At 44.4% G+C, this 120010-nt stretch overlaps 1 protein-coding gene across 1 annotated transcript; it reads left to right on the forward strand.

Annotated features, from left to right (window-relative positions):
• Positions 1-38996: 38996 nt before the first annotated feature.
• Positions 38997-88667, forward strand: ACER3 (alkaline ceramidase 3; the record flags this gene model as incomplete). Its single annotated transcript, XM_079538638.1, has 11 exons — positions 38997-39099; positions 57013-57123; positions 63614-63666; positions 67637-67689; positions 69330-69411; positions 70978-71013; positions 80118-80176; positions 82455-82556; positions 85992-86096; positions 88353-88398; positions 88614-88667. The coding sequence occupies 11 exons, from the start codon at positions 38997-38999 to the stop codon at positions 88665-88667; spliced, it is 804 nt and encodes a 267-aa protein (XP_079394764.1).
• Positions 88668-120010: the final 31343 nt, after the last annotated feature.

Raw genomic sequence — 120010 nt, forward strand, 5'->3', positions numbered from 1 at the left:
ACCATGTCCCTCAACACAACATCCAGTCTTTCCTTGAACACCCCCAGGCTCGGTGACTCCACCACCTCCCTGGGCATCCATTCCAGTGCCTGACCACCCTTTCTGAACAGTAATACTTCCTCATGTCCAGCCTGAATCTCCCCTGCCGCAGCTTGAAGCCATTCCCTCTGCTCCTATCACTGATGACACGAGAGAAGAGGCCGACCCCCAGCTCACTACAGCCTCCCTTCAGGAAGTTATAGAGAGCAATGAGGCCCCCCCTGAGCCTCCTCTTCTCCAGGCTGAACATTCCCAGCTCCTTCAGCCTCTCCTCATATGGCCTGTGTTCCTGACCCCTCACCAGCTTTGTTGCCCTCCTTTGAACAAGAGCAGATGAGTAGAACGATAATGATGGAGAAAAGGGTGCAAACCCCAATGTCATGTGGCCAAGGACAGGATCCAGCAAAATGAGGCAAAGTACTGGATGCCATCTCCAAGGAAAATACAGCTGAGAAGAAGCAAGAAAAAGGGTTGGGAGCCATCCAGCCACATGGAGAAGGGCCAAAACTTGCCAGATGGGGCTAAGGGCGCTTAAACATCTCTATTTGAAATACTGGAAGTTGAGTGAGATGAATTTTGGACGTTGTGTTGAGGGACATGGTTTAGAAAGAACTATTGGTGATAGGTGGATGGTTGGACTGGATGATCTTGTAGGTCTTTTCCAACCTTGGTGATTCTATAATTCTGCAATTCCAAAGAGGAGGCCCAAAGTGAAGCAGTTGAAATAGTGAGACATTCCCCTAAGGCAAAGGTCTCTATTTTGGATTCCCAGTTGTGAAAGGGATTTCCAAAATAATCTGGCTAGAATAATCTAAAACTAATTGGATGAGAAAACGGACAGAAAGTCGTGTTGCAGGGCAGTCTCTTGGTCTCTTGTTTGGCTGTCTGGAGAGAATGATCAGAAATTCCATTCCAGCAGTGCCAGAAATGAAGAGGGGTAGCCAAAGATCCAGACTGATGATTTCCTCCTTCTTCAGCTTTATCTTTTTTCTTTAATGAATACGTAAGAGGGAAGAAGAAGGAGTTAAAATATATGAAATAAACCAGAATTAAAACAAACTGTGGTCAGAAAGGGAAAACTGAGCTTTAAGCCACAATGAACTCACTTTAGGGATTTTTTTTAGATTTGCTGTTTGGAGGGGTTTTTTTTACTTAATTTTCTGAAAACCCCTTGGAAGACCCCATTTGCTTCAAACAGAACTGACTGTGTTTTTAATAATCTTCTTGATTTTGGTCACTGAACCAAAAAATCCAATTTCTGCTCAGGTTTCTCAAAGAGCCCAGTATGTGATACAGGGGCCCCTGTTCCCCATACATCCCCATGCAGGCAGGAGGAGAGAGAAGATGGAGTAGTCCTGGTGAATTCTCACTCTGCAGGAATACATTTGCAGGAATTAGGACATGCTGGGTTTCCATCTGCCCTTCTACTATCTCAGGTCCCTTCTCCTAATGGGAGTGGGATACTTTTAGTCCTCTCCTGCATAATGTTGCATGGATCCTGACTCCCATGGACTGGAGCTATTGCCAGGTGACCTATAGAAAGGAAGGGGACAGGGGAGGGGAAGAGGAGGGGGAGAGGAGAGGAGAGGATGAGGAAAAGAGAAGAAAAAGAAGAAAAGGACAAAGAAAATCAGCCTAAGGCACTGGCCCTGTACCTGCCTCTTCATTCAGAGCTTTCAGCCACAACCGAGATAGAATTACAGTGCTGGAGGAAACTCAATGAAATAATGATTACCCTTTGGATTTAATTAGCACGGAGCTGAGGCAGTGTCAAACAAGCATGCCTGTGCATCTAAACACTCCTTGTGGCTCCGGGGAACTCCAATCCAGACTGATTGCTGTCTGCCATGAGGCTGGGGCAGGCCAGCACAGCATGCACTCCAGCAAGGACGTGCAATGGGGAGAAACACTCTGACCTCAGCTGAGTCCACAGCTGGAAGACCATGGCTCCAGGGAATTTATCATGCTGCACAAATGAGTCCAGGGAGAACAACCTTTGTCCCAACATACTAGGTGGTGATGGAGGGAATGTCAACACATCATTGGGGTTTCATGTCCTCTGCCTTACAAGGCACATCCTTCTCCATGTAGAAATAGCTAAATTTCCCCAAACAAAAAGCCAGATGCTATTACCACTTCACAGTGAGCTGGGATGAGGTAAAGAGGCTCCATGCTGGAGACATGGGAGAACCAGCCCTGAGATGAGAGGTAACAGCCTCAAATTGCACCAGGGAAGGATATTAGGAAAAATTTCTTCCCAGAAAGAGTGGTCATACAGTGGTACAGCTGCCCAGGGAGGTGGTGGAGTCACTGTCCCTGGAGGTGTTCAAGAACCATGGAGATGTGGCACTGAGGGACGTGGTCAGTGGGGATGGTGGGGTGGGCTGGGGTCGGACTTGACGGTGGTAGTGGTCTTTTTCAACTTTAATGATTCTATGGAGAAAGGGCAAAGTATGCGGTCTGGGCTGCAGTGGAGACTCAGGAGGCAATCACAGACTCCATTTGAGGGTCCTTCTGTGTTTGCAGAAACAAACTCCTCAGAAAGTCAACAACCATCTACTTCTGGCCATAGAAGTTTTGTTTCTGATGCAGGAAAAGACCCAAGTGAAGTTTTGTTCAAGGGGGCTGTGAAGCGCAGCACACCCAACGAGTCCACAAAAGCAAAGTGCTTGGCTCCCCAAAGGTGGTATCATTATCTTCCTTTTATTGATAGGGAAAATGAGGCAGAATGCAAAGGACAGGGATCCTGTTGAACCCAGAACACCTCCCACAACATCAGGCAGAATCAGGAATAAGTTTTTGCCTATTCGCTGCCAGTAGATACTCTGTTAGTCCAATCTTGTAATTATAAGGGCCTGAGATGGAAAGGTTCTGCACAGTGAGTGCATTAAAGCAGACTTCATCCGCAGGGAGATAAAAGACACTCAGAGGAAAAGCAGGGCTTGGGTTTCTAAGCCAGGCTGCTGAGATCAAGTGGAGAGACGCAGTTCTTTTAATTTTAATTAAGTCTTTTAAATTTAAAAGAACTCATTCTGACGGCTGTACTTACACCACGAGATCCTATGTGGTAACAGTGAGGAAGCTCTCAGGAATTGCTCCTTTCATATCCATGGAACAGGAGCTCAAAACTGGCACAAGACCAGAAATGAACTGCTTCTATCCCAATTTTCTGCGCAGACACTTTTCATGCACCTCTTCCCTTTCATTACAGTCACATTCATCCTGCACATGCCTGCAATGGCTCGGGGACAGCACTGTCCCCTAAATCATGAAGTTCACTGTTCATTCTTCCATCACCTGCACACACTGCTAACAGCTTGGAAATTGCTTTGCAAATTAAGCTGATCAGCTGCATGTGCAGCTCTTCAGATGGTTACATTGCTATTGTAATGCCAGGCAAGATCCAAGGGACCCAGCAGATGCTTCTTCATTCCTCTCCCCATAGGATTTTCTTGGGATTGCTCACAAAGGGATCCAGGTGGCTGTGTGGCTCAGTTAGCAGAGGGCTGACATGCAGTAGCAAGGTGTACACTGCGTTAGATTTTAATTAATAACATGGCTACAGAGTGCTGGCAGCTGTTCTGGGACAGCGTATAGTCGTGACCTTAGGAAAAGCATTACAACTGGTTGAAAAAATCACAGTTAATTGCTCCATTGCAACGTTAGCCGTAGTTTCCAAACACTTGCAACAAAAAGCCATTGTCATTTCTGGCAGCTCCCAGCATCATCATGCAGGGCTGACATTTTCAAATTCCAATTCAAACGCAGTGTGTTCGCCACAGCCTGGACAAATACGAGTGTTTTGCTGGGTAGAAGCAGTCAGAGTCCAAGTGTGATTGCTGTTTTTGCAATGCTAGGAAGTCATACAGCCTCACAACCAGGAAAACAGTCACTCCACTCCAAGCAGTTTTAATGGGCTGGAATGATGGCCTTTTTAATGAGTGGAAAACCAAGACTTTCAGGAGCTCACTCTTGTCATCCTCTCACCTACACAGCGAAGAGTTGAACCAGTGTCTATTAAGACCTTCACTGCATGGCTGTTTGTTTGCTCTGTCCCACGTGCTGCAAGCAGAGGATTTGTGGATGGAGCTGTTTCTCCAATACCAGCCATAAAATTGATTTTATTCCATTGAAACAAATAGCCACCCACTATATTTGCCTGCTTGCCATACTCTCCCCTTGGCAGTAAATAGGATTTCACCCTGGAGAATGAGGAGCTGCAATGTGCCGCTTCTAATTAGAAAGGTGTTCAGGAGAAAAGAGGAGGGAATAAATAACCTCCTCATAAATCATTGGCAATGAAAGGGGTGGGGAGACTAGCGACTTTAAGTGGGTACTTTGGCAATTTCTTTAATGAGAAGGAGCAAGTAATTGCATTGACCTTGGAGGCTGCATTATTCTCCTTGGGCCAGAGGAGGGAAATGATGAAGGATTGCCTAGTGCAACCCGAGCAAACGGTGGTGTTGCAGAAGAGTGGCACCATTAATAGCTTGCCAGGGAGTGGGGTATTTGTTATGAGCACTCATTTCCTACCTCCTAAGTGTTTGTTCTCCTTGGCTTTTCCTTTTTGGATAGGTTAGGTTGGATGGATTTTGATTACTCACTCCATGCTGGAGGGGAGGTTGGGCTCTGAGTTTTTTCCATCCAGAATTATAGCCATAAGCCAATGAGTCTCTCCAGAGACACTCCAGTCTCTCCAAAGCCCTGCTTTGTTTAGAAAGACAGCACTCTGGGACTACTGAGGGATCTCTAAACTGTGAAACAGATGAGCACATTGAGTCAAAACCAGAGACAGAACTGCTCTGGACAAAACATAGGGGCAGAAGATAGTGTTGTTTTTTATCAATTGCCAACATCCCCGTTCAAACTTAGTAGCCCAGACTGAACAGAGGGGAACGGACTTTCTGTGCATAGTTCAGCTCACCCAGGAGTGAAGATGCAAAGGAGGCAAGATGAATCACAATGCAGAAGTGCTTATTTCCCTCTGCTAGCTATTCAGAAAGGCCGTGGTGACCAACTTACCTCTGAGCATAGGGAGAAGTGGAACAAATTCCTGTTCAGACAAGCAGTATCTTCCATCTCTGCTCTTAGCACTCAAACTTCCCAAGCAAGTGTAAAGAGATATTGTTTCCATTTTCCTTCTGATTCCATTTCATTTCAGACCTTTTGCAGCTCTACCTGGTTTTCCCTTGTGGGACAACAGCAGTTGGAAAAGATGGGAATGGAAATAAAGATATTAACAAGCCAATCTCTCTTCTCCCTTATTTCTCATTTTGTTGATAGCCAACAAAGGTGTGAGGTCATTAGGGACTAAAATGAAGCTGTTCAGAGTCTCACTGTATGACTGCCTCCTTCAAAAACTGACACGATGGGTACATGCTGTCAGCCACGTGTTTTAATGGTTAGGACTGAGATTCTTCTGCAGAAGAGCCATTTGACAGCTTGTCAGAGCAAAGTTTTGTTCTTTGACAGATCACCTGACAAAGGAGACAGACTTCAGCATCATCTGTCACCTATTCATTACAATATTATCCAGACAAGTGAGTTACAACAGTCAGGCAGCAGGCTGAAGTTCTGATGGAAGTAACACTTGCTATAAGAAATATATAGGGCATGGTCACTTACAAACTGGAGTGCCAGATGCCCTTGAGATATCAGAAAGTCTGCTGTTAAAGGTGCATGAGAACAGATAGATCTTTGCTTTTCTGCCATTTTCCCCTAAGTTGCCCTGTTTTTGCCACAAAGAATTTCCAAAGAAAATTCCAGTCCAGTCCATTACAGCCAGATGTTATGAGCAGCCAGGCCAAGATTTGAGCTTTGACTTAATTGGTGATAGCCACATTAACCCCTCATATCTCCATCTAAACAAAAGTAATTCCCTGCCTGGCAACATCCCAGTGGAAACCACTGGTGGCTCTAAATAAAGCCTACAGGAAGTCTGTTAAGAACTGCTAAGGAAAGGTTAAACAAAACTAAGCCATCTAAGCTTGTGAATGAGATCAGGGTTTGATAAGGAGCTGCCATTCCACAGATGGGATGCAGGAAGGATCTGGATCAGTGGGAACATAAGTGTGCCAGCTTTCCCCTTCCCTTTCATTCATGCCAAACAAAGCTAAGAGGCCTTCCTCAGGGAAGACCACTGCTGTTAGATGCCGAAATACTAAACTGCTCAGTGAAGACCCAGTAAAATTGTCCCCCAAGATTTGTCCAAAATATGACTTCTGCTGAGTCCAAAGAAGAAAGAGGAGGCAACAGCTGTGTGATCAGTTGAAGCACAAGAGCAGAGGCTCAAGCAAGAACCAGAGTCTCAAGGCTCCTGGATTCTCCATGCCATGTGGGCAGGGAGTCACCTCAACCTGTTGGGTTTGAGTGGTGCTGTGTGGGGCCTGGGGTTGGCCTCTATGATCCTTGTGGGTTCCTTCCAACTCACGGTAATCTGATTCGGTGACTGCATCTGCCAGTCCCATGTGAGTATCTCAGTCCCCCGTAAAGTTGATGTTTGGATAATACATCTTGTCTGTAAATGCCTGCCTCAGAGTGATGTGAATTGCTCTGTGGGCATAAAAGATCATCCTAGTGACCTCCACAATCCCATCTCTACCTCCTTTCTTGCAGTCTTCTCATTTCTAACATTCTCAAACATTTATTCACCTCTGTTCCTGTGTATTCCTGCCTCATATGCCTCCATCCATTGCTTCTTGGGTCATCCCTGGGGCATTCAAAGCCAGGCTGGATGTGGCTCTGGGAAGCCTATTCTAGTGGTTGGTGACCCTGCACACAGCAGGGGGGTTGAAACTAGATGATCATTGTGGTCATTTTCAACCCAGGTCATTATATGATTCCATGATTCTATAATTTCTGGGCAAAAATGTGCTTCAACTAAATACCACCCACTGAACTGCAAGTCTAGAACTGGCTCATTCACACTGCCCAGTTTCCTTCCTGTTTTGGGTTGGACTTACCCTAAAGAATACCTTTGCTGAACCTGGGATGTGGTCCAAAGTTATTTAATAGACTGCCAGCACAATTGCAACTGATAGCAGAATGTATTCTGTGGGTTTGTCTGATGGTCCTGTGCCTCTCCATTAACTACACGCTGTGCCGACCTCTCATCGTACCCAGCTAGTCACCACAGCCTGCCTCCCTATCAGACTCCTGCACAAGGAGAATTAATTAAAAGGGAGTTCATTTCTCATTAACTCACTTGTCTGTTAGCACTTTTCCTAGCAGACTTCGTCCTGAGAGAGACAGAACAAGTGCAAATGTGTGAGGGAGATGAACTGATGGTTTCTGCTAGCAGTGAAATACTGAAGACCACGTGCATGTGAGAGAAATGGGCAGAGATAGGGTGCACAAAGCTGTGATAGTCCATACATCAGAAGAGCACTGTGAAAGTGAAAGCAAACACAACTGAGAAAGGGAACAGCATACAATCATGTGTTTGAAGGAAAGCAATTCCAAAACTCCATCTTAATTTGCTTCAGACAAATCCTTTCTGCTCTCGTTAGCAGGGAGCACTTGGGAGCTACCCCCAAGCACATGATGACAACACAACCACTTATGCTACATGCATCAAGTAAGCCACCAAACAACTCTCCCCAGGCAGGAAATCATTGCAGAGCTAATTAAAGCTTGTCACACTGCCGTGCTTGGCTGACCAGCCTTGGCACGGATGAGATGACCTCTGTTAATTGTAGCTGACAATGATCATTGCACCAGGGCCAAATCCTCACGTGGGACTCAAAACTCACTGAGAGACTGACACAATGCTCAGTACTCTGAAGGTGCAGGTGAAAGGGAAGACATGGCAAACAGGGTCATGCTCATGGGTGGGTCTGGACTTTCCTTGTCTCATAGGTTGAGGATGTTGCCCACGCCACACACTCTAGCTGGGAAAACATCAGTCAGGGCAGGCACAGACAACTGGAAAAATGGGTTTCTATGCAAAAACATCATCAATTCTCTTCTAGAAATCTCTTTCAGCTATCATTCAGTTCCACTGGTGGAGCCTTTCAGAGACAGCTATATTGATACGGAACAAAACACAAAGCTATGCTTTATACTAGTCTTTACAGTATTTCCAGGCCTCCCTTGTACTTGGAGCCCAGAACTGGGAATGACATCCCAGGTGCAGACTCACCAATGCTAAGCAAAGAGGAAGAATTGCCTCTTCTGACTCACTGGTGATACTTAGCCTAGTGCAATTAAGAATAGTGTTAGTCTTCTTAGCAGCCAGGGCATAATGCTGGATTATATTGAACTCGGTGCTCACCAAGTCTCCTAAGATGTTTTATTTTTAATACAAATACTTACAAAATAATTTTCTTGGAGTCACAATACAGAACACCCATAAATTGCTCGGGATCCTCCACACCAGCACGCCAGTTCTCTCCAATAAAAAATCTGAATGCACTGACAAAATCATAAGCAGTTAATTAGTGCTCTTCTCACCGGGATTAATTTAATAGGTGTGAGTTGCAGGGCAAATGCTTCACCTGCTCTGCCATTACTGATCACTAGTGTGCAAGTCAAAGTCCATGGAGATCAGTCTGGGGACTTCTGCATTCATTGGGGGTGGAATCTTAGAGAAATTTGGTCTTGGAATCTTGGTTGCATGTGCTTAAGCAAGAGCTGATCTCATCCAGACACAACCATCCCACCCCGGGGCCTCCTCCAGCTGGACCACGGGTGGGTGGGTGGGTGGTGATTCCTTGAGCTCATGTAGGCTGTTGTGGTAAGGTGAGAGCTTCAGGAATCTTTCAGGGATGAAAGTCAATGTCATTTGACTACAGCAACAATTTTGTAACTCCTGAGTATAAAACAACGAAATATTTTAACCAGTCTGAGAGGGTGCAGGATAGTTTGCAAGACAACGCACAGCAATTAGTGTTTGATACTTCTGAAATATCAAATTAGTTTGATACTTCTGAAAGATATTTTAAGAATCGTAGAGTCCTTTGAGTTGGAAGGGACCATTAAAGGCTATCTAATCCAACTCCCTTGCAATGCACAGGGACACCACAACTCCATCAGAGCCCCTCCAGCCTGACCTGAGTGTCTCCAGGGATGGGGCATCCACCACCTCTCTGTACAACCTGTGCCAGTGCCTCACCGCCCCGATCATAAGCAACTTCTTCCTTCTATCCAATCTAAATCTCCCCTCTATTAGTTTGAAATCATTTCTTCTTGTCCTATCACAACAGACCCTGTTCAAGACATGTAAAAAACACGTAAAACCTGTTACTGAGGAAGGGCTCCTGAGAAGCCAGCTCCCAAGAAAGCTGATTTGAAGTTTGTTTCTCAGTGATAGCGATAGCTGAGATGAAAGAAAGCTAAGCTGTCTTTGATATGAAAGCAGGTAAACAAGCAATCAAAGGGAAGAATGTGGGAGGGAGGCAAGGGGTGCTTTGTTTCTCCCAGGTAGAACTGTTCACTGGGTGTTGGTCTCAGCCAGGAGGTTCAGGGTTGCTGCATTTGCTATGTAAGGACTCCAATCTAAGCATGATCAACATCATCTTTTCTAGAAAACACACAGACTTTCATTTTCCTCCCCAAATCTCTGTTCCTATGAAATGTCCTTCCTTTTCCAGGTGCTTTGTTTTTTGTTTTTTAACCTCCAGTATCTTTGCATTGTTTGTTTTGCTAATTATCTTTCCCCGCATCCCTAGGGCTAGGCAATTTGATGCTAATGCTGATACTCTGCCATTGCATGTCAAGGTAACTTGGGTCAGAGACTTTGTTTAATCAGAGCAATGGAATCTCAAATTAATCAGTACCCTTAGCTTTTACCTTACAGGTAAACCAACTAGCCAAAGATTCAGCTCTGTGATGCTGCTCAGGCACAAAGCCACAATACTGCAATGGAAAATCAAGGCCACTTAATACTGATAGGTTTTATTACAGCAAAAAATATTCCTTTGAGTTGGAATTACAACAAAGGCATTCATGTTCTGATCTGATTCCTCCAGCTCAGGTATTATCTCTGGAAGATAAAAAGATATTAAATCTGTGTGCAAAGAATGTCTGGTAAACTGCCAGGTTTCCCTTTTTTTTTTTTTTTTTTTTTTTTTTTCTTTTAATTACTGGAAAGGAACACAGGGAACTCTTTCCCTACCTGAGATCTGGAGCTACAAGCATTTCATGATGATAAATAACTCGAGAAATCATCCTTCCTCATATCTCTCACAGTTCCTCTGGGTTCATTTTGATTTTATTTTTTTTTTTTTCCTTAAGAGCAAATCCTGAGTAGCTAATAAGTAGGGTAATAAAAAGAAATCAATGCTCCATATCCAAACTGATGCACTTGCTGCTCTAGGCAATATTTTTTGCAGTAACGCCTTTTAAAGTTTCAGTTGTCGCTCTCTCTGTTTTGTCTTTGGTAACAAATATAAAGGAGAAAAAGTAAAATCAGGGTGAAATGTGGAGTGTAAAATGCTGGGACATAGAGAAGTAAAGGTACAGGGCACATTCCCTGCAGATGGGCTAACTGGGAGGCAGCAGTGGTCTGTAATAGGCACTGCTTTGCAAGTATAAGAGTTTCACTTACCCCCCATCCTAGCACCATACCTGTGTTTTATGTCTTCATCTGCTCCAAAGGTGTCTTCGGGGCAAACAGCTGCTTTATATCCTTATCAATGCCGTTGACTGAGTGCTGTACATTTCAGCTTTGCGTTCCTCGATTCTCAGTGCTTGCACAAAGTGTTTCCCAATGGTTCAAGAGGGAACGGCCCCAAGTTGCACCGGGGAATGTTCAGGTTAGATGTTTGGAAGCATTTACTCTCATACAAAGTGATGAGGAATTGGTACAGGCTGCCCAGGGAAGTGATGGAGTCACTGTCCCTGGATGTTTCAAGAAAAGGGCAGATGTCACAACGAGTGACACGGTTTAGTGATACAGTGGTGATGGGCTGATAGTCAGGTTAGATGATCTTAGTGGTCGTGACAACCTTAAGGACTCTGTGATTCTCTAATTCTAAGGCAAATACTCTGGGGCATGAAGGGAAGAGCTCCCATGTGATGTTAAGAAGAAACCTCCATTTGCTGTTGGCTTTGGGCTTGCATTGGTTTTCTACAAAAGATTTTGGGCTCAGAGCACACTGACTAGAAGCACCTACACAGGACCTTAGACACCCACTTTGCTTTTGTTTCGCCTCCCCAAAAACATGCAGCCTGCTGATCTCACGTTCCTCATGCCTGAAGACACACACACAAGGTCACATTACTCTGTCTTGAGACAGTGCCCATCAGCTGCCTTTGTGCACTTTCCATCCTGCAGATAATGAGAGGCACTTTCTTTTAGGCTCATCCTCTTGGTCACGAGCTAAGCTCAGACCAGAATACTGCTTTTGCATGGCTATGAGTGTGCACCAAGCAATAGCTGTGGCTCAGCTGAATTGTTGTAATCTATTCATGGAACTAGCACCAATGTCCTAAGCAGCTGTAACAGCTTGCTTCAAGGACAGCACTTCTTGTTCGACAGTGAGACCATTTAACTTTAAAGCATCTGCTCCTCCAGGCTCCTCTAAGAGCACTGCTTATGCTTTTAGGCTGGTAGTAATAGGCTCTTGACCTCCATTTGGTTCAGAAGTTCTCATTGAGAAGAAATAACACTTCCATGTGGCACAACGGCTCGGAGATGCTGCATTCAGATGATTCCTTTGGATCAGGGCTGTTTACAGAGCAGCAGGCAATACGCTGAAATGTCAGCCCTCCTTTAGTTTCCTTCCTGCATTTTCATGGGCAGGCATTCCTGACTTTGAACAAAGTAATGAGATTCATCCTGCACATTTGATATCACATTGTCCTCGGGCATTTAAAGGAATTATTTTGCTTTTTTTTTTTTTTTTTTTTTCCTCCACAAGAAAGAGACGTGTCACCTCTTTCTTTATCTTTGATTTCACCAAAGGTTCCAATTTGTTCAGCCTATTAAAATCCACCAAGGGAAGGCATCTGAAAACCTTGTTGTGCCTTGCGGAGTTCAGTCACAATGGAGTTCACAGGCCACGCTTCCCCTATAATAGAGGAAGAGGTTTAGTCTTGCGAAACCTTGCTGAAATCCATCAGTTTAATTAGGAACTATTTTGCAGGGTTGAAAAATAATTATCGTGCATACAAAGTGGAAATGACCAAAATTGCCTCATTAACATTGATTCATTGTATCCAACATACAATGAATAGAGAAGGGAGACCTGTGATGAATGGAACAGCCTCCACACCAACACGTTCCGCATCCGTTAACGGCTGAATACAGCTCCTTTTGTGGGAGCAGTGGTGCAGAGAGGAGGCAGGGCCAGAGTCAGACAACACAGACCTACACGGTGGTGCCACCTGGCTCCTGTGTATGAACACATAGGTTAAAGATTGCCCAAGGGACCCGTCAGAATCATCCAGAGGCATGGGGCACAGAGGCAAGGAGAGAACACCACCCCAAACACGATCCTCCAATATCATAGAATCATAGAACAGTTTTGAGATGGAAAGGACCTTGGAAGGCCATCTTGTCCAACTGCCCTGCCATGAACAGGGACAACAACAGCTCCATCAGGGTCTCAGAGCCAGAACAAGTCATTGTGCTGAGGGCATGTAGCAGCAGTGACAGCAAAATAGCAAGAACCCACACCTCTATCCAAGTCTGAATCATGATCATAGGAATCATAGAATGCTTTGGGTTGGAAGGGATCTTGAAGATCATTTATTCCCAACCCCCCTGCTATAGGCAAGGATACCTCCCTCTAGACCATGTTGCTCACAGCCCCATCCAACCTTGATGATGAAGAACAGGGTTGGATATCAGAGCAGGTGTAGGATGGTCCAGATGAGAACATAACTTCTGACAGTGATTTTCAGCCTGGAGCTGCTAAACTCCCCCCTGGGGCTACAAACTCTTGTATAACAGCTGTATAACTCTTGTATAACACTTGTATAACAGTGTCTGGGGTAGATGTCACAACTTCCAGGCCTTTAGAGGAGCCATGGACTCCTAGGTAGCTGCACACCAAAGGCTTAAACTGCTCTCTTGGCACAAGGCATTGGAAAATTTTCCCTATCAATTGCAAGGAATAGATGGCCCTCAGAGGTTCCTTTCAGCTTTAAGGATTCTATGATTCTATGATTCTAAGGTGACTTGCCAAGGAAACCAATGTGCTGTCTTGTGCATCTGGGGTTAATAGTAATGTTAAACTCCTCTTTCATCTCCTTTCTGAAATGCTTGGGGAAAAGCCATTTTGCTGATTAGGCACATGAAGCTCAGTGAACTTTTAGCAGGCTGTATGTCAGTCCCTCACAAATGGCACATGCAAAGCAAGTCAGCGAGGAGTCACCTCATCTTATTTTAGAGGTGCAATATGTCATCTGTTTTACCCTACGGCTGACATCTAAAATGGGTTACAGAACCACTTTAACAGTGGACATTTGTCTTTTGTGACTAAAAAAAATGGAGCTGAGAGTAACTCTATCACATGTAGACATTTGCATTTAGATATGTGAAGGAAAATGAAGTCAGTCCCAGCCTGAGATGGATGCAGCTGGTGTATAGGGATACAAGGATGCTGGGTAAGGTCAGGAAGACCAATGGTGCAAAACAGTCATGGCTCTGTCCAAGGGGCCAGAAATCCTAGAATCATATTGTTGGATTTGGAAGGAACACTTAAAATAATCAGATCAACTTCCCTGCAGTGAGCAGGGACACCCACAGCACTATCAGATGCTCAGAGCCGCTGAGCTACACCTCTACTACGAAGACAGGCTGAGGGAGCTGGGCTCGTTCAGCCTGGAGAAAAGAAGGCTGCGGGGTGACCTCGCTGCAGCCTTTCAGTACCTAAAGGGAGCGTACAAACAGGAGGGGAATCAACTCTTTGGAAGGGTTGATAACTGCAGGACAGGGACAGCCCTCAGGGACACCTGGCCCTGCCAAGTGCTCACCGCTGCTCACATTTGCTCTCTCCTCTGCAGTGTGTGTGCTGTGTGGCCAGGCAGATGTCGACCCGGACATCTGCGGGCACATGCTTTTTGCGATCGGCCTTCGTGTCCGCGAGTTCTGCTTGGTGAGTTCCCCCACGGGCTCCTTCCAGATTCCCGCCAGCGATGCTCCCTTTCTTTCTGTCCTAATGAGATCCTGCTCTTCTTTCCTCTCCTACAGATGTTTGCCAACATCACTTCCGAACCAAGAACTGGGGGCCTGTCCGTTGCTGCCATCACATGCAAGGTCAAGCAGGCTAACAAGCAGGTGATGACCTGTACGGAGCTGGCAGATTTGTGCCAGGAAGGGCTCATACCAGCTTAGTCTGGACCCAAGGAAAGCAATCCCAGCCCTTCCAACAGCCCCCAGGACAAAGTCCTGCCCATAGGAGATCAGCCCTGTCCCCCAGGCTGCTTTGTAGAGGGTAGCCCAGCAATGCCTACATCCTGTGCCCTGCCAGAGGTGTGGGGCCGGCTGTGGAAGCCCTGAGCCTGCTGCTGACGGGGCTGCTCTGCTCTTTCCAGCAATGCTGTGTTTGCGGCGAGAGGGGGGCTGCCATCACATGCGCAGAGAGCGGCTGTGCATGCAGCTTCCATCTGTCCTGTGCCGCAGACGGGGAATGCATCAGCCAGCACTTCGGAGAGCACAGGTAAGGGCTGTCAGCAGCAGCCAAGCCACAGAGGACCCGCAGTTCCACCTGCCAGTGGCCTGCCAGAGCTAGAGGCAGGGCCTGGGCGCTCTTTCCTGGACCTCTGCCCTCCTCGCAGCACTTCTCACCGTGCCCATCCCTTCCATCTTCCTCCAGGTCCTTCTGTTGGGAGCACCGCCCTCGACAGATGATTCGGGAAGTTCCAGCAGAAGGCAACAACTGCATCATCTGCCTCGAGCCTGTGGGGGACAGCTTGTCCTACCACACCATGGTGTGTCCAGTGTGCCAGCACGCCTGGTTCCACCGGGCCTGCATCCAGGTAGGAGCCCTCCCCTCACCCTGCAGGCATGCTTGGCGCTCAGCAGCACCAGGCACTGCTCACGCTCACCCTGCTTGTGCTTCTCCTGCAGCAACTGGCACTGAGTGCTGGCACAAACTACTTTGATTGCCCCGGCTGTCTAGACTACAGTGCATTCTCTGAGGAAATGTACATCATGGGGATCCACATCCCACACAGGTTGGTGTCCTTCTGCCCGGTTCTGCTCACATTAAGGCTGCAGTGCTGCGCCTGCCCAGGGACTGTCTCGGCAGGCCTGGCCCTTGGCTGTCGTGTGAGCATGTGTCCCAGCCTCATGGAGAAGCTGGAAGTGGAGATGGAGTGGATGAGATGGGATAAGCTTGGATCTTACGCTGGGGACACCGGAGGCTCATCACTTCCTCTCCCTTCTCTTGCAGAGACCCAGAATGGGTCAGCTATGAGGCATACGAACCGCTCCAAGAGAGGCACAGCCGCTGTGATGCCAGCGAATGCCTTTACCATGGAGGCAGAGAGCAGGCAGAGAGAAGGGGGTGAGTTACCGCAGCAGCTCTCTGGGGCTCAGCGGGGGATCTCAGCCTCACCACAGGCTGGGAGAGCAAGGACTGAGCACCAGAGACGTGCCGTGCAGGGCACTCCCTGGCTTGGCTCACTTGGTCCTCACAGACACAACCCCTTGGTTTCCCCAGGCCCTGGGAGCTGATCCTGTGCAGCACCTGCGCTGCTGAGGGCACCCACCGACAGTGCTCCGACCTGCAGGACACCCCAGGCGCGTTGGAGTGGGAGTGCAGCAGCTGTGCTGGCCCGGGTACCGGTAAGAGGCAATCAGCCGCGTGGCGCCGCGCTGGGGCCAGGCACGGCCTGGCGGCAAGAGCTCAGGGCAGCTTTGCCAGAGTCTGTCTGCCCCAAGTGGGCTGGCAGATCCCACTGTGGTGCCGCAGCTTCGGACTCACGACTTTCCTGCCTCCCCTTACAGCCTCCAGCGCCAACACCGAGCTGGCCGGTCCCAGCACTGCCATCCAGGGGGCTCTGGGCTCATCCAGCAGCTCCATGGAGCCGCAGACCTTCGGCTCCAAGCCCGCCAGCAAGGCAGCAATGGACACATCACAGAGTCCCCAGCTGCCTGAACACAGCGACCTGCCCAGTGTGCCTGAGACTGAGCAGGGGACAAACGGCCCACGTTCCACTGAGGATCGGGCTCCCTCTGAGCAGCTGCGAGGACGCCGTGGGAGCAGACAAACAGCAGGCCCGAGTGCTGAGAGTGACTCCCACACATCCACCAGGCGGAGGGCATCGTGGTCCTCCAGGGCGTCTCCAGCAGCTGCTCAAAGAAGACATCCCAGGCAGCAAGGAAGAAGCCCCACACGGAGCTGCTCCCCGCTGCAAGCTCGGGCCCCGAGTTCCCAGAGCCGGCCAAGAGGACGCCGTGGCAGCCGGCAAACACCAGCCCCAGGGGAGCGGAGCGGCACCCGCAGATCAACAAGATCTGCCACTTCGAGCTCCCCGAGGCCTTCCAGAGTGCTCAGACACAGGGGGCCATCCAGGCAGCGAGGGCGCACCCACACCCAAAGCCCTCCTCCACAGAGACGTCGGGCTCACCATTCCCGCAGCTCACCCCAAAGAGGCAGCGGGTGCCAGGCCCAACGGCGGAGGCTGTTCCAGGAATGAAGCTGCTCCCAGGAACAACTTCAGAGCCAAAGGTCCCCACAGACAGCCCCCGAGTCTACGTACGAGCAGTCGTGTGCCACTCACAGAATGGCCTGGGTTGAAATGGACCACAATGATCATCTAGTTTCAACCACCCTGCTATATGCAGGGTCGCCAGCCGCTAGAACACGCTGCCCAGAGCCACATCCAGCCTGGCTTTCAACACCTCCAGGGACGGGGCATCCACAACATTCTTGGCAAAACTGTTCCAGTGTGTCACCGCGCTCTGTGGGAAAAGCTGCCTCCTAAGATCTAACCCAAACCTCCCCTGTCTCCGTTTAAAACCATCCCTCCTTGTCCTATCTCCCCTACTTACTCTGGTCTTAAAAGTTCAACACAATAAAGATCAGAGATCCCCCCCACACACATTTGTCAGCTTCATCCTTCCCTGCTTTTTTTTTGCTGAGGTGGGCACAGGTAGGGACCTTGATGACAGGCTTGTCTCCTTCCCACACCTCACTTCACCTGGCCCAGTCCAGGCTGAGCTGGGTTCGGGCCACATCCCCAGTGGAGTACACGGCCCACATTCCTCAAGAACCCAGGCCGCACTGGCAGGAGCAGCCCGGTTCTGGGCTTGTTTCTGGGCTTGGAACGCCACCGTGTTCAGGCTACACGTCAGGTCCAGGGCTGCTTCCAGCTGCGTCAGAGCCGGGCTTTCCTCCTGCATGCGGGCAGTGCTGTCAGGTCTGAGGGCTGCTTCTACTCTGGGGATGCTGCGAGCCTCAAGGCACTGCAGCGCATCGAGTGTGTGCAGTCAGCGCAGGGCAGGGCAGGGCAGGGCAGGGCAGGGCAGCTCTCTGGGCTGAGCTGCGGCCTTGCCTGCCCAGAGGCCTCCTCCAGCCTGGCTGCACCCAAACATGCTGGTGGCCTTGTAAGAAGTGATTTCTGAGCACGTCTCTATCACCTTTCAAATGACAGAGCTCCGCTCTCAGCTGCAACGGTTGTTTTTTCCTTCCCAGTGTCAGGTACAACGCTTTGGCTTCAGGAGAAAAGCAAACATTGACCAAACACCTTGGTCGTTGACCAAACACACTGACCTCTTGTTCAGCCTGGAGAACAGAAGGCTGCAAAGGAGATCTCCTGGCAGCCTTCCAGTGTGGAAAATGGCATAAGGAACAGGAGGGGAATCAACTTTTTACAAGGGTAGACAGCGAGAGGACAAGGGGGAACGCTTCTAAGCTCAGCAAAGGAGGGTTTAGGGTGGATGCCAGGAGGAAGTTCGTTCCAGAGAGAGTGCTGAGGTGCTGGAAGAGGCTGCCCACCGAGCTTGTGGATGCTCCATCCCTGCAGATCTTGGCAGCTCATGGCAACTCAGCAGGCCCTGCAGCCGCTGCAACCCTCCAACGCAGGCAGCAGTTGCTCCAACTGCCATGACGGAGCCTGCAGTTGCTTCAACCCTGGTGACAGGCACTGCCGTTGTGACGGGCCCGGTGGTTGCTCCAGCCCTTACGCTGGGTGCTGGGGTTGCTCGAAGCCCTGCGATGGGCCGTGCAGCTGCTTCTGCCCTCATGACGGGCTCTGCGGTTGGGACAGGCCCTGCGACGGGCGCTGCAGCTGCTCCGGTCCCTGTGAGAGGACTTGTGGTTCAGCCGCAGAACCCATCTGTGCCACTGTCAGACGCCCGTGTTCACAAGACGAGAAAACGGCCTGAGGAAGTCGGCGCATTTGGTAAGGAAATTAACTTTGACTAAGATGGGAACGGGCATAGAGGATGAGAACGAAGCCGAGCCATCGCAAGAGATCTGCGGGAAACAGATCAGGGAGAGGCAAGGACCTGCAGTCCCCTCACAGTGTGCAAGCACAGTGGCTCTGAGGCGCTGTGAGCGGAGCCAGGAGTGACGTGGTCAAATCCTGAACGTACAAAGGCTGTCCTCGGGGAGCGTGGTCAACCAGGAACATGGCTGAACGGAGCCAGCAAACAGACTGTGGCACGGCCGCTGGCGCAGGCAGGGTGAGCAGGGAAGGCAGAGCCTCCCTGCCCACTTGGGAGACCCCCTCACCCACTGGCTTCCTCCTTGACAACAAACCTAGCCATGGCCTCCACCCAGGAGAAAGCTCTCACCAAAAAGAGCGCAGCTACCCAAACTGAGTGCCTACCCAGAAATACAGCTGTCCAGGTCTTGGGCTGCACGGAGTGCCTGAGCCTGCTGCTGCCAGCAGAGGCGGCAGAGATACCACCTGCATGAGGTGAGGGCAGGGGGATGGATGGTGTGCTCAGCCTGGTGGCACAGCTCTCGGGGGAGGTGGAGAGACTAAGGAATGCCAGGGAATTGTAATCACAGAACCGTTGGGGCTGGAAAGCACCTTTCAGATCATCTAGTTCCAACCTCTGCTATAGGCAGGGACGCCTCCCACCAGCACAGGCTGCTCACAGCTCCACGCAGCCTGGCTTTGAATGCCTCCAGGGAAGGAGGGGGCATCCACAACCTCGCTGGGCAACCCATTCCAGTGGCTCACCACCCTCACAGCAAAGCATTGCTCCTAGTATCTAGCCTAAATCTACCCTCTTCCAGTTTACAGCCGTTTCCCCTCATCCTGTCGCAACATGCCCTTATAAAATGTCCCTCCCCAGCTTTTCTGTAGCCCCCATTCGAGTACTGACGGGCTGCTATAAGGTCCCCTTGGAACCTTCTCCTCTCCAGGCTGCAGATCCCCAGCTCTGTCAGCCTGTCCCCGTCGGGGAGGTTCTCCAGCCCTCTGATCGTCTTCATGGCCCTCACTCCTCTGCAGTGAGCAGCGATACCCACAGCTCCATCAGATTCTCAGAGCCCATCCAGCCTGACCTTGAGTGTCTCCAGAGATGGGCCATCCACCACCTCTCTGGGCAACCTGTTCCAGTTCTTCACTTCCCTTTGTCATAACAAACATTGTCCTTATATCCAGAGACATCCTGGAGGAAGTTTCTGACTGGCTGTGCCTGAGTGCCTCTTTGGATGGATGTGCCTTTTTCAGGCTCTACATGTCACATTCATGTACACAGAAGTGTCTATAAAAATGAACAATTGTACATCACGGTGCTAAGAAAAGAACTCTTCTGTCCTGTTGGAAACAGGATGGTGTCGTCAGGCCAGTAAAGTCCCTTTCATCTCAAATATCTTTGTTTCCAATTCTTTGCACATCTAATTTTGCACCTCATTGCTCCTAATTGAGTGGTTTTGAAAACCCATCCTGTAGAGCTATCCGTTACTCTGCCACCGCCAGTGTCAGAGAAAATAAGTTCTGAGACACTTCTGTCTATAAATAATTCTGCTGCCGTGAGGATATCCGCAGGGAGTGTTGACAGCTACCTCATTACTGGCGTATTTCTTGGTTTTCTATCCAGTTCCTTGCTTTCTACCTTCAGCTTCTCCCCAAAAGGAAGGAGCAAGTCTTCCTAAGCAGCATTTCCAGCATCTTCTTCCCAGAGTGGATGCCACAAACAACCGTGAGAGCAGCTGTTCCCAGGCTGGGACTCAGCAATGAGACTTCTGGTGCTTGTGTTTGCCTGAGATCGTTCTCAGCATCCAGAATCAGAATCACCAAACTCCTGCTCCAGTCATTACATCCTGCTAATCCAAATTACACCATGCAGTTTCAGCAGAACGCGTGAGTCTTCATGCTGTTGTGCATCTTTAAACCCCTGCTGTGGTTTATCTCACAAGTTTGGGTGGGGAAAACTGATTTCTGTATATTTGGCCCTAAAAACCATTTGTGAGTTTTGGGGCAAACACCATAACCATAACCATTGGCTTATGGGGGAGAGGGATGATCAAGATCAGCTTGGTTTCCAGCAGGAAAAGAATCATTACTGAAGTGGAACTTTGGGGATGGTGTTCCTATAATACAATGAATTTATTCACAGCAGCAATTGAACAGAACGGCTCCCAGCTTGCAAGGGAACAAAACTTATAGTCTAAGCTGGCAGTCCAAATACCCAAGCAGCTGCGTCATGCAGGCAAACCATCACCTCTTGCTCCCACTTCCCCACAAATCACCACTGTAACACCGACAGCAGTGCAGCATGAATTTAAAGTGCCTACACTGCTTTCCTACCATGGCAGAAAAGCGCTTGCACCCTCTGGTTCCTCCCACTGTAATATTTAGTCCATAATTAAACAAGCATCGGAGATAAATAGCTGACAGCTTAAAAGCACTTTTTCACACTCTTCTTCTCACTTTGTAAACACAGACCTTACTTCTCCCATAAACTGCAGAGCACAGCTATAACTCACTCTTACCAGCACTGCCTGCCTCTGGCTTTTCTTGCCCAAGTTCCTGCTGTGTGTAATCAATTGGGCTGCCGTTCTGTCTTGAAATTTGCCTTTTTTAAAATCAGAAAATTGCTTTGTCCGCCTCTGAGGATGGATGGAAGCTTCTCTGAGATGGACCTGTTGAAACACTATCCTAAAGTCAGCAGCATGCTCTGCACAAGAATATGGCTACAACATATGGGCCACCATTTTCAGGAGCAAGTCAGAGAGAAGAATTTGTTGGACTTCTCTAGAATAAATCAGTTTGGATGAAATAACATCATTTTTGTCTCGACTTGGAAATCCCCCCTCTTGCCAATGGAAAACGCTCTCCAAGGGGATGGAGCTGGAGGATGCTGGCACATGGTCATCTTTGAGGTTTCACCCTGAGCTGCTGGCCCTCCTGAAGCTGCAATGGGCAGTGCCCAAGGTGGGAAAGGCTGGAGCGTGGAGGGTGCCCGTGGAAGGGGAGCCCTGCCCTGCGATGTGGGGCAGAGGTGCTGCATATAGCGTCCTAGAGCACCATCTGCTGGCACCTTCCCCCAGACGAAGCCTCTGTGGGTTTAAAGGGAGGTGGCCACGGCCAGAACTGCAGAGGGGGTATTGCTGAGAGCAGAGAGGGCTGCAAGCAGCTGGAGGAACCCCACGCTCTCCTGTGGGCCTCCAAGGGAATACGGAAGAAGGGAAAACAGGACAAAGCCTTTTCTTATTGCTGCAGTCAGAGTGAGCAGTGGGCAGGAGCCATCCACATAGCTGAGATGCCGGGGTGGAGAAAAGCAAAGAGGGTCAGAGCAGGCTTGTTTGGGAAAGCCCACCACCCCAGCAAGGGTTTGGGTCTTGCAGTGTCTCTGATGGGATGTTGCTGGGCTCTACTTGCCCTGTGAGGAAGACTGACACCTAGGCCCCTTGTGTGTCTGTTAGCATCTATGCTCGGTCTCCCCTTCTAAGATTTTCCTCCTCCAAGATTGACACATCTGAACTAGATGCCTACATGCCCTATTTTGGCTCATTTGCCATGTGACATTCTCAGTCACTTCCCCAAACTTCTTTTTTTCTCCTTTGCTCCCTTTCCATGCACTTACCTTCTACGCCTTATTTTCAAGACTCCAAGTGTTCAAGTTCCCTGACAGAAGTGCTTTTCAAATACTGTGCACAACAGCTTGCTTCTTCAGCTCTAAAATAGCCAGCTGTGGTGCTAATCAGTGAGGACAGGTCTACACAAGATATTTTTGGATGCTAGATTTCATCAACACCTCCAAGACAAAGGTCTACAGACACCTCACAGTTGACATCTACAGTCAAATTTTGCTTCTGAGCAAAAAGAGCCCTGAAAATAGAAAGGATCACCCTGCTCATGAGGCCTCTGTTTTCATAAGCTGCTCACCCTGCTATATCCTCCATCGATCCCATCTCACACCTGTAATTTATACAGGGCCATAATGTTGGAGCATTTCTCTCATTCATGCAGAAAATAGACAGCGTTCTGCTTGAGGGAGGTAAACTTTCTGCGTGTAATAGCAGAGCAGAAATGTCTGGGATGACAGAGAGGATGTATAAGCAGCATATTGATTTTTACGTGCTGCAAATAGCCAAAGGAAGTTGTCTCTTGATACACTTGGACTAACAAAGCACAACACTTGACACTGGAAGCGTTGCTGCCACAAAGCAGAAGAAAGGAATGTAGTCTCTCTGTCTTGGGTGCAGAGCGGACTGAAATTATAAGCCACGTAAAGCTGGTTATGAGCTGCTCATCAAATATGAATCACCAAATCGTTATCTATTGAGCCTTTCTGCATTCATCTTCCTGCACTGTGGGAAGGTGAGGAGGCAGGGGCGGGAGGGGGTAAGTCCCAGCTCCTTATAGACAGAGGTGGTAAGAACTGCCCCAAGAACCAGGGTACATACTGTCACCAACACCAGATCATCCTGAAAGCACAGCTGGAGCAGCGGGAAGAAGAGCACAGAAGGAATGCACTGGACATGGGAGTGGATGGAAAGACCAATGTGAGCCAGCGATGTGTGCTTGCAGACTAGAAAGCCAACCATGCCCTGGGCTGCACCAAAGCAGTGTGGCAGCAGGTTAGGGAGGGGATTGTCCCCTCTGCTCTGCTCTTGGACTCCATCTGCAATACTCTAGGGCCCCAGCACAAGGACTTGGGGCTGCTGGAGTGGGTTCAGAGGAGGCCATGAAGATGCTCAGAGGCTGGAGCACCTCTGCTATGGAGAAAGACTGAGATCTGGGGGTGTTCAGCCTAGAGAATAGGAGACTCTGGGGATACTTTATAGTAGTCTTCCAGCATATAAAGGAGGGGGTACAGGAGAGCTGGGGAAGGATTTTTGTCAAGAGTGTAATGATAGGACAAGGAGTAATGGCTTTGAACTAAAAAAGGGTAAGTTTAGATTAGTCATTGGGAAGAAGTTCTTTACTCAGAGGGCGGTGAGGCTCTGGCACAGGCTGTCCAACCTACTGATGCCCCATCCCTGGCAGTCCTCAAGGCCAAGGCTGGATGGGGCTTTGGGCAACCTGATCTCGTGGGAGGTGCCCCTGCCCATGGCAGGAGAATTGAACTGGATGGACTTTAAAGTCCTCTCCAATCCAAACCAGCCCATGATTCTATGATTCTATGATGAAACAGATCATGGAGAACATGTGCCATTGGTTGGATGAGATTGGACATCAGAGTCAAAAGCACTGGTTTCTTGGTCGCTGGACTCTCTGTTAGCACAGGGGTAGATAACCTCATATCCATGGATAGGCAACTATCTTCTGAGACCTACAGACTTCTAGGCAAGAAATACGCAAAGAAGAACAGATTCAAGACTGTGAACGTGCCCGAGATCAAACAGAAGATTCTGAGGCTTTTGGTTCTCCATATCCTGGTTGCACTGGAAGAGGAGGTGCTTCCCTGGAACTGTATCCATTAACATACAAAAGATGACTGATTGATATGGCAGCTCTCCATAATACTGGTATCCCCAGTGGTCTTTGGAAAGGAAAAGTGTTTCCTGACTAATAGGCCTTTTATGTGTTTCATATTAGTTAAATTATGAAAAAGTTGTGATAAAAAGTTTGGTTTGGTGTTAGGAAACAGAATATAAACTTATCTGTCACTGTTGTTCGCCCATGTAGCTATGCCTACACTATCCAAGGTGTTAGCTGCAGACTCTCTTGGCATCCAAATTCACTTCTTTAAGTACAAGATCATGCTCTGGTGTTGGTTCTGGTAGGAAAACTTTTGGGGAGCCTAGCTGCCCAAATAGGACCTGAACTCACTGTCAGCTGCTTCCATATTTCCCTTATGCCATAGCAAAAACACTGGAGTGAGGTTAAGTGTGCAGAAAAAATTGTATGATCAGAACAGGGAAACATACTCCCATTTACAAGAAAGAGAGGAAGGAGGACCCAGGGAAGTACAAGCCGGAGAGCCTCACTTCTTTGCCTGGGAAGATCATCGAACAGATCGTCCTGGAAGACATATTAAGGCACATGAGGGATGAGCAGATGATCTGAGACAGCCAGCACAGCTTCACCAAGGGAAGGTCTTGCCTGACCCATCTGGTGGCCTTCAGTGATGGACTGACAGCATTGGTGAACAATGTAAAGGCAGCTGGTGGCATCTACCTGGACCTGTGCAAGGCCTTGGACATGGTCCCCCGCCACATCCTTATCTCTGCATTGGAGAGCTGTGGATTTGAAGGGCGGATTATTCTGTAGTTGGCTGGAAGGTTGCAACCAGAGGGTTGTGGTCAATGGCTCTGTGCCCAAGTAGAGGCAAGATGACAAGTGATGTCCCCCGGGGATCTGTCTTAGGACTGGTACTCGTTAACATCTTTATCAGTGACATACGTGATGGGACTGAGCGCACCCTCAGCAATTTGCTGATGACACCAAGCTGAGTGGTATGGTTCTGCCCTCATGAGGCCTCATCTGGAATACTGCATCCAGGTTTGGGGCCCCCAATACAAGAAAGATGTGGAGCTTTTGGAGAGGGTCCAGAGGAGGGCCATGGAGATGATCCAAAGGCTGGAGAACCTCCCCTACAAAGACAGGGTGAAGGAGCTGGACTTATTCAGCCTGGAGAAGAGAAGGCTGCAGGGAGAACTCACTGTAGCCTTCCAGTATTTGAAGGGAGATTATAGAGAGAAGGGAAATCAGCTTTTTACATGGGTAGATAATAATAGGACAAAGGGGGAATGGTTTTAAACTAAAGGAAGGGAGATTTAGATTAGATGTCGGGAGAAGTTTTTTACTGAGAGTGGTGAAGTGCTGGAACAGATTGCCCCATCCCTGGAGGCCCCATCCTTAAGGTTTGCTGGGATGGGGCTCTGGGCAATCTAGTACTTGATCTAGCAGCAGCCCTGCCTGTGGCACAGGGGTTGAAACTTGATGATCCTTGAGGTCCTTTCCAACCCAAGCCATTCTATGATTGATTCTAAGATTCTGTGATTCTATGATTCTATGAACAGCATGAACTTCTAGGGTTCAAGTCATTCCAAGACATTTTTAAGTCTTACACTAATTGTGCCTGTGCTGGTCAGCATGGGTTCTGTGTAAAATTAACATTTCTATGTAGGCGGTCTTACAGTATGATTCATTGACCCCTTTTTAGAGTTCTGCTTTAAGATGAAATTACTGTTTCCGCTGACAAAAATGGCATCTTGTGGTTTCAGGCTTGCATGGAAACATCTACTCTGTAAATATTTATATTTCATTCAAAAAATTCAGCCTCTGAAGTGTTATGATGAAAACGCTGTGTGTGGGTAAAGAGGAAGCACACCATACATGTGAGTAAAGCCAAGAACTTACTATTAGCATAACTAAAATCTTAATTGGTTAAACCAGGAATTGCTATTAGTCTTTGTCTAATTATTAGAGAAAAGGAGAGAATAATAATTTAAAATTCAGCACAGAAAAAGTCTTAAAAATAGTAAGAATACAATTCAAAAAGTGCTGTTTATGTTACTGGCTTATCATTTCTCATTCTGAGATCCACTTTGGGTCCTTTTTCTATGTTTGCTGATGTTATTTCATAACCTTCTCTTTCTTCTTGAGTCTGTCTACCAATCCCTCCCATGTCCAAATTTGCTGTATGCTGTGCCATATGTACATACATTAGACATTATTTCTTTGTTCTCTTTGTTGCCCCTAAACCTAGTTCTGTCCATGTCTGCATTTCTTTAACTGACCGTGGGTGAATTGTTTATAACCAGGAGGTCTCCAGCTTTAGCCTGTGCCCTATCTCTTCTCATCCCACTCCTGCACTCCTTTATATCACATCCTGTATCTCCACTTCTCAAGGTCTCTGCTGTCATTCCAGGCCTGTATTTCTCCATATTACATCATGGTGTTATGGCTGTTTGCATCTCGTTCCTCACAGAATAACTGCTTGCTCCTGCCATCCATGTAAACTGTGGTTGATCATAACACAGAAAGATAAATGAAAGCAAAGTAAATCAGATGTAGGCACGCAGTCAAATAGAGAAATTGCTGTCACAGCTAAACTGAGTGAAACAAAGCTCAGGCGGGTCAGGAAAAGTTCAAAGCAAACCTGGCAAGGCTCAGTCCTGAAAACTCCTAACTGTAGGACGGCCTTCAAAAGAAGCTCTTCTCCTTGCAGTTCCCCCAGGTTCTTCAGAGAAGCATACCCTTGCCTCTGGGATTGCTCACACCACAGAACATTGTACGCTTTTCTAGTGAACCCCAAGAAAACTCTTTCCAACGTGCATGGAAGTACTCTGAAGGCTGACTTAGACTCAGGTGGGACACAAAGGTGTCACATCATCCTCCTTCATCAGCACAAGCAGGAGGAGCCAGTACACTCAGCCATAGACTGGCTGGGCCCAGAATAGCTCATTCAATGCAGGAACCTCATGCCATTTTACCTTACCAAGATACTACACTCGGGTTATTCTGCTGATACCTCAAATAGCTATTTCTGGCATATCTTTGTGACTAAAATGAATTTCACGCTTCATCTGTGGATCTCTGCAGCAAGATTTAGGAATACTGAAAGAAATTGAACACAGTCTTGACATGCATTGCTCTTCTCCTGTGTACAAATGGCACCAGGACTGCTGGGTTTCTGGAGTTTAAGCTGAATTTCAGGACCAGGCTGATGTTCATGTTTCTTCCACACCTGTGTAGACAGGGGAACAGCTCTGAAACTTGCTTGGCCAGAAAGGCTGGAATCCATTTTCGGTGTTAACATGCAGGGCCAAGCTCTGTTCCTACTATCCAGAGGAGGACCTGGGAGCTGAGAAGGGCACAGCCATCTCACCTCGACTCTTTCTGAACACAGCGTGGAATTTTCATACTTGGCCTCTGCAAGATATTATTCTGTTAACATCAGTGTCTCAAAACTTGCTGGGGACACAGATGGACTTGTTCGAGTCCAGGCAAGTCCTGGGCAGGGGCTGAGAAATCCTTTGCCTGGGGGGCACAGATGGATAAGGCCAGGAGCAAGGAGAGATGAGCTGCAGCTAAATAGCTGTGAAGCGGTCTTTTGTGTGGACTTATCTCAGGATGGCGGCCATCTCAGGGGGTACTCTCATGTCTCTTGCTCGAGCACCCAAGTATATCAGTTAGGCAGGAGGAAAAGGAGGATAAAAGGGGAATCGAAAACCATGAGGATAGGTTTTCTGGCAACAGATGCCTCACAAAGTGATGTCTGCATGCTGAAGTAGAAGAAGAGGTGTCCGACATTCCTCACAGTACGGAATTCCTGCATGCTGACCAACTCTCCTGAGCATGCTGCCTCAGCGCTGCTGCTTCCCCCCCCCCGCATTGGCTCCGCGACCGCCTCCTGCTGCCTGCTTGCTGCCCAAGGCCGGCCACGCTGCCGCTCCTCCCCCCCCCAGCTGCTTCTGCCTCGGACCTTCATTCGCCGTGCGTCGGGACGGCTGCTGGATCCTGGTGGTGATTCTCCCCCTTTTACGCAATTCTTGCTTCTTTCCTGTCTTTTCTATCGCCCTCCTTCCCTTCCCCATCTCTCTGATTAGAAAATTTGTAACAAACTGGTTGGAGTAACATATGAACCGTTGTTTCTTAATCTCACACCGGGTATACAGATATTAGAAGAAGCTCATCTCCCTCCTATAAATTGGAGCGAGACAGCCTCGTTGCCCCTCATGGTACACATGGCTCCACCTCTCAGGCATGTCCAGATCTCTCCGTATGATGTGCTTCCCTCCAGCACCCCAACCGTACCACACAGCTTGGATTTTAGGATTGGTCATTTAGTGACGTACATTCCTTTTGAGGAGGGGTATTGCAAACAGCAGGATAATCAATCTTACCATCTTACCAGACCCAGTAGGGAATCAGACATTAATCTTTCATCCGAGGTTGCTGAAACAGGAGGTTTCCCACGTGCTGACATCAATCTCCCCCTTCCCATGATATTTCTGGCATAATAAATAAGTCACTTTAAGAAAATCCCCAGATTCCACTTCCTTTATGCCTGCTCTGACACGTAGCCGAGCTGTAAGCCCCAGCCATCCCCTTCTGCTCAGCCAAGGACAAACAAGACTTTCTGCAAGCAAATAAATAAACAAATGCAATTAATCAGCTTTCATAGTGTGGCTCTCCTTTCCCCTCTGCCTCTCTGCATCTGAGGTTCCTCTCCGTGCTAAGACTTAGGAGATATGTCAGGCAGGTGGAACCAAGCCTAAATTTCCCTGAGAAAACAGAGGAGTCAAAGGCATGTTTGGAAAATAAATATCAAAGCTGGCAAGTGAGGCCCAGGAAAGACGGAACTGGCATTGTTAGAAGCCAGTAGGAACAAAAGTAGAGGCAGTTTCACACAGGACTCAACACTGACAGAGCCCCCTGCCAACAATATCTGGAGAATATTGCTCCAAGAGCAAAAGAAAGAGAGCTGGGCCTTGAGCAGGGAAGAAATTAGAAGTGTCTGTCTCTGCCACTCTGATAACACGAGGAATAATAATAGAGTGTGAGAAATAACGGAGGAGGGAAGGAAACAAGCGGGGAGAAACTGGCAACAGAAAAGCATGTCAGAGTTATAAAAAGAGACAGTGAAGGGATTTTATTCATGAGCCTTCCAAATGCATCTGCCATTATCACAGGCATGAGAATATTATTCTGCTGCTGTCAGGGGGCATGTGACTGAGGCTCCAGTCGTCAGAAAATCACTGCCAGCTGTCAGAGGGCCAAGCCATGGAGGGCGATGGGCCAACACCAATCACACTGTCAAGAGATGCATTTGCTTGTCCAGAGATTAGCAGCCTGGCCTCCAAAGATTGAGAGAGCATTGGCTTAAAAAATGGAGATGGTCATGTGAATGGTGCAGCGTGCCCAGCAGGGCACAGAATGCTCCTTGTAAAAGCAATGGGAGAAGAAAGGTGTTCAATTCTTTCCAGTTGGATCCGGTGCATTAAGAAGGCACTGAATAGAACAGTGTGTGTTTGCTCTGATGGTATTAAAAAGAGATTAACTTATCCAGAATCACTGTTCGGCCTTTGAGTGTCAGAAAGTGATCGTTTCTTTGTACTGGCACTGGTGAGGCTGCACCTCAAGTGCTGTGTTCAATTCTTGGCCCCTCACCTACAAGAAGGGCACTGAGGCCCTGGAGCATGTCCTGAGAAGGGCAAAAGCTGTGAAGGGTCTGAGCACCTTACGGGTCTTATGGAGAGCAGCCTGAGGAAGCTGGGATGGCTCAGTCTGGAGAAGAGGAGGCTCAGGGGAGACCTTCCTGCCCTCGACAACTGCCTAAAAAGAGGTTGTGATGAGGTAGGGGTCAGCCTCTTCTACTAGGTAACAGCGATAGGATGAGAGGTAATGGCCTCAAGTTGCACCAAGTGAGGTTCAGGTTGGATATTAGGAAAAACTTATTCTCCAAAAGAGTGGTAACGCATTGGCACAGGTTGCCCAGGAGGTGGTGGAGTCACTGTCCCTGGAGAACCATGGAGATGTGGCACTGAGGGATGTGGTCAGTGGGCATGATAGGATGGGTTGGGGTTGGGATTGGTGAACTTGAAGGCCTTTTGCAGCCTTAATGATTCTATGATTCTGTGACCGATGGGTTGATGATGTACAGCACCCACCTCTGAGCACATCACAACTTTCTTTGGGAAGACTGACAAGAGAGCTGAATTTTTGCTGTATTTATTACCCTTTCCTTTAAGCATCATCAGTCCCCCGTAAACTGTATCAGTCACACCTGATCGTGGATATGGCACTGTGTAGCAGAGCTGCTGCAGACAGTTCAGACCTCAAGCAGCACAGTCTGCCAGCTTCAGTCAGCAACGCTCCTAGAGAAGCACAAATCATAGAGGTGAGTCACTGTATCCCTTCCATGAGACAGCCCAGTTTCTACCAGGAGGATATAAAGCTATTAATACAGTTCCCAAAAGGTTAGTGTTAATTATAGTGAGCCATGGTTAAACTCTGCATTAGCACTGCCTAACTTTTAGATCCCAACTACGGCGGCATTTGAACCCAGGAACCAATCCTGCACTCAGTATAGAGAGCTGTCTACTGTTTAGCCATAAGAACATCAGACAGAACGTAGACAGTGATTCATATGCGTTAGGTTGCTTCATATGCTGCAATTAATCCATTCGCACTGTAATCAAATAATTACGTCAGACTTTTAGAAAAAGCTTTTCAGAAAAGCATATCATGATGGGTCAACTCTCCTCTCCAGTTTTGTTATGATACCTGCATTAAGTTTGGCTTGATGAACACCTGGGCACTGCCATGTCCAGAAACCAGCTCTCATTCATATAATTAAGTAGTGTACCATATACATAATATACATACATATAATCAGATGGTTGGATAAGATGTTTTTAGAGGTCTTTTCCCACTGTTTATCTTGCTCCATAGCTTCTGCTCTGAACAGTTTTTCTTGTATTCCCACATTTTCCAATCTTGATGATTCTATAATTACACGGTACTATAATATATATACATAATTACTATATGTAAAGTCAATTTGGATGTGTATCTATACATGTATTCAATATGTAGCATGCTGCATGTATGTATATATAAAGATCAAATATGCATACACATATAAAATATGTAGCATATTACATATATAAAGCATTGACTTCTTACAGTATAGGACAACATGACTTGCTTCTTGGGAGCTGATGCCAGCAACAAAGCAGAGATGGGAAATCTCCTGGAGATTTCTTTCCTTTCCCCTCATTAATGAGCTTTGCTGCTGAGATCAATCATCAGATGGTCACTGTGGGAACGACCATGGGACAGATGGAAGAGAGCTGCAAGTGGAAATGTACTACTGTATTTCCTCGTGCTTCCTTTTCTCCCCCTTTTTGTTCACAAGTCTGAATTATTCAAGCTATGTTAATAAAGTCAAAATTGTCTGAGCAGGCTCCTTTATTAATGACATGTTAAAAGAAAGAATTTGGCTGAGGTTGAAGTTGATTAGCTCGCTGATAATTAACTGAGATCCAGAAAAGTAACAAAGAATTTTTGCCAAGTAAATAATTACTTGATCCGTTTCCTCTCCTCCCCCTTCCTGCAGTAAAGGAAAGAATATAACAATGGTTTCTTTAGATGAGCAGAAACTGCTTCATTTCCTAGGCTAGGTAGAAAAATTTGCATAAGCCTGGGGTAAATATGTATGTCATCTTCCCAGAGATCAAGGAAGAAAATAGCAGATGCCTTTCCTCCTGTAGATGCTGTGCAACTGAAGGCATTTTGGTGGTTCTTTTTGTTATTATTATTATTACTATTACATTTTAATACGTCTGTATCTGCTTGCTATTTTCCTCTTTTCCAGGGGATTCCCAGAATAGCAATGCAAGGAAGTGGCTTTTCTAGCAATGAGCCCAAATGCAAGGCAGTGCCCAATTGAGTGGGGATATATTATCTTCCACATTCAGGCACTAATTGCCTCATTATACAAGAGAAAAAACAGTCTGTGGGTGCTTTTTTCTCTAAACTGAAACTTAGAGAACGTGAGTGAGGCACTGGTAATAGCTAGTTCCTCTAATTCTATCCCTACAAGGATTCTGGGAGGAAATGCTGCCAATAATGACATTTTAAGCTGAAATAGTTGGAAGCTCACATTATGATGGGATTTGAGACTTAGAGCTGAGAAACTTGTCTCAGTATTTCATGCCTAAGATGCTGAATACGATCCATTAAAATACAATCCTAAAGCCTTTAATTAGCCTGTCCCTGTCTCAAAATCAGTTTCTTGTTGCTCAACAGCAAGTTGTCTTTAAGATTTGCCTTAAGCCACTTGTGCACTGTTGGGAGTTCCATTCTGGCATCAGGTGGTCACAAATAAGACCCTGCTCAGCCACCATCTCCCCACACAGTGAAAATGGGAAGAGTGGGAAGGATTATCTCCCCCCCATGCCACAACAACAGCATGATAGAACATACAGATTTAACCTAGGATAGATTCTCTTATTGTAGTCTGCCTAGAATCCTTTCTCAGCCCTTTTCCTAGGGATTTTGTCCCTAGCTGGGACAAGAACAAAATGAGAGGAATGCTGCTCTCACCAATGTAACAAAGAGCTGCTTCAAGTTTTTAAGTCCCAGATGGACTCAGTGCTGCCTTGCCAAAACCTGGATAGAGCCAGCATTTTGTTGCTCTCATCTTCTGGCATCTCTCTCCTCTTAGTTTGTATAGAGGGAGTTTCTAAGCTGTCCTAAGAACAGCATACTGCACAGGGTGGTAGGATATCTAAAAGTGAGGCTGCTTGCCATGAATGCTTGAATTTCAGTCAACTGATGTCCACGCAGTTCCAAGAGTCCATTAGATGTTCACTTGTCATGGGCCCTGTGAGCACAGAAAACAGAGCAGGAAGCTCACAGACCTCAGATCAGAGCAGAGTGCTTTGCAGAACTGAATAGGGAAAAAAAAAAAACAAGACTCAAGACCTCACCCAACTCCAGCCCTCTGAAAAATCCAGGCACTTACTGAAATGTAAAACATAAAACATTTATTGCTCTTGGACACAGAGCAGCTGGGAGCTATGCGTGCTATTATATGAGAGCTAGGGAAGATCAGTGACCTCAGGGCATCCTGCCTGGCCTTCTGCTGCTATTCTGAAAGAATATGAAATGACAACACTTAGGGAAGTGAACTGAGACTTTAAAGCAAGATCCAACTTAAGGTTAACACATTTAAATACTCTTGCAAATGTTCCTGCACATCTTGTTATACTAAGCTACACACAACATAAATTAGCATGAAAAGGTAGTTTGCTTTATTTTTTCTAAGGCAAACGCTGTTTACAAGTGTAAAGAATGAATTACAGTGTTTGGTTTTGGTTCTTTAAAGGCATGAGAAGATTTCCAGGGTACAAAGGCAGGCTGATTCCTGGATTCCTTTGAAAGTCCAAGAGATTGAAGCACCTGCCACTTGTGCTTTTAGAAAGTCTTTCTCCCTTGATCATCATTTGATGTTTCAGCTTAAATTGGTGTGCATTTAGCATAAATACATTGCAGGGTTCTGATTCACACACCAGAGTGAATTAAGCTTAGATGACAGGAAAAGTCGCTAAGCTGGGCTTTCCTCTTGCACTTTTCCCACTGCTGTCTGCATCTCCTACAGGACTGGATGAACAGCAGGCTTACCCTCTCTGTGCCAATTCCAGACCCACAAATTAGTGCAAATTTGATTTCATGTTAACACTACGGGCTGAAAGCTGCAGGTGTCAGGAGATACCTACATGCACTGTCTGCATTCAGGGTAGTGACCACCGAGTGCTGATAAATTTCAGTTTAACCCATCACTAGCAGTAAGCAAACATGCAGATTTTAGCACCTACTTTCCCAAACACCTGTGCTCAGCAGTTCCTGTTTTAATCGACTCTTTGAAAGGGTAGATAATAGCAGGACTAGGGAAAAACGGTTTGAAGTTGAAGGAGGGAAGACTGAGGTTGGATGTCAGGGTGAAATTCTTTACAGAGAGAGTGGTGAGGTGCTGGAACAGCTGCCCAGAGAGGCTGTGGATGCCCCGTCCATCCCTGGAGGTGTTCAAGGCCAGGTTGGATGGGGTCCTGGGCAGCCTGGGCTGCTATGAAATGGGGAGGTTGGTGGCCCTGCATGTGGCAGGGGGTTGGAGCTTCGTGATCCTTGAGGTCCCTTCCAACCCAAGCCATTCTATGATTCTGTGATCAACACTATTCAAGTTGTTGCATTCAGACTTGATTCTCTCAGTGCCTGGTCACAGAACCCACACAGCTGATGCCATCCACTAACAGCCATCTGTATGCCAGATGCATACAGTATGAAAATGAAAACATGATTAAGAAAAGTCTTGTGATACTGGCAAGTTTCTGAGTGTTTGTATGGCTCTAGGATCTGATAATGCTTTACATAATGCATGACTCCATTTAACTTCAGCACAGACATACCTACTTAGCTATCAACAGTAAGACATACCTACTTACCTAACTTTCTTGGATCAGATCTCTCTTCATGTTAGGAAATGACTTACCTTTTCCATTCATTCATGTGCTAATAATTTCTCTGATATTACTTCAGGCAAAAATTCTCATCATCCTAACAAGGGTGCTTACAAAATGCCCTTAAACTTCAAAGCACTTTACGAAAGAGACCAATTCAGTCTCTTACAGTTTTTAGAACCCTGCTCATGCTATCTGCATATAAACCAATGGGATAAATTTCATGTTACACAGGATCAGGCTCACATGATATCAAGGTGTTCATGACCTTCTGTAATCAGTGCAGAGCAGACGATTCTTGGAAAGCTGTCAATAATGGCACTTTGAGCTGAAGTTGGAAACCAACATTTTCACGGGATCTGAGACTTTTGAGCTGAGAACTTTGCCTTAGAATTCCACACCTAAGTTGTTGAATATGGCAACAACCCATTAAAATACAATCCTAGAAGTTGTACAGGTTCATAATAATGAACTGTGATAATTAATGTAGAATTGCACCAGGCAATTTGTAGCACAACATTTAGCTTGGTTTCTGAACCAGTGATTGATACTTTTATTTTAACATTATTAGAACCAAGTAGTGAAAACACCCTCAAGACTGTGCCAACTTTATCTCCCCTGATGCAGGCAATTACTGATGAGAGGGAATATGTACAGCCTTCTCCAACATATGCAGGCATAGTGAGCTGTAATCAATCTGTTTATTAGTTCTCATTTTATGTGGAAATTAATCAACCAGCAGAACAAGCAAAGATCATCATAGAATCATAGAATCAGAAGGTTGGAAATGACCTGCAAGATCATCTAGTCCAACCACCCTCCCATTCCCAGTACCAAATAGATACAGGGTTTGCATTGTGAAGGGAGTTGAGAGAAACAATCTTCAATATTCAGGTGTCATTTTTGGAATTTCAAAGAGCACAGAAAGAAACACCTGCCATTTCTGAACGGCAGCCTCTTCCCAGCCCCAAGCTAAGGCCTAAATTTACAGGGCATATCCCTCTAGTGTACACTGACACGACTTGACTAACTGAACAGTTCAGTTGCTGCTGAGGTTTAGGGTGACACAAAGCAGTATAGAGAAGATCCTTTACCACAAGCAAGCAGGAGAAGCCACAGGAAATTACTCCACTGGCATGTGAAGTGCATTTTTAGTAGTACTGAAAATAAGCATTTCATGAGCCCTGTCTTAGTTTCCCTATTTGTTACTGCAGAAATGAGATGTTCTCTCCATGTGTCTTATAGTTCACACAAAGAAAATACACCACCTGGGCACAGGTAGGTTTTACTATCTAGTTAGAGAAACCACGTTTAGATGCAAATTACTTCAGGCTGTCACATTATATCCAGTGAGGTAATGTACCCTGCAAAGCATCGCTCAGTGTTACAGGGGAAAAATACTGCATTTAATATGTGCTACTGTAAGAGCAGACAAAAATTATCTTTGTAGAAAATGCCTTTACCTTTACAAAACAGGTTTAGAAAAGTGTATTACAATGGTTTGTGGTCATCTCTTCAATACTATGCTTCTGAGAGTGCAACGGCTGAAAGGATTGCTAGAGAATAAGTCAGAAATAAAAGGCTGTTACAGTGAAGAACCCAACCAAACCAAAACAAATAAATAATAAAATAAATAAATTCCCACTGAATTACATTAACAGCTGACCATACATTTCTGTTTGCATTTCACAAGGGGAAAAAAAAAAATTGTAATAATCTGTGTTATTACATACCCCATAAAAACATTTGTTAATGTACCCTGCCCAGTTAAAAAAACAGTTTCATAACTGGCTTCTTTTCCTATTGCAATTAAAAACTTTGTCATATCCAGCATCCATTTGGTGATAAAAGAAATAAACATCAATGTTTTTAATTATTTATTTAAAACCAATTGTAACTGAATGTTGTAAATACTGTTTGTTCCCATTCTGTACTCCTGGTCTGTAGAGGGAATATTTATTTCTTCAGTTCCAGAACTGCTATCATTTCAAACTTTGAGTTATTTTCTGGTTAAGAGCTTGTAAACTTAATATGGTTAACTATAATAAGAAAAGATAGATTAGAACCCCACAGGCTTCCTCATAAGAAAGGAGCATGCCCAGAGAAGGGCAACAAAGCTGGTAGAGGGTCTGGAACACAAGTCTTATTAAGAGCAGATGAGGAAACTAGGATCATTCAGTCTGAAGGAGGCTCAGGGGAGACCTTATCTGCAACTCCCTGCAAGGAGATTCTGGTGAGGTGGAGATCAGCCTCTTATCCCAGGTAACAGCAATAGGATGAGACAGAATGGCCCCAAGTTGTGCCAGAGGAGGTTCAGGTTGTATAGTAGGAAAAATTTCTCCTCTGAAAGAGGGGTAATGTGTTGGAACAGGCTGCTCAGGGAGGCAGTGGAGTCACCATACCGGGAGATGTTCAAGACCAGGTTGGATAGGGCCCTGGGCAACCTGCTCTAGTACCAGATCTGAAGGTTGGTGGTCCTGTCTGTAGCAGGGTGTTTGAATTTGATGATCCTTGGGGTCCCTTCCAACCCGAGCCATTCTATGACTCTATTCCATGATTCTGTGAACTGTGGGTATGTGGCACTGAGGGACATTGTCAGTGGGCATGGTGGGGTTGAATTGTTACTGGGATTGGTTATCTTGAAGGTCTTTTCCAACCTTAACGATTCTATGATCTGAACACTCAAATGTCCAAAATGCTGCATCCACCAGACTAAAATCCTTCTCATGGTTCATAAACAGTTTTGCACTTCGGAATCGGTTTGGCGCTACTTCAGACCTGTTTCAAAAGTCTGAGTACGGAGAGGAAAATCTTGCTTTGAAAATGAGAAAAAAAGAGAAAAGAAAACCAAACAAACAAAAAAGGGAAATAAAATAAAATAAAAAAAAAAACGTAAAAGGACAGGTCTACAATGCATAGTGATTTTGATGATATCTTGGCAGCCTAAATATTTTATCATTGCCATAACTAAAATCAATTTTGCTTTGCAGGCTTTCTAGCATCACAAAAAATGTTGAACACCTTTCTCTACCTGATGCTGAAGGCACTTAGGTTGGGCTGAAGAAGGCAGGTTAAGAGATATATGTTATAGTGCACTTGCACAAGGAAATGGATGTATTTACACTGGAGGTTTTTTTTGTGTACAGAACCATGCAATCAAAGTGTCCATTTGAGCTGGAAGTTACAGAATCACAGAATCACAGAATGGCTTGGGTTGGAAGGGACCTCAAGGATCATGAAGCTCCGACCTCCCGTGCCACACGCAGAGCCACAAACCTCCACATTTAGTCCTAGACCAGGCTGTCCAGGGCTCCATCCAACCTGGCCTTGAACACCTCCAGGGATGGACGGGGCATCCACAGCCTCTCTGGGCAGCTGTTCCAGCACCTCACCACTCTCTCTGTAAAGAACTTCCTCCTGACATCCAACCTCAACCTTCCATCCCTCAACTTCAAACCATTTCCCCTTGTCCTGCAGTTATCAACCCTTCCAAAGAGTTGATTCCCCTCCTGTTTGTAGGCTCCCTTGGGGTACTGAAAGGCTGCAATGAGGTCACCCCGCAGCCTTCTTTTCTCCAGGCTGAACGAGCCCAGCTCCCTCAGCCTGTCTTCATAGGGGAGCTGCTCCAGCCCTCTGATCCTCTTTGTGGCTCTCCTCTGGACCCTCTCCAACAGCTCCCTGTCTTTCTTGTGCTGGAGGCTCCAGATCTGGGCACAGCACTGCAGATGGGGCCTCACAAGAGCAGAGTAGAAGGGAACAATCACCTCCCTGGCCCTTTACCTTGACCTTAACCCCCTGTCCCTGTTACCTTTCAGGGCCATCTGGTCCCATTCCCCTGCAATGAAAAGGGACAACTATACAGTGCTGGAGGGGAGGTGAGAAGAAATAAGATGTAGAAGTCTGTGTGTATACACACAATGCGTTCCAGTGAGTAACGGGTAGAAGAGCTGTGCCTAGCTGTCAAGGTCTTCCCAGATCTCCTCCTTCACTCTGAAATATAAACAGAACACAATGTTATCAGGCCTTTCCTCACACATTTATTCTTTTCCCATGTGTTTTGAGTCCTTTTTAGACCGCGTTTCCTTTTGGAAACAAAAAACACTTTGCATATTCCGGGTGTGAGCATAGTAGGCAGCATAAGAACTAAATAAGGCATCAGCTGGGAGGAACCCCCGTGTGGGAGGCAGTGTTGTTAAAAAAAAACCTCTTTCCTGCCTGCCCACCCTCAGAGAAACGCTTTCCTCTTCATTTAAAAACACAGCAGTGAAAGGAGCAGCCACGTTTGTGCCACCCAGGGAGCGCTCTGTGGTGGGCTCTCAGCTCTTCCAAGGGCACGACACGGGCGCCCCGAGCCTTTAAGCCTTTCTTTTCTCTCAGGTGTCCCCTAAATCCGCCTTTCCCACCTCCACACCCAACAAATCCACAGAGGGCCAAGACGCGCCCCGAGGCCGCGGCGGTCGCCATGACGACGCGCGGTGCCTCCTCTGCTCAGCTCCGCCTTTAAGCGGGCGGGCTCAGCTCGATTCTCCGCCCTCAGATCTCCGGGCCCGGCAACCTTCTTCTTCCCTCCCTTTTCCCCCCCCCGTCCCCCTTTTTTTTTTCTTTTTTTTTTTTTTTTCTTTTTTTTTTTTTTTTTTTTTTTCCCCTTTTTGCTCCGCTGTGGCCTAAAGCCGGCGCACCGCGATGGCTCCGGCCGTTGACCGGGAGGGTTACTGGGGCCCTCCGACCTCCACCTTGGAGTGGTGCGAGGAGAATTACGCCGTCTCCTACCACATCGCCGAGTTCTGTGAGTGGAGCCGGGCTTCCCCTCCTTCCCCCCTTCCTTCGTGCTCCCCCGCGGGTGTTGTGAGGGCCCTCCACCCCCATACGCTGTGCCCGAGGGCAGGGGGATTCCCCTTCTTTCGTGATCCTAAGGGAAGCGAATGGTGTGGGGTGGGGAATAGGCTTACCCCTCCACCAGCCCGGTGGGTGAGAATGGGTCCTTTCCCCTAAATCCCTGAGGTGTTTGCTTGTCCCTTCCCCCCCCCCTCCCAAATCCCTGCCTGAAGGAAGGCCGTTTCTCCCAGTGTATCATCTCGTGGTCCCTTCTGCCCCGAGTCTGCCCTTTTGGCTGTGCCCAAGCAGCAATAAAGGTGCCTGAAGGTTGTGGAGGGTTTGAAGGGTTTTGCCATTGCATTAAAGGTGTTCTTGCAGCAGTGCGTGGATAACCAAAGAAGGAAGCCTTCCCAGAGCGCTACAGGTCCACAGCCAGCAGTGGGTATCCTCATACGGAGCTGGTATCTTCAGCTGCCTGATCTTGGGTTGCCCAGTTCCTCGAGGTGCTTTGTAGCAGCTGGGCCCCACCTGTTGGCATAGCTCTGAGGAGCAGCAAGAGGACAGGTTGCTGTGTGGACCTCAAAACTCTATTCTTCAGGAGCAGTCAGGAATTTAAATGTATTCCAGTGTATTTCGGAGGGAAGGCGTTTGAACTACGCAGTCATCCAACAGGCTTGTTGGGTTCAGAGGGCTTGAGATGCTGTATGTCGTGGTAGGGAGTAAAGAATCAAGCCCTGTCTCTAACGTGTTGTTGAAAAATTACGTATTTTTGTGTGTTCTGTGGCTTCAAATGATGTAGAAGTTTTGTATGGCCACCTGACAGATGCCCTGTCCTACAAAGGCTTTCATGTCCATTTGATGAGAGTGCTTTTGAAGTCTTAAAACTGTAGGAAAGTAGTTCGAAAACTGAACAGGCTCTTCTACCCTGAAATGCTTGGAGTGGGAAGCCTGAGAGGGCCTTTTGCATAGCTGGGATGCTTCAGCAGCACTTTGGAAGAGCGTGGCATGCAGGAGAGTGAAGGTTCTGGGTGTACCTCCAGGGTTGTGACTGGGTGACAAACACTGACATGGGTGGAGGACCAAAAGAAATAGTTGTTATTTATTGTTGAGGTTTTCAGAGTGTGGGAATGGGAAAGAGTGAATAACATGAGCACAGATGGCATAGAAACTCAGAGGAATAGGGATGTTGGGGTGTAGATTAATGGCTGAAAAGAGGCTGCTAAGAGAGGGCTTAATACTCTAAAGTGGAACAAACGTAGGAGTTCTTAAATAGAGTGACAGTTTTGCAGAGTATGTATTTTTGTGTTTTCCTCTTGGCAGAAATTGGTTTGAGAGATAATCTGCATGGGGAAGAGGAAGTTGGTACTTCACCATGTGAAAGTAGATTTGGCTAGCATGTAAATTTTGAAGTAACCCCTGCACTGTTGGGTGTGTGAACTGATAGTTTTCATCCGCTTCTAGATTAGACAAAGAAGATGAGATTAAAGGTGTGTGTTCAGGGGCAAGAGTAAAAAGGGATTAATTACAGAAGGTTTGGTCTCTCCTTATGGTTTTAGTGTTGGAGACCGCAGTTTGTTGGTCCGTCAGTTGTGCTGAAACAACTGCATATAAAAGCTGTGCTGTAAGATACGGCACTTAAATGGACCAAGCTCAGCAAGAAAAGCAATTAAACAAAAACTCAAATTCAGAGAGCAAAGAAACCAGAAAGTACAAAAATATTTTTCTTGCGTCTCTCCCCGTTCTCACTGTGGTAATTTGTGATGTTGCAGTTTATTATATTTAAAGCTCTGTTACTTCATCTTACCTTACTGAATAGCAAAAATCACTTTTGGACTTGTGGCTGACGTGGTACCACTCAGTTAAGCTGGTGGTGTATTTAAAATATTTTCATTAAATATTTATTGTAATTAATTCGTAAGAAATCATTGAAGACCCACAATTGAAGGATACTGATGGGTCCAAATCAAATATTATGTTTTCTTCAGGTTTCTGAAGTATGCAAAGAGCCAAACTGAAAGCTTGTTTGGCAAATTAATTCCTAGTGCCATTTAGCAATTTATTTTTATACACTAATTTTAGTAGAAATTGCTACCAGTTGTGTTCCAGAAGCAGTTCTTTGCTATTCACTCCTTAAAGAAACAGCAAGCAATGGCAGTTCATCAGCTGTACCTGTTCAGAGGTGTGAAGGTAATGTGGTGCAGAGTGTTGTTTGTTGTTTTGTTTTGTTTATTTAGCATGTCAAGTTTGCAATGCCTTCGTATGCCCCAAATACAAGGACTTGCATTCAAAGACTCATGCTTTAACTAAGGAAAATTGTTTTTTTCGTGCCTTTGAGTTTGCATCTAGCCAGTTTTCCTTCCTTGTGTAGGTGGATGACTAACTAAATAATATTAAACTGATTGAAATGGAGAAGCAGATGAAGATAATTACTTTACCAGCCTGTGTTTGATGCTGAAATGACTCTCGCATCCCTCACTGATGCATCTATTGTGTGGTGTAGAAATTCAGTCAGTGTTCCTTGGAGTTTTGGATTAATTCTCATGAGCTAGAGGGCAAGCAGTACAGGTGCATTTCTTTAGAACTGATCCTTTCTACCTCCCAGTGTGTGTATGCTGAATTATCTGAGCTTTTGTGCACCAACAGAAGCGAAATAAGACCACCGCCACCACCACCCTCCCACCCAAACAAACAGAACAAGGTCAAATGTAAGTCGTGTTGTTACAGTTTATTCATTGCTTCCACAGGGGTGATGTTTCAGATGAGTTTAACCCATATAGCATTCAGTTCTTGGGCTCTGTTTTGATTTGAACGTTTGTATGATAAGTACTGTGTCCTTCTTGCATCCATACTCTGGGAAGCACGTGTCTTGTAGGCTTTGAAAAGTGGATATAACTGATCTTCGTAATTTCTGTGCTGTGGTTCCAAAGGGTTTATGATTCTCTGTCAGAAGAATCTGTTGTTGGTACCAACTCAGTGTTTGGTTTCAGTTCTGATCAAACTTCAGTGGTGTTTCTGGGTGTGTGGAATAAGGCCTTGTGCTGTTGTCTGTGAGTAATGCACATGGCCTACAACAGAACTGCTTTCAGATGGAGTAAACTCATGTTGGCACAGTGGCAAGCATCTTGAAAGCAGCTTCAGGCTTCCAAGGAACTGTTGTCAGATTCTTTCTTGGCCTCTGATCCTGTGTCGCTATGTTCTGCCACCTTCATTTAAGAAAATACGCTTTTATTACCTTTTGTTTTCATTGAATGCTTGTTTACCATATTTCTTGAGCTGTTCTTTCCTTATAGAACCAATATTTGGGGAGGTTGGGGGTGAGGGGGGCAGAGGAGACATTGTTTTGGTCTGCTTACGATTCAGGTCAGGCAGGGCTGGGCTCTGAGCACCTGATCGAGCTGTAGGTGTCCCTGTTCGTGGCAAAGGACCAGATGGCCTCAAAGGTCCCTTCCAACTCAACTCTGTGATTAGAGCCACTTCTGCCAGTGTTTCTGAAATCCTTCCTATTTTTCGTCTAGATGAGAGGTAGAGGTGAGTTGGCTGTTACCTGTGTTGTTAGATACAAGAGATTTCGTTCACATAGATACTACTATCAGAGAATTCTCTGTTGGAAACTAACACAAAAATACCTGTGCTTTCTTTGAGCAAGCCTTAAAAATAAATAAATAAATAAATAAAAATTGAGCTGTCAACAAATACACCTGTATCTCTGTTCTGCATGGGAGTCATTACTTTGGAACCTGTCAATTTGCTTAATGTACTTCAAGTTGGGAAAACATCTTGGATGCTGGAATTTGACTGCCGTGTATATACTCTCACCTGTTCCTCTCGAACATCCTGCTTTATTTTGCTTCCTTTGCCAGAGGCTTTGAAAAGGGGCCAGAGGCTGAAAAGCTTGATATTGCTGTGAGTGAAAATAAAGAAAGAAATGAAGTGAAATAAAGCCAAACTGTCTGGCTTCAAGAGCTCTGTCTGTTCTTTCTATCATGAAGTGGCAGGTGAAGGAAGAATCGTGAGGATTAATTGGGTGTGATCAGCCCAGCTGCCTGGCTGCAGCTGAATTATTTAAAGGCATCATGAAACCAATGATTTCTAAAGTGCTGCTTAAAAAGAAGACAGTGTCACAGCCCTGCAGCCTTCAAGACTGAAAGGGATTTGGACGTGCAGCTTTAATGACCTGATTGCAGGAAGCCGCATCAACACATTTCCTCTTTAAACTTATCAGGTTCCTTCAGGGAGCTCCCTCAACTTAGGGGGCGGGAGAGATGAAAAGGTAAGGGAAAATTAAACTAATTGATGGTGGCTGTAATGTCAGGTGGAGTGCACAGAGCAGTGTGGAGCTGCGGGATGCTTTTCAGCACGAACACTTCTCACTTGGTTTTTCGTGCTGTGGACAAAAGGAAGTTGATAGAAGGGTCTCTTTATTCGAAGAGGGATATTGCAGAAGGAAGCTCGTTAGGCAGACAGCTGTCTCTGCTTACAAGTAACTTTTGGTCAGTGGCAAATACTGCTGCGTTATTTTTATTTCTCTTCCTAGTTTGTGTATGGGTATGCTACAGCTGGAAGATAATCTTGTAGCCTTGCTCTGATTTATAATTTTTCCTTTTCTGTGTGTGGGTCTCTGATCCTTGATGCTCCTCTACCTGTCATCTCATGATAGCTTAATTTTTACAGCTTTCATTAAAAGGCATGGTCAAAGGCTTCAGGAAAATCCAGGCTTGCCCAGTGAACTCGTTCTCTTCTATCCCTCACCTTGTGGATGTGCTTAAAACTCGTGTGTGTTGTATAGCTACTGAGTGACAATAAAAGCCTTAAATATGGTTTAACAATGCGTTTAATTACTCTATAATTAGTGCTTCGCATTCGGTACTTGTACAGCTGGCATTTGGACATCTGCCACTCCACATGGTAACAGAGCAGTGGCATTTGTACAGTTCAATTCTACTACATGCAGGCTGAAGCAGAGAAACTTATGAACTGCATGGTATGAATCTGCAGAGTATGTATTATTAACTAAGCATGGGAAGGTTAATGTAAAATAAATTGTGGTAAAGGAACACTGCTGAGTTCTGAATGCCTGTAAATGAGCCTTTAGTGACAGCTGTCCCAACTGAAAAACAAAAATGTCTTCAGTCTGTTTGGAGTTTGTCTTTTATTTTTGAAACTGCTGTTTCTGTAATGCGTTTTCCATATTTGCTGGAGCCTTCTGTAGAACAGTGGGGAACATGTTTTCTAAACAAAAGAATAATATTAATCACTGCAAAAATGTTCAGAGGAACTCGGTGTTGTTTGCAAGCCCAGGAGCTAAGTGGTATATGGTCATTTTGTCCTGCAGTGCCTGCAAGCACTATTTGGCCATTCTCTCACTTTTTCAGTGGCATAAAGGGGGTCACAGGAAGGTTCACAGATCGTGAGAGGTTAAAAAATGCAAAAAGAGTTTTTAGTTCAAAGTACATACCAAATAATAACACGTACAATGCTGGGAGTGAGTCCAGCTGCAAGCAGTTCTCGAGTCAAAGCTACCTACCTTTGGCTTTGAGTTTTCTATCGGTGCAACTCTTCATGCCTGCCTCATTAATTACAGCCATTTTTCAGTCCATTAGCAGAGAAGAAAAGCTGCTGCATGAATTGGAGGCGCTTGATTATTTTGGTAGTTTTGGAAGCATTACAAAGAAGTCAGGAAAGTGTCAGGTAAAAAGAAATTTTTAGACAATATTAGAGCTCAGAAAACAGAATCACTGGTTTTGCACTGATCTTTTTTACCACTGACGGATCTGAGTATCTCAGTATCCCAGACAGGCAAGCTCTGGGTAGGGTTGCAGTGATTTTACAGGCAGCATTTAGGTTTGACAATTTGGGCACAGATCTTTTTGTGCATCTGAAAAAGTGAGTGTAAATACTCAGGTTTCTTGTGCTAGCTCACACAGGTCATAAAATTATCATTAAGGTTGGCAAAGACCTCTGAGATCATCTGGACCTACGGTCAATCCATCACCACCATGCCTGCTAAACCATGTCCCTCAGTGCTGTAAAGTATCTTGACCAGGCTTATTTATTTCTTTAAAGGGAACCAGTGTGTCTGCAGCCTGGGAGGTAGCAGCTCTCATTCATTCATTTCTGGTGGCAGAGAGGCACCCTTGGTGCTCAGCCCCCCCCAACCATCTGATGCTTCTCTCCATTTCTTGACCTTTCCAACTGGTGACTCAGCCTGCCTTCTACACTGCACATCTTTCCTGAGGGAAATTCCAAAACTTTATTTCCAAATTGAGATTAATGACCAGCAGCAATTTTGCTTTCCAGCTGTGTCCTGGGGCGTTACTTTATTGTATCATTTTTTTTTTATTGTCATTGGTTTTGCTGGGGAGATGTTATTCCTTAGTTCGATTTGTTTTCAGAATGTAGTGTCCTTGGAGTGACCTAGCAGTGATACAGGCATCTCTTAAAGGATCTCCAGCTGGCTGTGTGAGCAAGAAGTTATTTTCCCTTGCAGCCTGGTCCAAGCAACACTGTGCTATTGATTCTCTTCTCTAACCAGAGGAGCTGGTGAAGATGAATCACCACAAGTTCTTGTTAGCTGGGCAACTTTTAGGCTTTCAGTTTGAGATTTGACTTTTGGGTTTGAGGAGAAGACAAGGTTTGCTCTGCTTTAGGCAGGAAAATAGACAAGCAGAATTAGAGAAAGACAATGCTGAGGGTGAGCTGGACATCTGCCTCTACCTGCAGGTTTGCACCAGGTGTGGGTATCCAGGACACAATGAGTAATTTACACCAACCCTTCTTTCCTCTCAATATCTTCCTTCACATTTGCTTCCCTGTGAGTTGGGGTGTATGGCAGTGGATGTCTGTGTATGACTTGTGTGGTTTCCAGCTAGTAGGATTTCAGTATATCAACCTTATGGTCATAAAGCATGACCTTGGAAGCTCTCTTACTTATACAGTGCCTTAATGAGCTCATTATTTGCAGTGAAAGCTCAAGATACTACTGCCCTGTAGGCTGGATTTTCAGTAATTGCTAACTGCAATTGGATAGGGGCCTTCATTTGGACAAGATCCAGCATCCAGAAATCAGATAAGGTATTAGACCAAAAGGAAGGAGACTGTAGTGCTGTTGTAAGATAGTTAAGCATTAATAATAGCCTGGAGCACTGATGATCCTGGGACAAAGTAATTCTGTCCGCTGTCATTTCTTCATCACGTATTTCCATCCTCCCGAGTCAGAGCCATTTGTTTGTTTGGACCATGGTTTGCCTCCCAACTGGAAAGCATGCTGCTCCTATCCCCTCTAATGGGTGTTTTGACCTTACCATGAGGAAGCACAGGGATCCTTGAAGAATTACTTGCATATCTTCTTTGTGAAATAGTATCTGCAGACCTGGCTGTGCTCTGAAGCAGTTTCCAGCATTGCTGTGCTGTTAAGGACAGCCAGGTCTATGCTGGCTCTGGACTGCAGCGGGCCAGGGTACATTCCTCCCATAGGGCACAGTTCTTTTCAGGCTCTTGTTGATTTATAAATAAAGATTTATATATGTCAAAGTTGCTCTGGGCGATATTTTGCTCATGAGTAAAAAAACAATGTCTTTTTTCCTCCCCCCCCAAGTTGTTTTTACAGCTGTGGAAATGAATAGAAGGGGAGAGCAGTCTGGAGAAGCAAAAGGTTTTTCTACCAACTTTCGATTTGGTAACAGAGGCTTAGAAAGAGAGCAAAAGCAAGGTGCTTGTGTTCATGGCCTACCGTTACCTGCAGGTCAGGCTTCTGCAAATGGCTCTCCATAAAGCTGCAGCTAGCTTCATAATGTGGGAGATCATAACTTTCTTCAGAAGCAGCAGAGTGAAAACCAGGTGAGAATTGCTGGCTTATATTGCTTGTGGCTCTTTGGAAATGGTGACTGTTGGCTCTAAGAAGAATCAGCTCAATTGGATTGCGTAGATGCTTCGGGAAGTAGCAGAGAAGTGTGGCAGGGCAGTGAAATCATCCAGCAGATGTTGTTTTCCTTCACTTAACCAAGCTGCTATGGCTTTGTGGTCTGTGATATCACAGTTGTTTTTCACTCAGGCGTTTGGGACTTGATGGCTGTTAATTCTTTTAAGGTCCAAGTTTATCTTCCTATGATACTGTCTTCCATACGATGTCCAATGGGAGCACAATACTCGAATGCCAAAATTGAGTCCATCATACTTAAATTTGCCTGTATTTTTTTCCTCTTTTCTGTTGCAGGCTGTAGAGAAATGTTTCCTTTTCCTAAACATATCCCATTGTGAGGTCTTCTATTCTTTTTGTTGTTTTGTCCTTGAACTTTCTCACAGTGATTTCCATATGTCTTTTGTGTTAATTTATATTTTCTTCCACTTTTACTGTACTTCTACATTTGTCTCAGAGCTGTCCTCTAAAAGTTTCCTCTGCCAGTCTTCGAGCCAGCAGTTGTGCTGGGAACTTGGTTCATTTTGTGTTCAGTTTGCTTATCTTTGCACAGTAGATCTTCTTCCTGCCCAAATGTCTTCCAGCTAACATATGAATTGTTTCTTTGCAGCTACTGTATTAAACAAAGACGGTGTGTAAAGCTTTAGTCTTCAATGCACTGCATTCTCTCTTGCCATATTTGGTTTAGATTATGAGATTGTTGAATTTAGACTTCAAACTTACTGTCTTTATGGAGAAGAATCTTCATTTTCACATAGGTAGAATCATAGAATGGCCAGGGTTGGAAGGGACCTCAGGAATCATGAATCTCCAACCCCCTGCCACATGCAGGGCCACCAACCTCCGCATGTAATACCAGACCAGGCTGCCCAGGGCCCCATCCAGCCTGGCACTGAACACTTCCAGAGACAGGGCATCCACAGCCTCTCTGGGCAGCTGTTCCAGCACCTCACCACTCTCACAGTAAAGAACTTAATAAATAGCTTTTGCCAACATTTTTGGGCTAATAGGCAACTACTTTAATTTTTCGAGTGAGAACATGCAAGTTGTGTTGAAATGATGAAATGACAGGTAAAAGGAGTTACAAATAGCAGACCAGGAGAAGACACGGCCTTCAAATGTTGGGTTAGTGAATGAGGTACAGAAGTCCTTGCAGGAGATTGTCACCTGAATTACAGACTGTTAGAAAGACTTCAAAGGTGACGTACTTAGAAGAAAAAAACCTAAAAGAAGTAAAGTTGGATGTTAGGAAGTGAATAAGAGTAATAAGAGTCAGTCATATCAGAGATCAGATGGTTGCTGGTTTTTTCATTATTTTCTTTATCTCATACAGAATCACAGAATTGTAGGGGTTGGAAGGGACCTCCAGAGATCATTGAGTCCAACCCCCCTGCCAAAGCAGGTTCCCTACACCAGGTATGGATGTTGTATTGAGGGGCATCGTTTAGTGAGTACTATTGGTGATAGGTGGGTGGTTGGACTGGATGATCTTGAAGGTCTTTTCCAACCTTGGTTATTCTGTGATTCTGTGATCATTGTGTTGGCAGCCATATGGTTCTTAAGGTGGTGCTGCAAGAAAAAATGGCAGTTAATTCTGGATGGAGGTTTCTGTTGGTTTGCTGATGAGAGAGAAAAAGTCATCAAGTGGTATTGTGGTGGTTGATGTGTGTCTGATTCAGGCTGTGGTTGCTCCTGGTTCATCATCTCAATGTGCTGTTTTACATTTATCACACCCCATCCTCCCTTTCATTTTCCTATCATCTGTGTGAGATGAATCATCAGTAGGAGAGACTTTTAGCTTTATCATTCTGGACACCCATGAGAAATCCATGATGAAAGTCAGGAAGGCAGGAAAGCAAGAGGGTTTGGATTTTGATGAAAGCTTTCTAAAGTTAGTGCTGCAGGTATCTTGAAAAAAGCACTGATCCATGTTATTTTCTGGTGCTCACCTTTCAGAGATGCTGAGCTCTCATGCTTCACTTCACAGTGCCTGGGAAGGAGCTGCCAAAGCCTCTGAGACCATTCCCATAGGATACTGTGCCTCAAGGCACTGCATCTGGAGTAAGGGTAGAGGATGCTGAGCTGGATGTACTCTGCTAACTCAACATCAGCTGCCAGAAGCTGTGCTTCTGTGCTCAGAGAGTCTCAGGCTTAGAGGAGTTGGTGCAGGCACTGAGTGTGAAGCCAGTACACTGATCCCAGTGTAGGAGAGGAAAGGTGAACAAGAAGGAGTTAAGTATGATGAAAATCAAATTAAATGGATGATCTCTGTAACAAACATCATCATAATCACTTCAGTTTTAACATTGACTCGAGAGTAAGCTTGCCTTTCTTGGTAGCTTCTTGGCAGTCTGACATCAGTTTGTCTTAAAATAACATTTCAAATAGGTTTTATTTTGTTTCCAGTAAAGGCTGTAGTGGCAGCAAATCTGCCCTTCAGCAATGAGCTTATCACATGTAATATTCAAACTTTACATCATCTCAGCCTAATCTCTTTACACTTTGATTGCATTTTCCAGATGTAGGTACTTGCTTTCAGTGTGCTTTCTAGATTGATATTGCAAATGATGTGTCTGTGTTAACTGTTTTACCTTCAGATTTACCTGCAAAATCCTTCCAGGTGTACTTCCAATGATTGGTCTGCTTGTGTCTTAGGTGTGCGTTTATCAGGGAAATGATGCTTTCTTTCCCTATATTCCAGAAAAGCAATGTTCAAAGATGGCATATCAGCTACTGGTAATGAAAATGAAGTCTAGTTAGTTGTGGATGCCTTGGATTGGAAATAAAGTATAGTGGTAAGGAGGTGTTTGCTGTCTTGTTTGTTCAGACTTCTTGCAGACTCAAGAAAATGGTCAAGGATATATTCTGGCATTTTTGTTTCGTTCTCAAATACTGTTACATTTAGTATAATACTCTCCTCTGAACCCCAAAAATATTTATTAATGCTTCAGAATACCTTGTATTGTAGGCGTGCCTGGATGTGATAGGCATGGTTAAAGCCATAGGAAGATAATTATCAAAACTGGCCTTCAGTAGTGAGGAACTACAGAGAAAGGAGGACAGTCCAAGCCCACAGCAGCCCTGCTGAGTATCTCCCTTCTATCCTTGGAAAAAGTGCCCTTGAAGTGACAGAAGGACCACCTCTGCTTTGGAATCCTGAAGTAAGATATCACATTGATGTCCTGGGCAGATGCTCTTTCCACAGCTGGTTTAATCCCATATGGAGGAGATGCTGAGAACATCCCCTGTCCTTCATGCTCTCAACTCACGCCCTCAGAAGAACCACACATCCACGTGTGGCTTTTCCTTCATTTTGTTATCTTCTTTAAGAGTTCCAGTAGGAGGAGAACTCCATTATGCTAAATGTTGTAAGAACTGGTAACTAAAGAACTACAGTTCTTACTCTTGCATACTTTGAAACTATAATTAGAAGAGGTGATGTGGGTAAGTCAGTTATTGTGTTAGGTAAGGGTAGTAGAGTGGCTGGACATACTCTCTTCTAACCTGTCTTCCCCTCGCAGGGGTATTAAGGATAAATACACGGAAGACTGGGGTGGTTCAGACACTGCAGTAATAGAAACTAAATAGGTAGTGAATATTTTTTTTGCTTTTGAGAGGGAAAAGCAAAAGCTGCTTAGTCCAACAATGGGTGTTTCACCATCGAAGTTGAAATCTGCATTATTTTACGTGGTTGTGCAGCTATCAGTTTCTAATGAAGAAATGTATGGAGTTATTTTAAAATTTGCTTTCACGCATTTATTTTTTTTTTAGAGCAACATAAGGAATAAGATCAGTGCTGGAACAGTCTCCTGTTAGGTTCTAATTTTTTAGTGTTTTTATTACGAAGTAGCAAAGCGATTTTCATAGAGGTGAGAGTCAGGAAAAGGATAACTTAATTGTAACCCAGAGCAATTCAGAAGCTGTAAGGAGACATACCAAGGAGAGGGCTGTGCACTAGAAAATACCTGTACAGTGTGGGTGTTCAAACTGAGCTTGCTCACGCCAGCTCTGTTAGTCAGCAGCATTGAGAGCTTTCTCTTCTAATTACCTTCTACACGTTGGTTGTTTTGAAGAACACAAACGTGTCATGCAATACTGTAATCGGAGTAGAAGCATCTACAGAAATATTGGCTGAGTGGGTACACTGAATGCCAAGGGATGAGTTGTGCTGCTGGGATATGAGATGCATAAAGCTGTAAGTCAGCACTTCTTGCTTGATGCAGCATGTTGGAACTGCTCATAAAAGCCCTGGAGATAAAAATCAAATTGCGTTGTTAATAATTAATCTTTTTTTTTTTTTTTCCTTGAAATTACCTCATTACCCCTCCCTGATCCACTGAATCGCTGGAGTGCTTTACCTGTGCAGTTTTGTTTGAAGGATACCAGTGTATATTTAAGGATCCAGAGAACTGAAGACTCAGCAAGGCAGCAGCAGCCAAGAGAGGTCAAAGCACAGGTCTGGGATGCTGACTTCAAGCACAAAACCTCCTAGCTGGCCACCTGTTTTCCTTTGTAGTGCTCCTGGTTGCTCTTACCTGAGCCCCTTCTGACTTGTCCCTCTCAGATTTTTCCATAATATTACACTAAGGTATGTTTCTTATTTGCCTAAACCTATGCATAGCTGGATTAATACAGTATTCCTTTCCAATCTGCTTAATCTATCACAATTTCCTGTGGTGTTCTACCGACCTTTAAATGTTAAAATTCTTACTATTTATAATAGCCTGGTCTTTAGGTTTCTAAATTTAAAATAAATAAATAAATAAATAAATAAAAGAAGGAACAGCTTAGGGAGATCAGTCCCTGTAATAACCCATTAGATTGTATTGCATCTGGACCAATTCTCGTGGTTCTTGAGTAAGTTTTCATACGCAGCTTATACAGTTCAGTAGTCACACTGCTATTTGTTTCCTTCAGTGTTTTTCCCGTGTTGTTATTTGAACTGTGATGACTAATGTAAGTTGCAGCTGAATTGCTACAAGTAGTAGCTTCAGTTAATGTCCATGTAAAGGACATCAAGACTTCCTTAGCATATGGAAAGGAGACCTGAATTGCAAGAGGTAGGAATCAGTCATTTAAAAAGTACCTTCTCCTTTTCTTTAAGGTCAGGATTGGTCTGGTGCTCCAGCCTGGAGTCACTGGGTTGTGCTTCTCTGAATAACAGGAAGCTGACATCGATCTTTCATGCACATTAGCAAGTAGGGAGCTCAGTAATCACCTACTGGCAGAATTCCCGTCAGGATGACTCGCTTTTCTCCCCTCAAGGTCCTTCTGAAATATCAAACGGAGACAGGAGTTTTCATTTCCTGATGCTCTGGAGTGCAGTTATTGTGGACTTTGAAGTGGAAGATATTAAAAATGGCTGGTGGAAGTTGAAATCTAATTGCTAGACAGCCCTCCTAGTGCTAACTTAAGTGAAAGCAGTTCCAGATTGAAGGTAGTAGCCAAACCAGCTGATCCTGTGTAGTTGGGTTTTCTCAGCAATTATGAAATGCTGGATTTTGGAAAGTCAGTGATGCAAACATCTTCTGGGCTCTGTTAGTTATTATTCACTGACAATATATAGCATGTACTGTATGGAAACTGGATTTCTTCAAATTAATTCCTTTGCTGATTGCTTACAATGCCGTGGTAGATGAGCTGTGAGGCACTTCTGTCTTAGCAAGGACTCCCATGTTGGGTTTGACTGAGATTCTGGTAAGGAGATATTCTAGAATCCTCCGTTGTGTTTAAGTCGTTAGGCTGCCTACTTCTCCAGTTTGGAATTCAGATTTCAACACCTTTTTGTCATTTTTTTGTCTCACCTCACCTGTTGCAGCTGGGACTACTCTTCTTATGCCATTCTTACACTGTTGATCTCTGAGTTTCTTTGGTTTCCCATCTCTAGAAATCCTTCCATGAAGAGAATCCATCCTTTCTTAAGGAGAGGATATTTCCATGGTAGGTGGTTGTGCCCTCAGATAAAGAGCCACTCTTTGCACCAGAGCTGCTTGAGATGCTTCCGAGAACAAAAACTGTGAGATAGAAATTGTATCTGAAAGCAGCTAAAAGGATGATTCAAGTTCTGAATGTATCATGAGGCCATCTGACAGGCTTTGGTTTTTTTTATCCGTTAATGGGAAAAAAGGAGCAGCTATGTGATCCAGGTACTGCACTAAAATTGTGCTGTGCAGTGTGACGTGCACACAATGGAATAGATCATTTTCGCCTCAAAATCTTGTTTGTTTTCTAATCACACAAGACACATTGACTTTACAGGAGCTAGGTGTGTATATTTGAGAACACAGGAGCTACTTCCCTTTCTTGTGTTTCACAGTGAGCTGCTGTTGATTTTAAGGGTAGGTTGAAAGCCTGTAATGAATATCATGATTCTTAGAAGCTTTTAATAGCTAGCTGACATCTTAAGCTGGAAAAAAATCATGTTGTTCTTCGCTATCTGAAGGTAATGGTTATTTTTGTTGTTGGTTTGAGTCTTGCAGAAACCATACTGAATTCAAAAGTCTTCCTTTGAGTGTGAGACAGCCAGATGGAGAGCAGAAAGGCAAACGTCTTAACATTTGAAAAAGGTCCTTACAGTTGGTAAACCTTAACTTATTCTATGTACAAACACAGGAGAAAGGATCTCTTAACACTGTAAACCATGTTAGGTCACCTTGCCAAAAGCAGAAAATGATAATTTTGGCTTCTTTTTAAATATCATTTCTCTTCCTGCAATGAAAACATTCCTATTTTCTCTCTGTGCTATGTTCCTGCATCCTGCAAAGTATTTTTTCTGACCGTGCTTGATGTATTTGCAACTTCACATGGTTTATCCTTGTAACTTCTCATCCACGTTTATTGTAGAAATAACTTTCTAACATAGAAGTGACTGCATCTTGGGGAAAACTGAAAGCTTATGAAAGTAGGGTCCTTCAGGTTTGTGTACCTTAGCTATACCAAACCCTTCAGATAAGAGTATATTGCGACCATGTTTGCCTGTAAATGCTGTTTCCTCTTGAAGTTTTGTTTGTAACTTTGGTGTAAACCACTAACCATGTAATTTCAGTCTCTGTACAGATCTTCATGCATTTATGATACCATAAGTATATTTTTAATGGTCCAAAGATGACTGTACATGCATAGGGGAAAAAAAAGACCAGTCAGTTTTGCTGCTGTGTTTGTATAATAGAGTGCAGCTGTGGTGAAACACAAATAGAGTTGTCCTTCCTGGAGACAAAGGCTTGATGAAGTGATGATCTGATTTTGTTTTGGTACAGTATGGTGTTCTCCCAAGGAATAAAATCATCCTCTGAAACAACACTTTGTTATAACAGTCTTGAAATCACTTAAGAAATTTGGCAAGGTTCGTCATCCAGTCTGCCAGTTAACATGGTTAGAAGTTAAACTTTTATTACACTTGGTACCAGGTCAAATCTTCATGCTCGTAGGCCACCATATCGCATCACTCCAGTGTTGGAGCTGACTGAGCTTCACCCTAGAGCAGCAGACAGCCCGTTACTATTGGGAAGTAACCCATAAATGATTCCTCCTCATTTGGAAGATATTTTCTACCTGCTAGGATGCATTTATTTAAGCTTAGTTTATTATCCATTTATTCATTTGTCACTCTTATCCTTTATTTCACATAGCTCCCTTTTATCTATGGCATCGCCCATGCTGTGTTTGTGGAGCCTGGTTTTATGTGTATATTTACAGTATAACTTTCCCATTTTCAACTTCAGTATCTGTTTCCTTTAAAACTTGTTTCAGTCAGTCCTCTGTTAATTACCTTCCGAGCAATGGGGCTGCAATTACTTGTCATCTTTTTCTTTTTTGGGATTGTCTGCTAATTTCTGTGCATGTCCCACTGCCACTTTTGAGGGAATTAGTAAAAATCCTTTTTAATGAATGGGTGAGCTCTTCTATACGAGGATAATCCCGAAAAAATGAACACGACTTTTATGAAATCCACACTCCTGGGGACAGTATGTTGAATAACTGCCTTGTTTTGGTTCTTGAAATAAGTAATTTTGCCAGCAGCGTGCTATAGAACACTGCTCCCCCGCTCCTGTTGCCTTTATTTAATAACAAAGCAGCACAATTTTCAATAAGTGTTTCCCAAATAGCCTTGCTTAATCCATGCTGTAAACATTCTGAATAATATGGGCCAAAAACTGCCCACGAGGAGTGTCAGGAATTTACGGCTACATTAGGTCTGCAGCATTTCCTATCGCAGCAGGATGGTCTTAAAATTAAATGCTCATAAATTTTCAATAATTTAACGTAATTATAACTTTACAGGAAGTGTTGGAGCCTTTGTTTTCCTACGGAAGAATCTCTTTTCTGTCTTCCTGTATCCATTAGCAGTTTGTTATCCTACTGCAGATGGCTTTGAAGGTCACGTGCCTTCCCATCTATGGATAAACAATGTGGTATTTCTTTTATTCAGCACTTGCATATTTGAATTTTTGCCAGGTTTTTGACAATTTCATCATAAAGTGACCTTTAACAGTGATATTTACATCAATTCTAACAACATCTTTGTTAGATGGATGTATTTGACAGCTCCTTCGGAAAGCAGGAGTTTTGCTATCCAGTCTGTGTAGCCTTTGCTCTATTTTCTGAGGCTAGATGACATCTCTGCCTGATTTGTGGGTAATGGTGATGGTGATGTACCACATAGTGCTGCATTTTCAGCAGGTTTCTTCCAAACCTGGTCTCCTGCGTCACTGTAGGAACATGCTGATAGGTTAATGATTCCCCAGAGATGCAAGGCATCCAAAAGGCCTGTTATATTGGTTCAAGCTAGTGTGTATTTGCAGAGCTGTTTTGATTTGTGGCCTCTCATTATCTTCATACATTGTGCCTGTGGCTATTGAGATCTTTGGAAATCAGACTTTACATTTTGGCTATCTGCATTTAACTGATGGCGTGTGAAATTTTGCAGCTTAATTTATATGAGCAAGGTTTTGCCTTCTTTTCTATCTGCTCTTGCCTAACTTGCATGTCATTTCATTCCCATTGCAAAACCTTTCTCCTTGAAACTTTGATTTGTGGTTGGGCTCAAAATCTGAATCCTCTCTGCTGAGAAATGTGCTATTTCCTTTTACTTCACTTGTACTTCTCACCGTTTCGTTGTCCATTTTCCAATGGCCAGGACAGTTTGAAAACATGTCTAAATGAGGATGGCTAAGTAGTCATAAGAAAGAAAAGAAGAGGGAGGGTTTCTTCATCTTCCCCAGTGCTGGAAAGGCTGTCCTGCCCCCTGGTATGAGAGCTGGGCTCTGTGCTTGTTCATGCTGTCTCTGATCTCTGCAGCACATGTGTCATTCCTTTGTGTTGCATCCCAGCTTCAGCAGGAGGGATGGAGAGCAGCAATGTCTTGCTGAAGCTCCAGCTTTTGCTAAGCTTTGACAGTTGCCTGTCATGCTGATTGTTAGTGGCTTCTAACTTTTTTGCTATTCTTATTCATACCCTCTTGCTCTTAACTCTTTGCTGTTCCTTTTCGAACCTTCTTGCAATCTTTGATTGTGTTGTGATTTGTGATGTAGTGATTGCACACAAATAGTAGAGATTGAACTTGTTTATTTAGGAATGAGTACTCAATGACCTTAAGGATCAGAAGGGAGCATAATGGGGAGAACTGTGAGGGCAGAAGAGAAAACAAACAGCTCGTAGAATACCTGGCTTTATCTCCTGAAGGAATGGGTTTGAATTCATGTTCCATGCAATCAAGGAACCCTGTCATCATCTAAGCCAACCTTTTCAGCTAATTTAGTATTCTCTTACTATGGAAAGTGGCAACAGAGTGAAAACAGTCTTCAAATGGTTAACTATGCTGCGCCAGAATTTAACTGTGTGTGTTATGTTTAAGCAGAAGACAGTTTCAAAAAGATGCAGCTTCCTGGGTGACAACTGTTGAAGCAGCTTTGTATATTGAAAGTGTGTAGTATCCAGTGCTAAATCCCTGCTTTTGCTTCTGTCCTACAGGGAACACAGTGAGTAACCTGATTTTCATTCTACCTCCAATCTATGGTGCGATTCGGACCTATAAAGATGGCCTTGAAAAGCGGTATTTAGCTGCATATTTATGTCTTACAGGTATGTGTAAATGTTCATTTGTGCTTCTGGCTGCCTTTATAAGAAAAGAACAGTGAACAATATCCAAGTATTAATAAACCAAGTCGTGGAATCCAAATACTGTGTGTGAAACTATAACAGCTCAACCACATTGAGGTTTATGTTTACAGGAAAATACTGTTTAGAATCATAGAGTCATAGAATTGCTAAGGTTGGGAAAGACCTTAAAGATCATTGAGTCCAACCGCAACCAAGAGCATGAAATTAGGGTGTATTAAATAACTCTGTGAGGTTTTCATGCGGAAGGCCTCTTTTGTGGTGCTATTTTCAAAAGCTTAATGGCATATTAGTGTGCTTTTTGTTCTTTTTAAATAGTATTTGTATTCCATAGAAACAGGCAAGATTTTAGAGGAATTGAAAGAGCACTCTTTCATGAGTTGGAATTGGCTTTCAATTCTTGTTTGGCCCCAACAACCTAACTGCTGTTGTATTTGGGAAGTTCTGCAGGGGCGGAAGAGAAAATAAGAGACCTTGGTGTATCAGTGGACTTCACTGCAGTCTGTTTCTTCCTGTAATAACAAAATACAGAAAATAAACGTATTCCTTTAAGTTTTCAGTTATGTAGCTACTAATCGCATTACTTCTGAGAAAAGATGTTAAGACCATTCAGACTTGGCAATAGGGTCTCTGGATTTCACAAATCTGTTTGCTGTAGCTCCCTTCTCTGGGGAGGCTGACTTTCCCACTCTTCTCAGTGCTAAGACACCTGTTTATTGCAAATGTTACATTTAAAACTGGCATGCATATGTATTTAGATAAATATTGTCAGAAAGCAGACAACCATATGCTAAGTGTATTTGTGATGCCAATGAAGCTGTTACATGCACAAGGTACAACTCAGGGTTTTTCAGCTACTTGGAGACCTAGTTCAGCTTTGCTAATATGTGTGAAATATAGGCAGCCGTGGAAGCTCCTGAGAACTTTCCAAATAGCCATATGGAGGTGTTCTAGAGTTTTGAGTAAAAATCAAGTAATTTTTTGTCTCAGTTTAAAATACTTTGGAAGGAGCTTCTGAAGGCCAGAGAGAAAACAAGTGTGTGTAAGCATTTGAATCATAGAATAACTTGGTTTGAAAGGGACCTTACTGATCATTGAGTTTTAGCCACTGCCATGGGCTTGTTGCCCCCACCAGCTCAGGCTGCCCAGGGTTTCATCCAGCCTGGCCTTGAGTATCTTCAGGGATGGGGCCCCCACATCTTTCTGGGCAGCAGTGCCAGGGCCTTACCGCACTCCGAGTAAAGAATTTTTTCCTACCATCTAATCTAAATCTCCCCCATTTTACTTTAAAACCATTACTCCTTGTCCCATTGGTATCAAACAGCGTAAGAAGTCAGTTTCCTCCCTGTTTGTACAAGCTCCCTTTGTGTACTGGAAGGCCACACTGAAGTCTCCTCAAAGTCTTGTCTTCTCCAGGCTGAACGAGCATAATTCCCTCAGCCTTTCTTCATAGGAGAGGCGCTTCAGCCCTCTGAGCACCTTCATGGCCCTGCTCTGGACCCACTCCTAACAGCCCTGCATTCTCCTTGTGATAGAGGCCCCAGACCTGGATGCAGTACTTCAGATGGGGCCTCACAAGGGCAGAGAGGGACAATCCCCTCCCTCACCCTGCTGCTACCCCTCAGTTGATGCAGCCCAGGATACTGATGGCCTTCTTGGCTGCAGGCACACACTGCTGGCTCATATCCAGCTTTACCAACACCCTTAAGTCCTTCTCCACAGGGCTGCTCTCAGTGAGTTCTTTTCCCAGTCCATGCACATACCTGAGATTGCCTGGACCCAAGTGCAGCACCCTGCACTTAGCTTTGCTAAACCCTATTTGAATCCCACAGGTCCACATTTCAAACCTGTCCAGGTCTCCCTGGGTGGCTTCCCTTCCTTCAGCTTTGCTAAAGTTGTCTCTTCCCTTGTTTTTGAATCAAAGTATCCTGAAAGATTAGTTCCTTCTAAAAGATTCCTTCTAAACTGAAAAATGGTCAAACTGCATTGAGACTCACTATTTGCTATATATTGTAGCTGCTTCATGATGGACAAATTGTGCCATTGTTTGACCAGAACATCAGCATGTCACTCCAAGACTGCTAGAGGGATTTCCAGCTCTGAACTGGCATTTATCATATACCAGTTAACGTGGTAAAAGAGTCTGTCTTCTTTCATAATAAACACCATAGACTTCCATTTTCTTGCTGTTTCTGGTGTTCATGAAGGGGAACTCAGCCTGCATACTTGGCAGCATTGCTGCAGGGCAGTCCTGACTTCCAGCTGGGCTCATCTGTGACTGGGGAGAAGAAGTCTTTGAATGCTGTCTGCAGTGATAATGCTTGCATGACTCGACTTTCATTTCTTATGTTAGAACCTCACATTACAGGTCATTGTGTGTGACCCAGTATGTTTCTCTTCTGTTTTGTCTCCATTTCACTATTCATAATGCTGGGCTGTTTTGTAGCAGTTGTGAGATGTGAAAGAACGTAGACAGCTTTATCACTTCTTGGTGGAAAAACAAGAGCAGAATGGTGTGGAATCACAAGCCTCTTAACATCTGTTCTACTACAGAAGAAAAAAAGCAGCAAATGAGAAGAGAAGCAGAATTTTAAATGCAGTTGAAATGTGCCAGGAACATTGGCATTCTATCTCCGCATGTGACTGAATGAAAAACATACTGACACAGAGAGAGTAGGTGTACAGAAATGTCTTTGTGTTAGAAAGTGCCAGAGAGCACTTTTCCTGAAAATGGTTTTATTTATGAACAGATTTCATTCTGTCACTAATTTATCACAAATATAGACTTAATCCATAAAGGAGCGTTGAATGTAACACAGAAGTGCTGGTTTCACTTGAGGCTTCATTGAAAACACCACCAGTTAGGAGCTCTGCTGTCAATGGGTTGTTTTGTCAAAGTAGAAAGTCTTTCACAGTTCTGCTCTGAAGATATGGGGGTGGGAGGGGGCACTTTAGTTAGTTGTGTTGAATCATTACTGATATTTTACAAGAAGCTAATAGACAGCTGTCAAAGCGGACGTTGAAATGAAATCTGTTAGCATTTGAGAATGTAAGTGTTGTTTCTAGACGTTATTTCGATCCAGATCAGCTGCTCCTTTTGGATGCTTCCAGACATTCAGCTGATTGTCAGGTCCTTTGTTTCACCACGCTGTGTTCAGTGCTTTACTTTATACCCTACAATTTCTGCTGCTGACATCTATTTCCTCTTTGAACCCAGTGCATGTTGAATTAGGGGAGGACTGTTCATTTCACATACGTGCTAAGATCCCAACTTGGCTTGACAAGAATGGGGATTTCTGAATAACTATTTAAATAAATTCCTTGTTCATACTGGTGCCAAAACTGGGTTGCACTTTACAACAAGTGTTTTGAGATGCAGCACACTGTTCTCAGCCTTTGTTTCTGCTGCGCGTCAGCTCGAAGGGCATATTGTCAATGAACTCAATAGAAAAAGGATAAGATTTTTAGTGAGAACTATTTATCAGTCAATCTGAAGTTACTAAGATTATTATTAAGCAATTGCTTTAGCATTTTGCTTCTCATCAAGCAGGTAGAAGAGATCGGGGTGTCATTACCTCGAAGCAGTTGGTTTTGGTTGCTCATTTTGATGCTGTGGTATTTTATTGGGTTTTACCACATGACATTTCCTCTTCTTATGGGGAAATGTGATTTCCAAATGTTTTATGTTCTAGACGGGTCTTGATTTAAATATGTATTTCTGTCTCCCCTGAAACTCTGCATCTGCAATAAGAGTTGTTAGAAGCCCTTCACCCCAAATTAATTCCCTTATTTTTATCTAAGAGCCACAGAGAAGCTGCAGAGGCTGTGTTTGTAAATCAGATGTGCTTGGGAACGTTCCTGCATGCTGAAGCCAAGCAGTGTGGAACGGTCTGCCTGTTTATCTCAGCCTCCAAAAGAGGGAGACTGCATACAAATATCCTATTGGGCACGAGCTTGGGGCTCTTCTGGCTGCTGGACTGTGCTGGGAACTGCTGGGGAAAAGTGCTAGTTGGAACAGGCCAGGCTCATGCCACAGACTGTTCTAACCGTTCTCTAGCACAGACACTTGCATTATGGTGTCTGGGAACTGGCCCAGCTGTGCTGGAGTTCACTGGTAGAGCTGTACGGTGGGAGTAGGCAAGGTCACTCTTGTCTGAGGCGGAGGAGGGAAACCAGTACTGAGTGTAGAAAACAAAACAACTCCATAAAAATAACTGATTTAATTCTGCTTTTTCATCTTTCATTCTTTGGCTGTTTGTGGTACGCTGTAGTTGGCCAGCTGAATTGCTCTTATAATGATGTTGTCTTTAGTGGAAGCTTTGATACCAAGTAAATATGTAAATACCTAAATAAAGATGTTAGCAACTAGAGCTAAATTTCATCCCACCCTTTACAGTGTTCTTTATTTTAATTCAAATTCGTGCCACATCTAGGTGATCCTAATATATTGCTTTTTCTGTAGATGCTTTAGGTTTATGATTAAAGAATAATTCTTAATGCTGATGGATAGTCTTATATCAACATGAATTGCCACTGCTTATGTGGCAGATCTAATTTTTCCTCAAACTATTGAAAAATTCATAGAATCATAGAATGTTCTGGGTTGAAAAGGACCACGATGATCATCTAGTTTCAACTCCCTGCTATGTGCAGGGTCGCCAGCCACCAGACCAGGCTGCCCAGAGCCACATCCAGCCTGGCCTTGAATGAACAAGAAACAGTGTGATCACTACACAGACACAGCAGCATTTTGATAACTGTTTCTAGAAATTAATTATAGTCCTGGGATTAATGACTTGCAACAGTATTACCTGTGGCATTTGATGATACTGAATGGGAAAGATAATCTTGAAATAACTGCTTCTAATCATGTTCCAGGAGGAAGGGGAGGAGTGTGTTTAGTAACAAGCTATTGAGATTTATAGCCTCAATAACATTTAAAAAATGACAACAAACACAAACAAAAAAGAAACCTAATAACATGTTTTGTTAATTTAAAACAAATAGCAATTTGTTATGCAATGGTTTTGTTCATACTCGAAAATAATAGTTACAATTTTTAATGGATTGTATCATGAAGATACTGAAATCAGCATGACAGCCACAGTAATGGGTGGCACTGTTTTAATTACGATCTCAATGTGCTTTTTCTGCAGAGTGATTAATAGTTATAATCTATTCTGTATATGCAGAAATACAGCTGTGAGAATTTCTCATTAAAATCCCATGAAGTGGTTGCCTATTGTTCAGAAGGAGTTTTCAAAAGCCAAGCAATGTAATCAGAAGTCCATTGTAAGTTACAGGGTGCATATATATATGGACTTGAAGAGTTTGGCAGTGTAGCTCTGTTACAGTTCTGTGTTTCAGTACAGCTTTGGTATTTCATTTTGTTGAGTACATATAATCACAATTCCAGGATAAAAGCATCTAAAGAAACATCTCCAGACGTGTCTATCAACTGCCTTGGGAAAACTGTATAAAAAGTGCTGTTTGTGTATGCCTCAGTGAAGCCAAGCTGGTGGGTGCAGAAAAGAAGGTTATATTCTTGCAGCAAAGGCTGCACAGCAGCACTACCCAGTGTGCAAAATAGTTGGCTTTCTCTGAGGATGAGGTAAAGCTTCATTTCTTGAAGGAAGGCAGGACATCACATTAATGTAGTTACTCTTCCAAAATAAAAATGAGCTGGTGCTTAATGAGGGTATTTAATTATTCACATTCCAAAGCAGCGAATGACAGATTAAATACTCTACTGGCTTTGCTCTAAATAATGAAATCTAACTTACAAGAAACATTGTCCTTGTTTAACTGCTAAGAACTTGGTATAAGCAAAGCATACGTCTCATAAATTGAATTCTGAATTTACTTGTGAAATCGAAGTATTTCAAATAAATAAAATGGATCATCTGGAAGGATTAGCTTGCAGGAGGAAGCTAGGAGATGGTGCTCACATTTCACAGAATGAATGAATACTGATGGATTCTGTTTGTGTACTTTGAATTTCTGATTCTGAGTTCTAGTAACAGTTGTGCCTCCGTAACTGGCCAAAAACTACTTGTAAAATTTACCTTTAAACTAGATGATAAGCAGAAATATTGCTGACTTTCAGGATAACCACGTTAGAATGATGCTTTGCATTATAAGATTGACAAAGTTAAGTCTTAATGTTCTAAAAAGAAAGCTGCAGTAATGCTGTTCCATTCATTTTGGGTTCCCTTCACTCCTGATCTCAAGTGAAATCACACTAGATAGTAGGAGACAGGGAAACCTCCCTCCCCCCACAAAGAAAAAAAATTGACAATATAAAGTGGGCAGCCATGGAAAACTGAGTTGTCCCCAAGACAGGATGCTCATGGCTTTTTTTTTTTTTTTCAGTAAGTTTTGTGTGTTTAAGTTAATGCACCCAAAATGTTTTCAGCATAGACTTGTATTCTAACCATGGCTTTGGTGTTTTCAGCTGTGGGATTGGGATCTTGGTGCTTCCACATGACCCTGAAGTATGAAATGCAAGTAAGTATTGATAAGTCACTGTGACTCATTGTGTTTCTCACTATGTAGTCATGCTGCCATTTCTTGACAAGATGAAACTTCTGTAACAGGAGTTAATGTACTTCAGATATTATCGTATGTGGGTCTTACTCCACGTGATGCTTTACACTAATAGATGTACATACTCCTAAAATAAGAGCTCTAATCGATTGCTTACTTTGTAGAAGACACTTTGTTTGGAAATCATACTATCTTCTTACTCACTGGTACTTTAAAATTCCTGTAGCTGTGTTTTAATAGCAAGCAATATAGACTACTGTTATTCACTGTATCATCTTTTTTAGCTTAATGTCTTCTATTATATTTTCTATTGATCTAGATGTACTTGTAGCACAAATACTGCAGTCAGTGTCTGCTGAGAAACAATAGTAGAGTCTCATTCTCAAGCAGAAAGTATTCAGCAATCAGGCACTGGGCATAAGGATTTGTCCTGGTATTACGCATTTTCTAAAGGGACATAGAGAGCTTTGTCCTGTTTTAGGTCTGAGAGAACAAAGGAAATTTGTCTTTATATCAAAGAATGAAATGAAATTCAGTTCAAAATTAAGAAACCTATGCTCTATGCTAGGAATCTGTGTTTACACAGATTCTATGTTGGTAGTCTGAACTTGAATCGTAGTCTACCAAAACAAAAGTGTGTGTCCTTTCAGACCATGTGAATGTTCTGTCTGGCCTCCAGGTGCCATCCCTCAAGAGTGCAGGTCTCTTGGATCCCATATTGTCTCTGCCAGCCTTGAGAGGGTGCAGTGGAGACCCTGAGCATCTGAGATAGCCTGTGCCTTGGCAACTGAATCAAGTCTTGAATCATAATGGGACCTGAGACTGTGTAGATAGACACCAAAAATTAGATGTCTTGAATTTGAACCAAATTACAGTCTGTAGTGATGCTTGCCTCTGTGATGCTCATTTTCAATTTTGTAGCATGTGCTGGAGATAAGTCACAGTGGAGCATTCTGTTGCCACCATACAATTATTTGCTGTTCTTTTTTTTTGGCATGGAAAAAGTTTCTTTCTGGATCCATCACCCCACCCCCTCCCAACTAATAGCTAATACAAGTTAATCCCATCTCAGTGGGAAAACTTAAACCTTTTCATCTCTCTTCCTTCAGCTGCTTGTTTCTAACCAGACTTTCAGATCCCCTTTCATAGAATCATATATCCCACGTTTGAAGGGATCCATAAGGATCAAGTCCAACTCCTGGCTCCACATAGCTCCACCCAAAAATCAGAACATATGCCTTGGGGGCTTTGCCTAAATACTTCTTGAACTCTGGCAAGCTCAGTGTGATGACCACTGCCCTGGGGAGGCTGTTCCTGTGGCCTGTCACCCTCTCAATGAAGAACCTTTTCCTCATATCCAACCTGAACCCCAGTAGCAGTTTCGTGATGTTCCCTTGGTCTCTATTTCTTGCAGGTGAGCAAGGCCACACAAAAATGATCCAGGCTTCAAAAATACTGGGTGGTTGTTTTTGTTTTTATTTTTAAATCCATGTGACTTTGCTGGTTATCATGTAGCTCTGGTGTTGCGTCAGAACAACAAAGTGTCCTGCAGACCATGGTGTATAAAGGGTGAACAGAAGCAGAGGAGAGGGGAGCAGCAATGGCTTGCATCATTTTTCCCACTGGAATAAAAGGCTTTATGTGAGATAAAGTACACTTATTATTTTGGCAGCCAAGCTAAATCTGCAAGTGGCCCATAATACTCTGCTTACTAAGCGATGAATCACCATAAAAGAAACATTTCAACTAGTAAATAGTCTTTTCTTGTTCAATTTCTCTCTTGTTATGATTCGAAGTCAGCACTTGACAGCTGTTTGAAGAGAATTTCTTGACATTTGTTTCAATCTTAATACTGTAAATGGTCAATTCACATGCTTTAATTAAGGGAAATGTGAAAGCTTTGCTTTCAAAAGCAGTTCCTGAGAGTTTTTTTTTCTGAAGCAACCACTTTTTGATTTTTATTCGCTCAACCATGGTTTGCGGGATCCAAAATACTTCTTTAACCAGCTGAATCAGCTCACAAAGTTCCCTTCTATACATGTTCCTTCAGTGTTCAGGTATCTTGTCACAGCATTTTGGGAAGGATGAATTTCTTTTGAGACAAAAGCCATTGTCTCCTGCAGGCAAATCCTAAGTAGGATCTTTTGAGAGTCTCTTTGCTGTTATTGTTTTGTCCCTGAAAAGCAGCCAGCATATGAACTTTGGAGTACACGCAGCTGTCCAAATGTGCAAGTATTTTCTAAATTGTATTTCTCATTCTTTTTACCCTCTTTTTATGAGACCTTGAATCACTCATGCTCTTAACGAACTATGAATGAATTAATCCTGCAGAAAATTCTTTTCAGGCTTGGTGAAAGAATCACTGAACTTGTAATTAACAGTAACTACTATTATCAACTAGAATTTAGCTATTGCTTCTTTCTTTTTCTCCCTAAGACATCACAACAATGATGAACTCATCTGGTGGCAAAGTTGGCTTCATCTGCCCACTGTTGCTAATGCTTTCTTTGTGCTACCTACTGCAATCCCTGGCCCTATAATTCAGGGATTAAAACCTTCTTCCTGCAGTCTCAGATGTGTGCTGGGTCACCTATTGGAAGTGACTTCCCATGGGTCAGACAAACATGGCTGCTGGCTCGAGAGGCACCAGCGGTACGTTCGAAGAAGAGCAAGACCTGCCCTTTCAGTGACTTAGATCTGTTGAGCTGTATTGTGAAATATTCCTGAAGTTTCTGTGACCAAACCCAAGGAAAGCTTTATAGTTCATGCCTTGGATAATTCATCTTCAGTAAAGAACTAGCTCACTTTTTCCAATATAAATATTCAGTACTAAAAGAAGCTTTTTGCCTTTGCAATTCAACCAGTGCTCCCAAACAGAGGAGAATCAGGTTGGCCATACAGAAAAACAAGATTGTGAACTAGCTAACTATCCTTTACCAGTAATGGGAAGGGAGTTTCTGTACCAAAATGGCCATCGACGACTTTCAGCATGGTGGAGGAAATAGATCAAAACAGCTTTGCATCTGGTTCTTGTTTTTCTTAGGAAAAAGTCCATTGTGTTGTGGGAGTAACAGTTCTAAGGTGGCTCAGTGTTAGCATTTGATCCATGATCAGAAGCAGTAGACCTTCACTGATGCATTCGCTTGCTTTTGCATTTTCCTGATTTTTCAGTCCTTCACTGGGAAATCAGTTAATTGTGTTACGAGCAGAAATGTGGTGGTGGTCTTTGAGAACAATTTTAGGATAGAATAATGCTATAAAGTTGTGTGAGTTTCTTTCTTTTTCTTTTCCTCTCTTGGATAAAAACATCACAATTCAGAGTGTATGTGTACCTGTTATTGAGCAATCACCTACAACTGTTTTAATTCCATCGAAATTGAGGTGGAGAAATAACACTGATCTCCAAAATAATAAAAAAATATTTAAAGTAAGACATTATTTGGCAGTCACAATATGAAAAACAAGCCCACAAATCAGCAGAAAAAGCCATCTCAGAATTAAAACAGTGTCAGAAATTACCAAAATTAGGAAGTAAACCTTTGAGCGTATTTCAGGGTGCTTCGTAATGGCCTCAAGATTTATTTTACATGCTGAAACAATTATGTCATTACAGTTTGTTGAAGTTTGTATAGAAGCAGCTTGTATAGAAAGTATTGTAGAAGCTTGGGTAGAATGCGACTGCATCGAGCAGGATCCAAGTGATGTGGTTATAATGTAATGTAATATTCCAAAGATCCAGTGTAATTATCTTATTAATATAGTAACATTTCAGTAGTCGAATAGGAGTTGATACTGGCTCATACTGAAGTTCATTTGAGAAGGGGAAATCGAAATGATGTAAAAGTCCTATTTTCTTAAGTCTTCTGTTTCCTTAATTAACTTACACAAGTTAAAAGCAGTTTACATGTTTTGATGTCTCTGCTTTTTGTAGCTGTTGGATGAGCTGCCAATGATATACAGTTGTTGTGTGTTTGTCTACTGCCTGTAAGTATTTGTTAAATGTTTTCTTTTTTCCTGAATATTTTTGAAATAGTAGATTTTATAATATGGCATATGTGGAGCTCAACAGAGAGGCTGACATTGAGGCTTTCAATGAGATCTCAATTTTGCCAATAGTACAACATTGTGATTGGCCAATAGAGCACCAAGTTAAATCCTTGTTTTTGCTACTTTAGAGATGTCTTCCTAGTGTTTAGCAGGAAAGCATTAAAGAGTTGCACTGCATCCAACCAGAGCTGTGGCACTTGGTATGTAAACAGCTGACATAAGAAAATCACTTCAGCAGTACCGATGAAATTATCAACGTGGCAATTAATTGCAGCTATGTTTTTATGACATAGTCTGGCTTTACATGCAGATTTCAGTTTTCTGGTTAAACCTGCTTTCCACTCATCTAGAAAAGTAAAGCAAAAAAAGGCATCAAGTGCAAATTTTATGAAGAATGTCCTGGAACATGCATGACAGCTTAATGCTATGCCAGGATGGTTTGTACTGTTTAATTTCAGGAATAATGTGGCATTTAGTAAAGATACAGTAAGTTATTTTTCTTGCCTGTTGCTGCAAGGCCTGGATGGAATACGGTTTGTTCCATTGCTTGGAAAATCTAAATGATTAGAAGGACCCGTTGCAGACAGAAATTAATTGTCTTGTTGCTTTTGAACGTGTGATCAAATATTCAACTTGCAAACTGGATATCTTTTTTGTAAAGGGTACAAGTAGCTTGCAGTGGAGATGGGCTGAGATAGAACTAAATCTGCATCTTGTGGAAATTACCATCAGTTTGTGATTCATACATTAGTATGATTTGTACAGACTGAGGAGCAGAATAATAATGTCTCTGTTACAGTTTTCCATTGTAGCTCCCTGTCTCCTTGAAATTGCCTTTGCATTCATTTTGTCTGATTTGAGTGTGATTGGAGAAAGGATAAGGAGAGGCTTTAGAAAGCCAATTGAAAAAATAATCACGCTCATTCTGTGCAGTGGTTGCTGTCGTCTTCAAAAGCACTGAACTCTGTTACTGCACATCCAGCTCTAACAAGACTCTATGTTTGGTTGGTAGTAATTAAAATGCTGTGAAGAACGAGCTAATGCTTGGTTCAGGAGGCCTTTAATAATCATTCTGGTTTCCTTGGAGGTAGTTGGGGTGGTTCTGCATGGGATTCTCCCTCACACATCATTCAAACCCAGTGGCTCTCAGGCCATGCAATTACTTTGGCATTGCATTTTGCAGTGTAACATATTGTGCTGCCTCACAGATTATATTTCAGATATTTCTACACTTTTTTTTTTTTTTAATCCATGCTGGTATCTTTTCCAAAAGCTTATGAACTGAAGAGTCCACTGTTTTGTAAGGTGGATCCTTTCCCACACTGACTTTAGCTATTACAGACGTAATGCTTTGGGGCACTTGCATTGCATTTCAAACTCATTTCTAATTTGTCACCCATCACCCCTTAAGCACCTTTGAAAAATGTTTATGCTTTCTCAATTTGTTCCACTGAATGGTTTATTTTCAGTACATGTACAAGCTTACTGTTGGGTTTTTTGCTTGTTTGTTTTTGAAAAATACATCCTTTATGTGGTAAGTGACAAATGTTATCTCTCTCCTTTATGTTCTGTTCCAGGTACGAATGTTTCAAGTACAAGAACACAGTCAATTATCCAATGCTTTTCATTTTAATAACATACAGCTTCATAGTCAGCATAGTAAGTAACTTTTTCTGATACCTCATTTTCACCTGCATGTTGGCAGCCTCCTGTCCCACAGCAATCCTGAGTCACTCCCACTGCCAGTGAAGAATGACTGTTGTGGGAAGATTACATACTGGCCTTAGTAAACTGAAACCTCTCTCTCTAAGCTACTATACAGAATAAACGAAGAGGAAACAACGCAGTAATCCAATTGCTAGAATAAGAATGTGACGAAAACAATCCTTTTAGGACTGAGGAGTCCTTTTACAGGGCTGAAGCACCTCCCCTATGAAGACGGGCTGAGGGAGCTGGGCTCGTTCAACCTGGAGAAAAGAAGGCTGTGGGGTGACCTCACTGCAGCCTTTCAGTACCCAAAGGGAGCCTACAAACAGGAGGGGAATCAACTCTTTGGAAGGGTTGATAACTGGGGGAATGGGGAAATGGTTTGAAGTCGGGGGAGGAAAGATTTAGGTTGGATGTCAGGGTGAAATTCTTTACAGAGGGAGTGGTGAGGTGCTGGAACAGCTGCTCAGAGAGGCTGTGGATGCCCCATCCATCCCTGGAGTTCTTCAAGGCCAGGTTGGATGGGGCCCTGGGCAGCCTGGTCTAGGACTAAATGTGGAGGTTTGTGGCTCTGCCTGTGGCAGGGGAGGTCGGAGCTTCGTGATCCTTGAGGTCCCTTCCAACCCTGGCCATTTTATGATTCTATGATTCCTTTTAGGTCCCTGAGGAAAGCTCTTTGACAAAAGTGGCAATAATCCTGTTTATCAGGCTGTAAGAAATGAACTGTAATGGACTGTTGTATTGAGGGGTGTTTTGAAACAACAGCCCAAACAGAAAGGAGCATTGCTGATTAAGAAATGAGATTCAACACAGTTTCATTTCTTCTAACTTGATTCCCTTCTCAATGCAAACAGCTACCTGCTCGAACAAAATGACTTTTGCACAGGCTGTCAGCCACAGATGGAACCTCTTTCTTTATTTTTGATAAAGGTTATTGTATTAAAATAGTGATGCAGGTCTTTTTCCTTTAAAAGACTTCTCTTTTACACCTCCTAAGCTTTCTTTTCTTTACACTTGTGGCAAGTTATGCCTAGGGCACGTTGCCTTTCTGTCTCCAAAAACAGAGCATAAATGAACTGTGTGACCAACATGTCTATTAACTACTGGCTTTTGGTAAAAAGAACTGGAATGTTATTGTCAAAAACATTCGTTCAATCACAAATCAAAGCAAAGTACATCATCTTCTTGCAATGCTTATCTGCAATGTGCCTGGCAATTTCTGTATTTTAATTGTTTTTGTGTGTTATAAGTCTGTTAAATGAGAGGAGGTCTTAGATGTTAATATGTCTGTTTGTGCTTCCAAATGTTCCAAAATAACTCCACAGTTTAAAATGGATTGAAGAAACCCCAGGTTTTGCCAGACGAAACTTCAAATGTTTAATCAGCTTTAATGGTATATGGGTAGGCCCTCATTTTTATTCTAACAAACAAGCCTTGGCTGTTTAATCAGTAATTTAAATCAGTAATGTTATGGTTGTTCTCTGTTGCAACTTATCTATCTCTTTTTAATCTTTGCAGGTTTACTTAAAATTGAAACAGCCTGTGTTCCATCAGGTAAGCCTTGCTCTGTTGGAGAAGCTGGTTTTGTTTAAACCATGTTATTTTAGTGGAATGTCATGTAGGGTGCTACAGCTGGAAGGAAGAATGGAAGGTAAACACCATTTGCTTTTTACATAGTCTTTAGGCAGCACTGCTGCCTGTCCCATTGCCATCCTGTTTCTTGATGACCTGAAAAACTGGTAGGTTTGATACCTGTTGTTTTAGTATTTGACCTAGTAGCCTACATGTTTCTTCATCAGTGTAATAAACGTAACAAGAGGAAGGCCTTAATGAGTCCTGATCTGCTTTATTCTTATTACTGGCTGCTGTGAAACTGCAACATGGCATAGGCAGTTTAGCCCCGTGGTCTTTTCTTCCTTTTTCAATATCAACTTTCTTTTTTTAACTATTCAATTTTAATTTGTATTAATTCAAGCTGTGTTTAAATGGAGAATATTTACAGGGCTATGCAGTGACCTTGTTGCTATTGATTCTGTCCCGTCTGCTATTGATGGGCTGAGAGAGCTGGTGCCCTGCAGCCTGGAGAAAAGAAGGCTCCAAGGAAACCTTATAGCAGCTTTCCAGAACGTGAAGGGGCCTACAGGAGAGCTGGGGAGGAACTTTTTATGAGGCCAAGTAGCAGCAAGATGAGGGAAAATGATTTTAAACTGGAAGAGGGTAGATGTGTAATAGATATTAGGAATAAAATGCTTTACTGTGAGGGTGGTGAGACACTGGCACAGGTTGCCCAGTGAGGTTGTGGATGTCCTCTCCCTCAAAGCACTCAAGGCCAGGCTGGATGGGGCTGTGAGCAACCTGATCTGGGGGGCGATATCCCTGCATATAGCAGGGGGTTGGAACTAGATGATCTTCAAGGTCCCTTAGAACCCAAACCATTCTATGATTCTACGACTCTCTGGTTGTACAGACTTAATAAAACATTTGGTACAGGCTCTTTTGTTGCTACACTGTCCAAAATTATTAAAGTGCATCTGCTGGTGTCAGGTTAGGACGTGCATTGCTTGGCCATTCAAAGGACTTTAGAAGTCGTGCTTGCTTGTCTATGCCATGTGTAGCTTTCCTTCTTTTATGACTTTTTTTTTTATTAAGGATAACAGCAGAAAAATTGCCGAGCAAAATCACGGAGCTCTTTGCGGGATAGAGCTTTAAAGCCTTAATTTCAGAAATTGGTAGTGCTGTCACTTGTCAAATGGTGCGTGCTTCATCAGCAGTCATAAAAACGATGCATGCTTCCTGTTGCTGGATTAGTAGAGTGCTGGAGAATAAAGTAAATTCTCAATTGCTCCAAATGATCTGTCTTGGAAAGAGGAATTGTTAACACTACCTGTAGATAAAAAAAGACTTGCAGGTGTTTTTTACCCTGTTTATTAAACTCCATTTTACCATCCTGGTTTTCTTTTTGTCAGGAAGATATTAGGCAGGGTGAAAATTGCAGTTTCTGATACTTTTACTGAGCTGACTGTAACTAGCTTTGAATGAAGAGATTTTAAATATATATATTTTTTTACAATAGCAGAATCTACTACTGATGTTGGACTGTTTTATTTCTCTAATTTCCTACTCAACCTACATTTACTGCAATAAGTATATCACAGCTTCATTGTAGCTCAGTTTGGAGTGTTCACTTAGATATAGTTCCATATGACAGATATTAAGATAAATATTACGACTTGTCTGGAAAGAGGAACAGGGAAACTTTAACATGCTGCCCCAAAGCACTAATTTTTTGCAACTGGTTTCTGTTTGGTTCTGTGTATGAATACCCTGTAATAACTTATACATGAAGAATCAATGTAGAAAAGATTTAGGCCAGTATAAGTGTTGAACTTTTATAACTCTTTCCAAATTGATTTTTATGCAGAACATACTGTTATGGCCAAATACCAAAGTCTGAAGTACTGCAGACATTTTTTTTTCATAATCTGTGCCAAATATGTTGTAAATCTGGAGGAAACATTACTCTGACTCACAGCTAAGCAAGGTTATTTTCTTAATTCTTGTCCTCTGCATAATTACAGTAGGTATTTTCCAGCTGAATGAGTTGTATAGTCTTGAAGGTTAAGTATTAAATTTGTTTGTACCTCATATTGTAGCCTATACTCTCAGTCCCAAGCTGTATGAGGGAGCAGCGTTAGGACTTAAAACAGCATTTGATTCCTCTATTTGTGGTCATCATCATTTGCCAACCTTGCAGAAAGGAGAATAATCCCGTGGACACCTTGGTATTGTTCATTGTTACGGTGTGTTTTTTCCTCTAAATGAAGAGCAACAGGACTCTTTGAAAGGGCAGATAATAGCAGTGCAAGGGGAAATGGTTTTAAGCTGAAGAAGAGAAGATTTAGGTTGGATATCAGGGGAAGCTCTTTACTCAGAGTAGAGAGTGGTGAGGTGCTGGAACAGCTGCCCAGAGAGGCTGCGAATGCTCCATCCATCCTTGGAGGTGTTCAAGGCCAGGTTGGATGGGGCCCTGGGCTGCTATGAAATGTGGAGGTTGGTGGCCCTGCCTGCGGCAGGAGGGTTGGAGCTTCATGATCCTTGAGGTCCCTTTCAACCCAAGCCATTCTATAATCCTCTGAAGAATGGGAGAGGATTCCATTATATTCAGTTGACGGGATCCAAGCTTCAGTTCTCAGTGAATTCCTTTCCACTTTACTTCCCAACTTGTGCTCATTAATTGCATATTGCCAGCAGGGCATGAAGGGAATTCAGTTTGTTTCTCATGGTACCGTGGCACTAGAGACCAACTTCTTATTCTCCATTCAGATATACTACAGGTGTGCAAGGGTCTCAATGATTCAGCCATGGAAGGAATGAGATGTGCATTTTAGTTAGCTGGGTACTACACATCATTAGAAGGAGAAAACACTTAAAAACTGATCTGTAGGCTTCTTTTCTTTTTTTCTGTTTCATCAATTAATCAAACAAGATAGCACTAGTCTTTACAGGCTTGTATTGTTCTGCTTATATCAAAATTTCTACGGCTAAAGCATTGTTTTACCTAATTTCCATGCTAAACAGGCACAGGTCCCATTTCTATAGATGTTCTGAAGCCAGCATCATTGACCTCTCCTCTCCCAGCCAGCACAACGATTTACTGTCTGATGGGGGAATGAACAGGTTAAAACTGTTCAGAGTTAGCTTTAAATCAGATTAGCTGCTTATCCCTGTTGCGTGCTTGTACCACGTGTATATTTGTGCTTATGGAAGGAAAGAGATGAAGGAAGATTGGTTGCAGGCATGGAATTGTCCACAGACAAGTTAAAGGCAACCCTTTAAGCAGAAAGAATGTCCTGAACAGTTAAATTTTTAGACTTATGTATCACTGGTGGCCTTCTAGTATGTTATGGCCTAGCAAGCTATCATCTGCAAAGCATTTTCCATCCAGATTTATGTCCTTGCTCTGTGTGGGATGCTGGCTGTACAACTGAAGGGCTCAAAATCTTCATTCAGTGAGTGGGCCAAGCTACATGATAATGAAATAAATGTAAAATCCTTTATTATTTGCACAGTCGTCTGCTGCAGGAGTTTGAAGCAAATTTCTAACAGAGTTAGTTAAAAGGTAAACTGAAAGTTAGATGAAGCCTAACCTGACAGCTTTTTTTTGACAGCTGTTTTTTCCACATTAGGAAACAGTTTAAAAATCTTTTGTATAGACATTACAAAAGTGTTGATATGTTCTCCCATGAATAACAGAGCAAGCTGGAGAAGGAGATCAGTATGAGAATTGCAAATATGGTAAGGGAGTGAGTAGTGCAAAATGACTAAGGGAGATGATGAAAGCCAGACTTGGTCTGGACTTTCTCAGATTGGTTATGGGAGTGTTTTTATTTAATGACCTGTAGCAGGAAAAGAGTCACATCCTGATGGTATTTATGATGATACAGATCTCGGAGACATCACTAAGTACAGAGGAGGATGAAGAGTGAACTGGGAGACCAGGAGGACTAACACTGCTAAAGAGGGAGTGGGATCTGAAATGACTCGGAATGGAAGAACTGATGGGCACATACCAGCTACTGTTGTCATAAGCTGTGCACAGATCACTCAAGGAGAAGAAAGCGTGGATGTGTTTGCTGATCACGGCATAATAATATGACCTGTGAATTTTCTGCAGCAATGATAGAAGTAAACCACGTGTACTGGATTTTCAAGTTAAGGTGATTTTAGATGGAGGGAGTGAGCGTGAGAGGAAAAGATATTTCATTTGCTTAAATGAATAAAATTACCTTCAGTGGTGTTTTAAGCATACAAATGGAAAGAAGAAAGAAGAATAGCTTAGGCTAATATGAAACTTGAGATGGGAGCCTGAAACTGAGTGAAGAGTGTGTTGTGGCACAGCATAACACATTTGGACTTACAGGTTCCCATTTTTTTAGGGAATATCTGTGAGCAACACACAGAGCCCTGCAGCTCTCCAGAGTCCTTCCTGCTAAGGCAGCAGCCAGTTGTAGCCTTTTGCCTTAATGATATTGTACCTCACAGTGGTTTCCTGCTTTCTACATGCTCAGGTTGCCAAGCAATCTGTTAAAAATGACCTTTTCAGAGCATATTTTCACCGCAGAGCTTTTCATACTCAGGCACTGTCCTGCTAAAGAACAAGTATAAAATGAATTGTGTGAAATTTTACTCTAAGTTACATGGCCTCACTTCTAGAAAACAAGTACAGCTTTCACTCTGGCAAGTACCTGTACCTAACAATAGCTTAGGGAGCATGGAAAGATGTTCAGAATCTACAAAGGATGAGCTCTATGAGTCATTGAAGGGGAAACCAAGAAAAACTGCTGCAAACCGTGTCCCAGGAGCTCTGGAAGGCTCCTCAGCACCATGCAGCAGCAGTAACTTGCATGTCACGTTGATGTAATTAATACCAAACCTGGTGAATCTGGTTTGGCTCAGTAACGAGCTGTTGGTGCCACATGTAGTGCTGAACTGCGGTAAGACTGTTCTCAGATACTCAGTGTTACTGTAGGAATTGCCCTTCCTTTCCACCTCTGCTCAGATGTCTTTTCTAGAAATGCATGAATACATAGAAGTCTGGTGCCTTTGCTGTAAATCTCAAATACGGTTTCTAGCTTCAAGTAATATTTCTTGATAGGTGGTTGGGATATTGATAGGTAAGTAGTGCCATGATCCCCAAATCTGCAAATGCGATTCCCAAAGTGTGCACGAATATTTGAGGCTGATGAATTTGTTAGCAGAGAATGGACTGGAGGTTAGGAGCAGAAGAAATACAAGTGGGAAGAACAGGTTTTCTGTACTAGAAAGTAGATGAAGAACCAGTTTTATACATTTCTCCTGGTGTGGAGGACAAAGCTTGTTTCTGATGTACACAAGAGCAAATCTGTTTGATTTGCTAAACTCTACATCATCTCAGAAACACTGCTGAATACTGAGTGCTGGAATGCTTGGGTCCTATTTGTAAATGAGAAGCGTGCTCTTCATTGTATGTCCTTTTCACCAGGTAATACTCAGTATGAAGAAGACTTTGAGTTTTTCCCCATTGGAAAGATGGGTGTGGAAGCTGAAATAATCATATCATAGAATCATAGAATGGCTTGTGTTGAGAAGGACCACAGTGCTCATCCAGTTCCAACCCCCCTGCTATGTGCAGGGTCACCAACCAGCAGACCAGGCTGCCCAGAACCACATGCAGCCTGGCCTTGAATGCCTGCAGGGATGGGGCATCCACAGCCTCCTTGGGCAACCTGTTCCAGTAGAGGGGAAACTGTTAACGGATAACAGAAGAAAAGGTTCTACTGCTTTCTCTTGTTTAAATTGTAGTGAGGTGTTCTTTTGCTTACAATTTAAAGGCACTGTAAGGCAGAATTGCACAAAGCTTGCTTGGGTGTTCCAGTGTCACTGAAGTGATACATTAAAGAACAACAAAAAAAGGGAACTGAAGGAGTTGAGAAATTTGAATAGACTTGAATTACAGTAGATATTTTTTTATTTTATTTTGTACTGTATCCCTTGGGGGGGCAGATAATACCCGAGATACTTTTTTGGCATATTTAAAATAGTAAATCCATGGGTGGTAGAGGAATAAAAGTAAACACTGCTCCCAAAAGTATAAACTAATTTATGCTGCACTGTTTATAGATACCTAGTAAGCAAAAGCTGTCATAAGACGTGCATATCGTAGCAACACCTCCTGGATGTTTGTCTGTGGTGTGAAGAGAAGGATTGGAGCACACAGAGCAGAACACTGTTGTTCCAGTCTTTCATGGGCTTTTAAGCATTGAATGTTGTGTTTTACTGCTTACAACCTATTTGTGTGGGAGAGTGCAAAAGGAAAGAAATTGTAGTGTCAGCTGTGCACAAGTTTTTCTTTATAGTCGTTGCAAGGTTCCTTTTTTCCTTCCTACATTAAGCCTGTCCCCTTCCACAAGCCTTTAAGAGATACGGAGCCACTGGCTCTACACTTTTCAGAGCTTTCCCTTTTACCTGCTTTTAGGAGCTGCAAAAATAGTGTTTATAGCCAGTGTTTTACATTGGCTTTAGGCTGGCTCTAAACTGTATTTCTGTGGACTTAATCTAGCACTATTTATTGCTTTCTTGTATGAAGGAACTAAGAGAAGTTACATAGAAAAAGCTTGAAGGTCGTTCAGTTGGACTAGACGATCTTTTCCAGCCTTAATGGTTATGATTCTCTTAAGCAGATTGGTAAAAGTCTCTCACTTCACATGTTATTTTTTTCTGTAACCATGCTGCAGAACTGTGTTTTGTCAATGCAGATTGTAGGTGAGAACCACAAGGAAATGAGGTCAGGCCAAGGAGCCTTCCCAGGAGCTTCTTCTTCCTCTTAGAATAAATTACTAGATTTGGTTAGGAAAGCAAAAGTGCTTTGAAGTGAGTAAGATGCTATTCAAGAGCACTGTGCTATTGTAGCTTGGAAAGCAAATGGTATCGTGGGCTCCATCAGAAGAGCGGTGGCCAGCAGGGACAGGGAGGTGATTGTCCCCCTCTACTCTGCTCTTGTGAGGCCCCATCTGCAGTACTGTGCCCAGATCTGGAGCCCCCAGCACAAGACAGACAGGGAGCTGTTGGAGAGGGTCAAGAGAAGGGCCACAAAGATGATCAGGGGACTGGAGCACCTCCCCTGTGAAGACAGGCTGAGGGAGCTGGGCTCGTTCAGTCTAGAGAAAAGAAGGCTGCAGGGTGACCTCATTGCAGCCTTTCAGTACCCCAAGGGAGCCTACAAACAGGAGAGGAATCAACTCTTTGGAAGGGTAGACAACAGCAGGACAAGGGGAAAGGGTTTGAAGTTGAGGGAAGGAAAATTTAGGTTGGATGTCAGGGCAAAATTCTTTACAGAGAGAGTGGTGAGGTGCTGGAACAGGCTGCCCAGAGAGGCTGTGGTGATGCCCTGTCCATCCCTGGAGGTGTTCAAGGCCAGGTTGGATGGGGCCCTGGACAGCCTGGTCTAGTATTAAATGTGGAGGTTAGTGGCCCTGCATGTGGCAGCAGGATTGGACACTCATGATCTTTGAGGTCCCTTCCAACCCTGGCCATTTTATGATTTAACTGTGTTTGTATTTGTCATTGTGATGGAGAGGCAAACTCCTAGCAATGGGGAATTGCAGCAGCGCATGGAGCACTCAGCAGTGAGCAGTCCCAACACCACATCCCCTTTCCAACTTCAGATGGCACTGATCAGCACTCAATACCAGGGCCATATCTAGCAGATTCTCTGATTTATGTGCTGCACTCCAACAGGGGAATTAGTTTACAGTTTTGTGTAAAAGTACAAGCCAGAACAAATTAGCTTTTCCAAATAGTTTTGCTTTGTTTACAGAGCAGTATGCACGTAGCAATAGTGTAGTTACTGAATTTATCTCATGCTGAATCCAAATAGAGAGCTGCTGAGCTGAATGGCTTTACATAGTCAATATTGGAACTTCTGTCTGTTGTCAAACACAAAGAATCCATTGTCTGTCGTGTTCTGAATGTATGCACTGATAATACAGTATGTGCTACTAACCTCATCATTAAAGCTAAAGTGAGTTTGGAAGGTGGTCTTTATGGATTTCTGAACGGTAGGTTTTATTAAATGCTGTTACAGCAGTCTGTTTTGTGTCAGGTGAATGGCTGCGTGCGTGTGCTTGTGGGATATTAATAGTTGAATGCTCCAGTTATGGCAGAGCCTTGAAGACAGTGTAGTCTAAAAGAAGGAAAGTGGTGAGGTTGACAGAATGTGGTGAAGACGCTGGTATGTAAATCAACTGTTCTGCTAGGTTTAGTGGGTTTTTATCGCAGTAAAGTGATGCCGCTGGTGTCTGAAAATCCTCTGTGCTGCATTGGCTTCTGCACCACTGCTCAGGCGTGGCACACTCCATTGCTTCACTTTGTTAATCCGTATTGTCTTGGAGGTGGTATCATGTGAATCCTAAGGCTGTGGAGGAAGAAATGGAGAGTGATTTGAAGATCATGAGGCAGGAAAGAAATGAGTACTTTGACCTTTTATTTGTCAGTCCATTACATTCAACTTCATTGAGCTTACAGTGAGACAGATGTTGCTCATGGGACTTCTCAGAGCATGCAGCCTTTTCTCTGTATATGTAGAATGAATCCTAGCAATTTGGGAATAGATGATTTCAAATGCTCCCTGGAAAGTTTTTTTCATGCTGGTGCTCAGTGTGGGCACAGTGCATAGACTCTTGAAGTGTTTGCCTTCAGAAAAAATATTAAACATACGTGAAGGAAGTATAAATTTCAAGTGTGTTTTCAACTGATGCTTATGCAAGCAGGGGTTAAAATTTACAGTTACAGAACAAGTAATGGGAGTGAGTTACTGTTTTGAAGCCAAGGTGTTTACTGAGTGCCATCTAGTGTTTGCTTTCTAATTCAAAGAAACGAAACAGCAGCTTTCCACAACTGACTTTTCCCATAATTGCACACACAGTGTGATTATAACTTTGTTTCTATTTGTCTATTCTATAGGCATTCTCTTTGGGTTGACCCAAAGAGAAATTTAGCAGGGATTCTATTTTCTTCAATCTAAGAAATAACAGTCAAGATGCAAACAGTTTTATTCATTTAGTCTTTTATAAAGTCTCTTGAATGCCACTGCTGATCTTTATCTCTGCTTTTATTTACAGATCATGTATGGAACACTAGTTTCTATTATAGTTCTGCGATCTGTTTATATAGTATTATGGTAAGTGTTATTACATACTACTAGTAACTCAACATTATAAGGTACATCTTAGCATGTGTATCTTTTCTGGTGGTCGTAACATGGGAAACGAGTGGTGGCAGAATATCTTTAACAAGGTGCACAGTGCTCTGGTTGAAAGAGAATGCCCCACTTCCTTGCATTTTCTTGAAGCCAACAAGTTATCATCAAAACTTTGTTTTTAGTTCCGTATGTAACTGTTCAGGAACATGAGGAAAAACATAACAAAAGCTGTGAATTTAAAGTGAATATGCTGAATCACCTTTCAATTGCAATTTCAGTTAATTTGGTTTGACTTTCCCCAAGAAATTTCCACAAACCAAGCATAAATGTTTGCAGACTTCTGTTAAGCAAAAGACACTTAAGATGGATTGTGTGTTGCTTGCAGCTATAGAAACAACAACAGTTTAAAGATACTTTTCAAACCCATAAACATGGAAATTTTAATCATAGCATAGAGATCTTAAGTGATACTGCCTCTATTCTCATCCAAGGGGAATCAAGTTCGAATCGATCTAATTTTATTCTTGTACAAGGATTCAGCACAGCTCTAATCATTTAGATTAAATCTCTCCCTGTGTAGATAAGCTCTTGGGTCTGCTGACTTTTCAGTTCTGCGAATTCTACCCTTGTGCATGCTCGTTATTTCTGAAACATTGCAATTATGGCACTACCAATAATGCCACCATCCTTCTAGGATTTCATCCAATGTTTTCCACCTGCAAAGTTAATCTCTGAAGTTCTGCCTACTTTTTCTCTTCGGTTTTAGAAGTTTTGGAATATATTTTCTTAATTGACTAGATCACTTCATTGCAACACTACAAAGACTGACTTCCCTTTTCAGCTATACTGATGCAAACTGTGGTTAGAAAGTTGAAAAAGGGAAAGAAGCTTTGCTGTCCTTACAGTGCCCTTTCTCTTTGCGAGAAGCCAGCCCTGAGTATACTTTCAGGTTTACTTCCTCTCTGCGTTGCTAAAATGCATTTCTGTCTTTCTTTTTGTAATTCTAGCAGTTGTTCAGGCCTGTTCTCCCCTATATTCAGCACTAGCGAGGCCGCACCTCGAGTACTGTGTCCAGTTTTGGGCCCCTCACTGCAAGAAAGATATTGAGGCCCTGGAATGTGTTCAAAGGAGGGCAACAAAGCTGGTGAGGGGTCTGGAGCACAGGGCTGATGAGGAGAGGCTGAAGGAGCTGGGAATGTTCAGCCTGGAGAAGAGGAGGCTCACGGGGGACCTCATTGCTCTCTATAACTTCCTGAAGGGAGGCTGCAGTGAGCTGGGGGTCGGCCTCTTCTCTCGTGTCATCAGTGATAGGAGCAGAGGGAATGGCTTCAAGCTATGGCAGGGGAGATTCAGGCTGGACATGAGGAAGTATTACTTGTCAGAAAGGGTGGTCAGGCACTGGAATGGATGCACAGGGAGGTGGTGGAGTCACCGAGCCTGGGGGTGTTCAAGGAAAGACTGGATGTCGTGTTGAGGGACATGGTTTAGTGAGAGCTATTGGGTATAGGTGAACGGTTGGACTGGATGAGCTTTTAGGTCTTTTCCAACCTTGGTGATTCTATGATTCTATGATTAGATTGCTGTTTCTGCTTTACTGTTTTATTTCTTTAATATGTAGTAACTTCACACTTACGTTTTGTATAACTTCAGTTTACCCATGCACTGCTCATCCATAACACAACAAACACTTAGGGGACAATTAGTGTAGAGGCAATGTCTCTAGAAGGCCAGTCCCAGAGAATGCTGTTTCAGCAGAAGCAGAGCAATATATGGACTTATTGGAGCACGTCCAGAGGAAAGCCACAAAAATGATCGAAGGGATTGTGAACAGGGACAAACAAAGATAAATGGTTTTAAACTGAAACAGGAGAGATTTAGATTGGGTATAAGAAAATTCTTTTTTTTATTATTTTTATTTTTTTTTATGATAAGGGTAGTGAAGCAGTGGCACAGGTTGCCAGAGAGGCGTTGGATGCCCTGTCCCTAGAGGAGACATTCCAGGTCAGACTGAATGGACCTCTGAGCACCTGATGGAACTGTAGTTGCTCCTGTTTGTTGCAGGGAGGTGGATGTCCTTTTAGCTCAAAAGTGTCCCTTCCAACTCAAATATTTTTGTGAATACTTGAATAGATGAAATTTGAAGTTGATATCTTCTTAAATGAAGCACTTTATATGTATGTTATAGTGTTTATGTACGCTACAGGCTGCCTTTAAAGCATATTGAACTAAGCTCTATTATTTCTCTTTCTCTCTTTAGGGTATACCCATGGCTTAGAGGTCTAGGCTATACATCTTTAACTGTATTTCTGATGGGATTCTTCCTCTGGAATGTGGACAACATTTTTTGCGAGAAATTGAGGTGAGCACTTTCACTTTGTCTCACTAGCTTGTAATCTTTTAGCTGTTTCTTTGCTGTGTATATTCAAGTCCATCTCATGGTAGGTTTGATAAGCTGCCTACAAAGCATTCACAAGGCTTTTATCCAGTTTGCTTATGACCAGATTCAGCACTGAACAGTTCTTTTAAAGTGTTCTTTTTAAAAGTTCTTATTCATTAAAGTTTTCTTATTCATGAATAGATTCCTTTTTTTTTTTTTTTTTTTTTTTTTTTAATAATAGGTATTTCTCTTTAACTTCAATTTAAATTGAGGGAAAGTAATGTCACTGAATTAATTTTGAGGGTCTGTGCCTTACTAAAGTCTGCTCATCATACTTGATTTCATCTGAATGAGATTTTTATCCTGCTTTTTTTTTTTTTGTTTCTGATCTTATAGTTTCCTAGGAAGATATCAAAAACAGCAGTTCTGCAAGTTAAAGAGGTGTCTGCTGCAATATATCTGTCACCAATAAATAGCAGCAATTTGAGTGTCTCAAAGAGCAGTAACTCTGTGAGCTGTTGCACTGTGCCTAGCTGTCATTATTAGCCTGAAGTCTTACAGTTTAGCACTGCAGAAGAGGCCAGAAAGACTTCATCTCTGTTCAGTCTATGGCCAAATGGGGTAAAAGAAAAAAACAACAAAAAAACTGGCTTCCACATACCCCATGTAGGGGTCCACCATCTTGTTGTATGGCAGATGCTGTACATGTTGCATGAAGGAACACCAGACCAACACATTGGTTTCTGAGTGCGTCATCCCTTGGAGCTGGACAGCTTCCTAGCAGCACTTGTCTTTCACTTCACTGTGATGGTTATGTTCCACCACAAGCTGGAAGAATTGGACAGGTTGATGCCAGCAACAAGAAAATCCCATCTTGACTCTGTACATAACACAGAGAGGCTGACTCTCAGTGTACATAAAATACACTGTTATGTACTTGAGTCTGTGGTGTACAGAATTATCCTATTAGGTTGCTTTGTTAGGCTCAGATCATAACATGCTGTAAGGAATCTTATGTTTTCCATCTGTCCCTTTTGGCTCTGTAAGTCTTGCAGTATTTTGAGCCAATTGATATGTAACTCCACCAGGATTTTCATTAAATTTGGGGAGGAAAAAAAAAAGAAAAGGCAAAAAAAGCCCCTCTAAAAATACTTGATAAACTTGCATAGAAAGTTTATTTTCCAGCACAAGTGGGTAGGTATACAGTCAGTTTGCACATGCTGGCATCCAAGGTTGATTTTTGCAGCTGCATCAAATTGCTGGTGAGATTGTAGCACCCAATTCACCAAGCTGCTGAGTTCCTGGGTGTCTGTGGGGCTTTGGAGCTTGCCCTTAGACTCAGTGATTCCACCAGCTGCTGAAGCTCTTTTTTTCCACCCCGATTTTGTAAGGGGAAAAAAATGCTAGCGTATTTCCTGTCATACTTGTTTGGTTATGGTGCTGGAAAGAAAAAATAAGTTTGTTTACTGGCTTTAATAATCAGATGTCGTCAGACCCTTTGAATTTCTCTAAGTGCAATTATGATTTGAACATTTTGAAGTCATTCAGGCAGGGCAGAAGTCTGGTCCCAGTTGTGAAGAAGGTCAAGAAAGATTATTACATTTACAGGCCTGTCAGCCTCATTTGGGTGCTTGGTAAAATTATGGAAGAGGTTATTTTGAGAATTACTGAAAAGCACCTGTAAGGCAATGAAATCATTGGTCTCAGCCAACGTGGGCTCATGAGAGTGAAGTCCTGTTTAATGAACCTAACATCTCCTTTGATAACAGGGCTACCCACCTAGCTGACCAAGGGAAGCCAGTTGATCTAATCTTGGATTTTAGCAAAGCTTTTGATACTGTTTCTCACAATATCCTTATGGACAGAATGTCCAGGATGCAACTAGGCAAAAACATCATGTGATGTGTGAACAGTTGGCTGGTGGGTCAGGCTTAAAGGGTTGTAGTAAATGGGGTTACATCAGACTGGTGGCTGGTCATCAGGGCTCCATTTTAGGGCCAGTTCTTTTTAATGACTTTATCAACGACCTGAATTCAGGACTTGAAAGTATACTAAATAAGTCAGCAGTTGACACTAAACTGGAAGGGTCTGTTGATTCCCTTGAGGGCTGAGAGCTTTTGCAAAGAGATCTCAACAAATTGGAGGGCAGGGCAGGGCAGTCATCATGTTCCCAAGGCAATGGGCTCAGCCTCAAGCTGCCAGAGATCAGGGAATATTTGGACACTGCTGACAGACTTTGGGTTTGGGGTGGTCCTGTGTGGGGCCAGGGGTTGGATTTAGTGATCCTTGTGGGTCCCTTCCAATTCAGCATATTCTGTGAAAAAATATGCTCAATTTCTTGTTCCCTATAACTTTTTTTTGTTCTCTAAAAGATCTGACTTGTGAATCATCCACCCACCTGCTCTTTTGGGCTCTAATGTTCAAAATTGTTTTGATTTTTTTGTTTCTCCTTACGTCATTTAGTCTGGAGCTAACTAAAACAACAACAACAACAAAACATGAGATTCTGATTTTGTGCTTTGACTTTTCCTACTATCAAAATGGTCACATTTTTGAGTGGTGCTGTATGGAGGCAGAAGTTGGACTCTGTGGTCCTTATGGGTCCCTTCCAACTCAGGATATTCTGTGATTCTAAAAGGCTGGAGTGACTGTTTTCGTATTCCAGTAGTCATTAATGGTCTGACTGAATCAAAGCTGTGTTTACCTTTTTGACTGAGTTGGAAACCTAATGGGTAGCTCAGGGACTAGCATTTAGTGGAGAAGCCTGAACACTGTAACGTAGTGCAGTAAATAAGAGTAACAGAAGTTGCAGACTTTTCTCCCTTACTCCTGCAGTCTTTGCTATTTTCTCTTTTTGTTTTGACTGAACATGAAGTACAAGTCAGCCAAGAAGGCAGGTAGATGTTCACATTTGCTCCACCAGCCACCAAAACAGGAGTTAACTGCAGAAATCTGGCGAGCAGGAGAAACCACAGTGACTTAATTCCTTCCTTTTTTTCTTCCACTGTCCCTATCATTGAGACTCTTCCCAAGTAGCTAACACCCTGTGACTGCTGAAAATACAAAATGTGTTGGGAAAGCATTTCAGAACCTCTGTTTTCATTGCTTCCTCACTAAACACTATGTTTCTCCGTGTTCTAAGTGTAAAACAGAGAAAGGTAAGGTAAGCCTCCACAAAGCTGGAATGAAGCAGTGAGGTCAGGTGGACCCCCTCTTCTCTCAGGCCTAATCCTCAACAGTAGTTTGCAAGGTTTGGGACTGGAGAATGATAGAACTCGTTTGAGACAGTGGGATGCCATGAATACACACTCTGAAATTGAAGCCCACAGGTAACAGATGATTCAAATCTGAGATTGTTCTGTTGGGGAAGGGGAGGAACCCAACAAAAACAAAAAAACAGTGTTTTCTTTCTTACAGAGCACTACGAGAGAAGATGCCTCCTGTTTTGGGAGCTGTGACACAGTTTCATGCGTGGTGGCACATTCTCACAGGCCTGGGCTCTTATCTTCATATCTTGCTCAGGTAGGAAATGTTTTCTAACCTGGATGATCGGGAAGCAGCCTTGGGAGTTTCCCCAGGTTCAGATTTACTTCAGCATGCTGTGTCAGCAGAAGAGCAGGAAAATGACCTCTTAATGAACTGGAGGCAGTGGAAGTCCTTTCCTCTGAGTGACTTGTCTGTAAATTCTGGTAGTGTGTGTTCTCCAAAAATAATCATCAATTTTTTAGATAGTCATGATTCTACAAGAAAATGCAGTTTAGAAATGAGAACTCTGTACAGTTTACTGTTGAATACTTTTGAAGTTTTAATTAATTTCCAAATATAAGCTATTAATATCTTTCTGCTCTTGTGCAAGAATCCTCAAGGGCTTCAATGTGTTTAATTTTACAAGTGTAAGTAATTATTTGATAGGTGCTGTCACTCCTGGGGACTATCAGGCATTAAGCTACAGAGCAGAAGGGTGATGGCTGAAGTGCTTGCAGAAGTGTGGGATGTTAGTTTTAGAAGGAGACTTAAATGTATAAGCGCCTTAATTAGCAGGTCTGCAGCCAGCGGATTTTCCCTGTTGTTGCTCTATACCCCCATCTACTGGAAGCAGGGATGAAAGTCGACAGAGTGCAGATTTTATGTAGTTTGTTCAATGCCTAACAGGTACATCCTGTATAGTGAGAAAACATGATCACATATCAGTTTTGCTATTCCTGACGTAGTTCTCCATTTTTTTGTCAGATGCTAAAATAGCCAGTAAAAAGAGAATTCAAGGAAAATAAGTACAATTTCAGTAGCTGATCTGATAGTTGTATTAGGTTTTTTTTTTTTTTTTTGTATATAACTGTAAAATATATAAATATGTGTGCATATATGTGTGTATGTGTATATGAAATACAGCATAGTATGTGGAAAACAGTTGCTCCATTTTGGCTGAAAAGTTGTCTGCTGTCCTGAAGAGCTTGAGATGATCTTTTGAAGAAAATTCCTTATGGAAAACAAGTTGATGGAGATGCTTTGAATACTATAAGCAAGGCTTTTCCAGTATGCTGCACAGAGAAAACAATTTATTTCTGCATTCTCTGGCCATTGAGGAATGTACCCTAATCTAATGAACCACAGCTTTCCCTGCAGTAGTTTCCTTAGGGTTTTCTCTGAGGCACCACCTAGACTACCTGAGCTGATGGTTGCATAAGGAGTGGGGTCACAGACAGGAAAAGATCTGCTAAGGGGAAAGAATGGGTCAGAACAAAAGTAAGGAATCAAGCTATGCTTTTTTACTATTATTTTTATTGATATCTGCTACGTTCTGTGATACGGTGAAGTAATTTCACCCTTCCAAAATGACAGGCTCTATCCAGTTCTTCATGGAGTCATAGAATGATTTGGGTTGGAAGGGACCCTTAAGATCCCCTGCAGCTATAGGCAGGGAAACCTCCCTCTAGACCAGGTTGCTCACAGCCCCATCCAGCCTGGTCTTGAAGCCTCCAGCATTCACAACCTTTCTGAACAACCTGTTCCAGTGTCTCATCACTCTCACAGTAAAGGATTTCATCCTGATACCTAGTCTAAATCTACCCTCTTTCAGTTTAAAGCCATTTTGTCTTGTGCCATCACTACCTGCCCTTTTGAAGACCTCCACAGCTTTCCTGTTGGCCCCCTTCAGTCACTGGAAAGCTGCTATAAGATCTCCTCAGAGCCTTCTCCTCTCCAGGCTGAAGAGCCCCAGCTCTCTCAGTCTGTCCCCGCAGGGGAGGTTCTCCAGCCTTCTGATTATCTTCATTGCCCTTCTCTGGATGCGCTCCAACAGCTCCATGTCCTTCTTGTGTTGGGGTCTCCAGAAGTGGACACAGTAGTCCAGCTGGGGTCTCACGAGAGCAGAGCAGAGGGGCAGAATCACCTCCCTCAACCTGCTGGTCACACTTCTCCTAATGCAACCTAGGATATGGTTGGCTTTCTAGGCTGCAAGCACATGTTGCCAGCTTATGTTGAGTCTTTCATCAACCAACACCCCCGAATCCTTTTCCTCATGTGTTTCCTGAGATCTTTTCCTGAGCAGAGAGGACTTGTCCCTGCCCGCATAGTTGATTGTGTAGATCTGTTTGCTAATTGCAGTGGGATTTATCATGTGGGCTGTTTCCTATTTTGTGTAAATGTAGTCATAACGTTTAGTTCTACAATCACAGTATCAATTATTTTCCAGTTGGAAAACAAAACAAGCATTAGTACTTGATTATTATTTTGTACGCTGTCTTACATATTAAAGTGTGCTTTCCTTCTCTTTCTCAGTTTATACACAAGGACACTTTTCCTGAAACACAGGCCAAAGGTGAAGGTAAGCAACCAATATTTTGTGTCCACTGGAGCATTCGTGTATCTTGGGCCTGAACGTGCAGTGGGGCTTGCTTGTTGTGTCTGTTGTTATGGTACTGCCTTTGCTTTCTACTTGCATTCCAGTAAGTGCAATTGAGATGTTGTCAACAGTGCTTGCTTTCTGTTCCAAGAGTTATTCCAAGAAATCTTTCTCCTCTTCATATTTTCTTTTAACAGTTTCTTCTTGGAATATGGCCTGTTCTTCTTGTGGAGCCACCCAAGAAGCTTTGACTGAGACCTAGGCCGTCATGTGCATCCACTTAGCCTGGCTGAATAAAGTGATTCAACACTTACTATGGCTGGATTGTCAAAATCGTGGATCAGTTCAAGTCCCATTGCTACAAAAGGACTTCTCTGTGTTACTTGGCCTGCCCGCCAGAACAGAGCAAAGAGTTGGCACAATAGGAGAATAATGCTTAGTACAGCTTTATTCTAAGTGGTTAAAACAAAGATTAAGACACAATATTTTTATGTATATGTCGTATAGCTGATGATACTGAGCTAATATTTCGTGCTGGTCACAGAAAACTAACCATTTTTGAAGTGGGTTGCTTAAGTTTTTCATTCAGTTGTTGTTCTTTCTGTGGTGTAAGCTAATATTAGTAACTGAATGATAAAAACAGGTCACTGATGGCCAAGCTAAGCATCTGTGTGGACTGTAGTGGACTGAATGCTTAACCTGAACTACTTTAATCTTGCACTTTCATACAATTAATGAAGTATGAATGATTGATTTAGGGCTTTATTCTACTCTTGCTTCTCTACAGCCTCCTTTGCAATTGATATTTTAAGCAAAAAGGTTGGGATACAGGTGCCATTTGGTTAATTTTGTACCAAGTTTTCACTTTTGCTTTAGCCCAACTGAGGTACATCATACAAGATGTTCCAGGGTGTGACCAAGAGAAGGCATGTGTGATATATAGAAGCTGTTTGTGTGGAAACAAAATTCCTAATTTGTTTGACTGGTGATCCATCAGGTGATTTATAACCACAAGAAACATGTTAAAAATCTTTTATTATTTACATGCCTTCTTTTTCTCTTCATACTTTCCCATTATGCCAGCCTTAGCACAGATTGACAAACACTGTGTATGTGTGTGCTTGTTCAGCTTTGAATTCGTGCCTTTCTGTTATTTTATGAGTCTTAAATACTGTTGTGACTTTCAGAAGCATCTGTTTCAGAAATATTGACAAAAGAGTAAAGAACAAGATTTATGTTGAGGATACCCCAAAACATGCAGCATTTTGATTGCTTGCTCTTAATGTTTCCATCATGTGGTTTCTCTGTGGAAAGTTGAATACCTTTTTAACACCAACCTTTGGCTCTTAACTGGGGACAAACCCTCTGATTTCTGTGTTTTTTTTCCTACCCAGATGATCAAAATTAGTAAGCATTAAAAATTAAAAAAAAAAAAAAAATAATAATAATTGAACACAGTTTTTCAAAATATACCTCATATTGGAGGCTCTTGTTTTGTCTGTCCAGAGCTTGGGATGGCTAATGTAGTTTGTCTCTAGGCCATCAAGCTGCCATGCTATGCAATTGTTGATGCTTTGAGGAATTTATCCTTCTTGCCACCAAGGGAAAAGGGAAGTGCTCAGACTGATGGCAAGTCCTGCTCTGCATTGATTTAATACATGCCCACAGCAGTGAGGCACGGTAATGTGACTATAAAGCTGTCTCTCTGGTTGAAAAAATCAGACTTATGTATATCTTCTGCGTCCATTTGTGGCAGCCCTGCTGATGCAAAGCTCTAAACAAAATCATGGCTTTTGGTTATGGTGACTAAGCCTGGACTCTTGGGATCCAAACTCAGGACTAGAAAACAATGCTTAACCTTCAGTGACTCCAGCGAGGTTTATGCATGTGCTAAGAGCAGTGCATTTTGACCTGCAATCGGTTAACAAGACTTCTGAACAACATTTTTTAAACAAATCTGTTGTCAGTAGCCTCTAGTTCTATAGAGATGAGGTTGACATCTGTGCTGGGAAAGGAGGGGTCTCTGAAACTGAAAGAGGTTGGAACTGCTAGCACAGAGGGGGGAAGGTGCTGATTTGGACCAGATGTCTGTGATTACCCAGAAGTCCTATTTTCTTGTAGCGAGATTTGAGAACCGTACGAAAAGTGTAGCTTGAACATAAGTGCCTGCCTGTTCCCCTCCTGGTTCTCTCAAGCATGCTTCTGCACACTGTATCTTCTTTTCTTATTGAATACATCTGCACGCTTCCATCTGTTTGGGAAAAGAGTCCTGTAACAGGAGCAGTGCAGGGACTGCATATCAACAGTCCTTAGTGACGTTTGCTAGGTAGGGTTTTATTTTTAAGAAAAAGAACAGAACCTTTATTTTAGTGGTCTTATTTTTGTTTCTGGAGGATTTAGGGGCTCTGCTTTATTTGCCTGTAATTACAGGAGCCACAGTATACGAAAAAGCCACTTTCATCCTGATAAAGCATCTCTAGAATGGTGTATTTTAAAGGAATTTGTACATTCTCCCACACACTTGCAACAAAGATGTGTTTCCATTCAGACCCTGTTGAATTAATTTGTCAAGATTAAAAAGATATTAGCTCTTACATTAATTTTAAGCTGCTGTTATCTTTTTTATTCATATCATTTATCAGCAGTGTTTTTTGTCTTAAAAACTTAGGCAGATTGTGTTCTTCCTTCATTCCAAATAAACGTGAGCGACCCTCCTGGTGACCTTTCAGGTTGTGCTGGACCCTGATGAATGTAATTTTTATATATATATATATATATATATATATATATATATATATATATATATATATATATATTCTAAGCATAAATAATCTAACCTTATAGTTGCTTTGGGTTGACTGCCTTACTGATCCTGTAAGTGGTAATGAAAATGGGAAGCCAGTCTTAACTTTATTGCTAAAATTCTAATGTTTTCTAGTGCCTGGAAAGACATACATCTTTACTCCTGTAATTTGGTAGATGTCTGTTAAAACTGATTTCTATTTATATTGCTTGTATGATGTGCTGATTTTTCTGCAGTCCCTAGAGCAGCATACCCCAAACTTTTGTTGCAGTACATCTTACAAGGTGGGTCATCTTTGATCCTGCTTTTTGAGTAGGATTCAGACAGCAGCTACTTTGGAGGGAATTACAGAAATAGCAGGTGTCCTTTAATATGAATCCTACAGTATGTGTTAGACAGACATAAAAATAATGAAGAACCCTTTTATTCTTTAACATCTATGAAGAACCAGGAAATGTGTCACCTTGAGCCCATCAGCTTGGCACAGATCAGGAGCGAGTGGTTATGCAGACTGTAGATGAAGAATTTTTCCTTGGAAAGCAGTAGAAAAATGTCAGAATGACTCTCTCAGTACAAAACAACACCATACCACGCCAGGAATCAAGATTTTCTGGATCCTTAAGACTCGCATTGTCAACTGAAGATGAGACATGATAAACAGAAACGCACCATCGAGAGGGATCTTGTCTGTGTTTTGAAGGCAGTGTTTGAAGCTGACTCGCAGTATTAGTCATCTCCAGACTCCTTTCTAATGCTTTTCCTTTCAGCACAAGGAAGGTGTGCTACCAGCAAGTGTTTAGAGGACTACCCCAGAGTCAAGGTTGGAATATGCAGTCTGTCACTTGCCGATCTACCTCTGTCATGTATTACACAGTGCCTGTGCCCTTAATGATGCCTGCCTGAAAATGCAGGTGTCAGAGCAGTCTGCAGCCCCCAAGCTTTGCAGTGGCACCATATGTGTCTGTGGCTGACTGTTCTCTCTACATAAATGTCCACATTCGTTTGGTGTCTGTCAGACTTTCTGGTCATGCCCCGTCTGCTGATCCTCTGAACACAGGAGTTTGATTTAGATAGAGATGTGAGTAGGAGGACTTAATAACTGAGACAGGTGAACTGAACCTTTTTTTGGCAGTGTATTAAGTGACATTTAATGTTTAGATACGGCATACAATTAATTTGATGTGACCGTGGCAGAGATGTGGTAGGAGATATTGTCCTGTAATTAGTTTTAATTCTTTTCTAACACTGATGCTGTGTTCATCCTTGGCCCTGCTTTGTTTGCCTGAAGGGGACCGTATGATTTGAAGTGCAGTTAATTCTTTTGGCTGAGTACATTTGCTTCCAGCACTTGATTTCTAACAGAATGAATTTTTCTGCTAACTCATCCACCTGAAACTCATAAGAACACAAAATCCTCCAAGTATCACTCATGTATCACTCGTGTTTCCCAGACTCACCACCGCATTGTTTAGTTTTTGCATTCAAGAATTTCATTAATACCACTTCTGAAACCAGTTTCTCCCTGTGGATATTTATTTTTTTGGCATCTGATAGCAGGTGGTGAAATAAATCACTGTGATATTTGGTGGTGGAAGAGGAGCTGTAACAAAGCAGCACTGCTGTTTTCTTCAGTAGACCTGTGGATCCAAGAACGCATTCATTTTGATGGGCCCCCATGGTTGTAATGGACATTTTTGGGTAAAACAGTTGCTTTGCTTTACAGAAACATGCTCTCCCCATCTGCGCTTTATAAGGAGGCAGTGAGAGGCTTTAAATGCAAGCTCCTGATTGACTGTGAGCCTTCATTGTTTATCTCTTTTCATAATAAAGTCTTTATTACCCATGAGAAGCAAGAGGCAGAAGGAGATTAAGAAATTTGACATGGAAAGAGAATAATGAAAGATTAAGCACAGAATCCCACGGTATTACATCAGCCGCCTTCTTTATAACAGCACTTTGGATTTTTGTATAGCAATCTCGAGGGTTTTGATGTTTATACACTTCTCTTGCTGGCTCTGCCATAGAGGTGATGTAATGTGTTACGTGTGGTTCATTATGAATTATCCAGCTGTTGCTCTCTGAGGATGGAAGCTGACATGGATTGTTTCATACACAAGTGAAAACGCTTTTTGCGTACCAGGAACATCTTCTGCCAGCTTTCCTTGAGAGTCCACGATAAAACTACAGAGGATTTACTGTACAGCTGTTAAGATTGTTTGGAGGTTGGTCTTTCCCATGTCTCACCCACAGCTGCCTACTGCAGCCAAGCGCCTGACCTGTTGCAAGTCTTTTCTGAGAGCTGAAGCTGTCTTTTTCCTTGAGGTCCACAGAAGGTCCTTGTTAGGTAGAAATGGGCTTTGGTTTATGTTAAAAATCCTTCTAGTGCATAAGTCAGGGCACTTCTCGTGGCTGTTCTGTAGAAATACAGTTACCCAGTATGCAGCTGCCTCTCAGCTGAAACTCGTGCCTGGCTACCCCACATCCCTGATGCTGTTGGATCCTTGGATCCTCTCATGTTTGTAAAGATGGATGAGGACTTTAGCCCCATAACTGCTGTTTATTGTAGCATGTGTAGTGCAGTGATGGGCAGTGAGAAGGCACAGCAGTCAAGCAAGCACTTTATGCAGAGTCCCATTTTGTTTCTGGAGCTCCTGGATCTGTTGATATGATTTTGGAGGCAGGATTGTTGCCTGAATCTCTCACTTAGGATCTCTATTTGTACTTGTTGAAGTATCCAGTCTCAACAAGATGAGAATCCAGTTAATGCAAGGCCCTAAACCAGTGCCTGTAAAACGTTTCACTCGAGTATATGCATCTGCCTGATGCTGAGGGCAGATGACTGAGATTTTACAAATGCAAAGATAAAGGGTCTTCCTTGATTTTGTTTGTTTATTTTTATTTTTTTGGTCCTTCATCACCAGAACACAGGAATAGCTGGAAGAACAATCTCAGACTCACTCTTCTTTCCATGGAACAACATACGCCTGTTCCTCAAATGCCAGTATTGAATAAAGATGGGTTTTCCCACATGCCCATAGCAACCCCTATACCAAAATGTTTCCTAAATTAGAGCCTTGGTCAGTCACTGCAGAGGAACATACTGTTGCTCCCTGGATTTTGGAAGAGAGCTTTAAGCAGCATGAACAGTGGTCACTCCTTAGACAGAACAGGGATGGATTCTTCTGTTAATCTCCCAAACTGACATTATCTGTGTGATGTTGACTATTAAACTGAGCTGAATGCACTGATGATGCCTCGTTTACTGTCTTAGCAAATAACATCTGTCCACCTGTATTGGGTGTGAAAAACACCACGTGTTACGTGACCAAACTTTTTAACACTGACGCTATTGGTTCTAATGTAATATTTTGGGTTTTTTTTTCTGAAATTCAGCATATTGTTACAGATATATAAACACACTGTGACGGACGAATGGCAGTTGACTTGTAAAACAGCTGCTTTGAGCAGTGTTTATTGACAATTTTGATAATACTGAACTGATTCTTTGTACCAGACCTGCTGGTAACTAACGTTAGGCTTCTGTGTATCAGCCTATCTTGTTTTGCGAGCACCATAGCTTTGAGATATTTAATGCATTTTGTTTGTTATTCATGTTGTGGTCAGGCACTAATTTGTGTCTTAGTTCAAATTATTAAAGAACTTTGTTTTAAGTATCCCTTTTCCCAGGTGTTTCTTGGCTTTTGTATTGCACTGGGTTGGCCAGTTCATCTTGCTGCTGTTTGGTACCTGGATAGCTGTGTATCTCAACCTCATCCTTCTGGTTCTTTAAATGCAAGAGGAAAATTAGCTGCGTGGTTGCATGCTACATTATGGGACCTGCTAAGAAAAGAGGATTCTCAGTTCTCTGTAGTTTTGCTCCATCAGCATCTGTGCCAGTGCTGGGAAAGGACGCAAGCATGTTGCTAAGACTCATCTCCTGTAGGGTCAGTGTGGGACTCCTTTTGGTTGTGAATGTACCTTGAGAAGCCCCAGTGGTCTTGGATTGGCTCTTGCCCAGAAGGACCACACGTGTAGACCCCAGACTCATGGAAAATAAGACTTGAAGTCTTGAGAACGGTGATTTAGGCACTGCGCAGGAAAGCTGTGTGTCCTCAGAGGCCTTCTTCAGGGCCACCTGCACCAGCTCTGCCTCCTCAAAAAGCCCATTTTCCAGTAGTTAAGATAGAACTAACGTAGGCTGCCTGAAGTGGCAGGTTGAAAGCCAGATGAGGGTCCTGCAGGTCTCGGATGGTCCTCGCAAAGACAGGACAGAAAGACAACTCTGCTATCATGGAAGAGGGGATCAACAAAGGCAGGAAAAGGACAAGTCTGTCAGTGTCTGGATTCAGTCCTAGCTGCCCAGAAATCATAGGCTCATAAAGGTTGGAAAAGATCACCAAGCCCAACCCATCCCACCATGCCCACTGACCGTGTCCCTCAGTGCCACACCTCCATGGTTCTGAAGCACCTCCAGGGACGGTGATTCCACCACCTCTCTGGGCAGCCTGTGCCAATGTTACCACTGCTTCCAAGAAGAAACGTTTCCTCATATCCAACCTGAACCTCCCCTGGCACAACTTAAAGCCATTACGTCTCATCACTTGTCACCTGGGAGAAGATACAAGCCAGGATGCCATTGCAGTCCAAGTCACCACTGGAAGACGTCCAACCCAATTAATTTGCTTCACTCAGAGGCTGACTCTATAATTAGCGCACACTGATTTAATGAAGTTAGTAGTAATTAGTGGCACTGAGGAGTAGCTCCTGGGGACTGAGCAACTGCAGCACAGCACCCAGCAGCACTTGAGCCATCGAGGGCTCCGACTTGGTGCTTTCTCATCTCAGAGATCACATAGGTGAACACTAACAAGGAACAGCTTGAGAAACCCACAAACTGAATTAATTGAGTTGTTCAGCTGATGTAAACTGATGTCCAAACACCGATATTTATAGGCTGGCTGAGCATCAGAGCTGCAGTGATTTATGGGGATATTTCACCTGAGCAGTGCTTCTTCCTTATAGCTGGCGTGTTGAGTCATCACCAAGCAGCAGAACAGAGTGAATTTGTTAAAACACTTCAGCCCTGTGTAAAAGCCTGGGGACAAGTCCAAATTCTTCTAAGCTGCAAGAAGCAATGAACAGGACAGCTAAATCCATGCTGCAGTGGGGCAAACCTGTCCAGGTACTCAGAAGTGCTTAGCAGGATTTTGTTCACCTGCAGTGTTCCAAGGGATTTTTATTATTTCTTTTCATTTTCTACTTTTTTTCCTATTAGTTCAAATCTTTAATCTTGTTTTTAATATCTCACTTTGGCTGGAATGAAAACAAGACTAAGTGCTTGTTAGGAGATTAAAACCAGCAGTGAACCTGCAAGCCACAATGTCAAAGCCTCACTGCCACAGAAGGGATATTTTTATGCTGCTTATTTGAAAAGCAAACAAACTCCAGCTGGGCTTTCTTGCTGCTGGCATTAATTGAAGTGGCAGGGCTGATTAACGTGTTGCTGCTGAAGATCTCTCTCTCTGTTTCAGAATTTGACAATTTATCAATTTGCTTTGCAGCTGATGTGCTCACGTCCACACCTCCCATGCAGTCGTGGCTCTTCAGTGGGTTTGTCCATAAGCTGACATCATTCGGTGTTTGTGTTCGAGACAGGATAGAAGCCCTTTTGCATGGACTGTGGACCACAGTACTGTGATGTTCATGCTCAGGATGGAGAAAAAAAAAACCCTTTGGGGGGATGGTGGACTATGGTACTGCAGTGTTCATGTGCAGCATGGAGTAGAAGCCCCTTTGCATGGACCATTGATCATGGTACCGTAGTGCTGAAGTTCAGAATAGAGTAAATGTCCCTTTTTGTGGACCATGAACCACAGTACTGCAGTTGTTCAAGTTCAGGATGGAGTAGAAACCTATTTTTGTAGATCATGGACCATGGTACCATAGTGTTCAAGTTCAGGATGGGGTAGAATTTCCTTTTTGTAGACCATGGGATGGTAGTGTTCATGTTCAAGATGGAGTAGAAGTGGGAAAACACTCACTGACAGCCAAGCTGTATTTTACATACGTGTTTATATACAATCTGATACGGTCAGGGGTTGCTTCAGTTGCAGTTAGCGTGTAGTCAGGAGTCAGCAAATTAGGGAGAGCAGGAGGAGTCTCCAGTGTTATTCATCAGAGGTGTGATAGTGGTTCTAAGTCTTATGCTTTGCTCTCAGAAAAGATGGTATGTGTGTATGAATGTATGAATGAACATCCGTAGGAATGTGTATTTGTATGGACATTGATCCTTCAGTACAGCCAAAGCAGCATCTCTTCATTTTGGGTGTCTGGAGGGAGGGCTGGTGCTCTGCATCCCTGATTGGGCTGTTTCATCATAATTGAGTTATTTCTCACCCTCCAGATAAAAGCTGGGCTCTGTTTGCCACCAGGTGATCAGAGCCTTTCGCTGCACTTCAGAGGGATGCTGCCACCTCCTGTGTATTAGCACAATTGCATCAGGCAAAAACAAACCATGAATTCCTTTTCTCTCTGTAAGAAGCTGAGCACTAGGAGAGACTTTCTATTGTTTATTTCCTGAAGTATCACCATCACTGGACTGAATTTCTTTCCTCCAGCCTTTAGAGTTGAAACAGAAACTCCTCACTTCCAAAACCCTTTTTTGCTTTCTCTTTTTTTTGGCATCCATGCCCTCTTTCTGGCAAAGACAGTGGGGGAAAGGCATTTCATTGGCTGCGTACAGCATTAGATCTAATAAAACACCACAAGGAAGCAATCAGGATGATTTGGGATGGATTTACACCCTTGGGTAGAATGATTTCCTAGCCTCATATATGGCAATTGGATTTCCAGAGAATCATAGAATCATTGTGGTTGGAAAAGACCTCTAAGATCCCAAAGTCCAACCCCAACCCATCCCACTGTGCCCAGTGACCACGTCCCCCAGTGCCACATCTCCACGGTTCTTGAACACCTCCAGGGATGCTGACTTTACCACCTCCCTGTTTAGCTGTACCACTGCACTGACACTCTTTCTGAGAAGAAATGTTTCCTAATACCCAACCTGAACCTCCCATGGTGCAGCGTGAGGCCATCACTTCAGTGTCTTTTTGTGAGGTGCCCAGAACGGAACACTGTCATTTCTGTGCTACATGAGCACTGCTGGGTCTGTTTTGTCTCTATTATTTTTCCTTTTTTTTTCTTTTTCCTGAGATTTTATAGCAAAACTGATCACTTTGTCTTCGCTTTCCCTCACCTAATGCTTTGCACAATGCACTAGTTGGCTAATTAATACAGCCCTTCCTTCTCAACTGGCAAATCAATGAGATCACTTGAGTTATTAAAAAATGAGGAGGAACACGGATTAAAGGAGGACCGTATAATTAGCTTGCTGGCTGCTGTCCCTGTTGCCAGCCTGGGATATTAATTCTTTTCATGCTGATTCAGAGGAAGAGAGCCAAGCTGTGAATCAGCCCTGCCACTTCTTGCAGCACCTGTCTTCTCCCTGCATCTCCTCTCCGAATCCTAGCCAGGTCTGGCGGCGCTTCGTTAATGAGATCAGGCTTAATTGCAGCACGAGCCTGTAGGATTGCAGAGCTGGGGGAGAGTTGGAGTGAGTGCTCTTCCTTCCACACTGCGAACAGGAAGTGTTATCTGGGAGCAGGTGGTATCTTTCTGCCTAAAAATCCCAGTTAACAGTTGTGTTTTTTTGTAGGATCAGAGGGTTCCCACTTCCCTCCCATTGCTCTGACTGCAGAAAGAGCAATGTTGTCTCCTTTAAAGAGACTGAAACCCAAAAAAGACTCAAATTCTCACCTCCAGCAGCCAAGATGTGCATCCCTGTGTGAGAGAAAGTGGCACAGATGTAATGAGGCAACAGCTTCCTGGCAGCACCACAGGCTGCTCAAAAGCCACATCATTATTCATTTACTCAACTAATGCAGTCAAGTTGTGAAGAGGAGGTGGGAAAGCTATCTGAAGGGCTGAGAGAATGTGAAGGTTTTTTTGAAATTATAGCTAATACAGAGAGGTTTGCTGAAGGCCAGATATAAAGAAAAAGTTCTTTGTATTAAGGGTAGTGAGGCACTGGCACGGGTTGCCCAGAGAGCTGGTGGTGCCCCATCCCTGCAGACACCTAGGGTCAGGCTGGATGGGCTCTGAACACCTGATGAAGCCGTGGATGTCTCTGTTCATAGCAGGACAGATAGACCAGATGGCCTTTAAGGGTCTCTTCCAACTCAAACGACCCTATGATTCCATGACACAGGTGGGAACCTGCAGCCTAGTTGGCTAATGGCTGCCTTTCCCAGAATGTGATGTGTGATAAAATGGTTAAAGCTCTTAAAATGCTGGTTGAGCCCATTTCCCAAACAGGCAACTCTAAGAAACTGCTGTGTCACAGATCTCTCAGAAAAAGTGTGTTTGAGAACATCTTCTACTGGACACTCATTTTGGTGACTATGCAGTATTTTTCCCTCAAAGGCAAGGAGGAATGGGCAGAAACCAATCACTAAACACTGCAAGAGAAGAGCATGGAGGAAGACCAACTTTTGCAAGGATAGATAAGTGATGACAAGGGGGAAAGGTTTTAAACTAAGAGGAGATTTAGGTTAGATGTTGGGAGGAAATTCTTTACTCAGAGGATGCTGAGGCTGTGGCACTGCTGCCCAGAGAGCTGTGGGTGCCCCATCCGTGCAGCTGCCCAAGGTCAGGCTGGATGGGCCCTGGGCAGCCTGAGCTGGTGAGGAGCAACCAGCCCATGGCAGGGGGTTGGGAAATGGGTGGGCTTTAAGTTCTTCTCCAACCCAAACGGTTCTGTGATTCTATGATTCTATGATATCTGAGGGGCTGTGCCCAAGTGAAGGCTCAGGTGAAATCACAAGGGGTTCAGGGGTTAGACAACGATGCTGAGCAGTGCCCTACTGCTGAGCTTTACACAAAGAATCCCATCGCTGTTTTTCCCACACCCTCAGTTCCATCTTTCCAGCCAGACTGTGCTGCAGCAAATAAATCTTGATTGTACTAATAGTTTTATGCTTGTCTACTGATTGAAACTAAGCTGATGAAGCTGGGACGTAGAGGTGACCTCTCTAATTAAGACCCAAGCATGATTCTCCGAGCTGTGTAATCTGAGAGCTTGGAGCTGGCTTCCTCACCAAGTGCAGGACTCAGCATGAGGACTGGAGTCGCTAAACACTGACTTTAGAGTGAAGGTTAGGCTGATAGGCAATGGTAAAGGGACGTACCTTAAGAGCCTCCAGGACAAGAGCTGACAGGACAACAGGCAATGCCCTTCAGTTGCACCAGGGGAGGTTCAGGTTGAATATGAGGAAGAATTTCTTCTCAGAAAGTGTTATTGCAATGCAACAGGCTGCCCAGGGAGGTGGTGGAGTCACCATCCATGGATGTGCTCAAGAAACTGGTGGATGTGGCACTGAGAGGCATGGTTTACTGGCCTTGGTGGGGATGGGTTGATGGTTGGACTAGATGATCTTAGCAGTCATTCCAACTTCAATGATTTTACAATTCTCTGAAGTGTCCCAGAAGTGGCTCATATGAAAGGAGAAAAGCTGGTAGCGTGAAAACATCTGCCTGGGAAATGGTGGGGAAAATCTCTAAAGATCCTCATGGGGTGACTGTGATGGAAATATGGCTTCTGTTACAGGAGGATGAAAAGACTGTGGGGACACATTGCCACTGTGGCAAGTTATTATTTGTGATCAGATTTTTGGGTAGTCCAATGGGCAGCCAGGAGTTGGGCTCAGTGATCTTTATGGGTCCCTTCCAACTTGGGACATTCTATGATTCCATGATATGTTGTCCTTGTCTCCTCTGAATCCTTTTTCCTTGAATTGCAATGGATGTGATGGGCAACTTGCAGGTCCTCCCAGGTGTGGGAAGTAGCTCAGTCAGAATTGTATTGAACTAAATAAATCTCTGGGGAAACTGGTCCTTTTGGAGCCAGTGACTACTCAACTTAGTGTCTTGTCTTGCAGAGAATCATCGGAGTCATCTTCAGCCCTGACTTCATGCAGGAGTCTTTGCTCTACAAACACAGGAGCAAGGACTTGCTCAGGGGTATTCTATGTGTCCCACACATTCCTACTCCATTTTCCGAGAGCTGGTCACTTCAAAAGGAGGACAACCCAGAAGTGGTATCACAGAATCATAGGATCATTAACACTTGGAAAAGACCTCTACGATCACCAAGTCTAATCAGCTCATCCTCACCGTGCCCGCTGATCGTGTCCCTCAGTGCCACATCCACACACTCCTTGAATACTTCCATGCACAGTGACTCCACCACCTCCCTGGGCAGCCTGTGCCAATGCATTACACCTCTTTTAGAGAAGAAATTTTGCCTAATATCCAATCTAAATCTGCCGTGGTGCAACATGAGTCCATTACCTCTCATCCTATCGCTGAGCCCAGTGGCTCTATCTCCATCATCCCTCATGGATGCTCTTGGGCACTGGAAATCAGACATCTGTGATCCTCAGATGTTTGATGAGAGCTGAAAGCAGGGATGGTGGAAGAGGGCAAAAAAAGCCTACACAAAAACCACACAACCCTTGTGGGTTTTTTTATGTCTCCAAGGTGGAGAATCAGCAGAAAAAATTGCCTAAAGAGCTCTTGGCAGGACTGTTTGGAGTCAGCATTTGTGCAGGCTGCTCCTGATCTGCCAGAAATAAAAAGCAGCTGAGAAGTCAGTGGTGCTGTTTGCTCCTTTCCTTCTTCTCTGCTCCAAGGAACGTGGGCTGGCTGGCAACCTGTTGTTTTCCAAACTGTCTGGTGGAAAACCCCAAAGAAAAATAAAATTCATCTCCTGAACTGCTCCTGCAATGCTGGTCTGCTTCACGCAGGGCTGCATCCAAAGCAGCTGAGCCCTGGTGTCTTAAAGTCATAGAATCATTAAGGTTGGAAAACATGACCGAGAACATCAAGTCCAACCATCCCACCATGCCCACTGACCACATCCCTCAGTGCCACATCTCCATGGTTCTTGAACACCTCCATGGATGGTGACTCCACCACATCCCTGGGCAGCCTGTGCCAATGCATCACCACTCTTTCTGAAAATAAATGTTTCCTAATATCCAACTTGAACCTTCCCTGGCACAACTTGAGTCCATTACCTCTCATCTTATTGCTCTTACCAGAAAGAGGAGATCAACTCACACCTCACTACAGCTTCCTTTCAGGGAGTTGCAGAGAGCTTTAAGGTCTTATTGCAGCTAGGTGACCCAAGTCCTGCAGGTTTGTGGCCAGGAGGTGGCATCGGCTTCCCAGAGCCACAGCCCTGCTGCTTGTGCCATGAGGAGCCCTGGCAAGGTGGGAGCTTGATGTACCAAGGCATTGGCTTCATTGCTGACTGACCCCAGCCTGACTCTGATACACCAGAAGAGTTTTGGAAACAATTTGGATCTCTTTGGGAACATGAGGAGCCTGGAGGTCAGAGTCGTTATCTCTCTTTTATACGAGGTGGTGTACAGCAGGGACACGGGTGCAAAGAAGCATCCCTCCTCAGTGAGCCTCACATGGAGGGTGATGAGGCACTGGAACAGGTTGCCCAAGGAGGTTGTGGATGTCCCATCCCTGCAGGCATTCAAGGCCAGGCTGGATGTGGCTCTGGGCAGCCTGGGCTGCTGGTTGGTGATCCTGCACATAGCAGGGGGTTGGAACTGGATGAGCATTGTGGTCCTTTTCAACCCAGGCCATTCGACGATTCCATGATTCTATGACTGGGAGTTCCATTGAGCTGGGGTTCAGCTGGGGCACTTGCCCTCATTTCATCCCCACACATGCAGATTGTCCCAGATGCTTGTGCCAGTGCATTGCCACTCTTTCAGATCAATCACAACTTCATGCTTCCATCCCTTTGCAAGCAAGCTTCTTGCTGTCTGGCTTTTATCTTGCTGAACACCAGGCGGCCCGCTGCGAAGCTCCTTGATTTGTGACTGTGGAGAAGGAAGCGCAGATACAGACAATTAAGTGCAGAACTTAACGGTATGGATTTCCCAGCAGAGCTATCAATTAGCATGAGCTGTTTGCCAGCCAGATGCATCCACTCTGCCACATCCAGGAACCACAGCCAGTGTGCTCAGCAGTGAAGCAGAGTGGCTTTCAGCAAGGGTTTCCGTGTGTTACGATATCCAGCTTTCATTTTATGCAGAAAGAATAGGGGAGAAAAAATGGGCTTTTGGTGACAAAATGTTTTTTGATAGGGATCTTTGGATGGGAAGGACTCTTCTCGACAAGCATTGCTTGTCATTAAAACATGGCTATTTTGGTAGAGATGCTTCCCTGTGCAAGGCCACGCAACAACCCACAAGGCTGGTTGGCCCCCAGTCACTCCTGGGCACGTCTACCTACTTTAGTAGCTGCTTTTCCTACCTTAGTTTATATATGATGGGAGAAAATGGAAAGCGAAGAGAATTCTGATCTTTATCAGAGCTCTTAAACTAGGCTAGATCACTGGGCTGAGGCCAGTGGGATGAAATTCAACAAGAGCAAATGTGCAGGTCCTGCACTTTGGCCACAACAACATCAGGCAATGCTACAGACATGGAACAGAGTGGCTGAAAGCTGGGTGGAGGAAAAGGATCTGGAGGTGTTGGTTCACAGGTGTCTGAGCATGAGCCAGCAGTCTGCCCTGGTGGCCAATAGGTCCCATAGCATCCTAGCTTGTATCAGCAATAGCACAGCCAGCAGGAGCAGGAGCTGATCGTCCCTCTGTACTTGGCATTGGTGAGGCCACACCTCCAGTGCTGTGTTTAAAACTGCCCATAAGGAGGTTGCAGCAAGGTGGGAATTGGCTTCTGCTCCCAGAGAACGGCGATAGGAGAAGAGGTGATGGCCTCAAGTTGCACCAGGGGAGGTTCAAATTGGATATTAGGAAACATTTATTCTCCGAAAGAGTGGTAACACATTGGCGCAGGCTGCCCAGGGAGGTGGTGGAGTCACCATCTGTGGAGGTGTTCCAGAACTGTGGAGATGTGGCACTGAGGGATGTGGTTATTGGACTTGGTGAGGATGGGTTGATGGTTAGAGTTGTTCTTAGAGTTCTTTTTGATGATTTAATGATTCTAAGAGAAAAGGCATCTCAAGGTCTAACTTCTGGACGAAGATGTTGGTGAAGTTCCACTAAAACACAAGATTTAACAGAAAGGATACACAGCAGCTGGACTGGCTACCAAAAGAGGTGACAGAATCCTGGGCAAGGAGCTGTCTGTGTGAGTGACCAAAATACTCACCTGCCCTTTGAACTCTACTGAGCACATCTTCATGGGAGACACATCACTGAATTATAGCCCAAACCTCCCCCATCATGGTCAAGGACAGCAATTTGGCTTCTCACTCAGGAGTTGCTTCTGCCAAAACCAGGAGGAGCTCCTGTCACTTCCCTTTGTTACCAACTGGTCACAATGACCCCCATAAATAAAGCAGCTAATTAATGCCCTTCTCCTCCCACCAGCAATTGGCCATGACCTTGAACGACCTTGCTGAATTTAACTTCCTCTACCAGCTATTTTTGACAGCAAATAATTTAACATCCTTGTGACCCCAGCCTTGCCTCTCTCCTGCCAACTGGCTCTGCAGCTTAAATGAACAGCAATAAATAAATACATATCTGCAGAGGGACCTAAATGACTCCCATTACTGGAGCATCTGAAGGCCCGCTTAAATAAATCAAGTGAGGAGGAGATTATGCTGCAATCATGTGGAGAGGAAAAGGAGAGAATACATTACTGGTATTCCAGAGGCTTTAACAGGGCCGAGCGACTTTGTAAAAGTCAGAAAAATGCCGTTCAGTTCAAGCACAGCCAGAGGAACTGGGTTGGATTCAACGGTTGGGTACAACGTTGGGTTCATCGGTTGGGTACAACCTGGTCTGATGGTTGGTTGGTGACCCTGCATGTAGCAGGGGGGTTGAAACTAGATGATCACTGTGCTCCTTTTCAACCCAGGCCATTCTATGATTCTATGATACATCAGTTGGGTTCATCGGTTGGGTTCCTTGGCTGGCATCTTCAAAAAGATGCAGAGCAGAAGCTCTGCTCACCCTCACCAGGCTCCCGCAGTGGGGACACGCATGAGGAAAGAATCACAATTTGCCAACACTTTGTTTTTTTCCTTATTTCTACTTTATTTATGGCACATTTTTTCCTTTATTCCAACTTTATTTATAAGATCCGGTCTTAAAGCCTCAGTATTTCATCCTCCCCCCTTGCCCACCCTTCATGTCGCTCATCACCACAGCCTCATGCATCCCAATGAGGAGCCACCGCATGTTGGTATCAATTATATGCACATAATTTAGAATAACATCAGGCTCCAGTTGCTGACTTGTTTCTTATTTCTTTATTTTTCTGCTGCTTTTTCATCCCTTCCCTTTGTCCACTGCAGTATCCCCTGTCCCCACTGGGAGTGATAAACTCCCATAAATGCCCCTCTCCCCATATCCTTGACCCCAGCTTGTCCCCAACCCAATGACCCCTTAACCTAAACCTTAGAACCCCAACAACCAACCCAAACCATCCTATGATTCCATTTGGCATCAAACAGATAAAAATGTCTCTTTGCTTCTATTGCCACTACGGAAGACTACAGAAGGCAACAGGGCAGCAGATATGTGCGCTGTTGGGATGAACGATGTGTTTATCATTCATCACTAATTAATACCGAGGTATTAACATGATTACTGGAGTGTCATCAATCAATTAACATTGATGGATGCCGATTAAAGCACATAAACTAGAATGAGCTTCCTTCCCTGCCCTGTTTTTGGGGCCATTACTGAAGATTTGAGGCTTGGGGTTGGAGATCTGCATAGGGTCTGTCCTCCTTTCCTCCTTCCCTCATAAAAACCTTCACAAACAAAAAGATTTCACCTTTTCTATTTGTTTTGTTCTTTGACTTTTGCTGCTGGAGTTGTCCATCATGGGTTCCTAATATGATTTCCTCCTCCCCCCTATTTTTTTTTTCTGTTGTATATTTTTATTGGGGTGAGTGGAAAAAAAAAAAAAAAGAAAAAAGAAAAAAACATGGAATGGGGTCATTGCACTGACCTGGTTTTGAGTACAACCAGACCACAGCAGCCCCCAGGCCTGCGAGCAGAGAGGAAAACACACAAGGAGGAGGAAAACATGAACAAAGGCTTTTGCTGCCAGGGAAAAATATTGCATTCCTGGAACGATACTCTGGCAAACGAACTAAAATAGCCCCAACACAAATAGTGCATGAGTTGAACATGTGACAAAAGTTACGGAACAAAAGCCCATTTTTAGGCATATTTGCATGGCGAGAGCACGCGTTTTCCACCGTGCCACCCCAGCCCCATTGCACATGGGCCAAGCACCTGCATGCTTCATGTTTCCCTTTTGCAAACCAGAGAAAGGGAATGGATTTGGGTTCTGAAAAATGCAGCTCTTTTGGGAAGATTCCTATCCAAATCTTGCACCCTGATTGCTCTCCCTCCACAGGTACTTCTCCCTCTAAGGCACTGAGAAGCTAGAGGCTGGTGTCAGTGCCTGGTGCCACCTCCATCCCCCAAATTCTCATCACAATTTCCCCCAATTCCCACCCCTACCCCCCTACTTCCCAAATTCAGTGCCCATTGGAATTCCAATTCCCCTAATTCACCTAATTCCCACCTCTACACCCCCAATTCCCACTCCTAGCTCTCAAATTACCCAATTCCATCCCCAATTCCTATTCCTTGTCCCCCAATTCCCATGTCTAGTCCCCCAATTCCCACCTCCAGCCACCAAAGTCCCCAAGTCCCAGTTCTCACCCCCAGACCTCCAATTCCCACCTTACTTCTTCTGAATTCCCACACTCAGCCCCCAATTCTCACCCGCCAACTCCCAGTATCCACTCCCAGCCCCCAAATTGATACTCCCAGCCCCCCAGTTCCTATCCAATTCTCCCAACTCCCATCTCCAGTTCTCTTCCCCAGACCTCCAATTGCACCCCCATCCCCCCAATCCTCACCTCTCAGCTCCCACCCTGATTCCCCCAATTCCCACCCCCCTCAGCTTCCCAGTTCCTACTCCAAACCCCTTGGCTCCCCCTGAGACTCATATCTACTCCCAGACCCCAACTGCTGCTCCCAGCCCCACAATTCCCACCTCAACCCCCGGTTCTCACCTCCCAGCTCCCAAATTCCCACTCCCATCCCCCCAGTTCCCAATCCAAATTCCCACTCCCATCCCCCCAGTTTCCAATCCAGACCCCCACTTCTCACCTCTACACCCATAATATCCACTTCTACACCCCTACTGTTACTCCCAGCCCCCTAACTCCCACCTCAATTCCCATCCCCCCAGCTCCCAACTGGGAGTCACCCAGTTCCCAATCCAGGCCCCCACTTCTCACCCATAGATTCATAATACCCACTCTCACACCCCTATTGCTATCCACTCCCAGCTCCCTAACTCCCACCCCAATTCCCATCTCCTTATCTCCCAATCCCCAACGCCCTCAATTCCCACCTTTCCCACCCTGGACCACTTCCATTCCCCACTTCCAGCGCAACCCCTGAACCACCGCCGGATGCACTCTTCCTCCGACCGACTGCCATCACTCTCATCTCCCAACCCAGCCCCCTATATCCCGGGTATCCCTCTCCACCTCCACCTCCGTTCCCATCTCCCGGCCCCACGCAGGCGCGGCGCTGCCCTCCCCGTCGGGGCGGCGCTTGGGGCCGGAGCGCTGCGGGCATCGGAGCTCCGGGAGCGGCTGCAGCGGAGCGGTGGGATATCGGAGCTCCGGCAGCTCGAAGGTACCGAGAAAACCCCGGGATGACCGATGGAAGGGTTTCTCCCTGGCTTTTTCTTCAACCCCGAGGCTGTGACTGCGTGTTGTGCCCGGGGAGGGAGGGACCGCAGCCTTTCGGGATACCTCGCTCCCTTTAGGATGAAGCTATCCCATTTGGGATGGCACCGTTTCCTTTGGGATGCTCGGGGCACTTGTGGCTTTGGGGACGGTGTAAGGGGGGACAACTGCATGGTGAGGGGTGAAGAAAGGTTTTAATGGGGGGGGAGGGGGAGGGGGAAAGGGGTAAGGAAATGCATGCACACCCCTGCACTGCTTTGCTTTAAACACGGTGCTGCCCTTGGCTCAAAGAAGAGGCTGAGATTTTGGGGATGCTGCAGATTGGGGTTGTGCAAATCAGACCCTGAATGGTTAAAACCCTTCAGCTGCTCCCAGTGCAGCTGAGCTGAAGTGAAACTTTCGGCAGCGAGGCCTCGTGGAGAGCAGCATCAGCCACAGAGCATGGAAGGGGAAAGCTGGGAGGTTTCAGAGTTCTTCTTTGTTCTGAATTTTTGGGACAAACCCAATGGCTTTTAGAAAGTTAAAGTGAGATAGAGAGCTCCTGTCCTCAGGGTGACGCAGGGAGGAAAGCGATGTTTCTGCAGGTTCCCAAGCAGGGATGTGAGCCTGGCTTTCCCTTGTCCCTGTGACAGGAGGCACTACCTCTTTCTCCCCGTTTTTTTGCTGCCCTGAAAATGTTATTTCAGAGCTGAAAACACCAGCCTGGTGCTTTTCAATTGGGCGTCCCATCAGGAGTGTCTCTGTGCCTGCACCCCTCGCCTCCTGCGCTGGTCACTGCCAGCTGAGCCTGGGATGCACGCACAGCACTTGGGTTTATTGCCACGTATATATTATCAATTAATTATTGCCAATTCCCATTATGCTGCTGCCTGGGTGCTGGGGAGAGCTGGCAGACAGCAAGAGGAGATGAGAGCAGGGCACTGTTTGCAGGGATAGAGGGATGCTGTTAAATCCTACAGCTCGGTTTCTCGCTGCATCCAGCCAGGACGGCGCTTTGTGGGCTGCTCTCATCTCCCTGCTCGCCTTCATCCCTTGGGATCATCCTCCAGGGAACCCCTTCCCCATTGGGTTATGGAAGAATTAAGGTGGTGGGACAAGGGAAGAGCTGCTCCTATCTTCCCCACCTCTTGGGATTGCCCCCTAGAAAGCCCCTTCCCCAAGGTTTCTGATGGGATGAGGGTACGGAAGAGGTAAGGTGGTGGGACCATGGAATGGGGTTGGGATGGACTCAGCTTGCAGCAGGTGCAGGGACTTCCCTAGAGGCTTTGCAGCTTCATCCCATTGGGAAGAGCATGAATTTGGGCAGATTTGTCTTCTAAGGTGCTGCGTGGCTCTGGGATAAGGAGGATTTGGGGCTGGTAGGAGGTAATGATCTCCAGTCTGTGTGCTGGTGTCTCCTTTGTGAAGGGCCATGTTGGCATCCCCCCCCCCCCCCCGAAGTGGGTGCAGAGCAGACGTGGTGAAGCTCAGCTGTATCCCTGAGATAAATGTTGTCTTTGATTATACCTCAAAAAAAAAAGCAACAAAAAAGGAAGAAATAAATCCAGCTCTGCCATGCCCTGTTGCTGCACAGATTAATAACAAAGCATTGATGCTTTAAGAAGGCTTTGGATCTGATCCCGAGAGGAGATTTAGACAGTGTTTGTGCTGGGGTATGATGATGATGCTAAGAATGGGTTCATTCTATAAATCTGTTCATACTTATAGAATCATTACCAGACATTTTCGGCTGGTTCAGAGGTGCCAAAATCCCTTTCCTGACTTGGTCCAAGCAGGCTGGTGTGTGGGGAATGAGAACAATGCAGTAAGGGCTGGGTGAGCATCCTGGTGATGCTCTGGGTGTTCCTGCTGGGGCAAGGATGGGCCAGATGGACCCAGAGGTTCCTCCAACCTCTGCCATTCCACAATTCTGTGATCGTATACAGTCCCTCCTCCTCCTCACAAGTCTCTATGGTTTGTTCCCATTTCTCTTCCCCACCTTTGTTCAGGTTTCAGCCTGCAGGGAGCCAGTGGTGTGATGGGATGCTCATGGAAAGAATTTATTTGCTGGTGTCTTCATCTGTGGTTCAGCAGTGGGTTTTCATTGACCTGCTTCATATTCAGGTCCAGACAGTTCTCCTCCACTTCCTATCCCATCCCATGTCCCCATGGGTGGAACCATGGCTGCGTGATGAGATTGTGGTGCTTACTCCAGCTCTGCTCACTTCCACCTGATTACCCAGGGAGAAAGGGCTGAGCTCACTCCAAAAAATGGACGCAGCCCCATTCCCTTTGCTGGGGCTGCTTTGATTGCACCCGCTGAGCTGCAGCATTAACCCTTTCCTGCTCTTAGGGACTTGATTAGCAGGCATGGTTGGCCGTGGTGATCTTGGAGGTCTTTTCCAAGCCTTTTGATTCCATGACTCCCCTTTGTACCCTGGGGGGATAACTCAAAGGTTATTGGTGTCAGATTGAGAAGTATGTATGGGTAGCTCCTGGAGGCATCAATGGAAACGGTGTCTGAGTTAATCACAGAATCACAGAATGGCCAGGGTTGGAAGGGACCTCAAGGATCATGAATCTCCAACCCCTCTGCCACATGCAGGGCCACCAACCTCCACGTTTAATGCTAAACCAGGCTGCCCAGGGCCCCATCCAACCTGGCCTTGAACGCTTCCAGGGACGGGGCTTCCACAACCTCTCTGGGCAGCTGTTCCAGTCCCTCACCACTCTCTGGGTAAAGAATTTCCCCCTGATGTCCGATGTTTTGATCCTCTCTAGGAAATAATAACATGAGAGGTAATGGCTTCAGGTTACACCAGGGAGGTTTGGGTTGGATGTTAGGAAAAATTTCGTCTCCGAAAGAGTGGTGATGCATTGGCACAGGCTGCTCAGGGAGGTGGTGGAGTTGCTGTCCCTGGAGGTATTCAAGGACCGTGGAGATGTGGCACTGAGGGATGTGGTCAGTGGGCATGGTGGGGTGGGTTGGGGTTGGACTTGGGATATTAGAGTACTTTTCCAACCTCAGTGATTCTGTGATCCTATGAAAAAGCCCCATTCTCCTTTGTACTCTGGGACAGAGCAGACTTCAGCAGCTCTTGCCTTTCTTCACAGAGTATTCCTTTGCAGCCAGCATTGCAGATCCTCGTGCTCCAAGGCTACGACAGATGATAGCTCTGCAGTGCCCTGTAGGTCAGCAGACCATCTCCTCTGGGCCTGATCCAGCCCTATGGGGTGGCTGAACCCAGCTCCCCTCCTCCTGCACATCCCGTGGGCAGCTTTCATGTGCTCCACAGGCGATGGCCCAATTCAGCGGTGCTTTGACACATTTAACCTTAAAACACTCCAGCACATTAAAAAAAAAAAAAAGCAACCAACACCCTGACAACACTCCTTGTGCCTTAGTTTGCCCTTGGGGTTAAAGGAATGATTTTCATCCTTCTGCTCTTCATTTCCTGCGTCGTTTCTGCTCGCTCGTATCCTGCAGTTTCAACCAGTCTGGAAGTTTTAATGCTGCCCACAACCAGGAAATGTGGCAGCGTGCATCAGCAGCGAACAAACATTTAAGGGTTTTTACTTGTGCAAGATTAAATTGTTATGAGCAAGGGAAATTTCCAACCAGACCTACAGGTGAAGCGGCAGCAGCAGCTTGAGGGCTTGCAAAGCGCTGCGACCATCCTCACTCTGCCCCATTGCAGCAGAGGTGGTGGGGCAGATCTTCTCCCTGACTGCAGCTCTGCTTTACAGCTCTGAGGTTTATTCTGCAATATTTTCTTGCTTTGAGGTTTATCTGACAATAACTGACCTGAGATGGCTGCAGCAGCCCAGAGCTGTGCAGTTTCCAGCACGGGGACAAAATTACAGGGAAAAAGGGCAAAGCTGCAGCTCTGCACGTGAAGCAAGATGCCTTCCCCCTCTTGTGCTTTTACTGCTCTTTTTCTTTGTATCTCCAGTTAAATCGCAGAGTGGGTTCAGTGGGGGAGAAAACACATCCCTGCAGCAAGAAGACCTGCCCATTTCTATGCTTTTTTGGTGTAGCATGCAGGCAGCTCTTGTTAGCTAGCCTACATCCCTTCCCAGCTGTCCCAAGCTCATATAGAAAAGAAGGAAGCATGCTGATTAGTTGCTCAGGGTTTGCTTGTTTTGTTGTTCCTTTGGGTTGTTGTTTCTTTGCTTTTTTTTTATTGCTTGCAAGCCACACCCTGGCAAGCAGAGCTTCCCACCAAGTCTTTGCACACTCAGCTGCTCCCCAACCTTGCAGAGCAGGTCCTGCCACTAGTCTGAGCACGTGTGCATGCTGCCAGGATTGCTTTGGGCTGATTAAGGGAGTGAAAGCAAAGGGAAGCCGTGCACAGATAAAAGATGCAGCTGCAAACCCTCCATTTGCAAGCAGCTGTTGCAGAGGCATTGGTTAAGGGCCTTAAGAAATCCTCGCCCAGAAGAAATCTTCAGAGCTGGGAGGATGGCTGCTTTCTTTCCTACCCATGTGGGATCCCTCCTGGTGGTGCTGTCTGTAGGTTCAGCCTGTGGGGGATGTCCACCAGTGTGGATGTTCTGGCAGGAGCAAAGGATTGGGGTTGCAGCCCTGCACATGAAGTTGGACTTGCAGCAGTGGTTTGGTCTCCCTGTTTGTAGTTGTGGCATGGTGTTGGGTCAGCTCGAGCTGGGGAGCCTCTCTGGTAGTTCAAGGTCGTATCCTGGGATCCTGGGGGTTGATTGTGTTATAGAATGGCTGGGAAGCAAAAGCAAAGGAAGGTGGGTGCTGCCATGGGTATGAATCCCTACCAAAAGTCCAATAGTATTGGTGCATAGAATCATTGGAGTTGGAAGGGGCTTTTAAAGGTCATCTAGTCCAGCTTTTCTGCAGTGACCAGGGGTATCTACATGGAGATGCCCTGTATTTTCTGGAGGTCACCGTGCCTTTTAAAATGGATCTGTTCCTCCCTGAATGTTTCTGCAATGGACAAAGAACCAAAGGCCATGAACACAGGACACAGCCTGTCCCTGCCCAGAAAGCACCACGATGCTGTGATATTGTGTCAGTCATTGAATCATAGAATGGAATCATAGAATTGTTATAGTTGGAAAAGACCTCTAAGGTCCCCAAATCCAACCATCAACTCATCCCCACCATGCCCACCAAACTGTGTCCCTCAGTGCCACATCTGCATGTTTCTTGATCACGATGAGCAGCAGCTCACGTGATGCTGGTTAGCTTTGACCATCCAACTGTAGGGCTGTATGTTGGCCTATGGGATTTCTCCCTTGGACCTCTTGTTACTCAGGAGGGGAAATGCTCAAAAGGGAGATGAGTGTAATCCATGGTGCTCAGCACCATGAGCTGTATCCATCTTCCCTGGGCAGCAAGAGTTCAGGCCTTGTTGGTAAAAGTCTGTAGCCTTTTGTGTTCAAGAGCAGCACTGCAAAATCTTTCCTCTATATTAGAGAAAACTGGGGCTGGTGAAATTAAGGAGAGAGGGAAGAAAGGTTTGCTAAGGTGTTGCAGAATTAAGGCAGAAATGTGACTTGGAAAGCTCAAAATGAGACAGCAGGAGCTTTACCCCTATGCCTCTTTGCCCGCGTTGATCTTGTAGCATCCAATTGCCTCCATTCTGCCTCCTGTAGAGTAGCTGCAGCCCCGTTATCTCTTCAGCTTCTCAGGCACGCGTCTCTGCATCTTTTGAAGTTCAATTGCTTTAATTATCCCAGAAGCTGCAGTAGGAATTGGAGGCAGCACATTTGCATGGAGACGTGCTGCATTTTATCTGTGCTTAATAATGAGCTTTCTGAATGAATTTCCCAAAACCTCTTAATGAAGCGTCTCCGAGACCCGTAATGCCCAAGCAAAAGGCTGTCTGCACTGTCTCAAGCAATACCTCCTGACTTCTCTGTCCTTCTCCCTGTATACATAATGGAGGTGTGGGTCGGTCTTCAGACCATAAGGTTTCTGTCCAGCTGGCAAGAAATTCAGTGTGAACATATTGTTGTGGTGTAAGGCTTCCAGTGGAGTCAGTGTGACTAGGTTTAAAAGCAGCTGGTCCAGACATTCAATTAAGAGCCCTGAATAAATAATAGAAATCAGTTCAGGCTAGTCCTACAAAGACGACATTCTTCTCTTGACTTATTTGTATTTTATCCAGAACGATGCTGAGAAGGGCACGGTGCTCCTGTAGTCTGATAAAGCAGGTGTTCAACACCGTGCACATGGGGGGTGATGGCAGTTGAGTCCTCTTGGGTTAAGGATGGCCCGTGTGAATGAACAACCACAGGTGGAGGTGACTGGATTCTGCGTGCATGACTCTGCTATTCCTAGGCAGTTTCTCCAGTGTCTGAAACCCTGCTCTATTCAGAGCATGTTTGAAAGCACAACCTTGCTGTATGAGACCAGCCTCCTACCTCCCTAAGCTACCCCATCTCATTTTGGGGCTGCCCTATGTAAATCTGGTGGAGCCCTGCAGAAGCTATCTGCCATCAGTAGGGTTTTGCTAGGAAGCCCAAGGATTCGTGGGTGTGCTTGGATGTGACCTTTCCCTTCTTGTTGTAACCAGCCATTACGTAGTGCTCGCTATAATCATTAATCAGAGCCACAGCTACAGGGCTGGGGCATGGAGGGTTAGAAGGGTGATGGATATCTCCAGGAGTTGGGCATTTGCAAGGCTCATTAGTTCACTTTTCATTTCTTGTCCTACAATCTCTGCCGATCTGCAAGGGTTTTAAACCCTAATCTGGAGATTTATCCAGGGTTTTTAAACCCTGTTGAGGTATTACCAGGTGGAATCATCAACCATTAAGGTTGGAAAAGACTGCTAAGATCAAGTCCAACCATCAACCATCCCCTCCTTGCTCACTGGCCATGTCCCTCAGTGCCACATCTCCGTGGTTGTTGAACACCTCCAGGGTTGGTGACTCCACCACCTCCCTGGGCAGCCTGTGCCAATGCATTACTACTTTGTCAGAGAAGAAATTTTTCCTAATATCCAACCTGAATATGATGTGCATCTGCTGTGGTAAAGTTTGGGACATGTTGACTTTTTGGGGTATCCCAAACAGAACTTCTCTGTTCTCACCAACCAAGAGTTTGGGAAGAGCTGAATGCCAAGCAGGGAATATCTTCTACTTCTGTCTTCATGATGTGGCACTGAGGGACATGACCAGTGAGCAGGGTGGTGATGGTTGATGGTTGGACTTGATCTTAGCAGTCTTTTCCAACCTCATGTGAAGCTGGCAGCCTGGTGGCATATTAACCTCCCTCTGCTTTTGGATCTGTCCTTGTGCCATCTTCTCTTGTTTTGCTTCCACAATCATCCCTGTTAGTCGTGCAGCTCTCCAGCCTCTTCCATTTGCAGCCACCAGATTTACTCTGTGCCAGGATGCCTTCAGACAGACATCCTGCTCCTGCCTGGACTTAATGCTGAGCAGAAGGTTTGCCCTGGCAGCCCACAAACTCATGTTGTGTGCAGCGCTCTGGTCAGGCAGATCTTGACCACAGCAGCTCAGCAAGCAGAAGATGAGGAATGAGCTCTACTCATAACCTAGACAGCCACCAGGAAATGTGTTTTTACATCCAGCTGCTGAGACAGTGTTATCAGGGTGTTGGCCAGTGCAGTGTTGCCCTTTTCTCCTGCAGTGACATCGTCGCCTGTTTGCAAATGGTGACTCACGTCTGCAAGGAACGAGGAGCTCCCAGCTTGGTGGCACTCCCTGTGAGTTATCCAAGCAAAAGGGAACTCCTGACGTTTGTACCCTGTCTGTTTCCCTGCAAACAGGCATCCAGGGATACCCAGACGTGCTGACTCCAAGCACAACCTGAATTCCACGTCTCCATGTAAACCCATTGGTTTGCCCACTTGGTATGCAGGCACCTTTAGGAGCTCTTTTGACTTGCAAGTCTGTGAGCTGTGCTTTTGTGTTTCCTTGCCCATGTTATTTACCTGGTGGTAACGTGGTCCCATGCACTAGGGGAGAGTGGGGTGACGCAGGAAGCTTCTGCTGACCCTCTGGGTCTATTAGAATCATTAAGATTGGAAAAGACCTCGAAGATCATCAGGTCCAACCATCAACCCATCCCCACCGTGCCCACTCAACCACATCCCTAAGTGCCACGTCTACACATTTCTTAAGCAATGAACAGGTGATGTTCTGGGGATGTCACATTAACAGAAAGGTAAAAACCAGAGAGATGCATTCAGTCCTCTGCTTTTTGATGGTTTTCTTTCAATAAGAGACTGCTGTAAATGCTCGGTAATTTGCACTTTGTGTAAAGCAGCTACTTAGAAAAACATCCAACTGCTCCCAAACATCTGGGTATGAAGAACCTACAGCTTCCCAGAGGAATTAAATCCCTGGTTAACCGCAGTCAATTTGTGAAGAAATGATGTCTTGTTTTCGGATATTCACCAACCTGGCTTCACCTCTCAGTCCTTGTGGATGCTGCTGATGCACGCAGGATGCTCTGCGGTGCTGTTGGCTCCAGGCCATGCCACTTTGTGTCCAAGCAAATCAACGGTGGATGCACCCATGGGAATGGGAAAGAGCTTTGGGAACGCAGTTCAAACCTGCTGCCAACTGTGCTGCTGGTCCCAATGGCCCTTAAATGAGAGTGTCACTTTATAGCCTGCATCTTGAAGTTTTTTTGTTTGTAGACGTGTGTGGAGCACTTATCTCATGTTCTGTGTAGAAAGGGATTTGTGGTTTGGCTGCTTCTTTCCCAGATTGTGAAAAAAGAGTGCACAAAGCTGTTCTTGTGTTGGCAGCATTTCCCCTGCAGGGCAGGACTTCTGTGTCAATAGCTGGAAGAGCAATTCCCAGTGTCCACAGAATCATGGAGGCATTAAGGCTGGAAAAGACCTCCCACATCCCCAAGTCCAACCCCAACCCATCCCACCATGCCCACTGACCACGTCCCACTGTGCCACATCTCCACGTTTCCTGAACACCTCCAGGGATGGTTGACCCCACCACCTCCCTCTACAGCCTGCCCCAATGTGTTACCCCTTTTTCAGAGAATAAATGTTTCCTAATACCCAACCTGAACCTGCCCTAGTGCAACTGAAGGCTATTACCTCTCTTCCTAAAGAAGCACATGAGAAGGCTGGAAAAGACAAGTTAAACAAAATTTTTGGACAGAGCCTGTCTGCTCTGAGTACTCTGAATATTCTGCCATTGAGGGTTGTGGTTTGTAGGTTGTAAATTTTCCTCATGACTGCACCTGGTTGGGGCTTTGTGAGTCCCATGCCTGGTCCCCACCTCGTCTTCTCCTTGACCTGTGCCACATTGCAGTGTGATACTAAGGGTGTCTCCTGCTCAGTGAGAACATAGATCGCACCCTGTAAGGACAAATTGTTTGGTCTGACATGTCTCCAGACAAATAAAAACTGTAGGATCTCCAAGCAAAGAGCCCTTTGCTCCCTGGCCAGGGTGCAGCCCTGAGATAGGTGAGCCTTTGCTGGCAAAGCCTGCAAGCTGGAAGGATAGGAAAGGAAGTGATTTGTGAGAAAGGAAGGAATACATCAGCAGACATTTGGTCCTGGCCGGTGCAGACACTTTCAATAGTTATTCTGTTGCAGTGCTTGGAGCTGGGATCACAACCAGCTGGCAGGAGCTGGAAGGGGGAGTCCACAGCAGCCCTGAGTCATGCATCTGGCTCCCTCCCCAGCAAACAGCTTCTTGCTTAACTGCTTGGTGGCTGAACTGAGGTCAGGCTCAGATCTCTGTTCCATTTCAGCTCTGCAAAGGGGGTTGGAAGCACGGGTTTCATTTCTTACCCATGCACAAATACGTGTGTGGGGTTTTGTTAACGATGTCTGCTTTCCTTGCTCCGTGAGCATGCTAGCTTTGTGCAAGGAGGCAAAGGGTGCTCAGGCAGTCCTTCAGCATTTTAATGTGGCAGATCTGAAGTTCAGCCTGGTAAGCATGAAATGCTGCAAATGCAGTTAAAGGCTGGATGTTGTGTTGAGGGACATGGTTTAGTGGGAGCTATTGGGAATAGGTGGACGGTTGGACTGGATGATCTCTTAGGTCTTTTCCAACCTTGGTGATTCTATGATTCTATGATTCTAAATTAAAGAGAGTAATGATTTTTAACACTGCCCCAAAAACATTTCCCCCAGCCCTCCCTTTCAATTATTTTGCAATTAAAAAAAAAAAAAAAAGAAAAAAAAAAGGGTCCTGAGCATTTTCCTTTCTCCTTTAGCTTGGCTTTTTCTTTGCAACTCAGTCCTATTTCATAGAATCATAGAATGGCTTGGGTTGGAATGGACCTCAAAAATCATCAAGTTCCAGCCCCCCTTCCATGGGCAGTGTTGCCAGCCACTAAATCAGGCATCAGACCAGGCTGCCCAGAGCCCCATCCATCCTGACTAACCATTTCCATCCTCTTGGCCAAGGGTGACAGTCACCCTGGTGTGGGATAGCATGCAAGGAGTCACCCCCACAGGCAGATTTGGGCCACAGGAAGGCTGATGAGCTTGGCTGAGAGAACTTTTGACCCATTCTCATCAGGATGGGCACTGCCCAGGGCATCACAAGGTAAACATTGCAAAGGTCATTGGAAAAAGCAGCTCCAAGCTGTGATTGCAGAGCAGTAATCTTATGAATGAGCACCCAGATGCCAGCCCTTGGCCACAGGACAGGCAGTGGAGTGGTGGCTGGCATCTCCTGCATCAAAGCCATAACTTCTGCCTTAACTTGAGCATGGCTTTTCAAAAGTCACAAGACTTCTCCTCCCCTCCAGGCTCTATTCCTAACTCTCACAAGTTCTTTCTGCACAGCATCTCGTGGATACATCCTTTCCCCTCTATAAAGACACGTATTTCGTGTCTTTGAATAGTTCATCTTATATCTGCTATAGCAGAATCCTTCTCCCCCTGCCTTTGTATCATTAGATAAAGCATTAGAAACTATACAATTCCAAATCCATAGTCCTGCAGGATCATCACTGAACACTGTGCCTGCAGAGGAAGGACTTGGGGTGAGTGAGCTGTTGACCACACAGTACCAATGGTTTCCCAGTGAAGATATGTCAACCTATTGCCCCAGTTATAGAATCATAGGATGGCCTGGGTTGTAAAGGACCACAATGATCATCTAGTTTCAACCCCTCTGCTGCGTGCAGGGCCACCAACCGCCAGACCAGGCTGCCCAGAGCCACATCCAGACTGTCCTATGAAGTCTATCCAGGACAGTGCTTCTCTTGGAATTTAGATCTCATTTAAGTAAGGGCCTAATCACCCTTTTGCATAATTATCCCATGCTGGGAGACACAAGGCATGCTGGAGAAATGTGGGTGACAAAGTACCTCACAAGCTGCTTTAGCAACCAGACCTCAGCAGCAGGGAGACCTGTGGAGCTAACAACAAGTGGGTTATTTTGGCTTCAATCAGGCCTTGGCTGATAAGCACTTGTGCTCCTAATCAAGCTGATAAATGCCAGCAATTAAAACCTGTGCTTTGCAGGAGTGAAGTGTTTTCATCTCACCCAGGCGAGAGGAAGGTCAGTTGGTTGGATGATACTCTCAGCAAGGGCATCGATTTGTCTCTCCAATACCTACTGAATTAAGAGAACTTAATTCATCAGTGAGGAAAGTGAAACCACTCTGACATGGGTGTATGATCACGTAAGCGATCGTACAGTCCCTGGGACTATGGATGTTCACATATTTTCTGCTTCCAGTCAGCTCTTCCTGCAACTTCCTTCTCATATCTGTGGATATTCATTAACCACAATAGGGATATAGTATTTATACATCTCGCTGGGATCAGTGAGTTTGGCCAGCTTGCTGGATGTATATTCTGCTGGATGTATATTCTGCTGAATCATAGAGTTGTTTGAGTTGGAAGGGACCTTAAATGTCATCAACTCCACTGAAGTAAATAGGGATACCTGCAACTCCATCAGGCTCAGTAATGATCAACAGAATCAACAGGATGCCCTATTTTGGGGAGAGAGAAAAATGATGCATGAATATTTAAATCTGGG

The sequence above is a fragment of the Tetrao urogallus genome (genome assembly GCF_951394365.1).
Source record: "Tetrao urogallus genome assembly, chromosome: 1".
Taxonomy (NCBI): Eukaryota; Metazoa; Chordata; class Aves; order Galliformes; family Phasianidae; genus Tetrao; species Tetrao urogallus.